At 44.4% G+C, this 144,179-nt stretch overlaps 1 protein-coding gene across 4 annotated transcripts; it reads right to left on the reverse strand.

The window, feature by feature from the left end:
* Nucleotides 1–33,823: 33,823 nt before the first annotated feature.
* Nucleotides 33,824–82,584, reverse strand: EXOC3L4 (exocyst complex component 3 like 4). 4 transcript variants are annotated; one of them, XM_081859394.1, is made up of 13 exons: nt 82,318–82,584; nt 74,795–75,687; nt 74,437–74,676; nt 68,713–69,376; nt 66,882–66,999; nt 65,483–65,602; nt 63,659–63,759; nt 62,057–62,146; nt 54,892–55,006; nt 49,521–49,655; nt 48,224–48,376; nt 46,872–46,993; nt 33,824–34,182 (listed from the first exon to the last, which is right to left on the reverse strand). In XM_081859394.1, exons 2-13 carry the CDS (start codon nt 75,648–75,650, stop codon nt 34,164–34,166), a joined length of 2,733 nt encoding a protein of 910 aa, XP_081715520.1. In that variant the 5' UTR covers nt 75,651–75,687; nt 82,318–82,584; the 3' UTR covers nt 33,824–34,163. The 4 variants fall into 4 exon arrangements, with proteins under 4 accessions (XP_081715520.1, XP_081715518.1, XP_081715517.1 ...); XM_081859392.1 differs by lacking the exon at nt 33,824–34,182 and adding an exon at nt 38,654–40,091 and having other exon boundaries at nt 65,483–65,599; XM_081859391.1 differs by lacking the exon at nt 33,824–34,182 and adding an exon at nt 38,654–40,091.
* Between the last annotated feature and the right edge of the window lie 61,595 nt (nt 82,585–144,179).

Below are 144,179 nucleotides of genomic sequence, written 5' to 3' on the forward strand. Positions count from 1 at the left end.
AGGAACTTTGTTGTTGTTGTTTAGTCGTGTCCGACTCTTCGTGACCCCATGGACCAGAGCACGCCAGGCACTCCTGTCTTCCACTGCTTCCCGCAGTTTGGTCAAACTCATGCTGGTAGCTTCGAGAACATTGTCCAACCATCTCGTCCTCTGTCGTCTCCTTCTCCTTGTGCCCTCCATCTTTCCCAACATCAGGGTCTTTTCCAGGGAGTCTTTTCTTCTCATGAGGTGGCCAAAGTCTTGGAGCCTCAGCTTCAGGATCTGTCCTTCCAGTGAGCACTCAGGGCTGATTTCCTTCAGAATGGATAGGTTTGATCTTCTTGCAGTCCATGGGACTCTCAAAAATCTCCTCTAGCACCATAATTGAAAAGCATCAATTTTTCGGCGATCAGCCTTCTTTATGGTCCAGCTCTCACTTCCATACATCACTACTGGGAAAACCACAGCTTTAACTATACGGGCCTTTGTTGGCAAGGTGATGTCTCTGCTTTTTAAGATGCTGTCTAGGTTTGTCGTTGCTTTTATCCCAAGAAGCAGGCGTCTTTTAATTTCGTGGCTGCTGTCACCATCTGCAGTGATCATGGAGCCCAAGACTTGGATGGCTTTAAAAGAGGACTGGACAAATTCATGGAGGATCCATGAATGGCTATGCAATGCTTCTGAATAGTGCTTGCTGGAAACCACAGGAGGGGAGAGTCGCTCTTGCGCTCAGGTCTTGCTTGAGAGTCTCAGGCAGGCATCTGGTTGGCCACTGTGAGAACAGGATGCTGGACTAGATGGGCCATGGGCCTGATATGGCAGGCTCTTCTTCTGTTCTTATGCACAGGAGCCAACTCCTAGCCACTGAGGTCTCTTCGGCCCCCTCAATAAAATATTTGAGGATGGGCACTGTCATTCAAAAGTGATGCGGTTGGTGCTGTGGGTTAAACCACAGAGCCTAGGGCTTGCCAATCAGAAGGTTGGTGGTTTGAATCCCTGCGACGGAGTGAGCTCCTGTTGCTCGGTCCCTGCTCCTCCCAACCTAGCAGTACGAAAGCACACCAGTGCAAGTAGATAAATAGGTACCACTCCGGTGGGAGGGTAAACGGTGTTTCCGTGCGCTGCTCTGGTTTGCCAGAAGCAGCTTAGTCATGCTGGCCACATGACCCAGAAGCTGTATGCCGGCTCCCTCGGCCAATAAAGCGAGATGAGCACTGCAACCCCAGAGTCGTCCACAACTGGACCTAACTCTCAGGGGTGCCTTTACCTTTAAAGGTAAAGGTACCCCTGCCCATACGGCCCAGTCGTGTCTGACTCTAGGGTTGTGTGCCCATCTCACTTAAGAGGCCGGGGGCCAGCGCTGTCCGCAGACACTTCCGGGTCACGTGGCCAGCGTGACGAAGCTGCTCTGGCGAGCCAGCACCAGTGCAGCACACAGAAACGCCGTTTACCTTCCCGCTATTCAAATGGTGTGTGGGTGCCATGTCATGTGATTGATTATACAGGGCAGGGCTCACCTGCCTCCCCCCCCCAATATTTTATTCAAGTTGGCAATCCTGTTCTTGTGATTGGTACTTCAGAGTAATGCCACAGGATGCCCAGAGTTTGATGATTAGCTGGTAGAGCCTAGGAGTTCTGGAGGACATCTTAACAACAAAAAAACCGAGATCCTTTTTCTTTTTTTGAAAATGCACAGCATGAAGGGTGGAGTTCAAACAACAGTCCTGTGTCTTCCTCCCAGCCCCGCAGGTGTAGTGGGAGCAGTGAGGCCTCACCTGCTGGTCCTGCCTTCAACCACTGCCCATATCTGGTGTCTAGGTGTTCCCAGCAAAACCTGAAAGGCGACACCTATAATTGTGCAGTTTTTTAATTGGGTGGAGAGAGCTTGCACACATGAAACTGTACCCAGGAACCATCTCCCTTGTCACGTTGTCACCTTGATGCATATAGCTGTCATTTTGGGTTGGGGGAGACATGCCTTTGTTGTGGCCTAGGGTCTGTTAGCCTGTCCTTCTCTCCATGGTCCTTCACATGGAAGAAGTTCAGCCCTGTATGGGGAAGTGCATTTTAATATTCCAGAACTTCTTTTTTTAAAGTCTAAGTGACTTCTTCTTTTTAACAAGAAGATGAAAACCACCATTGAAATAGGCACACCTTCCCTTTCTCATTTAGCATTGTCCTTTAAATAAATTCCATAGCAGGTTGGGCAAAATGAGGTTGTCTGGTAATGTATGTGCTATTGTTACAGGGTGTGCTTCCTTCCAAGTTGTCATTCATTCAAAGTGTCTGTTCATTCAACCGATTTTGTTAACTGCGTTTTCAACACTAGTTTAGCTGCTTGGACTTTCCAAAGAAGGGTTATTTTTTCCCGTCTGGGGTTTTCCACGAGTAAGTTAAAAACATCCTGGTTTTGCTAAAACTATACAGTAGATGCCTTTTTAGAACTGTTGACTCCTGTAAATATGGAGAAGTGAAGGGACAACAATGGAACACAGAAGTGGAAAATACATTCGTCCAGGGAGGTCAAAGCTCAAAACAAGCCAGAAAGGGAAAAAGGATTTGGGCTCATGCTCTGCTTGTGAGCCTCCCATAGGACTCTGGAGGACAACGGTGAGAAGAGAATGCTTTGATATGATCCACCAAGGTTCTTCTTCTTAGGACTTCTCTACAAATTCATCTAGCGTGCTTCCAGATTGGGATCCTGTATCACAAATGGGACTTTAATTCCAGTTTTTCTATGTGCACATTTGGCCTGTTAGATCCCACGCATTCCTGTTTTCCCAGACATTGCTGCTGAACACGGCAGTTAGACTGGTGACTGGGAGTGGCCGCCAAGACCATATAACACTGGTCTGCCCGGACACTGAGGTCCAGTGCCGAGGGCCTTCTGGCGGTTCCCTCACTGCGAGAAGCCAAGTTACAGGGAACCAGGCAGAGGGCCTTCTCGGTAGTGGCGCCCTCCCTGTGGAACGCCCTCCCACCAGATGTCAAAGAAAAGAACAACTATCAAACTTTTAGAAGACATCTGAAGGCAGCCCTGTTTAGGGAGGCTTTTAATGTTTGATGTATTACAGTATTTTAATATTTTTTTGGAAGCCGCCCAGAGTGGCTGGGGAAGCCCAGCCAGATGGGCAGGGTATAAATAATAAATTATTATTATTATTATGAGCCACATTGCTGTCTACAGCAACTTGATGGAATGTATCCACAGGTTGACTCACTGCAGGAACAAGGTCAATTTGTAGCTCAACAGCAGAGCAAGATTGTTTGTTTTTGCTACTTAAGTCATTATAAATACAAGAGGTACTCTGCATTGGGTTCCCAAACTGTGGTCCATGGCCTGTGGTCCCTAAGCTTCATGCAGGTGGTCCATGGCATGTGTGTGAGGAATGGGAGGAGCAGCAGCTGTGAATGGCAGGCACAAGTCATTCATTCATTCATTCATTCATTCAGTCATTCTATTTACATACCAGCCTCCCTCCCAAAGGAGCTCAAGGCATTCTGAAGCCTTGAATGCTGAATCTGACCTCAGACTCAAACTGACAAATATTACAAATATTACACTGAACATCAAAGAACTTTGTTTTAACACAATAGGGACATCCTGTGTGGTGTGAGACCTGGATTGGTGTAGTGAGAGCCAGTGTGATGCAGTTGCTGGAACATTATTACAAGAAGGCAGGAACTGAAGCTGACTTGGTGACTTTGGACCAGTCTAAGAACTCTCAGCTTAGCCTACCTCACAGGGTTGTGGTGAGGATTTATATGGAGAAAGGGAAGAAAGGCAGGATATAAATGCAAATAAATGAATAAAATATTCCTATTGGTTTTTAATTGTATTTCTATTACTTCTTTTCTCTTGTCTTGCATTTGTATTGCAGTTCTATGGAGTTCATGCCGCAATGCAATCAAATGCAACATATAATAAATCAAACCGTAGAACTGTAGAATTGGTAGGGTACCCCAAGGGTCATCTAGTCCAACCCATTGCAATGCAGGAATCTCAAGAACTTGATCGTTTAACGTGGCAGCACCTGCACTTTTGAACTCGCAGCCTATTGATATCAATCAGGCACCTTCTCCGTATTCTTTTTGGTGCCTGCTGAAAACATCCTCGTTTAGGCAAGCCTGCCCAGATGCTTGGAAATGCGGATGTGGATTTTAATCTGTTTTTAATATTTTAACTTTTTTGTGTTTTAAAGTACAGTGGTTCCTCGGGCTAAGAACTTAATTCATTCTGGAGGTCTGTTCTTAACCTGAAACTGTTCTTAACCTCAAGCACCACTTTAGCTAATGGGGCCTCCAGCTGCCGCTGCGCCGTTGCTGCACGATTTCTGTTCTCACCCTGAAGCAAAGTTCTTAACCCGAGGTACTATTTCTGGGTTAGCGGAGTCTGTAACCTGAAGCGTATGTAACCCAAGGTACCACTGTATTGTAATTTTTTTCTGTAATTTTGTTTTACCTTTTCGTAAACTGTTTTTTTCCCCCAATCAAGCCATGTATAAAGTTTATGAAATAAATTAATTAAAAATCATACAGCATTTAGCACAATGCCTTATAATTGTTACAACGAGCAGAAAAAAAGCCATGAAGTGGAATGCCAAGACCCTCAGCCATTTTCAAGCGGTCTGTAGGGACATCGCACTGTGTGCTGGTTGATTTTAAAACATTTATATCCTGCTTTTCCTAAAATGTTCAGGGCAGCTAGCAAGACAACGACAACGACAACAACAAACACTTAAAAAGAACAATTCCCAGTGATTCTCTTCTAAACAGATGTGATTTTTGTTTCTAGCACTGAAATTAGCAATCTTTTGTTTTTGAAGGTAACCACAACCTTTCTTTGCAAAGAACTTCCAGAATAACTTGACTAATCATGGCGCCTCTTGAACCTCAGTGTAAAAGTTGTTGTTCAGCTGACAGCTTCCATAAAAGGTTGTCTTATCCGTATAGCATATCTTAGTTGCGCATTGCCCGCAAATACCACATCCTTGCATTTCACAAACACTCATGGCAGAGGGGCACAAGATTAAACCACAAACATGGGCACCGCCTTCAACACAAATTTCAGGGCGAGGGTATCCAGCCAACTGCAGAAAGGGAAGGGCCATAGCTTAGTGGTAGAACACATTCTTGGCATGCAAATGGCAAAATGTCTTGACTTCAGTCCTGGGTATCTCTAGACAGGGCTGGGAAAGATTCCTCCTGAAACCATTGGGAACTGCTGCCAGCCAGTTTAAATCAAGAGTGGGGAAACTTTGGCTCCCCAGAAATTGCTGAACCACAGAGGCCAAGGATGATGGCAATGTGGTTCAGCAACATCTGTAAATAAAGTAAAAAGGTAAAGGGACCCCTGACCATTAGGTCCAGTCATGACTGACTCTGGGGTTGCGGCGCTCATCTTGCTTTATTGGCCAAGAGAGCTGGCATACAGCTTCTGGGTCGTGTGGCCAGCATGACTAAGCCACTTCTGGTGAACCAGAGCAGCGCACGGAAACGCCATTTACCTTCCCACTGGAGCAGTACCTATTTATCGACTTGCACTTTTGACGTGCTTTCGAACTGCTAGGTGGGCAGGAGCAGGGACCGAGCAACGGGAGCTCACCCCGTTGCGGGGATTTGAACCGCCGACCTTCTGATTGGCAAGTCCTAGGCTCTGTGGTTTAACCCACAGCGCCACCCACGTACACTTAGTCAATTGGGACACCTCTTAAGATGTTATAAATAAATTTTGTATCACGGTTCCTGACATCGAGCAGGTTTTTCATCTATGTTTGGATACAGTGGGACACCATTTTGAATCAAGAAGTTGGATTGAACCTTTCGAAACTGATGGTTTTAGCCGTCAGTTTCAAAACCGCATTGATTTTTTGGGCGTCTTGGAATTTCTGAGCATGTATGAGGCTGCTAGGATGCTACGGAAAACCGTCTGGCTGGTTTTACTGCTTTTGGTTTTATGGCTTGTTTGAGGTTTTTCCTGCTGTTTAAATGGTTGGTTTTACTATCATTTTATTGTTTTTATCATGCTCCATCATCTTTGATATGTTTATCTAATCTGTTTAAACGGATTCATTTTTATGAAACAATTTAAGCTGTGTTGGAAGTCTTTGTGCCTAACCCCATCTGACAGATTAGATAGATGTTTTATTTTAAATTACAGCTTGGTGAGAAGGGCACCGTTCAGAGCTTTTCTTCAACCACAACTCAATGAAACTCAGTTCCAGCACCTCTCAGGTGGCCACTGTTGCCATTATAAGAGAGATGAGTTCCGGAACTTCTTTTTCTAGAAAAATAACACTGGAATAGGACTGATTAGACGAGGGCATAAAAGAACGAGTATCAGAGTAATAATAATAATAATAATTTATTATTTATACCCCGCCCATCTGGCTGAGTTTCCCCAGCCACTCTGGGCGGCTTCCAATCAAGTGTTAAAACAATACAGCATTAAATATTCAAAACTTCCCTAAACAAGGCTGCCTTCAGATGTCTTTTAAAGAGAAGATAGCTGTTTATTTCCCTCACATCTGGTGGGAGGGTGTTCCACAGGGCGGGCGCCACTACCAAGAAGGCCCTCTGTCTGGTTCCCTGTAACCTCACTTCTCAAAATGAGGGAACCACCAGAAGGCCCTTGGAACTGGATCTCATAGTAGCTTTCTATAGATTGGTGACATATCCAGATTTGGAATGCTGCGTGTGGTTTTGGGTTCCTGGTCACTGCCTATCACAAAAAAGGGTATTCTAAGGGCTTGTATCCAAAATGACCCCTAAAATTATCAACGGAATGAAGTAGCTTTCTTTGGAAGAAAGGCTGTAAAAACGGGGGGTTTCCATTCCCTAAACAAGTTGAGTCCCGCCCCCTCCTCCCAGCCACCCTTTTAGTTATGCAGGACAAGACAACAGACACAACAGGGGTTTATTAAATCATTAACAGTATATATAAAAAAGAGAAGCTATTCTTCAACAGAATCAGAGTCATTCAGTAAAATTTCTGGCGGGTTCAGGGCAATCAAAGGAAGCTGCTTCATATAATAACATCTTAAATTATGGAATCTATAGTCACAGAGCTTGCAGGGCAGCGGCTGAAGAAAGAGCAAAAAGGGTTTCCTCCTGTGTGTGTTTCTTTGTGGCTGATTAGCTGTTCTCCCTGTGCAAAGGTCAGAGGGGGCAGGGTTTCTGTTGAGGTAGGTGATTAGCTGTGGGAGGAGCTTATCAGAGCTTGCAGGGCAGCTTGATCCATCTTTTAGATTTAGGGGAGCTAGTCTCAAACATTTGTCGGGGGAGACCTAGGTTTTTTTTGGGGGGGAGTTATTTGTCCTGTCTGCACGCTTCTTATGATGGAGGACCGCTGTAGCCACCCCCAACAACACATTCTCAAGATGGAGAGTGAGGTAACAGCTGAAGTCGCCTGCGGTTCCTGCGCAATGCTTGCCATCTTGCCAAAGGTTGCAGGCAGCTTTACCTGCAGCAATTGCATGTTGATTGCCCTCTTAAAAGACAAAGTCCAGCAACTGGAGGAACGTGTAGCTACCCTCCAAAGAATTAGAGAGCTGGAGCTCTTCTTGGAAGCAACAGAGCACACCGTCTCCACCAAGGAGGAGACAGGGGACTCCCCTGAGAAGGAGGCTAGTTCACCAACACAGGAGCCAGATATATGGAGAAACGTGACTCAAAGAAGTAGGAAGCCCAGGGTTCGCTCTGATTGTTTAGAAATACACAATTGCTTTGAGGTCCTCTCCCCTAGCATGGAAGACAAAGAGCAGACTCCGTTTGAGGATCTCTCCCTCATTACAGTCGATCAGGTATATGAAGACGAGCAGCAAAGTCAGTCCTCAGGGAACGTGCAGGCGACCTTGGAACGGACAGCTCACGGAAGAACCCCAACCAAACCTAAGAGGAGGCGTGTAGTGGTGATAGGGGATTCCCTACTGAGGGGAACAGAAGCAGCGATCTGTGGGCCTGACAAGATGTCTCGGGAAGTGTGCTGTCTCCCCGGGGCTAAGATCCAAGATGTAACTGAACGACTGCAAGGAATCATAAAACCCACTGACAAATACCCCTTCCTCTTGGTTCATGTGGGAACCAATGACACTGCAAGCAATAGCCTCCAGAAGATCAAAAGAGACTATGAGGCTCTGGGCAGGAAATTGAAGCAATTAAATGCACAAATTGTCATCTCATCTGTCCTCCCAGTTGAACGACGTGGCCCAGGGAGAGAGAGAAAAATAGTGGAAGTGAACAGCTGGCTTCGCAAATGGTGTAAACAGGAACGGTTTGGATTCTTAGATCACGGACAGCAGTTTCTTGAAGATGGACTTCTGGCAAGCGATGGGCTGCACCCCACAACGGTTGGGTGGAATGTTTTTGCCAAAAATCTCAGAAACCTCATCAGGAGGGCTTTAAACTGACTAATGTGGGGGAGGGAGACAGTGCTCCTGAAGGCAGGAGTCCAAATGTCAGAGACCGAATGGAGCAAACAGCACGCAGACCTAGTGATGGGAGGAAAAAATCCTTAAATAAGAGACACGGGGGAATGATTAATGGACTTCAATGTCTGTACACTAATGCGCAAAGCATGGGTAATAAACAAGATGAGCTTGAGCTCTTGGTACAGCAAACTAAATATGACATAATAGGCATCACTGAAACCTGGTGGGATAAGTCCCACGACTGGAATGTAATAATGGAGGGATACAATCTATTTCAGAGAAACAGACCAGACAAGAAAGGAGGAGGAGTGGCGTTATATGTCAGGGATGTGTATACCTGTGAAGAGATCCAAGATTTAGAACCTCAAAGCCAAAGTGAGAGCATTTGGGTCAAAATTAAGGGAGAGAAGAATAACAGGGTCCTCATTGTGGGAGTTTACTATAGATCCCCAAGCCAAACGGAGGACATAGATGATGCCTTCCTGGAACAGATGGCCAAGCATGCAAAAGGAAGGGAGATAGTAGTAATGGGGGACTTCAATTACCCGGATATTTGCTGGATGTCAAACTCAGCCAAGAGCATAAGGTCAAACAGATTCCTCACTGGCCTTGCAGACAACTTCATTGTCCAGAAAGTGGGAGAAGCAACAAGAGGAACAGCCATTTTAGATCTGGTCCTAACCAATGTTGATGACCTGGTTAGTGGGGTAGAAGTGGAAGGATCATTAGGCGCAAGTGATCATGCTCTTCTGAAGTTTACTATACAGCGGAAAGGAGCAGCCAAGCATACTAGGACTCAATTTCTTGACTTTAAGAAAGCCGACTTCATAAAACTTAGGGAAGTGCTGGGTGAGATCCCATGGACAGTAATACTAAAAGGAAAGGGAGTTCATGATGGCTGGGAGTTTGTTAAGAGGGAGATAGTAAAAGCACAACTTCAGGCAATACCAATGAGACGGAAACATGGGAGGTGCCTAAAGAAGCCAGGGTGGCTATCTAAAGAACTTTTAACTGAGTTAAGATTAAAAAAGGATGTGTACGAAAAATGGAAAAGGGGGGAAACCACCAAAGAGGAATTCAAACAAATAGCCAGCACGTGTAGACACAAAGTCAGAAAAGCTAAAGCACAGAATGAACTCAGGCTTGCTAGAGAGGTTAAAAGCAACAAAAAAGGCTTTTATGGGTATGTTCGTAGCAAAAGGAAGAACAAAGAAACAGTGGGGTCACTCAGAGGAGAAGATGGTGAAATGCAAACAGGGGATACAGAAAGGGCTGAACTCCTCAATGCCTTCTTTGCCTCAGTCTTCTCCGATAAAGAAAACAATGCCCGACCTGAAGAATTTGGAGCAAATGATTCAGCAGAGGAAACACAGCCCAGAATAACTAAGGAGATAGTACAAGAATACTTGGCTAGTTTAGATGTATTCAAGTCTCCAGGGCCAGATGAACTGCATCCAAGAGTATTAAAAGAACTGGCAGATGTGATCTCAGAACCACTGGCACTCATCTTTGAGAATTCCTGGAGAACAGGCGAAGTCCCGGCAGACTGGAGGAGGGCAAATGTTGTCCCTATTTTCAAAAAGGGGAAAAGAGAGGACCCAAATAATTACCGCCCAGTCAGTCTGACATCAATACCAGGGAAGATTCTGGAGCAGATCATTAAGCAAACAGTCTGTGAGCACCTAGAAAGGAATGCTGTGATCACCAATAGTCAGCATGGATTTCTGAAAAATAAGTCATGTCAGACTAACCTGATCTCGTTTTTTGACAGAATTACAAGCCTGGTAGATGAAGGGAACGCAGTGGATGTAGTCTACCTTGATTTCAGCAAGGCATTTGACAAGGTGCCCCATGATATTCTTGTAAAGAAGCTGGTAAAATGCGGACTTGACTATGCTACCACTCAGTGGATTTGTAACTGGCTGACTGACCGAACCCAAAGGGTGCTCATCAATGGTTCCTCTTCATCCTGGAGAAGAGTGACTAGTGGGGTGCCACAGGGTTCTGTCTTGGGCCCGGTCTTATTCAACATCTTTATCAACGACTTGGATGATGGACTCAAGGGCATCCTGATCAAATTTGCAGATGACACCAAACTGGGAGGGGTGGCTAACACCCCAGAGGACAGGATCACACTTCAAAACGACCTTGACAGATTAGAGAACTGGGCCCAAACAAACAAGATGAATTTTAACAGGGAGAAATGTAAAGTATTGCACTTGGGCAAAAAAAATGAGAGGCACAAATACAAGATGGGTGACACCTGGCTTGAGAACAGTACATGTGAAAAGGACCTAGGAGTCTTGGTTGACCACAAACTTGACATGAGCCAACAGTGTGACGCGGCAGCTAAAAAAGCCAATGCAATTCTGGGCTGCATCAATAGGAGTATAGCATCTAGATCAAGGGAAGTAATAGTGCCACTGTATTCTGCTCTGGTCAGACCTCACCTGGAGTACTGTGTCCAGTTCTGGGCACCACAGTTCAAGAAGGACACTGACAAACTGGAACGTGTCCAGAGGAGGGCAACCAAAATGGTCAAAGGCCTGGAAACGATGCCTTACGAGGAACGGCTAAGGGAGCTGGGCATGTTTAGCCTGGAGAAGAGGAGGTTAAGGGGTGATATGATAGCCATGTTCAAATATATAAAAGAATGTCACATAGAGGAGGGAGAAAGGTTGTTTTCTGCTGCTCCAGAGAAGCAATGGTTCCAAACTACAAGAAAAAAGATTCCACCTAAACATTAGGAAGAACTTCCTGACAGTGAGAGCTGTTCGACAGTGGAATTTGCTGCCAAGGAGTGTGGTGGAGTCTCCTTCTTTGGAGGTCTTTAAGCAGAGGCTTGACAACCATATGTCAGGAGTGCTCTGATGGCGTTTCCTGCTTGGCAGGGGGTTGGACTCGATGGCCCTTGTGGTCTCTTCCAACTCTATGATTCTATGATTCTATGATTCTATGATTCTATGAATATTATTAATGGTTACACACACATAAATATCCTTAAAGAGAAATTCTGAGTCTGATGAGTTTAGGGGTGTCTTCTGCATGTGTGCTGCATGCCCTCCAACATTTCTCTGATGAAAATACAGTCATACCTCTTGTTATGTTAGCTTCTGGTTACGTCTTTTCAGGTTGTGTCCTGCAGCGACTCAGAAGTACCGGAAAGGGTTACTTCTGGTTTTTGCTGCTGGCACATGCTTAGACACACACAAATGCCATTGCACGCATGCGCAGAAGTGGCGAATTGCGACCCACACGTGCGCAGACATGGGGTGCGTTCCTTTCAGGTTGAGAACGGGGCTCCGGAATGGATCCCGTTCGCAACCAGAGTGTTATGTACTGAGTTGAATAGGATCCAAAATGCAGCAGTCTGATTAGTCCTAGAACAATAGGATTCAGAATGCAGCAGTCTGATTGGTCCTAGAACAATAGGATTCAGAATGCAGCAGTCTGACTGGTCCACAGGAGCCACCCAATCCAGCTCCAGGTGGAAGTGAATCCGCAACCTGATTGGCCTACAGGAGAATCCCGGAATTAGCCAATCATGTGGGGCCCATTGTGTAACTAATGTATATAAAGCAGACATTCTGGGGGAACTTCCATTCCTCCTCAGCACTATGAGCTGAATAAAGAGCATGAAATCCACTCTCGACTCCGAGTATATTTCAAGGAGGTACCACTGTAGATACAGGACATTCTGGGATCAAATCAGAAACCAGGATGGCTTTTGTAAATCCGGGACTGTCCACGGAAAATAAGGACACTTGGAGGGTCTAGTACTGCATGTGTGCATACACATGGGGGAAAATGTTGGCATGTGATCCTTTGCTGCCTGCCAAAGTAGCCCTCTTAATCTTCCCCCCTCTACTGTATACAGACAGTTACGTCACTGTGAATCAATAATCTAGAACCAAGTGCTACTGCTTAAGCATGCCCATTTTGCCTGGGGGAAAAACACAACGCCTTGGATTAATGGCGTTGGCTTTCTCAGCAGAGCCCCTGGCAAACACTTGCACAAAGAATTTCTTTCAGTGCTGGAAATGTCACCTTCCATCTGACAATAAGCTTCTTGGCTGCCGTGGAGCGGGCTGGCGCTTGAGTACCTTGGGTGTGTAGATATCTGCTAACAAAGGAAAGGATTTATGCTTTTTCTCCTCCCCCTTGGGAGGCCTGATAATGATCTGGGACGCAGATGCTGGTTTCATCCGGAAGGGAGCAAAGGCCCATCACAGGAAAATGGGTAGACATTTCTCAGCCTTCCCTTGTCCCTCAAATAAGGAAAATTCCAAAACGCGTATTACGGCAATAATGCTTTTATTAGGCCAAACAAAACGTCACCAAATAGTGTGCAAGGTTTCCAGTACAAAACAAGGAAGTTCTTACAATAGGAGGCACACGGTATTTATGGTAGTCCGCTTTGAACTTTGGGTGTATAGATATATTTTGTTTCTTGAAGATAATTTTATGGGGTTGTAGCAACTGCTTTTTAGTTTAGGAGGGAAAGGCAGGTAAAGGGTGACTGCAGGGAGGTGAATGAAATTATGAACAGGGAGAAGGACTCTTCCTTTGTTATAATCCTAGAACCTGGCATCATTCAATGAAGGTGATTATTGGAGGATACAGGACACACTAAAGAAAGTACTTCTTCATAACAGGCAACTCCCATTTTAGGTGCAACCGATAGGTGCACAATTGCGCACACAAGCAAAGTGCCAAACACTGAAGTGACTCATAAGGACATCACTGAAACATCACTAAAAGGGCAGGACAGGGTGTTTGCAGGATTTTTCAATGGGTTTCCAATTTCACATAATTTCATGCAAGTGCGCAATGACCCGGAAGGCAAGCCCTGTACAAATGGGGAGATGCCTGTATCGTCATTGCTAAATGATGCCCCTTGAGCTGGTGGGGCAGAAGGCAGGGAGCCCAACTGCAGTTGGAACCAGAGCCTATGGCAGGTAAAGGAAAAGGGACCCCTGACCATTAGGCTCAATCGTGGCCGACTCTGGGGTTGCAGTGCTCATCTCGCTTTATTGGCCGAGGGAGCCAACCAATGGTCACGTGGCCAGCATGACTAAGCCGCTTCTGGCGAACCAGAGCAGTGCACGGAAACGCCATTTACCTTTCCGCTGGAGCGGTAACTATTTATCTACTTGCACTTTGACATGTTTTCAAACTGCTACCTAGGTTGGCAGGAGCTGGGACAGAGCAACAGGAGCTCACCCCGTTGCGGGGATTCAAACCGCTGACCTTCTGATCGGCAAGTCCTAGGCTCTGTGGTTTAACCCACAGCGCCACCCGCGTCCCCTATGACAGGTAAAGGTAAAGGTACCCCTGACTATTAGGTCCAGTCGTGGACGACTCCGAGGTTGCAGCGCTCATCTCGCTCTATAGGCCGAGGGAGCCAGCAACTGTCCACAGACAGCTTCCGGGTCATGTGGCCAGCATGACTAAGCTGCTTCTGGCGAACCAGAGCAGCACACAGAAATGCCGTTTACCTTCCCGCCAGAGCGGTACCTATGTATCTACTTGTACTGGTGTGCTTTCAAACTGCTAGGTGGGCAGGAGCTGGGAGGATACAACAGGAGCTCACCCCGTTGCGGGGATTTGAACCCCTGACCTTCCGATTGGCAAGCCCTAGGCCCAGTGGCTTAGACCACAGACCAACTAAATTCAAGTTTTGTCCCCATCCTCTAATTGGTTGAGTTCTACAAGGGGAACACTGAGACGAAAGTGGATGAGTCTGGCAGCAATGCCATGCCTTTGGTGTGTGTGTGTGTGTGTGTAGAGAGAGAGAGAGAGCTGACTGTGGGCAAACTGAGGTTAGTAGAGCAGAACTCCATCTGCCCCCCTCAGGCTGGCCTCGGCTGCATAGTCAAATGATAGCACTTGCTTCCACAAAATGATCACCAACTTACACAATTTCAAGAGGTGGTGAGACAACCCCATTTGGGATAAAGCTGCCAATGGCTTGTAAACAGCCTCGGTCCTGTATACCTGAAGGAGAATCTCCACTCCCATTGTTCAGCCCGGACACTGAGATCCAGCGCTGAGGGCCTTCTGGCGGTTACCTCATTGTGAGAAGTGAGGTTACAGGGAACCAGACAGAGGGCCTTCTCGGTAGTGGTGCCCACCCTGTGGAACGCCCTCCCTTCAGATGTGAAGGAAATAAGCAGCTATCTTCTCTGTAAAATACATCTGAAGGCAGCCCTAGCCCTGTTTAGGAAAGTTTTTAATATTTAATGCTGTATTCTTTTTAAAACTTGATTGGAAGCCGCTCAGAGTGGCTGGGGAAACTCAGCCAGATGGGCGGGGTATAAATAATAAATTATTATTATTATTATTATTATTATTATTATTATTATTATTATTATTATTATTAGGGATGGCTAAATACTGCTTCCAGGACTGCAGGCAGCCTGACTCTGAGAGAATGCCAGGGGTGGAAGCGTGCCATTGCCAGCTGCAAGTTCTGCTTGAGGGCTTCCCGCAGGCATTTATTTGTTTGGTCATTGTAGAAATCTGGATGCTGTGCTAAATAAGGCCTTTAGCCTGGTCCTCTTCCCATCCTCTCACTGTTCTGTGATCTTAATCACCCTTCAGGCATTTGTACATGCCTGGAGTGTTTTGTGGAAACCTTACAAGCTGCAACCCGCCCCCCACAAATGCGGCACACAACCACTTGATTCTGCCCAACCCGATGGGGAATGTGGTGTCGAATGTATTGGCAACGGTTGGTTAGTCACTGTGACATCTTTGAGGAGAAGAGGCAATGGACTCTTGCCCCTGTGATAACACCACTGCATAAATGTCTTCCACTTGTTAAGAAGTAGGCGTCTTGGTAGGCCTTTGAGCGCTCTTTAAGCCTGGGTTTCGCACTGAAAACAAATCCAATCAAAAACTAAGTGGGCAATGAACACAAGTGGAACAAGTAACCTCTCTCCTCATTTTTAAAATTTATTTCTTTATTTAGAAATACAAGATATAGAACAAACACAGCATAAAAAGTCATCTCGTAGCAGGAAAGCCCAACATAGTGTAAGCATGAATAAATATAGACTTACAGTAAGTGTAACCATATCAGATACTGCTCTTTAGTAGTATGGTTGGACATTTTCTTGAGTCTTATTACATCACCAAGCTGCTCCACTTTTCTATAAACAAGTCATCCGGTTGTTTTCCCTGAGACATATAATGTTTGCTAGCTGTCCTAGCTAGTTAGAAAGCCAGTAATCTATGTATCTGTAGAAGCTGAACACTCCCTGGCCGTATCACTCAAGAGCATGAACGCTTATATGCATAAAATAAAAACAATGTTGTCAACACCAGTCCTGGTTGTTGTTTTTTTTTGGGGGGGGGGGTTAGTTATGTTAATTTTAATGTAGGTTTTACAGAAGGGCCATATAATACTGCACTACCTGGCAGGGCTGTTGTAATAGTCACTGAGATTATGTAGTTCGACTGTTCTAAAGCACTTTCAAAATGTTAAGTAGAATTATGCTCTCCGGCTGCCATTTAGAAAGCATTTGCCCTCCCAACTGAGGACACTATGTTACCTGAAACCCTGCTGAAAATAGTTAAGCAGCGAAGTCCATTTCACTTTCAACTTTCCCAAGTCACCTGCCCCTGTGCTGGAGACAAATTTGAATGTTAAATACTGAATGCTAATTTTAATATTGCAACATACTTCACTCTGTAACTTCCCCTGCTGCCTTTGAACATTCAAAACACATGTACGACGAAATGCTGCTGTTTATATAACTATCAAAGCCCGGCCTGCATTCTGAGGATGGTGGTGGTAAGGGAAACCTAAATTTAGAGCTGAGAAAAACCAAGTGCTGATTCAAAAAGGTCACAGAATCCTGTTTGGGCTACACAGCTTTGGCTGGGGACTCCCGCCAGATCCACGAGAAAGTATTCCTGGCAGAAAGGTGTTGGGCCTTTAGAGAATTGAGAATCACAATGGAAAAGGGAAGGAGGAGGGGGGAAAGACGGCGAGGGAGCGATGAAAGATGGTTGGCAAAGATGAGAGAGTCGCTTAGCAATGAGCAGGAGGCGGAGGGCTCCTTCATAACATACATTTGTGGAGTCCAGTGTAAATGGACTTGTTCTATACAGAGCGTTGCATTTGTGCTGTGGGAAACCACATGCCCTGCGGAAATGAAAATGAACCTGGCCGTGGTCCTGAAAAGGCAGACCATCTAAAGGAGTTGAAGCGCCAGTCATATTGGACCGGGTCTGGATCTCTATATAACACTGGAGGAAGGACTCAGTGGTCGGGTGAAGTGGCCTTTCATGAAGAAGGCCCTGTCATTAGAATTCTACTCAATATTGATTCAGAGCAGAACTCTAATGTATAGTTAGCAGAGTAACAACTTAAACACATTGCAGGATCCCCCCCCCCAAAAAATAGACCAGGGGTAATTATATTTCATCCAGCAGAGCTTTACTGCTACTGAAGGCAAACGAGCATAATGGTCACAAATCCAGTACATTCAGGATTGGCACTGCCCATAAGAAGCCCAGTTGCAGCAGACTTAACTTAAACTTACAATAACTTATAATAAGTCTAAAGCTTAACACTACATACAGTGGTACCTTGGGTTACAGATGCTTCAGGTTACGTGTTTTTGGGTTGCGTACTGTGCCAAACCCAGAAGTACCAGAATGGGTTACTTCCTGGTTTCGGCGCTCACGCATGCACAGAAGCACTAAATTGTGCTTTGCGCATGTGCAGAAACGCCAAATCGCGACCCGCACATGTGCAGACACGGTGCTGTGGGTTGTGAATGCTGCGGGTTGTGAACGTGCCTTCCACACGGATCACGTTCGCAACCTGAGGTTCCACTGTACAGAACACCACACCAGATGGAAAAGAGATAGAAACAGAAAATGTGAAACTTAGGCTCCTTCTGGCCTATTATTATAGTCAGCATGACCTTGACAGAAGAGATAACGGAACCAGTTTAAGCCAGCTGTACTCAGCTTCTCTGAAGGAATAACCCAAACATCATGAACCTTCTGCTTGTTTCTTTCACACAGAGAAGCTTCCAGAACCCTCTTAAATTAAGTAGAATAGAAAAGATCTCTACACATCAGATCAATGCTTTCTGTACTAAGAAATACAAACTGACAGGCCCTGGGTTAAATCTCCAAGTAGGGCTGGGAGTGTTCCTGCTCTGAAACCATGGAGAGCCTCTACTAGTGACTGCGGATATTAATTACTGAGCTAGATGGACCAGGATAAGGCAGCTTCCTCTCTTCCTACGTCAACAGGAAGGCCACTCTGGAGACAGAGTCCACTGCAGGGCTGGGCCTAAGACATTGACATGATGGTGGCATTGACATGATGGAGAGCAGGGTGGAGAAAGCAGAGCGACAGAGAGATAGAGGCCAGCTGGCAGAAGCCCTTGAAACAAGACCAGGGAGTCACTTGTGGAGGCCTAGAGGCCTACCTCATGGGCAGACTCAGAAAGTTGGGAGGCTTTAACAGAAGATTGGACAAATTCATAGAGGATAAGGCTCTCAATGGCTGCTAGCCTTGATGGCTGTGCCATGCTTCCATGGTCAGAGGAAGTAATGTGTCTAGAAACCAGTTGCTGGAAGCCACAAGAGGGAAGGATCCTGCTTGCCACTTTCCCAAGGGCCTCTGTTTGACCACAGGATGCTGGACAAAATGGACCATACAAATATTATATCTTTAGACAAAGCCATCACAAAAAAAATATGCAATCTCTTCTTAGGTTCTGACACTTGACGTGGAGTTTAGTACTTATCACAAATGAAGTTTATTACACAAAATGCCATTTCCCCAAGCACAGGCAATAAGGAGCGCAGCCATATTTATGCAAGGTATTGCACTGAGTTAAACTCATTCTTAAAGCTGACATTTGCAGCACTGAATATAATTGACAACCGGAGTCTAGTTGTTTTGTATGTTTGTTCCGTCACAGCCAGCCAAGGAGGAGAATTATGTTTATTCCATTCCCCTTTGTCAATGGGTTGGCTTCCCCTGTAGCTGCCAGGGCTAATCAAATTTTCCCGAGGAGTCAGTAATACCCATTTCCTGTCCTCCTGAGTTTGGGTCAGCTGCTCAGAGTGTTCAGGGAGAAGAAGGGTTATGGGTGCAAATATACTATCCTCATTCTCCCTTCCTCCAATAGCGAACTTAGCTGGTGAGGGCCGATGAGAAACAAGATGGGATCAGCACATTCCACAGTTTACAGTATTAAGACACATATTGGGAAAGAAAACCTAACAAACCAAACCAAAAGTGGATGGGAAAAGAACCTATGCAACGTTTGGCTTGCTCCAACAGCAGGTTTCCTTTTTTCGTTCCTGTTCAGAATTTTTTGAATTCCTTCCATCTTGTTAAGTCTGGCAGGAGGGAAACAATTGCTGCAGGGCTAGTGTAGTTTGTCCCCCATTTTGGAAGCATTTTGAAGGAAGAGGATGGCTTTGGATTCAGGGAGCCCACATCCTCTCTCAGTGGGTCCCCCCTCCCCCGCCAAAAACACCTTCCTTTCGCCCTCTCTGAGGGAATCTTTGAGATTGGCTCTCCCTCTCCCAAGGGCAGACCTTTCAGAGTGTGACTACAGTCAGAGTTCAACAGGAGAGGACCACCTCTCCTGGTATGCCCCACAGAGGACCTTAAGGTCCATGAATAATCATAGTTTAGAGGTCCCGGGCCCTAAGGAAATCAGATTATCCTCCACCAGGGCCAGGGCCTTCTCAGTGATGGCTCCGACCTGGTGGAATGCTCTGTCTCATGAGACCAGGGTCCTGCAGGATTTAATCTCCTTCTGTCAGGTCTGTAAGACTTAGCTATTCCACCTGGCTTTCAATTTGAACTTAGCCTGATCTTTTATTCCCCTTCCTTCTCTCCCTCTCCCCTTTTTATGAAGATTACCCACTCTGGGATCCCACAGCTCATTCTCCCCTGGTCTCCTCGCTGGCCCAAATAGGACTAATTTAGCCAGCTAGCCCTGGTGATCATCTAATGTTTATTGGATGGATTTCCCCCCTAAATTGATTTTTGAATTCTGAATTTATTGTTATTCACATTTTATACTGTATTTTATGCTGTTTTTTGTTGCATCAATTAAGTGTTTTAAATTTGTTGTTAGCCGCCCTGAGCCCAGTTTTCTGAACCGGGAAGGGCAGGGTATAAATAAAAAAATACCATATTTTTTGCCCTATAGGACGCACTTTCCCCCCTCCAAAAATGAAGGGGAAATCTGTGTGTGTCCAATGGGGCGAATACAGGCTTTCGCTGAAGCTTGGAGAGCGAGAGGGGTCGGTGCGCACCAACCCCTCTCGCTCTCCAGGCTTCAAGAAGCTATCAGCAAGCCTGGGGAGCCCGCGGGAGTTCCCTGAAGCAGAGCGCCCCGCGCTTCGGGCAGACATCGGCCAGCCCCACAAGCTCGGGGGACAGTGGGGAGGCGGAGCGCCGCCATACCGCTGTTCCCTGACCTGGTTTGGATTCCCCGACTTGGTTTTTGGGGGGAAATAAAGGAAAACATTTTTTCCTTTATTCCCCCCCCCCCCAAAAAAAACTAGGTGCGGCCTATGGGCCGGTGCATCCTAGTAGTATTATTATTATTATAACAAAGGAGAGGGATTTCTAAAAGCTGCTTGCTGTGTGGAGTGCAACTGCTACACAAGTTTGCACGGCAGTAACCTCCCCATTGCCTTGCTCTTCCTTCTTTTCTAGTCAGCAGCAGTGATTCATCTTCTGGGAAGGCAGTGCTGGATTATAACTGTGTTAAAAGTGGATTGTGACTCTGTTAAAGAAATAATCAAACAAAGAAGACTTGCCTGGTGCCCACTCAATGATCTTTTCGCCCTTCATTTAAAGACATACTTTATTCCCTCAAGCAGATTAATGATTTCTATGTAAAGCAGTGATGAGTGAAACCACCAATCTGGGCTTCTCTCAGTTTCTCATTCTTCCAGTCATTAATTTAGTTCTTCAATTTGCAATATTTTTAAAGGCCTCCTGAAGATTCATCAACATTCTCCTAATACACACATTCTGTATGCAGTTTTGCCTAATGTAAATATCCTTTGCAAAGCAATTTTTCCTAAAATAATGCATTGTTGGATGTTGCTTTCACTTGTATATGCATTTTTTGTAGGTTATTGTCACCAATATATGCATTTTTAAGCACACTTTACCTCAGTAATAGACATTTTTGTACCTGGCTGGAGAGCTCTTATTGCAAAATTCAGAGAAATGCAAATTTTGGAAGACATTTACGAATTGGTTCTCATTGCTTTAGAAGGTGTAAATTAGACCCACTCTATTTTTGGTGACTATTTTTTTAACTGCAAGCTTTTTAAACTGTTTTAAACTGTATTTATTGGTTTTAAATTGGCTCACAATCCAATTTCATCCACATGTACACTGAAGCATATCCCATTGTTTTCAAAGGAGCTCTTTCACAGTCAGGTCACTTTATGTTTAGGATTTATTGTATCTCTTGTTGTTTTGTTTTAATTTGCATTGCACTTTTAAATTTCCATTGTAAATTGCCCTCTGACATATACATTATGCTATGCACAGGGTGATTTTTTAAAAAAAACCCCACACACATTAAAATTAAAATGTTGGCAAGAAGATCTCCCTTGCTTGTGTAGAGTTTAGAGCCAGGTTCCTAATGATTAATCACCGGAGATATGAATTAAAGTAATCTCAAAAGCAGGAAAACACTTTCATCATGAAGGAGCCCCGCTCACGACAGGGTATGTAAACAAAAGCATTGACTTCTCAGAAGTGTCTACACATTTTTTTTTAATGGAATCTGTTTCCTTAATGAAAGTTCCAGGAATTTTACCAAAGCCAGTCAGGAAATTCTGTAAATGTACCTGACTCCTGGTCTTGCTCCCATGCTGATTATGGCTTGGATTAGCAGTGCTTTGGGATGTCAGAGAACTCTGGTTGACGCAGAAATAAGTGTGGATAATGCCTCTGTTTGCATATTCGCTCATTGTCAGCACTGGATCAGCTTTAGAAAAAGGCCAGCGGCAACTATCGCAGCTACAAATATCTATCATTAATTAACTTGCATCCACGTTAGGTTTCCCGGATGCAAGCTCCAGTGAACCCAGTGAAACTTACTTCTGGGCAAGCATGCATAGGATTACCTCTGTAATAATAACCTCTAGAAAGAAACATAGTGGGTGGGGAATCTAAAAGAGAGAGGGGGGGTTGTTTGCTTATCTGACAGCAACCAAACTTGCAGAGCAATAAACAGGGCTCATTCCAGAAACAGAACAAAAGGTCGGCCCCCCCAAACAAAGGTGCCTTATTTACTCAGTGATCAAGGGATCACTTACATCATAAGGATAAATAAAAAATTAATTGTCCAATAGCACCTTAGAGACCAACTAAGTTTGTTCTGGGTATAAGCTTTCGTGTGCACGCACACTTCTTCAGATACGAAAGCTTATACCCAGAACAAACTTAGTTGGTCTCTAAGGTGCTACTGGACAATTTTTTAATTTATTTCAACTGCATCAGACCAACACGGCTACCTACCTGAATCTAGAACCATAGGGATGTTGTGCTCTGCTTTCTAAAGGGGGAAAGTTCTCCCTAAACGCAGCAGGACATACTTTTTAATAATAGTAGAAGTAATCATCATCATCATCATCATCATCATCATCATCATCTTACATAGTCTGTTGCAAGCTTAAACCCATTTACCTGGGTGACGGCCCCATTAATTCAATAGTAGTTACTTTTGGGTAAGATTGCAGTGTTTGCTACATTGCAGGGACATTGTGCTGTCCAATAATAGTAATAATAGTAATAGTAGTAGTAGTAATAATAATAATTTTATCATTTATACCCCGCCCATCTGTCTGGGTTTCCCCAGCCACTCTGGGCGGTTCCCAACAGAATATTAATAATAATAATAATAATAATAAATAAGGGATAAAACATCAAAAATTAAAAACTTCCCTAAACAGGGCTGCCTTCAGATGTCTTCTAAAAGTCAGATAGTTGCTTATTTCCTTGACATCTGATGGGAGGGGATTCCACAGGGCGGGTGCCACTACTGAGAAGGCCCTCTGCCTGGTTCCCTGTAACTTCGCTTCTCGCAGTGAGGGAAGCACCAGGAGCTGGACCTCAGTGTCTGGGCTGAACGATGGGGTGGGATTTACTTTTGAATAAGCATACATAAACAAAGACTGCAATCCTAAACCCACTTAGGCCATATTCACAACATACATTTAAAACATTGTGATACTGCTTCACACAGCCATGGCTTCCCTCACCAAAGAATTCTGGAAGCTGTAGTTTGTTACGGATGGTGAGATTTCTTAAAAGACCTCTAGTCCCTTCCCCCGTGAGAGGTTTAACAATCAATCCCCAAGGAACTCTGGAAATTGTAGTTCTGGGACGTGACTAGGGGTCTTGTTGTAGCCTTATGAGGCTTTGCCCTCGGGTGGGAAAAATATTGCGCCTGGGAAAGGGAAGTGGGAGTCAACAGACACTCAAGGAACAGTTTCGGAGAAAAGGCTTTTATTTCTACCATCCATGAACTGGTAGAAGGAGCAAGTGTGATAAGTCACAAAAAGCATGCACGAGTTCACAATCATGTGCACAAGCATATATACCCCTTCCAGTTCCCTCCTCCTTTCTCCTCCTTCTTCCAGAGTCCTCCCCCATGTTGAGGTTCCTGAGCATGTACAGAAAGCTGTCTTGGGACTATTGTGGCCTCTTGGCACCCTTCCCAGGAAAGGGGGGGGGGGAATTTCAGAGTGTTCAGATATGTTTCAATATCTTGTTCTGGCAGGGTTCCCGGACAGAAAGCAAGTTGCAATGTGGTTCTTTAGCAAGGCCAGAAGGCCTGAGAAAGGCCTGAGAAACAATGGACTGTTCTCTACCTTTGTTACAGCAGAGCGGAATGTTTCTGATGCTTAGCTGCTGAGAAAATGATTTTGAGAAGCTTTGAGGGGGTGTGACTTCGGGCCTAGGTGAGGTCACCTGTCCTCACCTTCCTTCATTGTAACAATAATTGGACAATGACCGCACCCCCATTAAACGGGGGGCGCCCTTTGTGGGGTCGCACGCAGCCCCTGGGACCCTATGCGGCACCGTTAGCACAGGCTTAGCTTCGCCTTCCCCAGGTGGGATACCTGGAGGTCTCTGCCTACCTCAGCCAGTTGCCCAATCCCACCTGGGGAGGCGTTGCCAAGGTGATCAGGCCAGGTAGGGGGAGGGACCATCCTGACCACACAATAGGGGGAGGAACTTACCTGGGAATCGTCAGTTGGCTCCAGAGCTTCTCCCACCCTCCCCTCCCTCAGTTAAGACTTCTTTTGCAGGCTAACCCTTTCTCCACAGGTACGCGGGCGCTGCTACGTCAGGGTCGTTGTTGAAGGGCCGGAAAGGAATTCCCCTGCATTGACAGGCTTGCCTTTCCCGTAGCAAAATGTCACAACTTTGTCGGTATCAGGTCTTGGGCGGAATCCTTTAGTCTATCTTCCCTAAATGGGGGTGGGGTGCAGCGGTGACCCACACCCCCTCCTCTTTGCGGCGGTGATACCAGGGTTCCCCATTAAAGGGGTTGTTTGAGGGGATGCATTGGCCGTACGCCTAGAGGTTGTCATTGCTCTCCTCTGCGATGGCGGCGTAACAGGGGCGGACTCTCTCTGCTTGAACATATGTTCTCCAGAGCCAGCCCCCCCCACACTGGATAACCCTGATGTTCCCCAGATCCCTGGCGGGGGACTGGGAAGGATAAACGCCCAGTGCCCGAGCCAAGGTCTACCCACATCTGAAACATAATAAAGTTGTGGCCAATTTTAATCCCATAGCACGTTGTCTTGAGTCATTATTCCACACGGGGCTGCCCAGGGTTTGGGGGACTCCGCCTGTCCACACAATAGCTATTCACTGTGTTGAACAGTGGGACTGTATCTGCAAAGGCTTACCTAGGAGTAATCCCCACTGAATTCAGTGAGACACCTTTGAGTAGACACGGTTAGGATTCAGGCAGATGGTGGCTTTGCCTCACCTCTATGGAGGGAAAGAGATGCAATTGCCTCTACAAACAATACAAAAGGAAAACACGATGGGGTTATTTATGTAAAAACCCACCGTTGGGGCAAAAAAAGAAAGAAAAAAGGATAAAATTGTGTGTTGCCAATGCAAGAACAGCAAAATGGGAGGCTGGCAATATTTCCCCTCATTTCCAGGACTTCTCTAGTTGTGTGGGTCTGGTGGAGAGATGAACATTCCCACGCACAAGGTGAAGATAACCGACTTAGCTGAGGGCCAGACACATCTGCAGCCCTTTCTAAATGCGTGTGAGTAATTCTGGAGAATGGCAACATGTTGCATAGTTTTGTGGTAAGGATGGAATGGATTTTTTGAAATAGCTAACCGAACTAGAATACAAAAAAGGGTGCGAGGAGGTCAAGGAAACAAGCAAATGAAAGATAAGCTATGGGAAGGTTTGTTGTTTTTTCTTTTTCTTTTTCTTTTTGGTTTAATTGTGTCTATTTTTCTGTTTGTTACAAGTCTGTGTTTAATTTGATGTGTTCTCTTTTTCTTTTTGTAACCTTTAAAACCTTAATAAATATTATTTAAAAAACAACAACATGTTGCATAGTTTTGGCTCTGAATCATCAGGCAGCTGCTCTGCTAGTTTACAGATTAGTGTGAAAGCAGGTGCCTAATTGAGCGAAACGCATTGTGGTTTGGATTAAGCGTAAGGGCAAGCAATGCAGCTCAGTGTTTATTGTTCGCTTGCAAAGTTCCTGTATTTGTGACTGGGTGGGGTGGATCCAGGGGGTTTCCATGTGGCTGGGACAGTGGCCCCGTCTGTGTTATAAACCTAAAGCAGTGTGATGCCTTCCTGCAAAGAATCCTGGGAACTGTAGTTTGTTAAGGGTGTAGAGTCATAAAATGAAATTACCTTGGGAAAAGTTGGTGGGACTTACTACTGATGGCGCTCCAGCAATGTGTGGAGAGAGAAATGGCTTGGTTGGACTGTTAAAAGAGAAAATGAAAAAAAGTAATTGCCACACGCCGCTGATAACTTATCACTGCATTATCCACCAAGAAGCTCTGTGTGGCAAAAGATTCTGCAACTGGATAACATAATGTCCACAGTCACGAAAACAGTGGATTTTCTGCGTGCACGGGGTCCAAATCATCGTCAGTTCCAACAATTTTTGAAGGAGGTGGGCATGGAACATACAGATGTGCCATACCATACAGAAGTAAGGTGGCTGAGTAGGAGCACCGTTCTCAAGAGATTTTTTGAGCTTTTGGAAGAAATTACTCTTTTTATGCAAAGTAAAGGGAAGCCCTTGTCAGAACTGTCAGATCCAAACTGGCTGTGCGATTTTGCCATGTTGTGTGACATAACAGAGCATCTCACCCAACTGAATCTGAGGCTGCAGGGCCGCAGACAAGTCATAACCTCAATGTATGAGGCAATAACAGCTTTCCAGGAGAAACTGCGCCTATGGAAGTCACAGCTTGAAAAAGACAAGTCTTGCCCACTTTCCTATCTGCCAGAGCATCTCAACCTCATTCCCAGGTACTTTTTCATGTGCTCGATTGGGTACCAAAGTGAATCGGCTGATTGATGAATTCAATCGACGCTTTTCTGACTTTAAAGAACAAAACTTAACCTTTACCAGCTTTGCCAATCCCTTCAACATCGATGTTGACAGCGCACCACATCACCTTCAAATGGAATTAATAGAACTTCAGTGCAACAGCAGCCTAAAAGCGAAGTTCCAGGATGTGACAGTCGATGACTTTTACCGTCTCCTCCCCCCTGCTTTGATGCCACAGCTCCGACTTCAAGCTGCACGTGTTCTGTCCATGTTTGGACAGAACCTATCTATGTGAACAGATGTTTTCAGTCATGAATCTGAACAAGACCAAGCTCAGATTACGCATCACTGATGATAACCTCCATGCTGTTTTGCGGATTGCTACAGCACAAGACCTAATGCCAGACATCGATGGACTGACCTCAGGAAAACGATGTCAGCCATCTAGTCAGAAAAAGTTTTTAAAAAGTTAATGCCTTGTGTTTGCCATATGTGTAATAAACAGTGTTTGTATGTATGTTTTTTTTAAAAAAATTACTGTCTGTTACCAAAAATCATTTTTCAATAAATTGTACAATAATTGTACATTTGAATATCTACTTGCCATTATTCTGACTATGTTTCTGCTTTCAGAGCTAGTTATTACTTACATTATTACAAAAAACAGTAATAATTGAATGCAGTGACAATAATTTATGATAATAAAGAGTGGACACATAGTCCTACAGATACAACCGGCCCTTTGAGGGTGACCAAACTGCTGATGCAGCCCCCGATGAATTTGAGTTTGACACCCCTGGTGTAGACAGTTGTAAGGAGACTCCTATTCTCCTCAGAGCTACGGTTGCCAGAGTGGTTTAACGGTTGATCATTTTACTGACACCTGACCTCCCCATAGGGCCTTTGTGGGCCACAGAATTGCTTTAGCAATTACTGCTTTCTGCTTAACGATCAAGAGCACGCACTGAGGTTGGGCTGAGCTATAGAGAGAAAGAAAAGCATGTTGTAACACTGTACCAGGTTTTCTGTAGGTGATAAATTTTCCTAAAGTCAAATGGTGAGGCTTGTTAGTAGTTTCTTGCATAATAATAAGCAGAAAGACTTAGCTGCTAGTTCACCGATCTGGAAAACTTCTGTGGTCTTTATGATGTAAACCATTTCTCATAAACCCTGCTAGTTTTTGTATGCATTACTAAGCAGCAATGTGTTGAATGAAGTATGAGGGAACATGGACACTCAACCAGTGATCTGAGTCTCATTAGTTTTCAGTGGGAGAAATGGACAGTGAGCACCATTTTATACACGTCTGTTCAGGGAAAAGCTTCTTTGAGTTCAATTTCGACTCCCTTTCCCCTCTTTCCGAGGTTCCTAACATTTATTTCCATCCTTTCCTGCATACTCCAAATTGTCTTAACTTAATTCTTTTATCCATCTGTTCTCATATACAGTGGTACCTTGGGCTAAGTACTTAATTTGTTCCGGAGGTCCTTTCTTAACCTGAAACTGTTCTTAACCTGAAGCACCACTTTAGCTAATGGGGCCTCCTGCTGCTGCCACGCCACCGGAGCACGATTTCTGTTCTCATCCTGAAGCAAAGTTCTTAACCTGAGGTAGTATTTCTGGGTTAGCAGAGTCTGTAACCTGAAGCGTATGTAACCTGAAGCGTATGTAACCCGATGTACCACTGTAAAGGAATAATTGGACAGTCCTCTGGATGTAGAGATGTATCAAGTGGCGTCCCCTAAGGATCAGTATTGGGGCACGTGCTTTTAAACTTAGAGTTGGGAGTGAGAAAATTGTCATCTACTTCAACCCCCTGCAATTCAAGACTCTTCTGCTCAATTCAGGATTCGAACGCATGACTCTGAGATTAAGAGTCTTATGCTCCACCGACTGAGCTACCAAGGAGTATGAATACATGCATGTAAGCTACGGTCAGGCAAAGAATCATAGACACCGAGAGACAACAGGACTGCTCAAGGTGCCCCGACTATAAAATTGGAGAAATTGAGAGAGATATAGCCGCACCGGCAGCATATCTCTTCTTTCTCATATCCAAAAAATGCTAGAAAGGCCTTTACACTCGCCAGAAGCTCGGCCCTGCCCTCACCGGTCCTGGAAGGAGCTTTCAAAAAAGGCCCATACGCTCAGAGACTTTGCGCCTGTTCACTGGGGGAGATAGGAAGCCCAGAGCACTTGTTCTTTAGATGTCCCTTTTATGAAGAGGCATGAAGTAAGACCATTGATTCCCTACTGGTGAGGCTCGCTGACCTCCCGGAAAAGCAAAAATTCAACCTTTTCCTGTTAGACAAAGATTATAAGACGACCCAGGTGGTTGCCAGATTCTGTGTACAGATCTGTAGGTGCAGATCACCCCCCAACTCAGACTAGTTCGTGAAGAAAATCCCCAAACTCGGTTCCATGGGTGACTCTGGGTCATATCTATGCGGTAGCTTATCTCAAAGTTTTAAGTGTCTATATGCTTATCACATTTATAAATTTTAAATTTATTGTTGTACATTATTTTAACTGTTTTCTTTCTGGTATTGTACCCCCAAGTGTGTTTTATAAGCTGGTCTCTGACCATAATAAATTATCTATCTATATCTATCGATCATCTATCTATCTATCTATCTATCTATCTATCTATCTATCTATCTATCATCTATCTATCTATCTATCTATCTATCTATCTATCATCTATCTATCTTGTATTTCTTCTTATTCCATGAAAGCCAGCCAGCCAAGATATGTAGTCTCTTAATTTCTTGACTAGCCTGACTTTTAATGAAATGGCTGTGTTAGATACATCACTGCTGTCCAGTGAAATTTATTGCATGATTAAAGCAACAGAAAAGGACATATCAGTGGCTATGGAGCCATAGGTATGTGGCTGACCTCTGTGAAAACAGGATGCTGGGCTAAGGTGAGCCATGGGCCTGATCCAGTAGTCACATCTTGTGTTTTTATTATCTTATATTTCTGCAGAATTTGCAGTCTTTTTAATAATAATAAAAAAATCCACATGAAATTTCACCAGCATTTTATTGCAGTTTTCACATTTGTGCATGCATATGTCCACTTTTGTAAGCAATTTCCTCTAATGCATTTTTGTATGTATGTTTACCCCCAATATGTGTTTTTCTGTGCACTGGTTGAAGAACTGCATTTTAAAATTCAGAGAAGAGTGGATTTTGGAGGGCAGCTGGGCAGCTGTGTTTACATATTGGTTTGAGAAGTGAGAATGCAAATAAAATTGGATCAAAATGCAAATAAAATGGAATTTTCTCCTCCCTCCTTATCCTGAATACACATTGTATAATATCCAGTCATCCCAGTTTGTGGATTGTGGTTTATTTAACTCCAAACAAACCATGGTGTCAAACCAATAGTCATTCTTGGCTTACCAAATATAGCAAAGATTGGTTTACCATTCTAGTAGGGCTGCTGTTCTGTTATTTAATTATTGTTTATTGGTTTTATTTTTTAAAAAATTGAGCCTCAGAGGAGACTACAAATTTGAGTGACAGAGTATGTGGTGATGAGAGGGACTGCTTCATCCCCCCCCCCAGTTCATTTTTTGTATGATAATAACTTTCCATTTTTCATTTGCAAGACAGGAAACAGGTGCTCATGTGACTTCTGCAATATGCTTGCGAGTTAAAGCAGAAGTGAGTATTTCCTACTGATGGGAAACAAGGCATGCCCTAAGAACACAGTTTGGCCCAGGTCGAGATCCTGACATTATGAGAATTAATTGTGAGGCACCTCTGAGCCTCATAGGTAACTAAAATATTGACAGTTTCAGAGCGAGGAAATGGAGAATTTCAGAATTCTTGACTTTTCAGAGCAAGCAACTCACTCTCCCTTCCCAGCTCTGCTCCCTTCTCTAGGAACAAAGCATCTTTAGATATCCATTGATTCCCATTCTTTGCAGGTTAGCTCATGCTTGTGCCAAAGTGGAAATTGCAACACAGTGGGGGATTTTTGTCGGTTGCTTCACAGAGCAACACAGCAATGCAGAGTGGTCAGTTTAGCAGAGGCCTAGAAATGATTGCATCATTTGCAGTTGCTCACTTAAGGACTCTCTGGAATACCCCTTGTGTAATATTCAGTCCTGAACCCAGATTCTGCTGAGCAACGTAGGCCATTCATCACTTGTTAAGGACAGCTATTAAAAGCCCTGGCGGTTATTGTTTATAAAGCTTGTTGCTGCAAAGGATAATGATTGTTTAACAATACAGTGGTACCTCGGGTTACAGACGCTTCAGGTTACAGATGCTTCAGGTTACAGACTCCGCTAACCCAGAAATAGTACCTCGGGTTAAGAACTTTGCTTCAGGATGAGGACAGAAATCGGGTGGCGGTGGCGGCACAGCGGCAGCAGGAGGCCCCATTAGCTAAAGTGGTGCTTCTGGTTAAGAACAGTTTCAGGTTAAGTACGGACCTCCAGAACGAATTAAGTACTTAACCCGAGGTACCACTGTATATAAAAGCTGGAATGCCTGTGTAAATGAATTTGGAGAAGAGTAGTCATGTTAGTTTCCTGCTGCAAATACAATGAAGTGTCTTGTGGCACCTAACACATTTATCATAGTGTAAGCTTTTGTGGACTGCAGTTAGGGATAGTTCTGTTTTTTGGCATATCAGTTTGTGATATTTTTATTATTTTACAGATTTGACTAATATTTTTACAGATTTGACTAATATACACCTCTTTGCAATGCCATTTTCCCCAACACATTTATTTTCTCTAATGTATGCATATTAACATACATTTCACATTGCATTTTGCATTTTTTTTGTACACATTACTTGGCTGGAGAACTGCTTTGCAAAATTCAGAGAAGTGCAAATTTTCGAAGCTGGTCCATTAGAAATGTCTTCTATATGCTTGGTTAACAATACTTTCCTTAACAATACTTTCCACCTGTTTTCCTGGAGCAGATGTTAACCTAACTGGCCTGTAATTTTCAGTATCTCCCCTGGATCCCCCCCCCCTTTTAAAAAATGGTATTATATTAGCTATATCATGTCCTCAGGTGTGGAGGCTGATCTGAGGGACAAAATACATATTTTTATTAGAGAATCAGCAATTTCACATTTGAGTTATTTGATAACTCTTGGGTGGCTGCCATCAGAACTGGGGATTGGCCGGTTTCTATTTTGTCGATTAGAAATGAGAGTGCCTGATCACCTCATCTGTCTCCTGAGAAATCTCTATGTGGGACAAGAAGCTACAGTTAGAACTGGATATGGAACAATTGGATATGGACCATAAAGAAGGCTGATCGCCGAAGAATTGATGCTTTTGAATTATGGTGCTGGAGGAGACTCTTGAGAGTCCCATGGACTGCAAGAAGATCAAACATATCCATTCTGAAGTGCTCACTGGAAGGACAGATCCTGAAGCTGAGGCTCCAATACTTTGGCCACCTCATGAGAAGAGAAGACTCCCTGGAAAAGACCCTGATGTTGGGAAAGATGGAGGGCACAAGGAGAAGGGGACGACAGAAGACGAGCTGGTTGGATGGTGTTCTCGAAGCTACCAGCATGAGTTTGACCAAACTGCGGGAGGCAGTGGAGGACAGAAGTGCCTGGCGTGCTCTGGTCCATGTGGTCACGAAGAGTCAGACACGACTAAACAACTAAACAACTACTACAACAACAACAACATTTTGTCGATTAGGCCTTAGAACTTCATTTCTTTTCACCACTATCTGCCTTGGTTCCTCAGACTCAATTCCCCTTGCAAAAATTAATTCAGGCACTGGGATCTGCCCCATATCTTCCAAAGTGAAGACACATGCAAAGCATTCATTCAGCTTCTCTGCAATCTCATTATCCTCCTTTAGCACACCTTTGACTCCCTCGTCATCCAAGAGTCCAACTGCCTAGATGGTCTCCTGCTACGAAGGTATTTAATTCGTTTCTTGTTATTGGTCTTAAGGTGTCAGCAATGTGCTCCTCAAATTCTTTTTAGCAACCCTTGCTGCCTTCACTTTTTGTAGTTGCCAAAGTTGGTTTGCCTTTTTGTTCTCTTCATTTGGCAGGAAGCCTTCTTGCCTCCAATAGCTTCTTTGCTTGTTAATCTCATTGGCATCGTCTTGGCTCTCATGGTACCTTTTCTTCTTTCCAGTTATTGTGTTTTTGACCTTGCCTTTCAACTTCCTTTTTTACCAATTCCCTCATTTGGGGGAAGTTCCCTTTTTTGAAATCAAATGTGATCACACGGGATTTTCTTAGCACTTGGCCATTTAGTCTGGTTTAGTTCAATATCACTCCGGTCACCAGGAAGCCCCACAAACAAGATCTGAGTTCAATGGTGATCTCACATGAACAACCATGTGCCTATGAAATGCTGGAGAGCCACTTCCACTCAATGTAGACAATGCTGAACTAGATGGACAAATGGTCTAACGCAGCATAAGGCAACTTCCTACATTCCTAAGCCAAAAGGAGGAAAAATCCTGCCTGACAAACTGGAACGTGTCCAGAGGAGGGCAACCAAAAGGGTCAAAGGCCTGGAAACGATGCCTTATGAGGAACGGCTAAGGGAGCTGGGCATGTTTAGCCTGGAGAAGAGGAGGTTAAAGGGTGATATGATAGCCATGTTCAAATATATAAAAGGATGTCACATAGAGGAGGGAGAAAGGTTGTTTTCTGCTGCTCCAGAGAAGCGGGCACGGAGCAATGGTTCCAAACTACAAGAAAAAAGATTCCACCTAAACATTAGGAAGAACTTCCTGACAGTAAGAGCTGTTCGACTGGAATTTGCTGCCAAGGAGTGTGGTGGAGTCTCCTTCTTTGGAGGTCTTTAAGCAGAGGCTTGGCAACCATATGTCAGGAGTGCTCTGATGGTGTTTCCTGCTTGGCAGGGGGTTGGACTCGATGGCCCTTGTGGTCTCTTCCAACTCTATGATTCTATGATTCTATGATTCTATGATTCTCTAGCAACTGGCTTGAATGCAAAAAATACCATACAAGTGCTGTTGTTTTGCAATGGTTAGTTTACAACATTAGCGGTGGTTGGGGGGGGGGAAAGGGCATATCCTCCCCCATTTTGGAGATTTAGTTATTAAATGAAAAGTACTTTAGCTCTCTTTTCCACCCCAATTCCTCCTTACGAAATAACACTTGAAATATTGGAGAGGATGACATTCTTTAATCAGATTGTGACCAAAACCGCCAAAACAAACATTAACAACAATGGAGGGGAAATTGGACTTACTCAAGAGTATGAGCAAGGATGGGGGTCTATTCTCCTTGCTCTAGCAGTCTAATGTACATTTATCACTGTGCTAACTTTATTACGTCCATCGGAAGGACAAGGCCACTTGCCTCTGAGAACACACTGTCCGTTAGTAACCATTTGCATGTATGTTCTTAGTGCACTCAATCAAGCTCCAAAAGAATTATTCCCCAAGTGCAAATTAGAGGGCCTTTAAAGGAGATCGTTCAAAAAATCTGAACATGTTCTTGCACAGATCCAGAAAACTAAAAGACAATTGCTTGTTTGTTGTTTGCCTTGCGATGAATTTAATTAAGTCATACTCAGAGTTAATCAATGGCCCTTACTAACTTAAGTCCATTGTTACAGGTAGGTAGCCGTGTTGGTCTGCCGTAGTCGAAACAAAATAAAAAACTTCCTTCCAGTAGCACCTTCGAGACCAACTAAGTTTGTTATTGGTATGAGTTTTCGTGTGGTATCTGAAGAAGTGTGCATGCACACAAAAGCTCATACCAATAACAAACTTAGCTGGTCTCTAAGGTGCTACTGGAAGGAATTTTTTTATTTTGTTAAGTCCATTGGTTTCAGTAGGTCTACTCTTGTGCATGGCTTTGTCGGATAGCTACAATCCATTACAGTTTGCTGGTCTAAGAATATGGGATTACTGAAAAAGCTCAGTGGTGTGGTGGGAAATTATGAAACGCAGGTGCTTTTCATGGCAACCCTTCTAAAACTGTAAAACACAAATAAAATGTTGACCAGTGCAGACATCAATAACAAGCAAACTTTTCTCTCTCTCACCACCAGCCCTTTTATTTAACATCCAGTCTGCAAACGAATCTCCTTGCTCACTTGTTTTGTCACATTTTGGTTGGCAATATTTCCAAAATGAAATCCTTAGCCATTCATGCTCAGGTCACCTACTTCATCCTCTCATTTGTTTATTTGACGGGTTTCTCTCTCAGGAAAAAAAGAAAGCTTATTTATTCAGCACCCAGAAGATTGGCACATAGCTTCCCTGGAGATGACATCATTGTCTCTGCTGTGAAATAAGTGGCAGTGCTTAATCCTGGCCTGTCCCTGCTTCACATCACCACGGGGGAAAACCCATGAATTTAGCTTTCCCAGGGATTAGTCCGGGCATGGCCAAACTTGGCCCTTCAGCTGTTTTGGGACTACAACTCCCATCATCCCTAGCTAACAGGATCAGTGGTCAGAGATGATGGGAACTGTAGTCCCAAAACAGCTGGAGGGCCAAGTTTGGCCATGCCTGGATTAGTCAAACTGGAAGCTCTTCAAACCAAATGGGTTATTTCATTGAGCAGCCTTTCTCAACCTGGTTCCTGCCAAACATTGTTGAACTCCTATCAGCCCCAGCCAGCATGACCAGGGATGATGGGAATTGAATTCCAGCAACTATCAGAGCATCACAGCCCACCCCGAATTGCTTGTGTGGCTTGATTCACTCTTCATAGGTTAATCAGTTATAACAGATGACAGGGCTCCTGTTATCTTGAATAACTGTGCTGGGGAATAATTTGGCTAGTTTCGCTTTCCCATGTGAGGGGTGAGGAAAGCCTTGCTACTTCCCTATAAATATATATTTCCAGCATTGCATGAATTTTCTGTATTTATTATGAAAGACCAAAGGAACTCCCTTAACTTGTTTTTCTCACTCTGCTGAGATGTGTTATTCTGGTTGGTTTTTTTTATGTCTGTGGTCCCGTGGCTTGAAAATTAGAATTCGTATTGGACTGGTTTCAATATTATCAAATTAATGAGTATTTTTTTAAAAGGATCTATTAAAAGGTTTTATAGATTGAAGTTCTGACTTTGAAAAGATTCTGCTCTAAGGTTTCAGAAATGTATAAATTGTTATTAGAATGGGAGATGAAAGATGAAATGCAGCAGCTAGACTGGTGACTGGGAGCGGCCGCCGAGACCATATAACACCGGTCTTGAAAGACCTACATTGGCTCCCAGTACGTTTCCGAGCACAATTCAAAGTGTTGGTGCTATTAAGAGCATTTGCAGACGACCTAGTTTTGACTTTGCAACAGCCAGACACTAGTACTAAAAGAGTGTTAGAACTAATTGAAATATTTGGTCAAGTAGCAGGATTTAAATTGAATAAACAGAAAACAAAGGTTTTAGAGAAAAATTTAACAATGGAAGAAAGAGAGAGGTTTCAGAGTGAAACAGGTTTGGAAATAACGAAAAAAGTGAAATACCTGGGGGTAAACTTAACATCTAAGAATGTGAATTTATTTAAAGACAATTATGAAAAATGTTGGTCAGAAGTAAAGAAAGATTTAGAAACATGGTCAAGGTTGAAACTGTCCTTGTTAGGTCGAATTGCTACTATTAAGATGAATGTATTGCCTAGAATGCTATTTTTGTTTCAGACCTTACAAATTCTGGACAAGATGGATTGTTTCAAGAGGTGGCAGAAAGATATATCAAAATTTGTCTGGCAGGGCAAAAAGCCCAGAATTAAGTTTAAGATTTTAACTGATGCAAAAGATAGAGGGGGTTTTGCCCTGCCGGACTTAAGATTATATTACGAAGCAGCAGCTTTCTGCTGGCTGAAAGACTGGCTACTTCTTGAGAACACAGACATCTTAGATTTGGAAGGATATGATAATTGTTTTGGTTGGCATGCATACTTATGGTATAACAAGGCAATGGTGTACAAAGGTTTTAAAAACCATATTGTTAGAAAAGCATTATATAATGTTTGGAGCAGATACAAAGATCTATTGGAAACTAAAACTCCCAGGTGGTTGTCACCAATGGAAGCCAAGGGGGTGAAAAAACTTAATATGGATTCTAAATGGCCAAAATATTGTGAAATCTTAGAATATGAAGGTGAAAGGGTTAAGCTTCAGAGTTATGAAAAACTAAAGTCCAAAGTTCGAGATTGGCTGCATTACCACCAGATAAATGAGACATTTAAAGAGGACAGGAAAATAGGATTTCAGAAGGAGAGGTCAAAGTTAGAAACGGAACTGTTAGAACCCAATACTAAGAACTTGTCAAGAATGTATAATTTGCTGCTTAAATGGAATACACAGGAGGAAACGGTGAAATCAGCTATGATTAAATGGGCACAGGATATCGGTCATGACATTATGTTTGCTGACTGGGAACAGTTATGGACCACTGGTGTTAAGTTCACGGCATGTAACGCCTTAAAAGAAAATATAATGAAAATGATCTACAGGTGGTACATGACCCCAGTCAAGCTTGCAAAAATTTATCATTTGCCCAGTAATAAATGTTGGAAATGTAATGAGAATGAAGGTACCTTTTATCACCTATGGTGGACCTGCCCGAGGGTGAAAGCATTCTGGGAAATGATCTATAATGAAATTAAGAAAGTCCTTAAATGGACATTTACTAAGAAACCAGAGGCTTTTCTCCTGGGCATGGTTGGCCAATTGGTGCCAAAGAAGGATAGGATTTTCTTTATGTATGCTACTACTGCAGCAAGAATTCTTCTGGCAAAGTATTGGAAGATGCAAGAACTACCTACTCTGGAAGAATGGCAGACAAAGGTGATTGACTTCATGGGATTGGCAGAGATGACCGGCAGAATTCGTGACCAGGGGAAAGAGGCAGTGGAAGAAGACTGGAAGAAATTTAAAATATATCTTAAAAACTGTTGTAAAATTGATGAGTCTTAAGATGTCAAGGGGTAAGAAGCAGAGAATTACAGCTGTAACCAACAAATTTATGGGAATTTAATGAAGGGAACTAAATGGATAAATTGACTAAAGGGTTGCTAAAAAAAATTCTTTCTAAAATAAGGATGCAGCAAAAGGGAGGTATGGGGAAGTCGATTGAAAGAAGTTACAAGAAAATAAGATTATGAACTTATTTATGTTTGATTTGTTTATGTTTGTTTGTGTTTTGTGATGTGTTTGTCTTTTAATTATGTGTTTTAAAAAGTGAATAAAAATTATTTTTAAAAAAACACAAAGTGTTGGTGCTGACCTTTAAAGCCCTAAACGGCCTCGGTCCAATATATCTGAAGGAGCGTCTCCACCCCCATCATTCTGCCCGGACACTGAGATCCAGCTCCAAGGGCCTAATGGTGGTTCCCTCGCTGTGAGAAGCCAAGTTACAGGGAACCAGGCAGAGGGCCTTCTCGGTTGTGGCGCCCGCCCTGTGGAACGCCCTCCCATCAGATGTCAAAGCGATAAACATCTACCTGACAGAAGACATCTGAAGGCAGCCCTGTTCAGGGAAGTTTTTAATATGTGACATTTTAGTGTATCTTTCATCTTTGTTGGAAGCCGCCCAGAGTGGCTGGGGAAACCCAGCCAGATGGGCGGGGTAAAATTAATAAATTTATTATTATTATTATTATTATTATTATTATTATTATTATTATTATTATTATTATGAAATGGTTAAATCAGTGATGATACAATGGGCTAAAAGTTCTTGGATATAATATAGAAATGAACTCTTGGGAAAAGCTGTGGAAAGCTGATCTGAAATCTACTGGAGAACTGCATTGCACAATTTGTAGAAGTGCGAATTTTGAAGCATGGCTGTGTTTCGTTTTTTGTATTGTTTCAGAAAGCACAAACGAGGTATTTAAATAGGGACTGGCTCACCAAACCAATGATGTTTGGTGATTCCCCTCTGCCCTTTCTGACTTACTTACTGGCAGCCCTAGCACTTTCCATTTTAAACAGAAACCACCCTCCAAGGCATTGTGAGATATTAAAATGGCAGCTCCTTGTGGCAGACATGTTTTCTAAGGTGAAGGCTCAGCAGTGGGGCTGCGCTACGGCAAAAGATGTGAATGCTGATATTATTATTATTATTATTATTATTACTGAAGAATAATACTTTATTTAGAATTCAACAATAACAAAGGAAAAAAACCACAGTAATTGTTACATCAATTCATTACAATTCACCAATTTTAACAATATATAAATAGTAATAGAAAAATTACACAACATCACTTTTGACTTACTGAAGTTTTCATGTTACACTTTTATCTCTTTATCTCCTTCTTAACACATCAAAAAGAGAAAGACCAAGAAAGGAGGCACAAAAAAAGAAAAGAGAAAAGGAAGAAGAAAAAGGGGAGGGAAGGTGGGGGGAGGAAAAAAGAAAGAAGGGAAAAAAACACACATTTGAATGCTGATGTTATTAGGCCTGCTTTACATTCGCTCTGAGGTGAGAGGTAAGATTCGTATCACTTGACTGAACTATTCAGAAAAACTGGCTGAACTTCCTCTTCTGAAAAGTATGGTATCAGGAGGAAAATCAAGTGATGAGAAGGTCTGTTGTGGTGTTTGACATGTGACAGCTGGTCGCCAACAGATCTTCTTTGTTTTATTTTGGGGAATGTCAGTGTCATATTAATTCTATTCACATGTCGGGTGCGGCCGTGGTTTCTTGGGAGCGGGGCTATGTTTTTAGTCGAGTTCCCCATATCGTGTCTCCTCCTTTAATTAATTAATTAAATTTGTACTTCCTTCATCCATATATCTCAGGGCTGTTCACAGTATAAAAAAAAATACAAGATAAAAGCACAAACTACAGAATAAAAACAAGAACAAGACCAAAACAAACCAATAACCCCCCCGCCACCCCTCAAACACATTTAAATAGATATAGGAAGTTTGTTTTCACCCGACTCCAAAAGGTGTGTAATGAAGGTGCCAGGTGAACTTCCCTAGGGAAGAGTATTCCAGGGACCAAATCTGAGAGATGGGTGAGGTCACCCATCTTTCAGTCACCTGACATGATTGATGGGCATATTTGAAGGCACTCCCGCTTTTCTAAAAACCCTTCTAAAATTAAGAATTATCGGTTGGGCGCTGGGAATGTACTTTTCTCTAGCAAAGGAGTAATAGGAAGCTCAGTTTAACCTCCCAGTTGTGCCTTTGAAACCACACCCACCTGCCCCACAAAGGGCATCAGTTGTAGGGTAGGCAGCTGTGGTTTGCAGGGAATGATCTGGTGTGCTAAACTGGGACCCCTGCGGGGAAGAAGTTGACTTGTGGGCTGGAGGTTTCCAGGCAAACACATCTATAAATACAGCAAGGAGAGAAGACCTTCTCATTATTAAATTGGAGAGAGACTATAGCTCAGAAGTAGTTTTTTTCTTCTTCTTCTTCTTATTTGGAGATCACTCGTAGCTGAGTAAGATTGTCTTCCACGAACACAGTCTTAACAGTGAGTCTGTGACAGTGGAGGCCAATTCTGGATCCACATGTCCTTCCATAGTGGGGACATAGGTTTCCGGGCAGGAATTTATCACGGTGAGGGTTTGCCAAATGTGCTTTCCGCTTAGCACGTTTGTCCCTTTCATCTTGAGTTTGAGCATCTTCAAAGTCCATGACACCTTTGGAAAAGGCTGTTCTCCAATTGGAGCGCTCACAGGCCAGTGTTTTCTAGTTCTCAGTGTTTCTACTGCATTTTTTTTAGATTGGCCTTGAGAGATTCTTTAGACCTCTTTTGCTGACCACCAGCATTAAGCTTTCCATTTTTAAGTAGTGTCCATTTTTAGCAAGTATCTAACCTTCTGAGACTCATCCCAGGCATCTCCCGCTAAAAGGATCATTAAGGAGCAAGGTGTGGAGATCCACAGAGAGAGTGACAAATGGCCTGACTCTGTTCAAGTGCTTGTATGTTCATAAATACATGGAAACAAGCATAGCTTGACATTTCATTTTTGCAGATTTTAAAAAAAGCACTGGGTGGTTCTTGGGACTTCCATTTCAGCAAAGAGCGTCCTGTGTCCTGACTCTTCTGACGGCTGCTTCATGTGGTCAGCTATCGCTTGCCTCTTATTTCGACTCAATCCTCGAAGAGCAAGAATAGCAACAATGTGCTCCTTTCTGCAAAATGCAATGAAGGTGAATTCTCCAAGAAACAAATGGGGGAAATATACATGTAAAACAAAAGCAAAACGAGGCAGTAAAAAGATCAGCTCTCATCATTCATTGGCAAACATTGACACCCAAATGATCATAGAGGCCTGGAGTTTGTAAAATGCTGTTGTCATCCAATAAACTGTAATCCAGTCAATTGTAGGTAAAAGACCATAGGGCTTCAACTACAAAGTCATTTCCCCATGTCTAGGGTGGTGGGGTGTGAGGGGAGGGAATTCTGCAAAGCCCTTTCTTGTAGAAAGTGGCTAAGCTGGGGAGTTTCCACTTTAGCACCCCCACAATGCACCTGGAGAAACGTTACATGGAGGGAGGCATTGTGGGAAATTAAAATGGCAGCTTCTAGCTGCCCAGTGCTAATTCAGAGTGCTATAGCCTGTTTTTGCCACCTGGCCCACTGACATAGGAGGGTCTTGGGGGGGGCATTTAGCCAAGGTGGAGAGTGACTTTGAATGTCCTAACCTACCTAGGATTGCCATACCTTAGAAAGCACCTATATCTGTGTGATGTTATATTATCAGTTAGTGGTTGTGCTGCCTGTTCTAGGAATTCAGTTGCTTCCATTATGTTCGGCTTGTATATTTGCAAAGAAACAGATATTATAAAGACACCATATGCCAGTCTTCACCAACCAGGTGCTCTCCAAATGTTTTGGATAGCAACTCGCACCACTCCCAGCCAACATGGCCATTTTGGATTACAAGAACCACCAACTGTGCTGACTGGGGCTGAAGTTAGTTTTAGCTCCCGGCATTAGGAGGGTGGCAGGTTGGCGGAGACGGCACTAAATCTACAGTAGGGATGGGCCACTTTGTTCCTTTCAGTTCTTGAAGTTTCTCATTTTTCCAGTCTTAAATTTACCTTTCCACAACAACTAGTGATCGTTTTGTGTGTCATTTTAAAAAGAACCTTGTGAAAATTCACCAGCATTTTCGTGCGAATTTCCCACCAATATTACCAAATTTTTCCGTCTACAAGACGCCCTCTGTAGGAATGAAAATCACGACAGACGAGTAGTGGGTGTCATGAGAGGCGTCTGCCGGGAAAAGTCCCGGGAACTCTCTTTTATTGAATATTACAAACATTGCCACAGGTGTGCTTGTGGCTGATTGGTTGATACAAACACAAAGAAACTTAATGCTGATTGGTTAACATACATACAAGGCGGGAATTACATGTGAGGGGTGGGAATTACATGTGAACATTACTGTGTGAAAATGGGCAAGGATAATTTTAATTGCTCTGATTATGCAAATATTTCCTATGTATATAAATACACAGAGCTGCCTGAAGGCTGGTTTTGGTCGTGTCCAGGCTTTACATTTAATTACATTCTTGCAAATATTAGCCATGGCACACCTTGCTGCTTAAGCGGTATGTCTATTATTTTACCAAAAAAGCATCATTTGTCCCGCTCTTGATATTGACGCACTGTGCAATTGACTAATGATTATAACGATTTTGTTTTTCTCCCTAGCAGATCTGAATATTTCTCCCTAGCTGTCTCTCTTTTAGGAGTTCCTGGATTTGCTGTATGAAATAGCAGGAATATTAACTCTTTAGCTTGCTCCGCAGCAAAAGCCTTGAATTCTACTTCACAAGCTCTTCACCTTTTGAATAAAGAACAGAGTGAATTGCGTCATGGACTCTTATAGACCGCTGCTATCGATTATCTATTGATGCTCCATCATTACGGATGCGAACAAGTGGAAAACATGTGCTGCTTTAATATCACTGACAATTCTAAGGCTATCCAAAAACAAATCTCACATTTGCAAAATCTTACACACCACATTAAACAAGATGTTGAATTCTCCGGCCTCTGGGATTCTTTCACCCAGTGGCTTACCGCTTGGTTACCAAATTTTACTTGGCTTCGTAGTCTTTTTCAATATGCCATTGTTATTATATGTATATTAATTTTGTTTTGCTGCTTCCTCCAATGCATTCCTGGCCTCATAAGTCTTTTCTCTCGGCTTCTCTCTCCCCCTCAGCCACCCAATAAAATCCTTGCTGCTTATCTTGCGAAATGGCAACACCAACAGTAAACCAAAGGGGAGAAATGGGCAGAGTTATCTCGAGCATGCGCTGGCAAACCACGTATCTCGTGGTATCTTCTGTCCCATCCTCCCTGGCGAACTTATTTCGGGCATTTGCTGGCACACCACTAATCCCGAAACATTTTTGCCTTACCCAGTATGCCTCGCAAATAAGAAAAGAAAGGGGGAGATAAAGGGAAGTTTTCCTTCTGCACATATGTTTTCCCTCTGCACATAACTGTGGCCTTATGGGAAGCATTGCTTCTTTTCTCTTGCATTCTGGGAAGTCTTGCTTATAATCTTTTCTCTGTTTCTGCACACACTGTACGAACCTGTTCCAAACACCAAGACATTCTCTCATCGTTCAGTTCACCTTAAGTTCATGGTGACTTGTACTCCATGCATAGCTGACCACATCTATAGCTATGTTAATCTTTAGTTATTATTAATGAGGAGGTTTCATGCTTGTCTAGTCCCAACCTCGTTTCCCAGCCTTTAATCTACCAGTGATTAATGTTCACATGTAATTCCCACCCCTCACATGTAATTCCCGCCTTGTATGTATGTTAACCAATCAGCATTAAGTTTCTTTGTGTTTGTATCAACCAATCAGCCACAAGCACACCTGTGGCAATGTTTGTAATATTCAATAAAAGAGAGTTCCCGGGACTTTTCCCGGCAGACGCCTCTCGTGACACCCACTGCTCGTCTCCCGTGATTTTCATTCCTACAGCCCTCATGTATAAGACACCCTCCTGTTTTGGGGGACTCCGATTTAAGAAAATGGGAGGAGATGGCCCCGTGTATAAGACACCTCCTAATTTTTGACTTTCCAGTGGTGCCCCGCAAGACGAACGCCTTGCAAGACGGAAAACCCGCTAGACGAAAGGGTTTTCCGTTTTGGAGGCGCTTCGCTAAACGAATTTCTCTATGGGGTTGCTTCGCAAGACGAAAAAATCTTGCGAGTTCCCGCGGGTTTTTTCCCACTTTTTCCCCCCTTTCCTAAGCCGCTAAGCCGCTTATCAGCTGTTCCGCTGATAAGCCGCCTCTCAGCTGATCACTAAAAGCCGCTAGACCGCTAATAGCGCTAATCCGCTAAGCCGTCAATGGGCTTGCTTCGCAAGAGGAAAAAAACGCTAGACGAAGAGAATCACGGAACAGATTAATTTCGTCTTGCGAGGCACCACTGTATTTTCTTAGGGAGAAAAACTAGTCTTATACATGGAAAAATACGGTAACTGATTTTTGCATATTATGCATTTTTATGCATACTTTACACTCGTTTACATATTATTGTAATGTGTTACTTGGCTGGAGAACAGCACTGCATATTTAAGAGAAATGCCAATTTTTGAAGGAAGGCAGGCTGTGCTTTGGTTCGCATATCGTATTTGGTTCTCATATGTGTTCTGCTTCAAACTTAACTGAGTTTTCCCCCTACCCCATCATCTGCAGAATTCTTTCTTATCATGAGGAAGCAGACCCTGTAAAGAGGAACAGCCCTGGAACTTCCCAGTGCATACAGAAAGGAGGCCCGTCTTCTCTGGCAAATAGTTGTTTGCGCTTTTTTATGGCAATGGTTATTTCATTGTTGTTGCAATAATAGCCAGTGTGTCAAGAATTATGAGAGTTAGGGTTGGCAGCTGTGCTAAGTTTCTGTTAAAAAAAAGCTGGTTAGGAATGTTTATTTAAACACCTTTTTGTAAAAAAAAGAGAGTAAAATTAGTGTCTCCTTCTGCTGTAGATTGAGGAAAGAGGAACATGGAATAAGAGAAAATGGGAAGAATTCAATGTCACACACTTCTGATTGTTTGTTTTGTGGGGAGGAGATGCAGGCAACCTTCTTGCACAAGCAGAAGTCCTTACACAGTTATTCCAGTGATGGGATTCATTAGTTGAATCCTAGCCAATCCCCTTTATCCCCTCCTTGTAAACAAGCAAAGCTGGCTGGCAATGACTTGGTGCAGCCTCTTCTCCGCTCTTCCATCTTTTCCGGGGCCGGCCCTATCATTAGGCAAAGTGGGGTGGCTGCCTAGGGGAAGATGATGACAGCTGTCATGAAAGGGTAGCAAATGGTTAGTAATTTTAATTTCTTATTGTTTTGCTGCCAGAGAGGTGGAGAGGTAGTTGGTGGAGTTTTTGCCTTAAGCGCAAACACAACTTGACCAGTTGTGGGTACAATATGACTTTAAGTGTGGGTTTTTTTGGGGGGTGGGGCCAGCCATTTAATTGTCTCAGGCACCAAGATATTTGGCCAACTCTGATCATCTTACTTGCCTCTTCTCCCCCAAAATGCCCACATGGTGTTATAGAAGGGATAAGATGGGCTCGCCCTGTACAGAATGCACTGAAGGGGCCTCCAACCGCACCTGATAAATTCAAAGCAAAATTCAGGGGGAAATGAAAGAAAGCAACAGAATAGAATGGGTTACTGGTTTTGACCTTTATAGCCCTATGCGGCCTAGGACCCTCGTACCTACGGGGCCACCTCTCCTGGTATGCCCCACAGAGGACCTTAAGTTCCATAAATAACAACACTTTGGACGTCCCAAGCCTCAAGGAGGTTAGATTGGTTTCAACTAGGGCCAGGGCCTGTGGGAATATGGTCATTTGTCCATAAGAGCATGGGGAAAAGTTTATTATTGCAAAATGATTTCATAGCAGAAAGCATTGCTTGGAGCATGATCAACGCGTGGAGAGCTCATGCTGCCCGATGATTGGCCCACGTAAGCATAGCCTGATCAAATACGTGGTCTGGTGTGAGAACATGAGACTAATGTATTGTATTGTCTTTTATCTGCTGACTGAGGCAAAGCTCTCTCCTTGAATTTGTATCTTTTCGTGGACACACAATAAAGGTTGGGGCAGCAGCAGCTTCTAGAGAGAGCTGCGGCCAGATTTCTGCAACCCATCTTGGTGTGAGACTGATTATTTACGGATGGCGAGCAGGTTCTCGTCAAGGGCCTTTTCAGCACTGGCCCCAACATGGTGGAAAGCTCTGTCACAAGAGACTAGGGCCCTGCGGGATTTGACATCTTTCTGCAGGGCCTGCAAGACGGAGCTGTTCCTTCTGGCCTTCGGCTTAGACTCACTCTGACCTCTTAAATGGGATTTAGTATATAAATTTTCCCTTGGCTTTTTTGCTGGCCCATGTAGGACCAGCATGGATAGCTGGCTTGGGTGAATATCTGGTGTTTCCTCCCTTTATGGTCTTGATTTATGGGCTACTATAATGAGGCTGCATTTTAAGCTGTATTTTAATTAACTGTTTGTTTGTTGTTGTTGTTTTTCTCTATTACGTTTCACTGTAATTCATATTTGGTGTTAGCCGCCCTGAGCCCGGCCCTGGCTGGGGAGGGCAGGGTATAAACAAAAATCTATTTATTTATTTATTTATTTATTTATTTATTTATTTATTTATTTATTTATTTATTTGCACACACTCAGCATAAACCTGCTGAAATTGATGGACCTAAGTTGGCGATGGTCCTTAATTTCAGAGGGTCTACTCTGAGTAAAGGAAGGGATGCAGGTGGTGCTGTGGGTTAAATCACAGAACCTAGGACTTGCCGATCAGAAGGTCGGCAGTTCGAATCCCCGCGACGGGGTGAGCTCCCGTTGCCCTGTCCCTGCTCCTGCCAACCTAGCAGTTCGAAAGCATGTCGAAGTGCAAGTAGATAAATAGGTACCACTCCGGCAGGAAAGTAAACGGTGTTTCCATGTGCTGCTCTGGTTCGCCAGAAGCGGCTTAGTCATGCTGGCCGCATGACCCGGAATCTGTATGCCGGCTCCGTCAGCCAATAAAGCGAGATGAGCACCGCAACCCCAGAGTCGTCCGCGACTGGACCTAATGGTCAGGGGTCCCTTTACTTTTACTCTGAGTAAAATATATCTGAAAACAAACCGATGAATCAAAGCAGCAATGTGTTGTGTATTGAGTCAAAGGATTTTATATCTGTATTATTATTGTCTGTATTTGCATTAGGGTAAAGTAACTGCCTTTTGGTTCCAGAGGGTACAGCTACTATTGGTTCATTTAAGCTGCTGTATTTGGATCCTCTGTCTTATTGGTTTCCTCCAAAAGGCAGGACTGTGATTGCCTGATATTGTTCCCTCCAAAATGTATCCTTTCTAGCTAGTTCCCTGTCCCTATAAATGTAGCTCTCCCCTCCTCAGGTCTCAGTCTTGTTGCTTTAATAAAGAAGTGTTACTAGAGAACTGTCTCCAGCATATTATGTCAAGAGAGCTGAAATCACAAAACCCACGTCACAACACCTTTACTTTTACTCTGAGTAAAATATATCTGAAAACAAACCGATGAATCAAAGCAGCAATGTGCCCCCACAAAGAAGGAAATGGGGGAGCATCTATAAGGCCCAAGGATGGGCGAGTCTGCCAGTTTAGGTCTCTCTCCGTTTCTCATTGTCCCAATTTGAGAGAACCCAAAACTGGCAGGTTCGCCCATCCCTAATAAATAAAACTGAAAAAGCGGGAGTGCCCCCCCCCCCGATTCAGCTACTAATACGGCAGTGGGGTGGGGGGATGTAACATACATATGATCGCTCCCTAGGAGTCACTTTGCACTCTACTTTGCACCCACAAGCAGCACAGAAAACCTCCACCTAGAGAACGAGAGAGATCGAAATAATCAAACCTGCGAGTTACAGCTATTTGGAATGGGTTGGCATACCTGATGTCTGGATAATCCTGGTATAAACAGTTAATGTGGTCCTTGATTCTGGGTTTTTCTTCCTCGCCAATTATTCTAGCAATGTATTCTATGGCAGGAGCGAGCCAGTCAGAAGTTGAACCCTGGAAATATGTTAAAATAGCTGGTTATTCTCCCCCCCACCAAATGACCTGCAGTTAAGATGGAAGCATTCAGGTTTCGAAAAAGCAATGTATCTCTGATAAGATTTTGTCACCCAAAGGTTCGATCACATTCCTAGCTGGTCTCCAACTACTCATGTATTTAAATACTTTTTGTTGTTGTTGGTCTTTATCTTTTTAGCAGTATACTCCTCAAGTTGGTTTTTTTCAGCATCTTTCATAGTCTGCTTGCATTTATTTTGCCAAACTTTGTGTCCCTTTTTGTTCTCCATGTTTCAACAAGACTTACGTTTTCTAACGGAGGGTTTCCCAAACTTTGGTCTCCACCTGTTTTTGGACTACAACTCCCATCATCCCTAGCTAGCAGGACCAGTGGTCAGGGGTGTTGGGAACTGATACCCTGTTCTAAAGGAAGATGTCTTGCCTCTAATAACCATTTTTTGACTCTTACCACACGGACTTCCTCTTAATCAGGCATAGGCAAACTCCAGGCCTACAGATGTTTGGGACTACAATTCCCATCACCCCTGACCACTGGTCCTGTCAGCTAGGGATGATGGGAATTGTAGTCCCAAACATCTGGAGGGCCAGAGTTTGCCTATGCCTGGTCTTGATGTTACTTTTCTTGATCTGCAAGAGCTTCTAATATTGTGGTTCCAAACAATTCCAGATGTTTTGGGCTGTAAATCCCAACAGTCTTGTATTCCTAAACGCCTGGTTGGAAAAGGCTGATGTAGTCAGTGCTGATGGAACTCCACTTAAGTCAACTTCTAACGTTCTACCTTTAACCCCACTACCCTTAAAATGAATCTTGTTAACACATTTTAGGAAAGAAACAACTTTAAAGGTTACAGATCTTGAGGTTTCGTTGGCTCACTTGCATTTAAATAACCTCAGGTACTTTCACATCAATCCACTGCTACGATATACCATATTTTTTGCTCTATAAGACGCACCAGACCACAAGATGCACCTAGTTTTTGGAGGAGGAAAACAAGAAAAATAATATTCTGAATCCCAGAAGCCAGAACAGCAAGAGGGATTGCTGCGCAGCGAAAGCAGCGATCCCTCTTGCTGTTCTGGCTTCTGAGATAGCTGGGATAGCGTTTGCTCCATAAGACGCACACATATTTCCCCTTACTTTTTAGGAGGGAAAAAGTGAGTCTTATAGAGCAAAAAATACGGTAGATACAAATGGCAGAAATTCCTTACCAGTTGCTGCATCGTATTGTTAATAGCTGTGGCATCCTGAGTCATTATTTTGCTGACCTCGTCCCGTTTCGTTTTCCTCATTCTGCCTCTTGGCTTGAGAGTTTGTGTGATGTACTCTTTGACCACATCCTTGTGAACCTCATTGAGAAAATCCTGCATACAACAAGAAAACGTTAAAAATAATAACAGTGGGTTGGCCAAAGCACAAGGGCACAGCCAGGGGTTTACTGCCATGCCAATCCACAAGGACTGGGAAAGATTCAGAGAACCCAAAAGGATCGCAAGAAACCCATTGGATGTGTTTTTCAGTGCACAGATCTAGTTTTATTCGTGTCACTGTGACGTATTGCAATGGTTACCTTTAGGCTTATTAATTCTGTCCGTTGCACCCCACTAAGAATGTCACTAATCAATTTACAGCCAAAGCAAAACAAAAATAATAAACAACAATACAAAGCAAAACAACAATACTAAAATGGCAACATAATAATAAATAAAATATTATTATTAATAATAATAGTAATAATAATAATAATTTTCCTTAACATCTTTCTTGAAAGTTCAAGTTTATTGAAAGTTCAAAAAGTACATAATGAGATGTGCACTAAACATGGTGAAAGGTAAATAAAAGAGAGAAAAAGAAAAAGAGAAACATCATCATCATCATCATCATCATCATCATCATCTATTCTCTCTCCACCCTCAGGTCCTAGGTTTGCAGCGATTAAACTCAATGTTAAAAACAACTTACTATCACTAAAATAAATTGGTTCCTTATATATTTGGGTATATATGGGTATATATATTTGTTGTTGTTGCTTATTACATTTTTGAAATCTGTTGTTATGCTATGGATGTAAGAAATAGAGTTTGTCAGGCTTCAGCCCAGTAGTCCTCAGGGTCTCTATAAATGAAATCTAACTGGATGCACCTCCAGATGTTTCTGGACTACAACTCCCATCATCCCTGATCACTTTCTATGCTGAGTGGGACTGATGGGAGTTGTAGTCCAGAAACATCTGGAGGGCGCAGGATGTTCACCCTGGGACTACATCATCCACGAGGCCCAGCCAGTCTGAGGGCTGACAATAGTTCAAAAAATCTCTATATACGCTATGCCATGTGTACATTGTGTGAAAGACAGGTTAGGAATGTTTTTGTTTTAATTACTTACTTGTGTTTTTATCTTGTATTTTATTCTGTGAACTGCCCTGTGATGACTATAAATTTAATAAACAAACAAACATTTTTTTAAAAAAATCATTACTGAATTATTAATTATTACTCTTACTATTACCTCACAGACGGGTTCCTGCAGATACTTTAGATGTTCCGAAGACTCCTCAATGATGGACAATATTTTAATGATGAATGAATCGAAAGTTCTGCCACTTACGACCCATGCCTGGCTTAGAATTTTCTTGAACATTGGCTGGTGAAACACACACACACACACACACGTCAATATAATAATAATAATAATAATAATAATAATAATAATAATAATAATTTATTGTTTATACCCCAACCAACTGGCTGGGCTTCCCCAGCCACTCTGGGCGGCTTCCAACAAAATATTAAACTACAGTAATACATCAAACATTAAAAGCTTCCCTAAAGAGGGCTGCCTTCAGATGTCTTCTAAAAGTCTGGTAGTTGTTGTTTTCTTTGACATCTGGTGGGAAGGCGTTCCACAGGGCGGGTGCCACCACTGAGAAGGCCCTCTGCTTAGTTCCCTGTAACTTGGCTGCTTGCATAGGTGGGGAACATAAGGCCCTCCAGTTGTTGTTGGACATCAACTTCCATCAGCACCATTTGGTATGGCCAAATTCCTCCAGTGGCAGACACCAGGCTCTCAAATTTCAGTGGAGCCCTGCGCAATGCTAAAATCCGGCGCCCCTGCCTCTTGGGCTCTGTTCTACTTCATTGCTCTGGTGCCCCCTGCAGCATGGTGCCTAAGATGGCCACACCGATCATGCCTCCCTAAAAGCACCTCTGGTTCCTTACAGCTGGCCTTAAAGGATTGGAGCCTAAGGTTGTTCTGTGGCTCCTTGGGTTCTCATTCTTCAAAATCTTAATCATGGTCCTTTGGTCTTTTCCCATAGCTTTTAAACCAGCTTTAAGTACTTGGCACATGATTCCACGAATATTTCAGACAAGCCCTCCTGTTTCTGTGTCGATGTTTTGCTGATATGCAAGTGCATTTAAGAATAACTTGGTTAAAACACCATTGATCTATCTGCTAACACTTCTTTCATAGGTGGGCATGAAAACAAAACTACTGGAATCTACTGGGAAACCTTTTAATCTTTGCCAGGAACTATGCATGCAAAGTTTGGGAAATAAATATAGCCCCTCACAATGGACGTCTGGGCATGGAGACTTTAACATACGATACTGAGGACCATGTTCACACACTATAAAAGTTCAGGATGCCCAAGAAATGTGGGAAGATCATTTGGGGGACAGGTTCTTGCAACTGTCTATTGCAGGGGTGGGGAACCAGTGACCTTCCACAAGCTGTTCGATTCCCACCATCCCATACTCTGACCATTGGTCATGCTGGCTGGTGCTGATGGGAGCTGGAGCATAGCATCCTCTGGAGGACCACAGCTGGCCCATCCCTGGCCTACTGGAATAGAACTAAACCCGAAGATAAGGCAGTATGTATTGGCTATTAAGTTTTACGGTAGGAGGATAGTTTATTTTCTATGTCAGTGTAAAAATCTAATTATCATTCCTACTTTAAAAAGAGATTGTTGGCAGCCAAGTAAACAGTTTCCCAGGTTTTTGATATCTGGAACTTCCCCCCAACCTCGATTCACAGTGCAGGACCACGTTACTCTTAGACGCAAAACGATGCATATGTTACAATCAGCTCCCAGGAAAAAGCATGAGTCAATATTCAGGGGAAGGGCTTCAGCTCAGTGGTGAAGCTGAAGAACTAGGATTTATGAATCCCTTGAACGCTGTGCATGAACACATGTAACAGAAGCACAATTTTAAAGAAAAGCACATTTGGGGAGGAATTACAGTCATACCTCGGGTTACAGACACTTTGGGTTGCGTTTTTTCGGGTTACGGATCGCCGGAACCCAGAAGTACCGGAACGGGTTACTTCCGGGTTTTGGGAGTCTCGCATGTGCAGAAGTACTAAATCACGCTTTGCGCATGCACAGAAGCGCCGAATCACAACCTGCGAGTGCGCAGATGCGCCGCTGTGGGTTGCGAATGTGCATCCTGAACAGATCACGTTCGCAACCTGAGCGTCCACTGTATTTGGAGCCGACGGCGAGGGGTGCTTCACCCTTTCACACCTTTGCCCTCAGAATTCTCTTAGAATAGAATCATAGAATCATAGAGTTGGAAGAGACCACAAGGGCCATCGAGTCCAACCCCCTGCCAAGCAGGAAACACCATCAGAGCACTCCTGACATATGGTTGTCAAGCCTCTGCTTAAAGACCTCCAAAGAAGGAGACTCCACCACACTCCTTGGCAGCAAATTCCACTGTCAAACAGCTCTTACTGTCAGGAAGTTCTTCATAATGTTTAGGTGGAATCTTTTTTCTTGTAGTTTGGAACCATTGCTCCGTGTCCGCTTCTCTGGAGCAGCAGAAAACAACCTTTCTCCCTCCTCTATGTGACATCCTTTTATATATTTGAACATGGCTATCATATCACCCCTTAACCTCCTCTTCTCCAGGCTAAACATGCCCAGCTCCCTTAGCCGTTCCTCATAAGGCATCGTTTCCAGGCCTTTGACCATTTTGGTTGCCCTCCTCTGGACACGTTCCAGTTTGTCAGTGTCCTTCTTGAACTGTGGTGCCCAGAACTGGACACAGTTTGAAACTGTGCAGCGGGGAGGACAGTTTCAAGTGGAGATGCGGTAGGGGAAGGGTTAAGCACTTTCCTCCTCGCTCCCTTTCTCCTCTGCCTGGTTATCCCCCAAAGGTGTTTCCAATAAACCCCTGCGTGTGCCATATGTAGTTAGGGTCTGGTCCCTAACCAGCTGCGTGTCAATGCAGTGCTTCAAATCCAGGGTGTGATGCAAGATCTTAGAGACAGTTCAGGCGTGTGGGAGGAGGAGGAAGGCTCAAAACAGGAAGTGCTGCAGATCGCTTTGGTAATTGTCAAGGGTGGCCTGTGTGCATTTACCGTAGATGCTCCACCTAATTAAGGGATTATGGGCAGTTGGAATGCCTCCATGAGATCTGGGCTTCTTCAGATCCCTAAACTGTATTCCCCTAGATAAATATAAGCCTTTTCCACCAGCTGGCAACTGTATTAAAGAGGCAGGAACCAATTAAAATGTAAATCAGAGGGAAAGTAAAGTGGGATAGAGGAGCGGGTCAACGAGCTGTGCTAAATCACTTTGAGCAGCTTTTCTTGGTGCTTCGCCCAGGAGCCTCTGCTTTTTAAAAAAGTAGCACAAGTCTATTTCTGTTGCGAAGACAAGGAGGCGCTGATGCATATGAATGACCGAGCATCATCTGGTCCATGTTTTAGAAATGCTCTGGGGTAGAAAAAGCATACCTTGAATTATTGTATTTTCTTTGGATCCACATTCGCCAGGAAAGTATAGTGGTGCCTCACAAGACGAAATTAATCCATTCCGCGAGTCTCTTCGTCTTGCGGTTTTTTCGTCTTGCGAAGCACGGCTATTAGCGGCTTAGCGGCTTAGCAGCTATTAGCAGCTTAGCGGCTATTAGCGGCTTAGTGGCTTTAAGAAAAAGGAAACAAACTCACAAGAACTCGCAAGATGTTTCGTCTTGTGAAGCAAGCCCATAGGGAAATTCGTCTTGCGAAGCACCTCAAAAAACGGAAAACTCTTTCGTCTAGCAAGTTTTTCGTCTTGCGAGGCATTCGTCTTGCGGGGCACCACTGTAATCACAACATCTCAGGGCAAAATCCTCCTGCACTGTTGTCAGTCTCTGATGCTATGGTAACGTCCGCAGTATACAGTGGTACCTCAGGTTACATACGCTTCAGGTTACATACACTTCAGGTTACACACTCCACTAATGCAGAAATAGTGCTTCAGGTCAAGAACTTTGCTTCAGGATAAGAACAGAAATTGTGCTCCGGCAGCGCGGCAGCAGCAGGAAGCCCCATTAGCTAAAGTGGTGCTTCAGCTTAAGAACAGTTTCAGGTTAAATACAGACCTCTGGAACGAATTAAGTACTTAACCTGAGGTACCACTGTATGTTTAAAGCCCCTGTCCTGGAAATGTGAAAAATCACTGCAGCAGTAGGGCTCTGTTTACATCCACAAATCTCAACAGTCAGGGCTTCACCCAAAGAATCCTGGGAAATGGAGTTTCTTAAGGGTGCTGGGAGTTGTTAAGAGACCCCTCCACCCTGCCAGAGCTACATTTAGAACTCATGCACATTCCCCACCTTGCCTGAGGTGGCTGAGGGACTGGGGGAATGTCCATAGGACATAGGGAGCTGCCTTACAGCAAGCCAGACTAAATATTGTCTACACTAACTCACTCCACTGTTGCAAACAGGCAACATTCTCACCCTTGCCTGGAGATAACAGGGATTCAATTTTGGACATTTTGAATGGAAAGAGGAGACTGAGAGAAGATAGGGTGGCCATCTTCAAATATCCGAAGGGCTGTGACAAGGAAGATGGAGAGAACTTGTTTTCTCCTGTTCTGGAGGGTAGGACTTGAACCAATGGCTTCAAGTTACAAGAAAGGAGATTCCGACTAAACATCAGGAAGAACTTTCTGACAGTAAGTGATGTTCAACAGTGGAACAGTCTCCCTCGGAAGGTGCTGGATTCTCCTTCCTTGGAGGTTTTTAAGCAGAGGTTGTATGGCCACCTGTCGTGGATGCTATAGCTGAGATTCCTGCATTGCCGGGGGTTGGTCTAGATGACCCCCGGGCTCCCTTCCAACTCCACAGTTCTGTGATTCTATGAAAGCAGGTGATCGGCCACTGACCAGTGGTACTTATTGTCTGCCATTGCCACTGACTGTTAGCTATGCTGGCACACCAGCCCCTGTGCAGACGGCAAGAGCAGCTTTTAAGTGAGGATGATGTCTGCCTTTCACAATAATTCTGCCTTGCAAGGGGCTTTACAGCTGCAAAAAACATCGCTGTTGTTTGCAACCTTGGCTTTGCTCGAAAGTGAAAGCAGCGATGGTGAGAAATTAAGTTATCCGACTTCTTAGAATTGCTCCCATTCCTACCACATGAAAGAAGATGTGGTTTGGGTTGTTCCAAGGACATGTGCAAGGCTGTCAGTTAAACTGCTCGGAAGATATACTCCCCCATCCGCTTTTCGAAGAGGCCTGACCTCATTCAAAGAGGCCTGATTCATAATAAAATAAAATTTCATCAGTTCATAACGGCAATTCAATTACGCTAAGTCCCTTTTCTCATTTCAGAATCCTGGGAGCAGTGGTCTCCTCACTACAGAGCCATGATTCAAAGAACCCTTAACAAACCACAGTTTCCAGGGTTCCTCTGGGGGGAAGCCATGTGCTTTAAATGTGTGGTGGGTGTGCTTTGAATGCATGGTGTGTCAATCTGCCCATGCACACACCCTGGCTCAGTGATGGCATCTCATGGAGGAAATCAACAAGAACTGCTGCGGCTTGGAATCTCAGCAGCTGGGTTCTAGCGCAGTCTTCTTGAATTGCAAATAGTCCTCTTACCTGTGTTTCCAGCTTTAATTTATTTAAAAAGCATTTCCTGTATCTCAGCATCAGACCAGCTAGGGTCTTCTCCAGTTCTTCGCAGTTGATATGAAGAGTCGTTTGCAAGTTCATCCTGCAGTAAAAAGGCCAACAAGTCAATGTTCATTAAGGTGTAATTTACAAAGCCAATACTCCTTTATCTCTTAAAGAGCAACCCCCTTTCTCTGATTACAACAGGCATGAAGCATTAAAGGTAAAGGGTAAAGGGACCCCTGACCGTTAGGTCCAGTTGTGGCCGACTCTGGGGTTGCAGCGCTCATCTCACTTTATTGGCCGAGGGAGCCGGCGTACAGCTTCCAGGTCATGTGGCCAGCATGACTAAGCCACTTCTGGCGAACCAGAGCAGCGCACGGAAATGGCGTTTACCTTCCTGCCAGAGCAGTACCTATTTATCTACTTGCACTTTTGACGTGCTTTCGAACTGCTAGGTTGGCAGGAGCAGGGACCGAGCAACAGGAGCTCACCCCGTTGCGGGGATTCAAACCGCCGACCTCCTGATCGGCAAGCCCCAGGCTCTGTGGTTTAGACCACAGCGCCACCCGCATTACTTGCTATTTAGTGTAGAGCAAACAGTCTAGGAACCCACAGCTAAATAATTTCACTCTGATTTGTGATGAAGATCAAAGAAGGCCAAATAGAACGATGTTGAAATTTAAGGTTTTCTTTCGGCCGCTTATTTTCCCGCTGGTTATCCTGATTAAACGCCTCGCTCTTTTAACAACTTCAAAATAAATGGCATTTCCCAAAGATCCAAATTGATTTTTGCCAACCTCTGTCTTAATTAGAAGCCTTAATTTCCCATCGCTAGGAAGAGAAGCGAAGGTGAAATTAAAAGCCTGAAATTAAATTGCATGCTAGATGGCAACTTGCCAGCTTGATCGCTGCATACCAGTAAGAATGAACTCAAAGTAATGATAAAGAGAAGAATCGAAAGAGGAGTCGTGCACCAATTAAAGGTTTTGGCTTTGAACCGATTAATCAGTTAACAAATTGATTACATTTTAATACATCTGTGTATTTTTGGATCCTATATAGTAGTCTTTTCACCAAATGTGCTGGCTGGGCTTTTCAAATTTCTACCCCACCTTTCTTCCAAGATGGATTCCCCCTCCCTCCAGGTCAGGAACTGGGGTGTGCAGAGATATCCCTTGAGGAGTTCCACAAAGCCTGTGTTTCTATATTTCTTGCAAATGTGAAATATACTCGGAGTCAAGTGTGGATTTCATGCTCTTTATTCAGCTCATAGTAGTGAGGAGTGCAAGTCCTCCCAAAGTGTCTGCTTTATATACATTATTTACACAATGGGCCCCACGTGATTGGCTAATTCTGGGATTCACCTGTAGGCCAATCAGGTTGCGAATTCACTTCCACCTGGAGCTGGATTGGGTGGCTCCTGCAGACCAATCATACAGCTGCATTGTTTTAGGACCAATCAGACTGCTGCATTTTGGATCCTATTCAACTCAGTACATAACACCGACACTCTAAGTGTCCCTATTTTCCAGGGACGCCCCTGATTTAGAGAAGCCATCCTAGTTTCTGATTTGATCCTGGAATGCCCCACTTTTCCTTAGGATGTCCCTCTTTTCATTGGAGAAATGTTGGAGGGTATAGAATGAGCCGATCCCCCAGCCATCTGAAGGCAATCCTGTATAGGGAAGGTTTTGTTTTTTGTTTTGTTTTTAAAAGAAAAATGTAATGTTTTATTATGTTTTTAGATATGTTGGAAGCTGCCCAGAGTGGCTGGGGCAACCCAGTAAGATGTGTGGGGTTATAAATAGTAGAATGAGTATTATGGAATGGGACGTCCCGATTTCCATGGGAGAAATGTTGGAGGGTATGAGAAGGCCTAGCTCCGTACCCCCCTTTGCCAGTTGGCTTAGGAGCGGGTCTGTGTTTTGCTTCCTGAGTGATGGATACGCTTCTGGAATTCCCCCCAAGCCGTCAGCCACAGGGTGGGATCCGTCAGGGAATCCCAGGATGGTGACACTGTTCACCTGCTGGCTGAAAGGAGGAAAACCCGGTGCTGCATGAGATATTTGTGCTCTGGGTCCGTCAAGCAGTGGATGGATTCAAGAAAGTGACTGAGAAGGGGGCGTACTGTGCTTAAGATGTGTAACAAGCATCTCATCTGGTATCTCATCCCCAACCATTCTTAAAATAAAAGCCTCCGGCCTTTTAGGGAAGGTACAGTATCTCTAAACATTTTTTTCTAAGTTCATTGTATATACTGTCCCCAAACACCTTGTTTTTTTACACATGTGGTAAAAATCACCATCCTTATCTAAACATTTCCAGCATCTTTCACTTCTAATCCTGTATATATTTGTGCCAACTTGGTTGGGGTGAGATCCCATCGATACATTACCTTCCTGATGTTTTCCTTTAATACAGTGAATGCCATAAATTTTATGCCCTTGTTCCAGAGTTTAGACCATGCCTCAAACTGGATGTTGTGACCCACATCTATTGCCCATTTCATCATTACCACTTTGATTTCCTCACCTGTATTTAATTGGAGACCCTGGTTAATAATTTGGCCTTTCCTTCTATTAATATTAATTCTATGTTTGATTTACTCTTATTAAAGCCATGTTTTATTTTATCTTTGTTAAAAATATCATTCATCTGGTGTTATTGAAACCAGTCCGTCAATTTGTCTCTAATCTAATCAAGAAAGTGATTGAGAAGGTGGTGTACTGTGGTTAAGATGTGTAACACCGGGAGAATCCAAGACCAGAAAGAAGAGGAATACCAAGAAGACTGGAAGAAATTTAAAGACTATTTGAATAAATATTGTAATATTAAAGATATGTAACCACTTGAAAGAACTAATCAGGCCTAGGATTAAATTAGATTTAAATATATAAATAAGAAAATGTACTATAAGAAAAGTTAGGAAATTGGCATATGACTGTAATATTGTTTTATGAAATAATGATATTGGAAACTGCTACATTTAATTACGAGGAAATTCAGATGGAAGAGATTAGAGAAAGTCAAGCAATATGTTTATGAAAATGGATTTTAATTAACTAATTGAATTATTTTTCCTTTTTATGTACTTTAAGTTTTTTATTTTTTATTCCCCCCCCTTTTTGTTATGTTTATCTATGAAAATTAATAAATATTATTGTAAAAAACAAACAAACATGTGTAACACAGCACACAATCTAGGAACTGGTGAACCTGGTGCCTGGAAACAGCATGCCGGCTCTAGAGCAGGCGCTGGGCACCTGTGGCTCTTCAGAGGTTGGGATGACTTATACAGGGCTGTCTTAAGCATATCTGGTGCTGTGGTGCAAAGCTCCCTCCAGCGCCCCCCCCCCATTTCCCAGAGTTTTTAAGGGAGGACGGTGCTGCTGGCAGGGCTGGAGGAGGCGGACGGCGGCTGGAGGGTGGCTCCTCCGGTGGGGAAGAGGTGGAGGCTGGGCACAGTGCCTCCCAGCTCAGCTGGCTGCTTCGTGCCGCGGTGACCACGGCAGACGAAGGCTCCGGGCGTGGTGCTGCTTCAGTGCTGCATGGCGGAGGCGGGCGAGGGTGGTGAGCTGATGCCGGGAGGTGCTGCGTCCAGCCTCTGCCTCTTCGCTGGCGCCCTCCAGAACTTGGCGCCACTAGCCTCTATGGGGTAAGATGCTCCTGCCCTTACCCTGCCTGGATCCCTGGAGAGCCACTGCTGGCCAGTGTAGACAGTACTGAGCTACATGGACCAATGGCCCAAATGGGTGTAAAACAGCTTTCTATGTTTTGAATCGCAGCTTAATGCAAACATGGGGTGGAGTGGATTTGTGGCTGCCAAGACCATATAACACTGGTCTTGAAAGACCTACATTGGCTCCCAGTACGTTCCAAGCACAATTCAAAGTGTTGGTGCTGACCTTTAAAGCCCTAAACGGCCACGGCCCAGTATACCTGAAGGAGTGTCTCCACCCCCATTGTTCAGCCACTGAGGTCCAGTGGCGAGGGCCTTCTGGCAGTTCCCTCACTGCAAGAAGTGAAGTCACAGGGAACCAGGCAGAGGGCCTTCTTGGTAGTGGCACCTGCCCTGTGGAATGCCCTTCCACCAGATGTCAAGGAAATGAACAACTACCTAGCTTTTAGAAGACATCTGAAGGCAACCCTGTATCAGAAATTTTCTTAATGTCTAATGCTTTTATGTGCTGTAAGCCACCAGATTATGAGTCTACCACTCTTAACCGCTACACCACACTGGCTCTATGAGGAAGGATTAAAATTCCTGGTAAGGTGATAGCCTAGGTTTGTGCGCCATTAATGCAACAAAGGAAATGGATCTGTGCCAGATGACGAAGGGGTGGGGCTCCTCCCTCGACCGGCTGGTTATTAGAAAGAGAAAAGGCCAGAATGGGGAGTTGAGTGACGTGAGCTAGAAGGGGGAAAACAACAGGCTGGGAAGGCAGAGAGTGAGAGCGACGCTTGATTTCAGTTTGAATCCAAGGCTGCAGCTATGGGGGAAGCAAAGTTGTCTTGGGGTGTTAATGCTGTCAGCATCTTTATCGTAGGCTCAGGTCGCATATACGTGTAAATAAACTGTATATCATAAAGACACCAAAGTCTCTGCTGTAGCTCATTCCAAAGGAAACCCAAACTAGGGATGAAGGAGTGAAATTCATTCGCTTCACATTTTAACGCAAACCTACCTAATTCATACTTTCCAACGCAATACACAAATAGGAACACAGTTATCCTATAAATCTGCACTTCTCTGAATTTTGCAATGCCATACAGCAGCAGCAACAACAAAAAGTATGCACAAACATGTCTACATATTGGAGGAAATTGTTTGCAGTAATGTGTATACTAGTTGATAATGTGTGATCATGGCCACTGGTCCCATCACCTCCTGGCAAACAGAAGGGGAAGAAATGGACGCAGTGAGAGATTTTACTTTCTTGGGCTCCATGATCACTGCAGATGGTAACAGCAGCCACGAAATTAAAAGACGCCTGCTTCTTGGGAGAAAAGCAATGACAAACCTAGACAGCATCTTAAAAAGCAGAGATGTCACCTTGCCAACAAAGGTCTGTATAGTTAAAGCTATGGTTTTCCCAGTAGTGATGTATGGAAGTGAAAGCTGGACCATAAAGCTGGATCACCAAAGAATTGATGCTTTTGAATTATGGTGCTGGAGGAGACTCTTGAGAGTCCCATGGACTGCAAGAAGATCAAACCTCTCCGTTCTGAAGGAAATCAGCCCTGAGTGTCACTGGAAAGACAGATCCTGAAGCTGAGGCTCCAATACTTTGGCCACCTCATGAGAAGAGAAGACTCCCTGGAAAAGACCCTGATGTTGGGAAAGATTGAGGGCACAAGGAGAAGGGGACGACAGAGGACGAGATGGTTGGACAGTGTTCTCAAAGCTACCAGCATGAGTTTGACCAAACTGTGAGAGGCAGTGGAAGATAGGAGTGCCTGGCGTGCTCTGGTCCATGGGGTCACGAAGAGTCGGACGCGACTAAACGACTAAACAACAACAACAACAATACTAGGAGAAATGTACACTAAAATGAAGATGAATTTTCACGAGCAGCTTCTTTTTAAAATTGCCAACTGGTGCAGAAATGTGGTGAATTGAAGGTGGGAAAAACAAGAAACTACGTACAATCAACACTGACAGATTTGCTCATCCCTAGTCATTGCAATTGTTTTTGTTTGTTTTTTAACCATGTTTGGAGAAAAAAATGCATCCCACACATTGCTGGGTGTACTAATCCTTCAAAACAAAAAAATGTATATTTACATTTACACAATAATTTCTTGTTTTTCTTTGAATTGCCTGCTTGGGTTTCTTCTGTGGATAAAAAAAAAAATGACAGTAACAAGCTGAATTTATTTCCAGCCCCTTCTACTGTCTTGCTAATTACTGGAGGTGCCCTGCCACCTAGAGGCAGAATAATGGTAGTGCATAAAATAAAATCTAAAAACATACTATATATGTGAAATGGGCTACTGATAAATATTTTTTAATGCTTTTAGTTATATTTTGTGTTTAAATAGATTTTGAATGGCTGTAAGATGATAATGCGTTTTTGTCTCTATTGTCTTTCCGATTGCATGTTAATTTTTATTCCATTGATTTCCATGGTGACTATGGGCGAATGCACCTCCAAGTGTCCCCATTTTTAAGGGACAGTCCTGGATTTACAGAAGCCGTCCCAGTTTCTGATTTGATCCGGGAATGTCCCACTTTTCCTTAGGACATCCCTATTTTCACTGGAGAGATGTTGGAGGCTATGGAGTTATACGACCCCTGAGCCAAGAAGATACGGTAACTAACTACAGTGGAACCTTGGGTTACATACGCTTCAGGTTACAGACTCCACTAACCCAGAAATATTACCTTGGGTTAAGAACTTTGCTTCAGGATGAGAACAGAAATCGTGCTCCAGCAGTGCAGCGGCAGCGGAAGGCCCCATTAGCTAAAGTGGTACCTCAGGTTAAGAACAGTTTCAGGTTAAGAACAGACCTCTAGAACGAATTAAGTTCTTAACCTGAGGTACCACTGTATTCAACCTTTAGAAGACACCTGAAGGCATGCCTGTATTGGGAAGTTTTTTTAATGTTTAGTGTTTTATTATGTTTTTATATACTGTATGTTGGTGGCTGGGGCAACCCAGTCAGATGGGTGGTGTAATAATAATAATAATAATAATAATAATAATAATAATAAAATGCCCCTATTTTCATTGGATAAATGTTGGAGGGTATGAAAGCGGTGTGTGTGTGTCTAATTTCCTATCTCCATAACCAGAATGGAAAAGGGGGTTACTGGCCTCTTAGTGGGCAGGTTCATCTTTTTTGGGGGTGCACTAGTAATTTTTGTGCAGGGCTGCTTTCTAAAAAGAAATTGTAAGGCAGTAAAATGGGCACAGGGAACTTGTGTCACACCTTAATTTACCTTTGTTGGATAAGTTCCCCTGATACTGGTACTTCCACCCAGCACAATGTGCGGAGACTGAGGAATTGTATTTTCCCTGCAAAACGATCCCTGGACGTTCTGTTGTCCAAAAGGACACATCCAATTTGCCTTCTGTGCTAAATCCTAAGATCTGGTCCAACATCTCCTCTTCAAACACAGGGTGAGGGGGGGGGGAATCAGGTTTACCTCAAGTCCTGGAAGCTGTTAAGGTAGGCCATCATGAACATCAGAAACTGGGGGTGATCTTTCGCTTGGTCCAAAAATGCTTTCCCAAAGCTGTAATAAAATTGTGGCTAATTAAAAATGGCCACTAACCAGTGATAAACACAGAACAAGCATAAACACCACAGACTTCAGCATCCTTTCCTGTTAGAGGAATCCTGCATTTGAGGATTAGCAGAAATCCTGTCTGTCTAGTTCAGTGTTTCCCAAACTTTGGGTCTCCAGCTGTTTTTGGACTACAATTCCCATCATCCCTGACCACTGGTCTTGCTGGCTAGGGATGGTGGGAGTTGTAGTCCCAAAACAGCTGGAGACCCAAGTTTGGGAAACACTGGTCTAGTCAAAGAGCCATGGGGTTAAGGAATAACCTACTGGCTGTGGGATTCACAGCATGGCTTCCTATACAACAAACTCCACTGTCTAATGTGGGTTTTTTAAAAGTCAGAGGAGCTGGGAAAAACTTTGGGAGAGCGATTTGAAGTTCACAGCATGTGAACAGCAACTTTGAAAATGATTTACAGATGGTATTTAATGTCAAGTAGATTTGCTAAAATGTATAAGTCCGAATCACATAAGTGCTGGAGATGTAATGATGTTTAAGGTACATTTTATCATATGTGGTGGACTGGTAAAAGAGGATTGGGAAATGATATATAATTATTTGGAAGAAAAAAACCGTTTAAAAGTACCTTTCAAAAAACAAACAAACACCAGAGTCCTTTTCATTGGGGATAATTCCCAACTGTTAAAAAAGCCTATTTATGTATGCCGCTACTGCGGCCCGTGTTTTGTTAGCCCCAAAATGAAAAACAAGTGAGGTCCCAACCAAAGAAGAATGGCAACTTAAACTGATGGAATATGTGCAGCTTGCAGATTTAACATATAGAATAAGAGAACAAGAAGAACACACGTATAAAGAAGACTGGAAAATGTTTACTGAATATATGGGTGAAAATTGGGTTCATTTAAAAACGCTGGTAGCATTAAGATAAATCCAACAGCGTAAATAAGTTTTGATGGGCTACTGAATGGTTTAGTGTATGCAAAATATGCAGGGGTGTATGTTATGCAAAATGAACCACAGAACGAGAAGAAGGGAAGTCATTGGTTTACGGTTGTTTAAATGAATATTTTGAAATGTATTTTAGAAAATTTAATCAAAAATAAATGCAAAAATAAAATAAAATAAAAGTCAGGGGAGTTATTGCATGATAGTTTTATCAATCATGTTTAGCCAGGTCAGCTAAAATGGGTCCTTCATGCTTAGAGAAGCAATATGAATTTGACTACTAGTTGGTGATGAGGACATTGTGATTTGCAGAGATGGCCAAACAGGCCCCAGATTTCTTTTCCAGCTCTTCCGCCTGAAGTTCTTTTTGCTGGCGATGTCAGAGTCAGAATTTGGATTCATTTGAAGAGGAAGCATTTGCCTCTGCACTTGAGCTAAAGCCTCAGCTACGTCCTCAGAACAGCTGATGCTTTTCCATCATGCCTATATGCTAGAACCATTAAGCATAAAACGTGATCCAGTTTAGACACTGGTACTTTGAAACAAGCAGACATTACCGTGGTAGGAATTCTGTCACTTCTTTCACGATACCTTTGAGAACGGCGTCTTCCACTTTTTCGCAAATGCAGCCGGCTACCTTTCTGTGTTGTTTGGCGAGCTGGACCAAAGGGGACAAGGGATGTAACAAAAAGCAGAGAGGCAATGGCTTTGTTTGATGAGTACAATGGGCACCTCAATGATTTTTTTCAGGTGTGGCAGACACAGAACATGCCAGAGCTTGCATTTTGCAAAGAGGAAACAAGAAGGACCTGGCTGAAGCTAGGGAAATCTATTTGCCAGAATTTTAACCAACTGGGGTAGTAAAACACCTCATCATTTTTTCAAAGGTCAGGGAAAGGTTTAAAAAAGTGTGTGGGGTGTAGCTTTTGAGAAGTGCAATTTCTGAAGGATCTCATTTTATTTCAGAAAGTGTGAATTAAGCAGGGCTGCCTTTACAGTGGTGCCTCGCAAGACAAAATTAATCCGCTCTGTGAGGCTCTTCGTATAGCAGTTTTTTCGTCTTGCAAAGCAAGCCCATTGACAGCTTAGCGGATTAGCGCTATTAGCGGTTTAGCGGCTTATCAGCGGATCAGCTAATAAGCAGCTTAGCGGCTTAGGAAAAGGGGGAAAAAAGGGGGAGGAACTCGCAAGACATTTTGTCTTGCAAAGCAAGCCCATAGGGAAATTCGTTTTGCGAAGCGCCTCCAAAACGGAAAACCCTTTCGTCTAGCGGGTTTTCCGTCTTGCGAGGCGTTCGTCTTGCGGGGCACCACTGTAAATGCAAACGGAATCACATTTCTGCTCCATCCCTACCAGCAGGCCTGTGTTATTCTGATTTCTGAGGGATGGCCGTGCTTTAACTAACATCAGGCTTCCTCATCCTCGGCCCTCCAGATATTTTTGGCCTACAACTCTCATGATCCCTAGCTAGCAGGACCAGTGGTCAGGGATGATGGGAATTATAGTCTCAAAACATCTGGAGGGCTGAGGTTGAGGAAGCCTGTTAGACTTAACATCATAAGACGTGCCTTGCTGCTGAATCAGGTCCGCTGCATCCAACTTCCTATTTCTGTAAGGTGGTCAAAGCCGATCCTCAGGGAAGCCAGCAAACAGGACACAAAGGCAATTGCTGCACCCCCTTACAAAATTCCCAACACTTCTGCTAATCCATATACTTTTTGAGTATTGAAAACATATAATGATCCCATGAAACGTTAGTAATGACAGCAGAACAAAAAGCCCTGCCTCCAAAACACCTCACCTTAAATTTTATTTTCTCCCAATATGGGTTTATTATTTCTTTTGCATTTTATTTAACTGAAATGACTCAGCCCATTGCGAATTGCAAAAATATGAGTTCCTCCTGGCTTCATTGATCTCCCAATCCCTAAATCGAGCAGGGGGTTTTATTTCTCTCTCTCTCTTTAAATGTGGGAGGTTGTCATTCTGCTGTGGTCACACACCTCACCCCCAATTTCTCCCTCCTCCTTTCTCTTTTTTCGAGGCTGCCGCAGGCCTAGTAGCAAGTGGCTTCTCCCCACCAAATATTTTTTTTGTAACAACCCTGTTCTCTGCACTCCCCCCTTCCTTCTAAAAAGGCTCTAAAAATCAGTTGCCTATTATGTCTGTGACACAATTGACAGCAGGTTTAATTTGTAGCTAGGAAGCGAGGGGTGGCAGTGTTAAAAATTGTAATAAAACTACATTTTACTAATACATTCTCCGAGGATGTGACTAACATAAATTAGCACAGTAGGTGACACCTACATACCAGAAGGTAATATTTCAATTTCCCTGGAATCAAAGAACATGCATGTGCTATGAACAATCTCAGCAAATACCGTTTGAATATCGTAGGACAGCGACGAATCGTATGGGTTTTTCCGTTCATCTGGCTGTCCTTTCCACTTTTCCTTGGTCTCCAGCATCAAAATATTCTCCAAGCAGTTCTTGGTTTCCTGCTAAATATTTAGATAAAGGGGAACAACACAGATCAACATAATCATATATGCAGACACTTATCCTATGCACACGCATCCCAGTTCCTTGTAGCTCTCCAGTAAAATAGGTTTCAAAATGGATCCAAAAGATGCTTTGGAAGCTAGTCAAGTTCTGCTGCTTGAGAAAAATCAGCAAGGGCAGACAAACTGCCTTGTAAAACAGTGTGGGCCACTGCTAAGTGTGGGTGGGTGAGAATTCAATTCAGTCCGCATTTAAAGACAAACCATTCAAATCTTCCCTTTTGCAAACGATATGTTGAACTGCAAAACACAGCCATCCTTGAGAATTTGCCGAATTTAGCAATGCAGTTCTCCAGGCAAGTAATGTGTATAAAATACATATTATTGGGGTAAAGTAAAAATAACGTAAAAAAGTTTCATTATATTAGGAGAAATTGCTTCCAAGAATGTGTACATTAGTCAAACCTGCACACTAAATGAACCCGTCACGGGGCTTTGATGAAAAGAGCTCACACTCACTTCTCAATGCTCCTTGCATCCCTATTTTCATCGGAGAAATGTTGGAGATTATGCCCTACTGCATGCCTTTGTTGTGGCCTAGGGTCTGTTAAAGGTAAAGGTAAAGGGACCCCTGACCATTAGGTCCAGTCGTGACCGACTCTGGGGTTGCGGTGCTCATCTCGCTTTATTGGCCGAGGGAGCCAGCGTACAGCTTCCGGGTCATGTGGCCAGCATGACTAAGCCGCTTCTGGCAAATCAGAGCAGCGCATGGAAATGCCGTTTACCTTCCCACCGGAGTGGTACCTATTTATCTACTTGCACTTTGACGTGCTTTCGAACAGCTAGGTTGGCAGGAGCTGGGACCGAACAATGGGAGCTCACCCCGTTGCGGCGATTCAAACTGCTGACCTTCTGATCGGCAAGCCCTAGGCTCTGTGGTTGAACCCACAGCGCCACCTGCATACCTGAGCACTGGATGGGTTTGCCTTTAAATGATAATTGAATCGAATTTCCCCCCACCCCCATCCCCATATGTAAACCAGGAAGTAGACAAGGAATCTCCATTCAACAAATAATGCATTGCTCCTGTGGAAGTTTAAGGGGCCTTTGGAGCCCATTCATAAATGCATTTTCTAATGCTTCATTCGAAAGGAAGTTGGGGCACTGAACGCTACAGTCTGGAATAAAAGCAGCATGTGTTCGGTTTCAAAGGATTCAGTCAGCGATGCAAACTTCCCCACCCTCTCCTTTGATTTATACAAGGAAATTGAGATGTTACCTGGACAGAGTTAACGTAGTTGCTCTTCAGTTTGTCTAAATCTTCTGAAGTTAACAAATCCGGCAGAGCTTCAGTTTTTATTTCTGGTTTAAGATCTGGGCATCCTAAGAGATTTTCACTACAAAAACAAAAACAGCATTCCATGATGTTTCTACATCTGGGACCTTCTTCCAGAAGCCTGTGGACAGAATCTGGCTTATAGAAAATACCTAACTGAAGCCTTGAAGGCTTCTGGGAAATGATATATAATGAGTTGAAAAAGATGTTTAAATATACGTTTGTGAAGAAACCAGAAGCCTTTTTGTTAGGAATTACAGGAAGCGAGATCAATAGAAGTGATTATAAACTTTTTCAATATGCAGTGACTGCGGCAAGAATTTTAATGGCTCAAAAATGGAAACAAGAAGATTTACCAACATTGGAAGAATGGAGACGGAAATTGATGGACTTTGCTGAATTAGACAAACTGACAGGAAAAATCAGATACCAAAAAACTGACAGGAAAAATCAGATACCAAAAGGATCACAAGTTCATACAGGACTGGAGAAAGTTTACGATTTATCTGGAAAATATATGTGATGAACAGACAACGCTAGTCGGTTTTAAAGAGGCTTTGTGAGGAGAAAGGGTGTTGTAAGAGGGGAAAGAGCTGTAAAGATTTACTAACTAGCAATACAATTATAAAGGAAATGTGAATTAAATTTTAAAATCATGAGGATTGTGGAGGGAGCTGGGGGAAGTCTAAAAGAATTTATGTATTATATTGGAAAGTATGTGTTATTTAAATTTGTAAAAGAAAAACTTTTCTAAAAAATTAATTAAAAAAAAAAAAAATACCTAACTGGTCTTGGCAAAGTCTTTCCCTCCCATCACTTTAAAGGAGAGGAGGGCAGCAGCTGGGGTGGTCCCTAATCTAATTCATTTTGGTGTGTTATTTTTACTAACATACACGTTTTAAAAATCTATGGCTTTTAAAATGTTTTTGTCGGAGAAGGGTTATTGGTTTGTTTTTGTTTTATTATGCATTCTGTATTCTCATTTTGTATTTTTCTCTTGTGAACTATCCTGGGATCTTTGGAAGGGCAGAATACAACAACAACAACAACAACAACAACAATTGTTATTATTATTTTGCATGCTTTTCATGTGCACTTTTTGTAGCATACAGTGTTTTTTTTTTTTTTTATTTTAAACTTTACAAAATGTAGAGATGCACAAAGCAGATTACCAGCATCAGACCTAGAGCCAGGAACCAGGTTCATTTCATTATCCAGTGACTCTGTAGCCTCCAATGGTGTCCTAGTAATTACTGGATTCCAGGGTAACAAAAATATGAAGGGGAGGCTGAGGAATCCACACAAGCATGTGGGAGGGGTCAGCGGTACAATCCTGCTGCATCTTGATCACATGGAAATCACATGGACATGGGTGGCGCTGTGGTCTAAACCACTGAGCCTCTTGGGCTTGCTGATCGGAAGCTCAGCGGTTCGAATCCCCGCGATAGGGTGAGCTCCCATTGCTCTGTCCCACCTCCTGCCAACCTAGCAGTTCAAAAGCACGCCAGTGCAAGTAGATAAATAGGTACCGCTGTGGCAGGAAGGTAAACAGCATTTCCGTGCACTCTGGTTTCTGTCACAGTGTCTCGTAGTGCCAGAAGTTGTATAGACATGGTGGCCACATGACTCAGAAAGCTGTCTGTGGACAAACATCGGCTCCCTCTGTCTGAAAGCGAGATGAGCTCCACAACCCCATTGCTGCCTTTGACTGGACTTAACTATCCAGGGGTCCTTTACCTTTTCCTAATCATCATGTGATTAATGGGAAACCTACCTGCGATATACATTAGTGACCCAGTTGAGTACTGCATAGAATTGATTGCATCCCAGGCTCTCATCTTCTTCCAGGATGCTTTGTAAATGCAGAGAGAGGGCTTTGTGGAAAGCCTTCAGGTATGCATCGCCCACACTGTAGTCTGGTGGATAGCATTTGTGTACCCAGTGTTTGATTGTCAACAAATCTGTTCTTACGACTTCTTTGAGATATCCTAAGTGTATCGACAGCCAAGAGGTGTTGTCCTCCTTCAGTGGCACAGGCACTTTTGAGACCCTGATTTCCACACTTCGCTTGACAGTGTCTTCCCAAAGCTGCCTCCAGTTCCTGGCTAACCCAAGGTTGGACACAGCCTCGGATGGGGCAGCGATGCTTGTAGCCCCAGCATGGGCTTTTTCTTCCTCTGCGATCAGAGTCACAAGAGTGTTTAAAGCCTTTGCATCCACCCTGGGAAGCTTCAGGGTTTCCTCCACGATGCGCTGGATGGCCTTAGAAACCAATTCGTAGAGCAAGTCAATGTCCTTGGCCTTCACAATGCATTCCTTGGGGTTGTCTTCATATTTCTTGGCATCTATTTCAGCCAGAAGCTCCCTTTCTAAACCCTTGATGTTTCTGAAGGCTTCTAGAAGTTGCCCGTTTTTAATAAGTTCATTTATCTGCATAACTAAAGAGAGAAATGGAGCGTGAGAGCAAGCCACATCTACTGCATGTTTTCCTCTTCAGAAATAATTTAGAATAGTTCCTCTGGGACAGTAGTAGTGGGGAACCTGTGACCTCTTACTTGTTGCTGGACTCCAGCCCCCCAAATCCCTGACCATTAGCCAAGCTGGCTTGCGCTGGTGGGAGCTGGAGTCAATAAACATCTGGAGGGCCAGAGGTGTCCCACCCATGCTCTGTTGAATAAAACGAAACCTAAACAAGATGCTTTGTCTATTGTCTCACAGCAGGACGAGGCTCTTTCATGCAGAACAAGAATAAAAGGAGTTACAGAACTTCTGTGTTCTCAAGAGAAGAGGAAGAAGAAGAAGAAGAAGAAGAAGAAGAAGAAGAAGAAGAAGAAGAAGAAGAAGGAGGAGGAGGAGGAGGGGAGGAGGAGTTTGGACTTGATATCCCGCCTTTCACTCCCCTTGAGGAGTCTCAAAGCAGCTAACAATCTCCTTTTCCCTTCCTCCCCCACAACAAACACTCTGTGAAGTGAGTGGGGCTGAAAGACTTCAGAGAAGTGTGACTGGCCCAAGGTCACCCAGCAGCTGCATGTGGAGGAGCGGAGACGCGAACCCGGTTCACCAGATTACGAGTCCACCGCTCTTAACCACTACACCAGGCTGGCTCCTTGTACTTTAATCCAGAGGTTTTCAACCTTTTCGACTTCACAGGTCCTTTGACCAACTACATTCTTTCTGCGGCACCCTTGTGGGGCTCAGGAGTCATGTTATGTCACCCCTTGCCTGCAGAGCTGGCAGCCTCTTGCCCTTTTTCAGGCACCCTCCCTTCTAGAATCTTCCCTCAGCCTCCTCTCCTCTCCTTGGGAGTCTTCTGGGCAGCCGCTGCCACCAACCCTGGTCTCTGAGCTGCCCCCTCATCTCGAAGAGAGGTGCCTCCTCACACTGCCCCACAGGGGCCTGGGTCTGTTCATTCCCAGCAGGAAGAGCTAGTGGAGTGGCTGGCTGGGCTCCCTTGCCCACTTGCTTGCTTACTTCAAGGCTGCCTCAGCTCCTGGCAACCAGCACCCCCTGAGGCACCATTCGCGTGTGGAGCTTGTAGCCAGGGCTGCTGCAATAAGCAGCTGTGTAAGCCTTTGGGAGGCAGAGACGTGAGAGGGCATCAGAGGAGGGAGGGAAGGAAAGAGGGACAGAGGCCAGGGTTGCCTGCGACATCGCTGACTACCATTCCAGGCATCCCAGGGTGCCATGGCACACTGGTTGAAAACTACTGCTTTAATCATTTACAACAGCTGTGGGGAACTTGTGGACTTTCAGGGATTCCAGGACTACAGCTCCAATCTTCCCTGGCCATTGACCATGTCCAAGAACTTCTGAAAGGCTTGCCAGTTCTCCTTCCCCAAATACAGGTGGCAAATGTTCTACTGGAATGAAAAGTTTGCATTTCCTTACTTCTATTCTGACATTGTTTTTACCACCAAAACATTTCTGCTATGAATAAAAAGTTCTATTGGTTTTATCCTAACCAGTTCATAAGTGCAAGTGAAAAGACTTGCTGGATCACACTGAAGGTCCATCTATTCCAGACATGAGGAAACCTGTGGACCTCCAGGTGTTGTTTTTCAGGATACAATTGTTGATGGCATCAGAAGCAGCTGAGAGGTTGAGGAGAACCAAAAGCAGCTTCTGTGGCAAAACTGAGCCTAAACCCCGATTGAAATGGATCTAGAAAATCAGTTTCCCCCAACAGTGCCTGGATCTGATTCAGGACCACCCGCTCAAGAAACCTTCCTCCATAGGTGAGATATTATTATTATTATTATTATTACAACAACAACAACAACAACAACAACAACTTATTTATACCCCACCCATCTGGCTGAGTTTCTCCAGCCACTCTGGGCGGCTTCCAATCGAGTGTTAAAAACAATACAGCATTAAATATTTAAAACTTCCCTAAACAGGGCTGCCTTTAGATGTCTTTTAAAAAGAAGATAGCTGCTTAATTCCTTCACATCTTCCACAGGGCAAGCGCCACTACCGAGAAGGCCCTCTGCCTGGTTCCCTGTAACTTAGCTTCTCACAGTTAGGGAACCACCCAAAGGCCCTCGGTGCTGGATCTCAGTGTCCGGGCTGAACGATGGGGGTCGAGACGTTCCTTCAGGTATACAGGATCGAGGCTGTTTAGGGCTTTAAAGGTCAGCACCAACACTTTCAATTATGCTCGGAAATGTACTGGGAGCCAATGCAGATCTCTCAGGACCGGTGTTATGATACTGGCAACAAGCTGGTAATTACTAAGATTTTCCAAATCCAGAGAGGTTTCATGAGGAGTGGTCTTACCACTGCCTCTTTCAGGTAGGCAGGGACCAACCCACCTGCAAGGAATCCTTAATCACCTCCCTGGCCCAGCCAGCTGTCCCCTCCTTGCTAGTTTTTATCAGCTAAGAGTGCCAGTGGTTGCCCTAACCAGTCCAAGCACCTTCTCCACATCGCTGAGCCTTGCTAACTGAAACTCATCCAACACAACAAGACTAGGGCAGATCTACACTCATGGTTTATAACATTAAGGGAGCTTTAAGAATGGTTTTCATACTGTATAAGGGCAAATTATGTTTTCCCTATAACATTAAGAATGCATTAAACAGCCGCTGGCAATTGGGAAACCATGTATTAAAGGTAAGGGAATGCCTGTGACATTTTAAAATGATAATGTTTAAAAGATCAGTGCAGATCCAGCCTTAGACAGTGCTCTGCATACCTCGTGATATTTATCTGCTGTAAAAGTGGAGTCAAGATCACAGTGGATGCAAGTGGTTTTGTCCTCAAAATGCTTTGCGAGGAAGTCAGTGTCATGGAATTCTACTCAATACTGATCCAGAGCAGAACTCTAATGCATAGTTAGCAGAGTAAAAACTTAAACACATTGCAGGATTCCCCCAAAACAGACCAGAGGCAATTAATATTTGATCCAGGAGAGCTTTACTGCTATTGAAGGCAAATGAACATAATGGTCACAAATCCAGTACATTCAGGATTGGCACTGCCCATAAGAAGCCCAGTTGCAGCAGACTTAACTTAAACTTACAATAACTTATAATAAGTCTAAACCTTAACACTACATACGGAACACCAGAAGGAAAAGAAATTGAAAGAGAAAGTGAAACCCAGGTTCCTTCTGGCCTTGACTGCAGAGATAACAGTTTAAACCAGCTGTACTCAGCTTCTCTGGAGGAATAACCCTGTGCTGGTCCCGGGGGTTAATCAAGAGGCAAGGTCCAAGTCCAGTCCATGGTCGATGAAGCAAGATGAAGGCAGTCCGTAAAAGTCAAATCTGGATGCAGGGCAGGGTTCAGGCAGGGACTGACAACCACCAACATTGCTCCCGCAACTTGGGACTGGGGCTGGCTGGTTTTTATCTGCCCTGAGGCATAGGGCGGCCCCGATGCTCCTGGCCTGGAGGCGAGCACTCCTCCTGTGTGAACTTAGTTCCCTCTGTCTCTCTGCCCTGAGCCTCTGTAGCTCAGGAGAGGCTGGAGGGTTACCGGACCCAGAGGCAACCTCAGCTTCCTCTCACGGGGCTGTGAGTGGAGCACCTGCAGGCAATGGGTCCTCCAACACCTCAGGAGTCAGAGCAGACTCAGCTGGTGCCTGCACCTGAGGATCCGGCACAGGTGAGGACCCTTCAGGTTCAGGCCCCAACCCCAGCTCAGCTGGTTCTGAAGGTGGGGGATCCTGTGCAGGCTGGGATTCTTCAGGTTCAGCATCTGAATCCGAATCTGAATCCCAGGCCATTACAAACCCAAACATCATGAACCTTCTGCTTGTTTCTTTCACACAGAGAAGCTTCCAGAACCCTCTTGAATTAAGAAGAATAGAAAAGATCTCTACACATCAGATCAATACTTTCTGCACTAAGAAATGCAAACTGACAGTCACAGCACGATGGAAAAGCTCACAATGAGGATGCAAGGGAGGCAACTGTACTATTTAGTTCCCTGCTAGAGTCATTATCAGAGTTCAAGAGCACATTCCAGAGAGACAGAAACTCTTAAGGGGAGTGTGAAGGAGGGCTGGAGTGGGTATGTGGCCTGAGGAGAGTCTCATGGACAGATGGAGCAGGCTGGAGGGCTGGATTTGTCCCCCAGGCCTGGGGTTGTTCACCCCTGTACTGAAAGCTTTTGTGTTCAGAAAAAGATGACTAAGAAAGGACATGATGGAGATAGATAAAACTGTGCAGTGTAATGAGAGACTGCTCCCATCATGGCCCAGTTAAATACCTGCTCTGCACTTTGCGGTTGTGTAGTTCACATGCACAGAAATTATTTGCTTAGTGCCTCTGTGTGTGATGTGAGTGAAGGCAGCTGGCTAGTAACAACTTGTACCAAAATACCGCTGACAGACAGAGAGTTTGGGCTCTGGCAGGCGCTGAAGATTAGATTTCGAAAAAGTGGCTGACCCCAATTAATTTACCAATTTTCCTTTCAAGGCAAAGTTGAAACAAGCACTGAGCACATTCCGGCAGATAAAAAGAGACTCACGCAAAACTGAAAGCAAGCAAAAGCAGCGTCCAAGAGGCACTTATAAGCAAGAAAGCAAATCTCCTAATTGTCGTTCCCACAAATTATAATAGCTGGGGGACACCTGGGTTCAGTTCCCTGCTCATCCAGAAAGCTGACTCTGAGCTCTCAGAGCAGTATCTTTCAGATCTAACCATCCTCCCTAGGTTGATATGTGAACAAAAAGTAAAGGGGGCCGAACGGTACAGGGCCCCGAGATCCGTGAAACAACACAGCCAGTGGTCAGGATGGCACCACCACCCAAAAGTCCCTGCTTCTGATGGACACCCATTGAGTCTCGTTCAGTAGGGGTACCTGATAAATGTCATTGCCCGAATTTACAAGGAAGGCACCAGCACTCAACAGTTTCAATATTTGATTTGGTATAGTAAATATGCCCTGTATTGTGATAGGCTGAAAGAACTATACACCTGTTTTCAAGCCTTGCCATCCAGAACAACCCAGAAAAACAACATCAAGCAACAGTATCTTCAGTTTCTTACCAGACAGTGGTTCGTTCTGAACATGGTCGTCTTCTTCTTCTTCAGGCTCCTTACTCTCCTTCGGAAGGGTGGTCTTTTTTTTCTTTAAGAATGAAAAACGCTTGCTGGACCTGGAGGGGTCTGCTTCTTCAGCCGATTGCTCTGTGACACATTTTGATGCATTTCCCATCAGGCTCAAGCTCCGAACTGGTTTGAATTCCTTTGCCTCGTCTTCTCCTTCATGATTCAGGTGCGGATAACCTTTGGGAAGACAATGATTGATTGATTGATTGATTTCCCACCCTTCACCCTAAGGTCCCAAGGCAGGTTACAGCATTAAAAACAACATTCAAAACAATTGACAACAACAAATTGTCACCTTCTCCTTCTGTGTAGTTCACTGAAGGTTCCATTTTCTCCTCCTTTTCCTTCTCCCTTATTTCTGTTTTAGTTTCATCCAGTTTAGGTTCAACCGATTTCTCTTTGAGAGATTTTGATCTACCTTTCCTCAAGCTCATTCTTATTATCTTATTGATGTTTTGGGGCTCCTTTTCTTTGGGAAGGCGCTTGCCATCTTCACTCCCCTCCGTATGTTTTGCCAGAGATCTTGGCTCTGATGGCAGCTCCATTTCCCCGTCCGCCTCCCTTATTTCTACCTTATCTTCACCCACATTGACTTCAGTAGATTTCTCTTTGGCAGATTTCGATGCCTCTTCACCGTCCGTGTGTTTTGCTGGAGACTTTGGTTCTGCCGCCGGCTTCATTTCCCCATCAGCCTCTCTTGTTTTTGTTCTCTGCCCATCCGTGTTAGTGTCACTTAATTTCTCTTTGAGACTTTGCGACTTTCTTTTCCTGGTGCTCAGTGTTTCTCTGATACCCCTGATGAAGCTTTTTGACTCGTTTTCTCCTTTTTTATGCAAGGGTGGACAGTCTTCGGTAGGACAGTGTACACCTTCACTCTCTGCACTTTTCGCTGGAGTCTCCGGCTGTGATGGCACCTCCAATCTCCCATTCCTCCCGCTTATTTCTGTTTTATCTCCATCCATTTCAGCTTCAGCCAGTTTCTCTTTGGCCAATTTTGATGCGTTTCCCCTGAAGCTCAGCACATCTCTGATACCCCTGATGAAGTTTTTGGGCTCGTTTTCTCCTTGCTGACTCAAGGGCAGAGAATCTGTGGGAAGACAACTGCTGATTTCACTCTCTGTGCATTTTTCTGGAGACGCTGGCAACTCCATTTCCCCACTCGTCTCCCTTGCTTCTCTCCTTTTTTTACTGTGGGAGGCGGGGGGGGGGAGGGCAGGGCAGGGAAAGAAAGCAGGAAAGTTAATCAGTATGTTACAGAAGTGGAAGGCAGGAAACAACTATTGCTGACATGTGCAGCAGATATCCACTATCAGTAAGGCCAGCTTTAAATATGGGTGTGATGGCCTGGGACTCGGGCTTGGACTCGGAACCAGAGGAGACTCAGTCTGCACCAGATCCTTTGCCTCAGGCATCATCTGAACCAAGTATGCGGTCTGATCCTGAAGAGTCCCAGTCTGCACAGGTTCCCCTGCAACAATAAGCACCAGCTGGGCTGAGTCAGGGGCCTGAGCCTGCCCTGGCTCCAGATGCAGGGATTACCTTGTTGCCTCCAGCTGGGCCATCACTTACAGCTGCTCCACTACCGGTTTGGTCAGGGGAGGCTGAGGGGGCTCCTGGGTTTACTCACCCACCGACGCCTCCCGAGCTTCAGAGACTCAGGTCTGAGAGAAGGAGAGACCTGAGTACTCGCAGGAGGAGTGCTCGCCTTTGGGCGAGACAGGGAGGTGAGTCGCCAGGGGATCAAGACCAGCCACTACCCCAACAAAGATAAAAGGCTGTCGGACCCTGCCCTAGGTTGTGGGACCAACATCGCTGTATGCTAGATCCTGCCTGAGATCCTGTATCTGTCCTTGCCTGGTTTCCTGCCTTGTGTCCTGCCTTGGCCCTGTCGGACTGACTCCCAGTGAAACCTTCGGATTCTGGACCGGTTCTTGACCGTGTTCCACGGGTTACCCCCGGGCCCAGCACAATGTAATACAGTGGTACCTCGGGATGCAAACAGAATCTGTTCCAGAGCCCCGTTCGCATTCTGAATGGAACCTAAGATGCAATGGTGCATCTGCTGGGGTTGTGTTTTGCCGCTTCTGTGCATGCGCGTGATGTCATTTTGAGCATCTGTGCATGCGTGAGCAGTGAAACCCGGAAGTAACGTGCTCCGTTACCTCCAGGTTGCCGCGGAGCACAACCCGAAAGCGGTCAACCTGTAGCACACTCAACCCGAGGTCTGACTGTAGTATCATTGCCTGACCATAAAAATTGTAAAAACCAGTTTGGAGGGTGGTGTCTAGCTGACTGCTAGAGTGAAAAACAGCTCCAGATTAGATGCAAAGAGACCTCTGCAAGCACAGAGAAAAAGTTTGGGTTGGGTGATTGTTTCCAAGGACTGAGGCTGGATGAGAGACGGTGGGGCAATGAGGGGCAGAAGATGGCTGGGGAGAAGCTGAAACATCTCACATCCCCCCCCCCCATAAAGCATATACAGTGGTACCTCAGGTTACATACGCTTCAGGTTACACACGCTACAGGTTACATACGCTTCAGGTTACCCAGAAATAGTGCTTCAGGTTAAGAACTTTGCTTCAGGATGAGAACAGAAATCGTGCTATGGTGGTGCGGCGGCAGCAGGAGGCCCCATTAGCTAAAGTGATGCTTCAGGTTAAGAACAGTTTCAGGTTAAGTACGGACCTCCGGAAAGAATTAAGTACTTAATCCGAGGTACCACTGTACAGTCATACTGCCAGCCAATTGCAGAGGCCGCTGTTGCACATCCACCTTGCCCCTTTCATTCCAGAAGCTATTTAAGCACCCATACGCAGGATTGAATTAACCATTAAGTGAAATAAACACATGCATCAAGAAAAAAGGGGGGGGGCACCACAGAAACATTCCATTGCCGGATTTTTAACACTAATGGTCACAAATTGCTCAGCCGAGCGTTCATTTTCTCCGCTGAAGTACATTAAAAATCCCAACAGAACAGCTATGCAACAAGGCATGCCTTATCTCTGCTAACTCTAGAAGCAGATGTGTTATGTAATATTAGTTTTGAGGACCTGATCAAAGGCTTTGCAATTAGAAAAAGTAGGGGAATTTCCACCCTAAAATATAAATACAAAAATAAGCATTATTTCCCATCTTACTGTAGGTTTCGTTTCGTTTCGGGGTGTGTGTGTGTATGATTTTACAGTTTATATATTGAATTAGATAAATATGGGGACTAGGGTTGCCATATTTCAAAAAGTGAAAATCCGGACACAAGCTTTTTTTTGGCAAAGTTGTTGAGCTTCTCTTTTCTTTTTAGGAAAATCACCAAAAAACCTGTACTTCCAGTATGGGCTGCCATGCAGCTGGGTTTTTGATGGACGAATCCAGGCTATGTCTGGGAAACTCTGAATATATAGCAGCCCTAATGGGGGCACCCAAATCTTTTAAGTGCTTAGGGACCCTAAAGGTCTTATTCTGGCCCTGCCAACACACCACCCATAAGCCACATTGTCTGGTCCCAGGCTAAGACCATGACTTTCTCAAAGCCCTGGACAAAGTCTGCATGCATAAATCCCAGCCTGTCTGTCTGAGATCATTCATAAAACACATTGACAGTTTCCTCCCGTTGCTGTTGGACATTTTGCAGCAACTAGGGATGGTCAGATCTGTCACTTTGGGCTTTCTCAAGTTCTCATCTTTCTAATCTTAAATTATGGCTCTCCACATTTCTTTGGCAATTTGCACTTTTTTGAAATATTGCTGTGAAAATTCAGCAGCATTTTTTGTGTGAACTTATCCTAAGAAACCTAATTTTTGTATGTGATTTTGCCCAATGCACACATTTTTGCAAACCAGTTTCCCCCTAATATAGTGCAGTTTTCTATGATTTTCACAAATACTTGCATATCTCTGCATGTTTTACCCTAATACATGCATTTTTTTTTTTGACACATTACTTGGCTGGAGAACTGCATTTCCAGATTTGGAGAAGTGCAAATTTTGAAGCCTGGCTGCTGGCACATCATTTTGAAAAATGCAAATTGGGCAGGTTTGCATTTAAAGAGCCAACTTAATTGAATTTCCAACCCCCATCCCTAACAACAATGAATCAACCCAACTGTCTCCTTGCAGGTCTGGTTAGAAGGGCTATAATGATGAGCTCCCACACTTCGAATTTTGCTACTCCGCCACTGGCCAGATGTGTTCAATGCTACATCCAGGCATGTCCCTGACCTACTAAAAAGATGGCATTCAATCTCCACACTATAATAGGGCCCCCTTCCTCTCTGTCAATCCGTTGAGTGAAGCTGAAGATGGAAAACCTCCAAGGATCTCAAGCAGGTCAAGGCAAGTCCGGGGATTGATTTTTCACTGCGCCGCTTATTGGCCTGATCTCTGGAGTCGATTCAGCACTTGTTTCTGACCTGTAAGGCGAACCCTCATTTGCACACTCTGCCTCGGTTAAAAGGGGCCCTCGATAGCTTAAGTTTTCTGAAATCAGAAATACGTCAATTGCCATGGTTACTGCTCTGTGGTTTTGAAACGTGCAATCCGTTTTTGTAACGCCGTGTTTGGTAGGCTGGCCAAGTGTAAAGGGGCAAATGAGGCTCCTGTGCTTTTAATAATGCGTTGCGGAAGGAATTTCAGGAGGTGGAGCGGGGAAGAAAAAGTACAGCTAATGATTTATTTATTTTTAACGAAAGGACAGCATCTAGCTGTCCTACTGACACCCCACTTTTCCTACTTCTATGGCACTGTAGGATGGCAGCTCCCCGGCCCCCTCCCACACTAGACCCGTCCTTTCAGTGAGTGGTGTGACAGGCAGAAATACCACAGGGTGAGCTTTCCACCCATCGCTGCCACTTCATAGAATCATAGAATCATAGAGTTGGAAGAGACCACAAGGGCCATCGAGTCCAACCCCCTGCCAAGCAGGAAACAACATCAGAGCACTCCTGACATCTGGTTGTCAAGCCTCTGCTTAAAGACCTCCAAAGAAGGAGACTCCACCACACTCCTTGGCAGCAAATTCCACTGTCAAACAGCTCTTACTGTCAGGAAGTTCTTCCTAATGTTTAGGTGGAATCTTCTTTCTTGTAGTTTGGAACCATTGCTCCGTGTCTGCTTCTCTGGAGCAGCAGAAAACAACCTTTCTCCCTCCTCTATGTGACATCCTTTTATATATTTGAACATGGCTATCATATCACCCCTTAACCTCCTCTTCTCCAGGCTAAACATGCCCAGCTCCCTTAGCCGTTCCTCATAAGGCATTGTTTCTAGGCCTTTGACCATTTTGGTTGCCCTCCTCTGGACACGTTCCAGTTTGTCAGCTGTGGCTGCCTGGGAGGGCTTTTTCACCAAATTTTGCTGGTCAAATAGCTGCTAAAGCCCAGGAACCACAGCAGGGGAAGGAAACAGCAATCCAAGTTACAAAATAGAGAGAAAGACACTAGGAGAAAATTACAGCTCTTTCTTTCAATTGAAAGAAAGGGATTTGAGTAACTATGGGGGTGGAAGAAACATCAGAGCAGACCAAGATGGTTTCTGTTATGCATTCAGTGCTCTGTGTTTGTCTTAAGACTGGACTAAGGATTCTGAGCCCCTGTGTTCTGATTAGATACATGATAGCCAATCACAGAACATTTCAGGATTTGGGCCTCTACCATTGTCCCTTAAACTCTTGAGTCGCGATTCGCAGCTTGGAAGTTTAGACAGCCAATCACGTTGGGAGTGGGTGTGGCCCACGCCTTCAGAAATGCATAGAAGCAGTTGCTTTGCCCCTGTTGTCCAGTTAGTTCAATAAAGGTTCTTGATGTTAACACTGTGTCTTGCCTTGTGGGAACCCACCTACACTTCAGTTTCTATTCCCAATTTAATAGGAGTGGTGTTTGGGGAAGGTAGGAGAGCCCATCACACACAGAAAAAGACACACACACACCCTAGCTGTCAAGCATTATATGCTTTGTGTTATATGCTTGCAGTTTTGGAATTTCCAGGTAAGGCCTGGAAGCCTGGAGAGCTGCTGCCAGTCAGTGTCCACAGTCTTGAGCTAGATGGACCAATGCTCTGGCTCAGTATGAGCAGTTTCCTATGTTGCTATCCCTTCTCCCCATGTTCTAATCTAGACCACCTGTGATTATCCATCAGGTGCTTTTATTCTCTCCAGGCAGAATGAGGACCATTGTGCACCAAGTGAGCCCATGTTCAAAATATGTACGGCATAAACACAAATCCCTGTGCTTTTATTTTATTTTACCTTCCATTTAAAGCTCTGGCTAGCATGAACTCTGGTTTTCCACGCCCATGGGATACACAACCATAGCAAAGCCCAGCATGGAGAGTTTGTGTGCGGAAGTGAGAGGCTGGAAGGATTAGAGGACGCCATAATCCAACAGCTGACCTTTAATCAGTGTAAAGGCAGGGCATTTTTCCAGCTGGAACTCAGCGGAACTCAGTTCCGGTACCTTTCAGGTGGGTGCCATTGTTGCCATTCTAATAGAACAAAGGAGGTGTTCATGGTGAGTTCTGGCACCTCTTTTTCTATAAAAATAGCACTGTGTAAAGGGATAGAGAGCATTGCATTTGCGCTAACTCCATGTGGCTATTATAAACCATAAAAATGGGATCTATATAGTAGGTTTGCATACAAACCCCTTTGGTTGCAGTCACAGACTTCTGCTGCAGTACTTTTAAACCTCCCCCCTCCCCCAAAGAATCCCGGGAACTGTGGTTTATCCCACAAAGAACTACAATTCCCAGCATACTTAACAAACCACACTTCCCACAAATGCACTCGGGTTCAAAGTGGTACAGAGAATATAAACAGTCCCAAAACAACAGCCATATCAAAAATGACAACATTGCTGAAACGGCCCAAGAAATCTTGCTGTCTGAAGAGAGGCTGGAAGAGCTCAAGAGGAACAGATCAGGTGTAGCTGTTGCTGCCCACCACCATCTGCCACCTGAGGCAGTTGTATCACGGTGCCTAACAGCAGGGCTGGCACAGATTACTACATAACACTTACTACATAGCACTATTAACAGTTCGTTTAAAACAGACCAAATCTTTACCATAGATTCCGGTGTATTAGGTGACTGGGCGTATTAGTAAAGGTAAAGGGACCCCTGACCATTAGGTCCAGTCGTGGCCGACTCTGGGGTTGCGGCGCTCATCTCGCTTTATTGGCCGAGGGAGCCGGCGTACAGCTTCCGGGTCATGTGGCCAGCATGACTAAGCCACTTCTGGCGAACCAGAGCAGCGCACGGAAACAGCGTGTACCTTCCCACCAGAGCAGTACCTATTTATCTACTTGCACTTTGACGTGCTTTCAAACTGCTAGGTGGGCAGGAGCAGGGACCGAGCAATGGGAGCTCACCCTGTTGCGGGGATTCGAACCGCCGACCTTCTGATTGGCAAGTCCTAGGCTCTGTGGTTTAACCCACAGCACCACCCACATCCCTTTAATGGGTGTATTAGATGACCCCCCCCCAAATGGCAGCTGCAATTTGGGGGTTCGTCTTATAAGCCCAGTCGCCTAAAACTCTGGGCAGCTCCGCCGCCCATACCCGGCGTATAAGACGACCCCCGACTTTTTAACCTCTGTTCCAGGGTTAAAAAGTCATCTTATACGTCGGAATCTACGTTAAGTGTCTTTTGTGTGGATGGTTGCTTGTCCTCTACTGATAAAATGTAAATTATGCGTTCTCCCCCATTTAATCTTGTAAATATCTAGGAGGAGGAGGGAGGTGGTTCATATCCACCTAGAACACACAGACTATGACGGGGAACCCAAAAGGGACCGCCAGTCCTCCAGATGCAGTTCTCTTCATGACTCACCTGGTTTTCTTAAATCTGCAATTTCTCGCACTCCCCTCAGACAAACGGTTGTCAAGACACCTTCTCCGCAGAGGCAGGTCGTGATCTCATCTTCTTTTGGCTTTGCAAAACTTGACTGAACCCTGTACGGAGAGCATAACAGAGATGGAAGAGGGGGTATTTTAGGCTAAAACCAAAATCCGTTCGCTACCAAAGCTGGGTTTTGTGTTTGTGTGTGTGTGTGCTGCAAAAGGAAGTAAAAAAAGAAAAATCCTCCGGTTACCCTTTATTTTACTTTCTGTTTGCAAGATGGAATAGGCAAGCTGAGAACAGTTCCAAAGGTCAGTTTGGGGAAATTCCACCTCTGCTTGATTAATGATTTACACAGCAGAGTTCGCAGAAAGGCTTGGCACCCAGACAGCAAATATGTATATTTAAGATCTACACTGAAATGTTAACCAAACATGGCAGATTATGCTCGCTTGGCTTATTTCCTTCTGGGTTCCCCCTCCTTTTTCTATCCTCACAACAGCCCTGTGAGGTAGCTTAGGCTGAGAGGCAGCACCCAGGGAGCTTCCTGGGCCAGTGGGGATCTAGGACCTAGTCTGACACTCTAACCGCTAGGCCACACTGCCTCTCACACAGAACTTCATGACTTGGCTTTCAATAATAATAATAATAATAATAATAATAATAATAATAATAATAAAATTTATACCCTGCCCATCTGGCTGGGTTTCCCCAGCCACTCTAGGCGGCTTCCAACAAAGTACAGTGGTACCTCAGGTTAAGTACTTAATTCATTCCGGAGGTCCGTTCTTAACCTGAAACTGTTCTTAACCTGAAGCACCACTTTAGCTAATGGTGCCTCCTGCTGCCACCGTGCGATTTCTGTTCTCATCCTGAAGCAAAGTTCTTAACCTGAGGTACTATTTCTGGGTCAGCGAAGTCTATAACCTGAAGCGTATGTAACCTGAGGTACCACTGTATTAAAATACAGTAGTCTGTTAAACATTAAAAGCTTCTCTAAAGAGAGCTGCCTTCAGATGTCTTCTAAAAGTCTGGTAGTTGTTTTTCTCTTTGACATCTGATGGGAGGATGTTCCACAGGGCGGGCGCCACTACCGAGAAGGCCCTCTGCCTGGTTCACTGTAACTTGGCTTCTCACAGTGAGGGCCCTCGGTGCTGGACCTCAGTGTCCGGGCAGAACGATGGGGGTGGAGACGCTCCTTCAGGTATACTGGACTGAGGCCGTTTAGGGCTTTATTCTTCAGCCTCAAAGGAAGGAAAATAAAAATAAGATCAGTAGAAGACAAAGCAAAGTTCTTGTATAAGTATGAAGATTCGCAGAAGGGACTTGGAAAAGAGTTAAGAGCATCGGACAGAAGATCACCAGGTTGATGGACTATATGGAATTGGCGGAAAGGACTGGCAGAATCCAAGACCAGGGAGAAGAGATGGTGGAAGAAGATTGGAAAAAGTTTAAAGACTATTTATAGAAATAATGTAAAATTAATGAGTGTTAGAAAAATGTTGGAATGAAGTTATACGGCTTTAGTAGCAATGTTATAAGGAATTAAGTATAAATAGATTACTAGAGTATTAAAGGGAAAATAAGGTTAAAATATGTTAAGACAATTATATGACAGAAATAGAGGAAGATGGAAAGGATTTGCTGAAACAATTAATAGAAGTGGAATATAAAAAGGGAGGTGTGAGGAGGTCGTTGAAACAAGGGAATGAAAGTTAAGATATTGGTATGGTAAGATGTGTGTTTTAATTTGTTTTTGTTTTGTTTTTTTTTGTTTATTGTGTTAGTGTTGTGTTGTGTATTGCTTATATGTTGTATTGTATTGTTTTCTTTTTTTTCTTCTCTTCTCTTTCTTTTTCTTTGTAGTGTTTAAAAGCAATAAATATTATTTTTTTAAAAAATAAACTTGGTGGTAAATATACGTTATTATATTAGTTTCATTATGCTTTAGCTGGTTTACAGCCATTCCGAAGACACCTGGGAACTCTAGACCCCACCGTTCATATATTGTTTGAGAGATTCAGGGTGCAGAATCTGGCACAATCGAACTGCCTCACCCCTTCAAACTTTTGCATCTCAGTGGGTCAGTCTTAAGAACAACTTGTAGCTAAGAACTTGATCCCACGCTTGCTTATTTCCTTCTCCCTCCCAGTTCATTTTCCTTTTGTGTCGTGTCTCTTTAGATGGTGGGCGGTTTGGAAGGTGGTCTAGGAGCAATTTTTTTTGGACTGTAGTACAGGGTCGTAAAATTCTCACAGATAAATATAATACAGTTGGGCCAGCGGATGCTATAGGAGATGAGAGACATCCAATTCCATGTGCTGCAATCCGCTTTTAACTGCCCTTAGGAAGGTGAATATATCTGTGCCTTTCACATTTCTTTGTTACTGCAGCAGGTTAACTTACAGTTTGACCACATATCTTTTTCCTCCTCTGTGTCATCTTCTACTCTTTCTTCCCTCTTTCAGCTGGTGCTACTAAGTTCATCTCTCTCATCCAGAAATGTTGTTATTCAGAAATGGCCTTGCAGGGTTTCCATAGAGACTGTGCCTGAATCCAGATCAAATAGTTCATTTTTGAAGAGGGTGTGTGTGTGTGTGTGTGTGTGTGTGTGTGTGTGTATCCTAGATGCAGATTCACTCTCAGCAGTAAGATGGCTTCTTTTTCCATCTCACATTTTCACTACAAGTTTAGCAAGCCAAGCATTGCCTTTCATTATTCCTCCACAAACACCACTGGCTCACCATTATCCTTCTGTGCCACTAGCAGGACTTCCACAGGTAGGCACTTTATTCAAATATTAAAAACAAGTGTTTTTTAATAACCTGTCACGCAGTTAAATGCCATTTCTAAAAAGCAGAAACAACAACAAAAAACCCTTCTTCTTTCACAACCATTCATAAACAAGTAAGATTGTGTTCCATGAATGTGGTCTTAACCGTGAGTCCCTAAGTGACACTGGAGGCCAATTCTGGATCCGCACAGCCTTCCATAGTGGGGACGTAGTTTCTGGGCAGGAGTTGATCACGGAGAGGGTTTGCCAAACTTGCCTTCCTCTTATCTCATTTCTCCTTTTGTCTTGAGTTCGTGCTTCTTCAGAGCCCATGACACCTTTGGTAAAGGCTGTTCTCCAATTGCAGGCCAGTGTTTCCCAGTTGCCAGTGTTTATACTTCCTTTTTTCAGATTTGCCTTGATTCTTTAAAGCTCTTTTGTTGACCACCAGCATTACACTTTCCATTTTTTGAGTTGAGTTGCTTTGGAAGACGATAATCAGGCATCTGAACCACATGACCAGTCCATTGAAGTTGATGTTGAAGAATCCTTGCTTCGACACTCATGATCTTTGCTCCAGTACACTGACATTAGTTTGTGTGTCTTCCCTAGTGATGCATATAAATTTTTCGGAGACAGCGTTGATGGAATTTTTCAAGGAGTGGGAGATGGCGTTTAAAACCCTATCACTGCCATTCCATGATGCTGCATGGGGGGGGGGGGGAATCCACAATTTGTGTTTGAGATGCTCACTGCATGCAATTATGTTAAGCACAATTGGCACTTGGCCATGGTTTACAGTTTAATGGGGGTTTTTATTTGCATTTTGCATCTTCTAACAGTGGCAGTACAGTGGTACCTTGGTTCCCAAACGGCTTGGTTCCTGAACACCGCAAAGCCAGAAGTTAGTGTTCCGGTTTGCGAACATTTTTTGGAAGCTGAACGTCTGTTTTGACTGTCGCCATTGTTTCTGGGGCCAATCAGCCAATCAGAAGCCGTGCCTTGGCTTGTGAATGTTTTGGAAGTCTAAACAGACTTCCAGAACGGATTAAGTTCAAGAACCAAGGTACCACTGTACTTTGCTGTTGTTGTTTAGTCGTTTAGTCGTTGTTGTTGTTATTTAGTCGTTTAGTCGTGTCCAACTCTTCATGACCCCATGGACCAGAGCAGTGGCGTAGCGTGGGTTGTCAGCACCCGGGGCAAGGCAAGTAATTTGCACCCCCTAACCCGTGGATTTGCGCCCCCTAACCCTAACCCCCAGATGTTGTGCCCGGTGCGGCCGGCCCCCCCTGCACCCCCCACGCTACGCCACTGGACCAGAGCATGCCAGGCACTCCTGTCTTCCACTGCCTCCCGCAGTTTAGTCAAACTCATGCTGGTAGCTTTGAGAACACTGTCCAACCATTGTAAAGAAGCTGGTAAAATGCAGTCTTGACTATGCTACCACTCAGTGGATTTGTAACTGGCTGACTGACCGAACTCAAAGGGTGCTCATCAATGGTTCCTCTTCATCCTGGAGAAGAGTGACTAGTGGGGTGCCACAGGGTTCTGTCTTGGGCCCGGTCTTATTCAACATCTTTATCAATGACTTGGATGATGGACTCAAGGGCATCCTGATCAAATTTGCAGATGACACCAAACTGAGAGGGGTGGCTAACACCCCAGAGGACAGGTTCACACTTCAAAATGACCTTGACAGATGAGAGAACTGGGCCAAAACAAACAAGATGAATTTTAACAGGGAGAAATGTAAAGTATTGAACTTGGGCAAAAAAAAATGAGAGGCACAAATACAAGATGGGTGACACCTGGCTTGAGAGCAGTACATGTGAAAAGGATCTAGGAGTCTTGGTTGACCACAAACTTGACATGAGCCAACAGTGTGACGCGGCAGCTAAAAAAGCCAATGCAATTCTGGGCTGCATCAATAGGAGTATAGCATCTAGATCAAGGGAAGTAATAGTGCCACTGTATTCTGCTCTGGTCAGACCTCACTTGGAGTACTGTGTCCAGTTCTGGGCACCACAGTTCAAGAAGGACACGGACAAACTTGAACGTGTCCAGAGGAGGGCAACCAAAATGGTCAAAGGCCTGGAAACAATGCCTTATGAGGAACGGCTAAGGGAGCTGGGCATGTTTAGCCTGGAGAAGAGGAGGTTAAGGGGTGATATGATAGCCATGTTCAAATATATAAAAGGATGTCACATAGAGGAGAGAGAAAGGTTGTTTTCTGCTGCTCCAGAGAAGCGGACACGGAGCAATGGTTCCAAACTACAAGAAAGAAGATTCCACCTAAACATTAGGAAGAACTTCCTGACAGTAAGAGCTGTTCGACAGTGGAATTTGCTGCCAAGGAGTGTGGTGGAGTCTCCTTCTTTGGAGGTCTTTAAGCAGAGGCTTGACAACCATATGTCAGGAGTGCTCTGATGGTGTTTCCTGCTTGGCAGGGGGTTGGACTCGATGGCCCTTGTGGTCTCTTCCAACTCTATGATTCTATGATTCTATGATCTTGTCCTCTGTCGTTCCCTTCTCCTTGTGCCCTCAATCTTTCCCAACATCAGGGTCTTTTCCAGGGAGTCTTCTCTTCTCATGAGGTGGCCAAACTCTTGGAGCCTCAGCTTCAGGATCTGTCCTTCCAGTGAGCACTCAGGGCTGATTTCCTTAAGAATGGATCGGTTTGATCTTCTTGCAGTCCATGGGACTCTCAAGAGTCTCCTCCAGCACCATAATTCAAAAGCATCAATTCTTCGGCGATCAGCCTTCTTTATGGTCCAGCTCTCACTTCCATACATCACTACTGGGAAAACCACAGCTTTAACTATACGGAGCTTTGTTGGCAAGGTGATGTCTCTGCTTTTTAAGATGCTGTCTAGGTTTGTCATTGCTACCACCGTACTAGAAACAAACAAATTTGAGACAAAAATAAGCAATGCTAGGTCACTTGTTTACTGTGGATGAGAGGAGGAATTGGCAGCTTGTAAATATTGTTGCATGCCACCCCAATCTTCAAGCAGTGCAGGATTCCAGGGCTTCCGGGTGATTACCCAGGGTTCCATTTCTATGAAATAAGGAAGGGGAGATAAGGATCTGGTCTGCCTGCTGGATTCAGTTCCCTGTTCCTGTTGAGGCAGAATCTAAAACTACCTAAATGTACTGCTGATGCTGATAGCATAAGGCTTGCGCCACAGAGATGCAATGATAAAGGGGCACTCCTGTTTGGCTGCAGAAAGACCCATAGCCTACCATCGTCAACAGTAGCTTTCAGTGCCAGATTCTAGCTTTCTCTTCTCAGAGGCAAACCTGGGGTCCAATCCACCCTTGGCTAGGAACTGTATTGACACTCCCCCCACCCTCACCAGAAAAAAACACACTTTGTGCCGCAGTGTGAGAAAGGCAGGAAGCTTCTCCCGTGTTTGATCTCGCTACGACAGCAGTGGCACGACACACAAACATATATGCCACGCACTCTATAGTCTCCCCCTTCATGCTGCCTTGCCATTTCTCCTACAGCTCAGATCCGAGCTCTTGTCTGAATTCAAGACCTTACACAGATAACTAGAGACGGATTTATGGGGTGATTTTTCCGCCCCTCTGGAGACCAGTTTCACCATCCGCTAGGTATGCTTCTGTCTCCTCTTTGCACTCTGGTTTTGGATACCCTGTCCGTCACAATGGGCACTGCAATATGAGATTGCTATTTGTGTTCACGGCAAATTAGGCACATCATTCCCTTTTTGCCACAAGCAAAGTTTTTTCCAGGCTCTGATCCACCTAGCAAATTCATTTCTAACCCATCTTTTCTCGCTCCCTGCCTTTGTTGTGCCATATTGACCCCAGACCAAGGCAAACCAGTAGCTATCAAGCACCAGTTATCATCACATGCAGTCCTCCATGTGACTTTCACCCAAAGGCCCTCGTTTTCTTTTTTTCTTTAAGGAGGCCAATATCTCACACCTTTTCTTTTGTGTGTTAGGGTCTTCTCTTTCAATGTCCAAAGGTGTTGACAGGCAATTAACAGGCAACCAACTGGACTGTATCACACCCGTTTCTAGGAGTCAACATGCTGACTGGTCCCAATAAATCAACCTTGCTAAGTTGCCATCATCCGCTTGGTGAAACCTGCTAGCGTGATCTGCGATTTCCCTGGGCTTTTTGAACACGTAGCCACAGTGACAGAGGAAAATATTGATATTTTTGTTTTGCTTTGTAGCCTGACAAGATATATCCTCCCATCTGCCAAGAAATCCCACCCTCAACAAGTCTTGAAAAAAGAATTCTACCTTTTGTGTATGGTTTGATCCTCAGAGTTAGCTTATGGACACATTCAGAAAAGTTCTATGTTTTCATTATTGCTCGGCATTTCTGTTATGCGGCCCGGACACAATCAGAGGCTTCTTGTTCTCTCAGGTTTGTGTTTCAAAGTCACTGGCTGCTGTGGCGTGAATACGACAAGCAGAAGAGGCAGGTGGTAATGACCAGAAAGCTCTCCAAAACTTGTTAGAGCGGAGAGCCTGCAACTTCACACCTATCCACCCTCCCTGCTACAATTTCATACCACAGCTCGATGGCTACCCAAATGGGCTTTTACAAATTGGCCAGAAGGAGCTGTCAGAATGGGGACGTGCAGCTGTCTGACATGGTCTAAGTGAGTGTGCTCATTGGTGGTTTCTCATCTGGAATTTGAAAGCTCAGCTGAGATATGGCACGTTTCAAACCCCCTTTTAAAACAATCCCCTGCAAGATGTTAGAGGGCGCTGGTGTGCTTCTTACAATGGTCTTTCGCGACTTTTAAAAACACTCTTTGGCAAAGGTAAAGGGAATGAGCAGTGTTGTTGCTGTTGTGTTTGTGTGTGTGTTACAGTTCTGCGATTCTATGGAAATACTTCAATTTGAGTCCTATAGAAATATTGCAATTTGATTTCTATGGGAATTATGAAATTGCTTTGGCATAAATGTGCCCAGGAGTTAAATCTCTGTGCAAAAAATGTGCTTGTTAGGAGAAATTCACACCAAAAAAATTCTTCTTTTGTGGGGATTTTGTTACATTGACAAATATGCTGCAGAAATATGGAGAACTGAATTTAAGAAGGGAGGAGAGAGAAACTGAAAGAAGCGAAATGGACAGGTCCTCTCATCCCTAACCCTGACCTTCTCTATTTCTTATGAAGGAACTCCATTCATTCATAAACACCTCTTGTTTACATTGCTATTATTCAGGGGCCAACCCTTAATTCACTTTGTGAGGCTGGGATCCCACCTCACAGAGCGGCTCAGGAAGGGCAATGTGAGGATAAGTTTGATACTGTTACACTGACTGCAGCAAAATTCCTCTCAGAGGCAGTAAAAATCAGAAATCAGTATGTACAGGCTAAAGCTCCTCTGTTGGCTAGCAAGGCTGATCTTACACCTCAATAACTGTTGATATATATTATTGTTGTACTGTGTATTTTGGGTCTACGGACCGCAATAAAGCTGTGTGTGTGTGTATAGATGAAACCATTTATTTAATAAATGTGTTTCATTTTTAAAACACACATTTATTCGGTCAATTCGTATTTCATAAAACGTGTTTAAGATCGTAAGCCTGCCACTCTTACGAAGGAAGCAGCCCCATTGGACATAACAGAACTTTACTTCAAAGCAAAGGTGCACAGGATTGTGTACAGTGGTACCTCTGGATGCGAACAGGATCCATTCCGCAGCCCTGTTTGCATCCTGAGCAGAACACAACCCACATCTGCGCGTGCGCGGGTCGCGATTCGCCGCTTCCGTGCATGCGCGTGACATCATTCTGAACATCTGTGCATGCACGAGCGTTGTAACCCGAAGTAACACGCTCCGTTACTTCCGGGTTGCCGCGGAGCGCAACCCGAAAATACTCATCCCGAAGCTACTTCAACCCGAGGTATGACTGTACTTAACAAATAGAAAAACACCATTTCTGCCCACCCAGGGCTCTACCCTGCAATCCAGTGTGCACTTGGCTCATTTTCTTAGCAAATTTCTAGGTGCAGACCTGCCTTCCACCCAGTCAAAATATGGGCTGTGTTTCTTGCCTTTCTTTGAATGGATCCTTGAGGCCTGTGCGTGAAAAGTGAGTGCGTTTGTAGCATCCCACCTGGGCCATCAGCACCCCCATCCATGAAGTAAGAAAGAAGACGACAAAGCTGTATATTTTTACTGGACCAACATTGCTTGATAGAGTTGAGCATGAGCTTTCAGACCCTTGTCTTTATGCGGAAAGGCATTCTGGGAGGCACACAGAATTAAAGCAGTTTGAGCCTGAGCACCAACCAATTAAAATCATGGAAGGCTCTAACAATGGAATGAATTCCCTCACTTTGGCTGTAGCAACCTGGCTTCAGCACATCAAAGCAGACTTAACAGTGATTTGAGCAGCAGGAAGTCTCACAAGCCCTGATCACGACTCAACAGGACATCCCCACATCCTTCTTTGCATTGGGTTTGCCAGGCTGGTTAGCAGATCCCCTCCTATGGTCCATTGTCCCTCAACAAGACCCCTGGCATTCTTTTTGAAAAAAGAATATTTATTCGGAATTCCCTCCCACTCTTATTTTTCAATTTCCTTTCTTTAATTTTCAGGGAACTTTATCTGCTATATCTCAGGCATCCTTTACCACAGCCCTGTTCTTTTTTACAAGGGGAGGTCAGTATGTTCCCTCAACCATAAGGGTCTTTAATGCAAAATCGGTTTCCCAACTTCTCTACACTTCAAACGTCTGGTACAACGGTTCATTTCCTAAATTAGATGGGTTCTAGGGAAAGTTTTTTCGGTCCCTATTAGAGGTCCCAAACTGTGTCACAAATTCAATTCTATTTTTGGAATTAGGTGAATGCCCACTCTCCACCAAACATGGTGGGCTGCCCTGAGATAATGGCTCAATATTTCAGTATTTGGCCTGGGGAAGGGATTATTCCTACATTTAACCAACAAGGAGTTTATCAGCCTATGGCTGAAAACTATGGCCAGAAAAGCCACCTCGACTGGACTGCCACAATTCCTCTTGTATCATCTGGGCTATGATACAGCCCTTGAATCCCTGAGGCAAAGGCTTTGGGACATCTCACATAGTGACCTGCGATCTCGATCCCATGTAATCTGTGGCCCAGTAGCAGCAGGAATCCAATATGGGTACGACTTTCAGATATCCTCATATCATATAACCTGTCTGTACCAACCTATTGGTGTTTATTTACCAAAGCCAGACTAAATGTATTTCCTTCGGAAGTGCTAAATGGTAGACTGAGAGGCATCCCTTATCAGAATAGGCTTTGTTTATGTTCTTAGGGACGTGGGTGGCACTGTGGTCTAAACCACAGAGCCTAGGACTTGCCGATCAGAAGGTCGGCGGTTCGAATCCCCGTGACGGGGTGAGCTCCCACTGCTCGGTCCCTGCTCCTGCCAACCTAGCAGTTTGAAAGCACGTCAAAGTGCAAGTAGATAAATAGGTACCGCTCCGGTGGGAAGGTAAACGGCGTTTCCGTGCACTGTTCTGGTTCGCCAGAAGCAGCTTAGTTATGGTGGCCACATGACCCAGAAGCTGTACGCCGGCTCCCTCGGCCAATAAAGCGAGATGAGCGCCGCAACCCCAGAGTCATCCTCGACTGGGCCTAAAGGTCAGGGGTCCCTTTACATTTATGTTCTTAGGACGTCAATTATATGAAGCATATCTTACTGCATTGTGGGCAGTATGAGCAAGCAAGGGACCAAGTGATCAAACCCCTACTGGGAAATCTGCCAGAAAAGTCTGAAGCCTCCCATATTAAATATCTTTTGGATGACAAGTCTAGTGATATTACACTGGCCGTGGCAAAGTTTCTTTCGGAAGTCAAAAGAAACAAGAACATCAAGCGTGAGACAAAGCAAAAGGACCGCCTCAGTTACTCTCTCTTTCATGGTTGGCTGTCTTAACTGTATTTTGTTCTGAAATTGTTCTATGGGTCTTTTTTTTAAAAAAATTATCGATCAATTTCTACGTAACAAATTATCAAACCATATAACCACATACATTATTTCCCCCCTTTTCCCGCCACCCCCCCACCAAGGACCTCCCTCAGCTCCTCTCCCTGATTTCTCTTCACACATTTCCTCTGCATATTATAAAATTGTACATATCCTTACATATCTATCCGCCATGTTGTCAACCAATAAATTTGTGCATGTTTATTCAAAACCTGCCAGGGAGTCCAATTCATTTTGTTGTCTTTTTAGATAATTTGTAAAAGTAAATTGTTCTATGGGTCTTTGGACCTCAAGAGAGAGAGAGAGAGAGAGAGAGAGAGAGAGAGAGAGAGACCATAGCAAGACCGAGGAAAACGGGCTGAGAGTGCAGGCAAGGAAAATTAAGGAAATTACCATGGACAGATCCAAGTGGAGAAAGGAAAAGAGTGGCTAGATGGAGGCACCCAAGAGAAGCAGGCTAGGATGTTGCTCCAGCAGAGATGCGGACTGATAAAGGACCTACACTGGCTCCCAGTAGGTTTCCAAGCACAATTTGAGATCTTCGTGCTGACGTTTAAAGCCCTAAATGGCTTTTGCCCTGTACACGAAAAGGAGCGTCTCCACCCCCATCATTCAGCCTGGACACATTGACTGACAGCAGCTCTCTGCAATATAAGACAGGGGGGTCTTCTTTCCCAGGACTCCCCAGAGATGTCAGGATTAGGCTCTAGGATCTTCTACATGCAAGGCTGCGTGAGCTACGACCCTTCCCCAATTGGACAATCCAAGTATTCAACTGCCTTTTAAACAGCATTGAAACTATAAGTACATTTCCAAGCACAATTCAAAGTGTTGGTGCTGACCTTTAAAGCCCTAAACGGCCTCAGCTCTGAAGGAGCATCTCCACCCCCATCGTTCGGTGTGGACACTGAGGTCCAGCTCCAAGGGTCTTCTGGTGGTTCCCTTACCACGAGAAGTGAGATTACAGGGAACCAGGCAGAGGGCCTTCTCAGTAGTGGCTCCCACCCTGTGGAATGCCCTCCCATCAGATGTAAAAGGAATAAACAACTATCTGACATTGAGAGCCAATGTGGTGTAGTGGTTAAGAGCGGTAGTCTCGTAATCTGGGGAACCGGGTTTGCATCTCTGCTCTTCCACATGCGGCTGCTGGGTGACCTTGGGCTAGTCACACTTCTTTGAAGTCTCTCAGCCTCACTCACCTCACAGAGTGTTTGTTGTGAGGGATGAAGGGAAAGGAGATTGTTAGCCACTTTGAGACTGCTTAGGGTAGTGATAAAGCGGGATATCAAATCCAAACTCTTCTTCTAGAAGACATCTGAAGGCAGCCCTGTTTAGGGAAGGTTTTTTTTAATGACTGATATTTTAATGTATTTTTACTCTCCTGTTGGAAGCCACCCAGATGGGCAAAGTATAAGTAATATATTATTACAGTGGTAACTCGGGTTACATACGCTTCAGGTTACAGACTCCGTTAACCCAGAAATAGTACCTCAGGTTAAGAACTTTGCTTCAGGATGAGAACAGAAATCGTGCTCCGGCGGCGTGGCAGCAGTGGGAGGCCCCATTAGCTAAAGTGGTAAAGTAAAGGACCAGTGGCGTAGCGTGGGTTGTCAGCACCCGGGGCAAGGCAAATAATTTGCGCCCCCTAACACGTGGATTTGCGCCCCCTAACCCTAACCCTCAGATGTTGCGCCCAGTGCGGCCGGCCCCCCCTGCACCCCCCACGCTATGCCACTGTAAAGGACCCCTGACCATTAGGTCCAGTCGTGACCGATTCTGGGGTTGCGGCACTCATCTCGCTTTATTGGCCAAGGGAGCCGGCGTATAGCTTCCAGGTCATGTGGCCAGCATGACTAAGCCGCTTCTGGCGAACCAGAGCAGCGCACGGAAATGCCGTTTACCTTCCCGCCGGAGCGGTACCTATTTATCTACTTGCACTTTGACATCCTTTCGAACTGCTAGGTTGGCAGGAGCAGGGACCGAGCAACGGGAGCTCACCCCGTCGCGGGGATTCGAACCACCGATCTTCTGATTGGCAAGTCCTAGGCTTTGTGGTTTAACCCACATCGCCACCTGCGTCCCGCTTCAGGTTAAAAACAGTTTCAGGTTAATAACGGACCTCAGGAATGAATTAAGTACTTAACCCGAGGTACCACTGTATTATTATTATTAGTAGCAGCAGTAGTAGTAGTAGCAGCAGTAGTAGTAGTATTCCCAGCACTTTAACTGGGTTAATTTGTCCAGTGTGGGAAAAGTCCAAGATTTATAGTTTATATTTTCCTTTAGAAGTCCTGTAAGTTCCAACTAAAGATACCATAGATCTATTGGTATCGCGTCTGGCAAGAAGGTGGGACAAGACTTATTGTAGCAGCAACACGCTCCTTGTATCTTTCAGCCTTTTCGAAATTGGGCAGGCCACATGTCAAATTCCTTGTCAAAAATAATACGGTACATATTTCTGTTTCAAAACTCTGGCTGTGTAGGGGCTATGAGAGAACCTTGAATTACAGTAGCAATAACAGGAGCTATTATCGTGATACAAGTTTTTGCGTTCCTGGAGCTTGGTTTGATTGTAAGGAGTGACAGGGACACAATGAATCACCCACACAGGGGTGGGTGTTGCCCATCCCTCTGGCATCTTCGGGAAAACTACCTGTGACAGCTGATTGACAAGAGTCCTATCCATCACAAGTTTTCAGCAGCAGACAATATCCCCCTCCCATCCGCTGACATCCCATACATGCAATGGCTGCAGTCAGTAAAATTTATAGCACAGCATTCCTATAATGAAGGGGTCGGGAGCCGAGAGGGCGGGGCTGAATGTGGCCCTCCAGAATTCTCTATTCGGCCCTTGGGACCCTCCCCAGGTCATGCCTTTTATCCATTAGCCACATCCCTCCCTAGCACTGCACCACACGCTTATCAAATGTTTCTGCTTGTTTGGAATACGCCCTTGAACTCAGCTCACATCCCAAAGAATCTTAGGAAACGTACTGCGGAGCTTCCATTCCCAGAACCCTTAACAAACTACAGTTCCCAGGATTCCTTGGGGGAAAGGCAAACGGCGCCTCACTAACCAAGCCCGAGAAATGTGTGCTTAAAAGAAACTAGCAGGAAACAGAAAACCGAAGTGTGAACAAAAGTCACATTCAATTCTTTTAATAATAATTTTTATTCATTTTAGTATATTAATTGTCGCACATACCACAAAACTTCACATCTCATACAATCTTTTTGGACTTCCATCAGCACCTCTGACAATCCACCATTCTTATTATTTCTTCTGCATTTCTTAAATTCATATTGCCTTTAATTGTCTTAACTAACAATCCTCCTCTTTATCCATTTTTGCAAGAATTCAAATAATTCACCCCACAAAACTTCTTGCAAACCTACAAACATAATCTGATCATCACAATTACTTTTCAAATATTCTGTAAATTTACACCAGTCTTCTGTGAATCTCCGGTCCCGCCGGTTTCGGATTCTTCCTGTCAGTTTGTCTAATTCTGCGTAGAATTAGAATTAGAATCAGAACAAAAGTCACATTTGAAAAGGGGTAATTAATGGATTGAAGAAACTGTGTTGGAAATAAACACTCAGCAGCTTCCCCACAAGGATCTGGTATTGTTCAACATCTTTCTTAATGACTCTAGCAATGCACAGGGCTTGTGAAATGACTTATCTGGCATTGTCTATGCATGACAGCTGTTCTAAGCAGGCTCTTCTAACTTGCTGCTGTGTTCAGTCCACACGATGGCAGCATATTCTTCAAGGGCCTCCGATGAACGAAATAATACGTTGTTAAAAATGGTCACTTCTCTCTCTCTCTCTTTATATATATTCAGGCTGCTTACTCTTTAGACAGGATTGCAGCTAAACTCTTTTTTTTCATAAGACCACTGTAAGATGAGGTGAGAGGGTTTTTCCTCCTCATTTTTCTTTCATAAAAGCAATGGTTTGCATTCAAGTGATGGGCAAGCTACAATCAACAGACTGGAAGCATTCATAATTAGCCAATGGCAACAGAGATTTGGTCAAATTCATGGAAGATAACACAGTCTCCAACTGGCCCCTAAATGCTGGGACTGTCACGAAAACCCTCAGGCCATTACGGCTTCTCACTTCGTCATGCAGAGTCCCGGATTTCCAAATGCAAATCTTTCCTCCCAGCTCAAAAAACTTCAAATCTTTCTTCACCTTTTCATTCATTGCTCCTTCCATCTTCTGGCCAGGGAAAGAGAGAAGCCATAATCTACTTCAGGTTCTCATTTGCATGCTCTTAAAAGATACTCAGCAACACCTCACACAACAGGGAGGGTCTGCTCTGCGTCCAAACCTCTTAGGTCCTTGCCCAGTTTCTTTGCAACACTGCAATGGCCTTTCATTGCCATTTTCGTTTGGGAATCTGAAGCGTCACTGAGCCGCCACCACCTGTATGTGTAGCGGGAGTTTCCTCTTTGGCGCCTGCTTTGAGAGAGATGCAGAGAGATCTGATCCTGCAACTTGGCACTATCTGTGGTTTAAAATGAACAGGACTAGATTCTTAGAGAGGAAGGGGATTTGGGGAGATGGGGAGGAGTCCTCTGGAGCAAAAACACCTCCTTCCAAAGACGCTTCCTGCCTGGCTTCTAATGTGGATGGGAAAAAGGCATTGATCTGAATTGCTAGAACCTTCTGAAATCTGACGAGTCTCCCCATTTTGTGCATTTGGGTGAAGGGGCGTCCTGGGGCAGTTGGCAAAGGGGATACCTGTGGGGTGGGGGTGGGGGGTCTGTGCAGCTGCACATTCCTAATTTGCTCAGAAATTTGAAACACTAAAAAAGGGGGCAGTTTATGTAGCCCCGAACTCAAAAGTTTGTGTGTTCCCGGACCCTAAAATACACATCGGGATACCCCATTTCACACACCTGCACAATCACAACAGTAATGATGATTCCAAAATACTCACAAATGCATGATAGCATTGTGCAGTCTACACACACTCACACACAGTCAGCTGTATTTATTGATTTGAGGTTTTCTTTCCCCCTCAGATTTCCCTAAATGCAATGCATAAATTCAAAGATTTCTGTGTATAAAATACTGTAGCTTTGTGCGTTTCCCCTAATAACATTTTGTACGTGACCAGGAGGAAATGCTCAGGAAGTGATACTGATGTAGAACAGAATGTCCCTGTTTCGGGGGCGCCAACTCCTGGGGGCCAAGCCCTTTTGCCCCCCCCCCCACAATGTCTGAAAAAATCAGGGGGTAGAGGAGGCCGAGCGCAGAGCCAAGCATGTGTGACTTCAGTGGCTGACTTCTCCTCCTGCTGCTGCTGCCAGTCAGTGTAAACAGTATTGATCTAGATGGAATGAAACTCTAACTTGGTGTACAATAGCTCCTTATGTTCCCAGGAGTCTTGTGGCAGTTTCAAGACTACCAGTTTTCATTGTGGTGTGAGCTGCAGTGGACCAGCACCCACTCCATCAGATGCATGAAGTGTACTCCTCAACTGCAGGTATATTTCCTTACGACCGCAATTTGAGGGATTGTAATTTGAGTTGTCTGCATTGGGGTCAGGAGGAAATAAAATGGCAGAAGTACAGGGAGGGACGAGGCAATTAGAGGTAGGCTGCGTTCAAAATCGGCTCAGTGACTCGGTAAAACAGCAGTGGCAGGTGATAAAACAATCATCTTGGCAGCGCTGAGGTAATTAATCGCTGTACTGGTCATGTTGTATGGATGCCAGATGATCGTCTTCCAAAGCAACTACTCTATTCCGAACTTAAAAATGGAAAGCGTAATGCTGGTGGTCAACAAAAGAGGTTTAAAGACTGTCTCAAGGCAAATCTAAAAAAATGGAAGTACAGTGGTACCTCAGATTAAGAATTTAATTCGTTCTGGAGGTCCATTCTTAACCTGAAACTGTTCTTAATCTGAGGTACCACTTTAGCTAATGGGGACTCCTGCTGCCGCCGTGCCACCGCCGCCACATGATTTCTGTTCTCATCTTGAGGCAAAGTTCTTAACCCGAGGTACTATTTCTGGGTTAGTGGAGTCTGTAAACTGAAGTGTCTGTAACCTGAAGTGTCTGTAACCCGAGGTACCACTGTATAAACACCGACAATTGGGAAACACTTTTCTGTGAGTGCTCCAATTGGAGAACAGCCTTTACCAAAGGTGTTGTGGGCTTTGAAGACACTCGAACTCAGGATGCAAGGGAGAAACATGCTAAGAGGAAGGCACGCTTGGCAAATCCACACCGTGTTCAACTCCTGCCTGGAAACCAACGTCCCCACTGTGGAAGGACATGTGGATCCAGAATTGGCCCCCACAGTCATTTACCTACTCATTGTTAAGACTGCGTTTATGGAAGACAATCTTACTCAGCTACAAGTGATTGCCAAAGAAGAAGAAGAATCTGTAACGGGAAAGGAAGCCATTGGCTCTATTCAGACCCAAATGAAGGGAGCTGAAGTTCTTGATGAACTCTGTAATTCCACCATATTTCTTCACCATGACACCTCTGCTGGTTGCGGCGCTGTGCTTCACAATCCTTCATAATAATGTTTCTGGGGATGCTGTGGAATTAGACACATTCTCATTAGGCGAAAGCTGGTCCAAATATGTGATTCCATTTGCACACAACAATGCTTTCTTTACTTTTTTATTTTTTTGGGGGTGTTCTGCCAGTGCATAATAATTAGGGCTGTCAACTGTAATCCATTTAAATGGTGGATTAATCACACGTAGTTTCAATCAGCCTGCCAGTCAATTAGTGGGACCGATACTGAAGGCCAAATTTGAAGAAGAAGAAGACAACAACAACAACAGCCTTGCCAGGTTGTGTCAAATCTAGGGGATATTTTGCCTTTCAGGATGAACCTGCTGTGGATTTCTTCCTAGCAACAAGAACAATTCCAGTCCCAGAAATACTGGACAGGGGTGCCATCTAGGGGAGAATGAGAGGCTGAGGGCCCCCAATTTTTCAGGGAGGGGGCCATGCCCCCTCAATATTCTGTGGCCTGCAGTGGGCCCCATCAGGCCTGTCTGCAGCTGTGGCAGACCTCACTGTCTCCTCATGCTGCATGATGTCACACACCTGTGTGATATCACACATGATGTCATACACGTGTGTGACATCACTCATGATGTCACACATGTGTGTGACATCACACATCCACTCCGGGCACCCCGAAAGTTGGGCACAGGTTGGGCACCTGTGATACTGGATTTCAACACCAGGGATGTGTATTTAATTTTTGTTTAATCATTTTGGCTGTGTTTGTAAGAGGAGGTGTCTTATATTCCTATTTCCTGTTTGGATGGGGGGGAAAGTATTAGTCGAAATCTGGAAATAAGAACTTATTGATGATATACCACACATGCTGTTATAGAACATATACACTAAGGTTTATTTGATGAATTTGCTGATGGTAGGGTTGTAAAGAGGCAGCTGATGGAAAATATTATTGGCAATTACAGAGTAATATCAGCTAGAGATCAGTTGAGAACTAACGCAACAACGGGGGTCTATCTTGGACATATCTTGTAAGGAGAGTGGGAAAGCGGTTTGGGAAATTGTATTGAATTGAATCAATTTGGTAACGATTTGTAATATTTTGGAAAATCAGTAAAATAATTGGCCAAAAAGAAAAAGAAACTATTAAACCTGCCCACTTCCGTTTAGTAATAAGCGGCATTTGTTGCATATTGTAAGTTTCTTCACCATCCGTATCTGCTACCTATGTTGAGGATTGTTAATATTAACATGATGGCTTTTTAAAGTGCTTTCTGTTTGTTTGTGCCTTTTGTTTGATACTTCACACTTAAGAGAAACTATGCCTTTCATCAGAATATAAGTCTGAAACCTTATACTTTAGCCTTTCTGAATTAAAGAAACAGTAACCAAGTTAAGTTCAACATATAGCAATCATTTACAGATAGGTAGCCGTGTTGGTCTGCCATAGTCAAAACAAAATAAAAAAATTCCTTCCAGTAGCACCTTAAAGACCAACTAAGTTAGTTCTTGGTATGAGCTTTCGTGTGCATGCACACGAAAGCTCATACCAAGAACTAACTTAGTTGGTCTTTAAGGTGCTACTGGAAGGAATTTTTTTATTTTGTTTTGAATATAGCAACCATGCAAGCTAGCATCACTATTGAGTGCCCTTTAAAACAAAATATAATTAGATTCCCCCTCCCTCCCCCTGCTTTTATAAAGCCAGCCAGCCAAGATAATATGCAGTCTCCAAATTTTCTGACTAGCCCAGCTTTTGATGAAATGGCTGTGTTGTGTACATCAGTACACTTTGGTGCTATTCAGTGAACTTCAGTGAACTTCTATTAAACCAACAGAGAAGGGCATGTTGGTGGCTCTGGAGAATATGGGGAAAGTCCATAACTCATTGGTAGAGCATCTGCTTTCTATGTAGAAGGCCAGAGGCTCAATCCTTGGTATCTCCAGGTAAGGCTGGGAACATCCCCGGTCTTCACCCCTGGAGAGCTGCTGGCAGTCAGTGTAGACAATACTAAGCTAGATGGACACCTTGCTTCCCCCCAACCCCTGTTTTCAGTTTAAATGAAAGTTTTAATGACTGTGTCCCTTGGAATATGGGAGAAGCTCTCTCATGCTAAAGCTGTTTGCACACTGCTTAGCACACACATGAAGTTGGGGGCATTGTTGTTGTTGTTTAGTTATTTAGTCGTGTCCGACTCTTCGTGACCCCATGGACCAGAGCACCCCAGGCACTCCTGTCTTCCACTGCCTCCTGCAGTTTGGTCAAACTCATGTTCGTAGCTTCGAGAACACTATCCAACCATCTCATCCTCTGTCGTCCCTTTCTCCTTGTGCCCTCCATCTTTCCCAACATCAGGGTCTTTTCCAGGAAGTCTTCTCTTCTCGTGAGGTGGCCAAAGTATTGGAGCCTCAGCTTCAGGATCTGTCCTTCCAGTGAGCACTCAGGGCTGATTTCCTTCAGAATGGATAGGTTTGATATTCTTGCAGTCCATGGGACTCTCAAGAGTTTCCTCCAGCACCATAATTCAAAAGCATCAGTTCTTCGTTGATCAGCCTTCTTTCTGGTCCAGCTCTCACTTTCATACATAATTACTGGGAAAACCATGGCTTTAACTGTATGGACCTTTGTTGGCAAGGTGATGTCTCTGCTTTTTAAGACACTGTCTAGGTTTGTCATTGCTAGTTGGGGGCATGCTAGCAGATAAATAGAAATTTGCCCTTAAAGTATTATTTACAATCCGTGCATTGTTCATCAGACACATTTTATTTCTGTGGGGGTTTTCTCCAGTCTTCTCTCTCTCTTTTTAAAATGTTTATTGGATATTTTATTTACAAAGTAACATAACCCCCCCCACTCCCCCAATACAGAAATCCACCCTCATTAAACGTGAGCATAACATACAATAAGCAAAACATACAACAATACAAAGAACCAAATAAAAGACTTCCTGTATCCTGTATCTGGCCTCCTTATTTACTTCTTATAAGCAGTTTCCTTTATGAATAATTATTAAGATTTTTCTAATTGTAACTTAAATATCCACAAAGTCTCCTGCAGACATTAATCGAAACAAGTCCAGGTATGTATTTTAGGGCACTGTTTTGTGACGTATTCTCTGCATTTTCCCCAAGCTTTCTGAAACTCTTGTCTAGTGTGATCTCTAATTGCCTCTGTTAATCTAGCCAGTTCAATTGTGCTGATCCTGGGGGCTAACCAAGAGGTGAGGTCCGAGTCCAGTCCGAGGTCGATGGTGTGGTATGGAGGCTGTCCATTAAAGCTGTAGCTGGGTCCAAGGCAGGGAGTCGGATGGGTTCAGGAACTCTGGCAGAAGAGCAGGACAGGGTGCAGGCAGGAACAGGCCAGCAACAAGGTTGCTCCCGCAACTTGGGACTGGGACTGACTGGCTTTTAGCTGCCCTGAGGCATAGGGCGGCCCCGGTCCACAGGTGACTCACCTCTCCTGGCCCGGAGGCGAGCACTCCTCCTGCGGGAACTTAGTTCCCTCTGCCTCTCTGCCCTGAGCCTCTGCAGCTCAGGAGAGGCTGGAGGATTACTGGACCCAGAGGCAACCTCACCTTCCCCTGACGGGGCTGAGAGTGGAGCACCCGCAGGCAATGGGTCCTCCATCACCTCAGGAGCCAGAGCAGACTCAGCTGGTGCCTGCACCTGAGGATCCAGCACAGGTGAGGACCCTTCAGGCTCAGGCTCCAGCCCTGGCTCAGCTGGTTCTGGAGGCAGGGACTCCTGTGGAGGCTGGGATTCCTCAGGTTCAACCTCTGAGTCTGAATCCCAAGCCATCACACCAATATACTCTAACAGTATACTCTAACTGTTTCTCCAGTCTTCTCATGGCCCTCCCTGCCATAATACACCTGACATAAACTAGTCATTGTTGTAACTTTTGGCCAGCCTGACATTATTGATTTCTATTTTAAAAGGACAAAGCTCACTTCTGCAGCCAGTGAAGAAATCACCCATGAGGGTTACCTGTATTGCCTTGTGTGTCATCCAGACAATAAAAACTAGCTATTTCTCTTCCTCTCCAAGCTAATCAATTATTGTCTAATCACCTTTAATTTAAGAACCCATCAGTACTCTGGAGGAAGCTGGTCAGGCTAACCTGGCGAGCTGGACTGACTAATAGCCCAGCGCAGAGAGTGCTTCATTTGACTCAGCCTACTTTAATAAGGAGAAGGAAAAGAGTAAGCTTCCTTGATTAGCTCATCAAGAGCCTACTTCTTGCAGTACTTGGGGCAATTTAAGATATTGGAGGGGTTTCTATGACTATCACTGCCATGCATTGTAAGAATGCACAAAGAAGTTTCCTGGCTGCCCCCCAGGAATGCTTGAGAAGGGGTACCACAGATGAGCAGAAAGCTCCTTTGAGGGAGAGGAACATGGGCCAATCAGGTTCTGCCCTTACATCAACAAACTCTGTGGGTGTTTCTCAGTATGCATGCATAGCTCTTTTCAGGTGTGGGGGGCGTCCATTGGGACTGGCAGGGTGTAAGGCTGGAGGCCAACAGTAGGTGGAGCCAGAGGCAATGAACAGGCAGGCCCAGAGAATTCCAGTTTTGTCCCCTCCTCCCCCTCCCTGCTGAGTCCTACATGGTCAACACAGAGTCCGAGGAGGTGCCAGGGGTGGGTGCCAAGAGCAGATCAGTAATAACTCACATGACATCAGTGACGTTGACTATTTATTCAAAGAAACAAACAGCCCGGGAGGCCAGGCCTAGTGAGCACAGCAACACTCCCTGGTAGACCTTGCCCCAATGAGGAAGCTGTGAGGACTGAAGGTCCCTGCCTTCCCACAATTGCCTAAGCTTCCTCCTCCCCTGGGTCCTTCCCAAGGAACCTGAGACTCCATGAACGTGTTTGTCTCTGCTCCACCCTCTTCACCCCTCTTCTGGACTTGGGAGGGGGGGGAGCTGGTCACCGCAGGCGGGGAAGACACCCTGGCTTCTTCAGCAGCCTGTCTCAGCTCAACCTCTTGGTCCTACACCTCTCCAGCCTCTGCTTCAGCCTCTGGACTGCCCTCTGCCTCAGCCTCTTCCTGCCCACTAAACCCTGTTTCCTCTTCAGCTTCCGACACATCCTCCTCCTCTCAGTCTTCTCTCTCTTTTCCCCCTGACCACCAATCCCCTGGATCTAAGCCTTCTTTCTTTGGGGGTTCCCATGAGGGTTTGCCAGCTGGTGCCTCCCACCACTCCTCTCCATCCAGCCAGTCTGTGACAGGAAGAGCAAGTGGGTGGTCAAGAACAACCCCCTGGACTAGATGTAAATAAGAAGGCAGGTCAGTGGTGGGTAGTTGAATGTAGACTGAGATTCATAAGGCAGTACCCCATTTTCTTGAAGGACCTGCCTCCGGTGGCTTCTTCTCGTGCATGCCAAATGTGTTGGGGAATGGATGCTGGGTGCATGAGCAATGGAGAGTTCTCTGCTACCTCCTCGCGTGTCCTTTTAATGCTTGGGCAGGGTCATAGGGGGGCACCAATTCTTAGATATTGCTTGGTCCATGTCACAAGCTATAGGTGCTGCAGTGTTCAGTTAAAAAGGTAAAGGACCCCTGGACAGTTAAGCCCAATCAAAGGTGACTATGGGGTTGTGGTGCTCATCTCGCTTTCAGACTGAGGGAGCCAATGTTTATCCACATACAGGTTTCCAGGTCATGTGGCCAGCATGACTAAACCACTTCTGGTGCAATGGGACATCGTGATGGAAACCAGAGTGCGTGGAAACGCCGTTTACCTTCCCTCCACAGCAGTACCTATTTATCTACTTTCACTGGCGTGCTTTTGAACTGCTAGGTTGGCAGGAGCTGGGACAGAGCAACAGGAGCTCACCCTGTTGCGGGGATTCAAACCACTGACCTTCCAATTGGCAAGCCCAAGAGGCTCAGTGGTTTAGACCACAGTGTCACCCGCGTGTAGGGATAATGAAACTATGTGAGTGCGACCAGTGAGCTGAGGTAGTGGTAGGAATCCTCCCCACCAGATTGTTACCCTTTATCCCAGTGTGTGCCACTCACATGGGAAAGACCAAAGTGATGGACTGCAACCCACATCATGGCCACAGTGTTGCCACAGGAGCTCTGTAACATGAGATTCCACCACACAGAAGTGGCAGCGATGCCTTGAGGGTCATCAGCATCTTAGCATAGAAAAGGACTTTTGCTTGCACACAGAAACAGTGGACTTAAAAAAACCCAACCACCTGCATTTCTGCTTCCCTTTGAATTTGATTTGTTGCACTGGCACTGAAAGAAATGATTGACAAGTGGGAGATTACCTTTCCACCACAGCGCACAGAAGTGTCAATCTTGTTCGTTTTCTCAGACCCATTTAACCTGCCATCAAATGGTTGAACTTGCTTCACTCTGCATCAACGGCTAAGGAGAACAGGCCATTTTCATGCAAAGAAACATTCTTGGGGGTGGGGGGGATATTATTTTTGGTTAAACAAACACATACCAGCTCTCACTTGCCATCAACTGCTAACAATCTGTTCGCATTTTTCTAAAGCTGTGATTCCAGGCTTTTGGTTGTTGGGTACATAGTCCCAGAATTATTGCAAAGTACTTATCGTATGGTAGATCACAACATGACCAGGAACCTTGTCGGGATGGGAACAAAGCTTCTGCATCACTGCACACAATTAATATAATTGTTTTGGCATAGGTGCAGAACCTGGCGGACTAAGCAGGGATTTGTAGAGCAACGCTGAATTTTCATATTTCAGGAGGGTAGGATGATGCACCCACTAAAGTAACCCTCATGAAAAATCAAATCCCCTCCAAGCAACACACAGTGTCATCTTTCCCATTTCCTTGGCAATTTGACCAAGCGAGAGGAAAGGATTTAGCTATGTTTCATACTGGAGATTGCCTCTTTTGAAATTGCAGCTACCGTTTGAAGAAGGCAATCAGGAACAGGATCTTCCTAGTCTCTTGGTAAGATCTTGCCAACAGAGGTGGAGAGCTACAGATGCTCCTGTGGTATGAAGCAGCTCACCAGCTGGGGTGGAGTGGCTGTGCTGGCTTCCCAGCAGGTGGGTCTTGGTTGCCTGCTGGGAGGTGGGAAGGCAGTGGCAGGGGCTGGGAGGTCAGCATGGTGCAAATGCACCAGCAGGAGTGTTGGACTGACTCTGCTGATGTGTCCGCACCGCAGCAACCTTCCTTCCAACTGCCTTGCACCTCTCCTATGTAGTAAGGTTACTTTATATTGGGGGGTCTACTCTGAGTCAAACCTAGTTGAAAACTGCCCCATGAGTCTGCTCTGAGGAGGACTAGTGTTGGATACAACCCTATATACTTATAAAAGAAAAACAATCCTGAGATCCTTAGATCACCAAATTACTCCAATACCTCATGGGCAGCTTTTGCAGCACCTGAGGCCTTTCTCTGTGTGCCCCTCTGAGAGAGGTTCAGAGGGTGGCAATGAGAAAACAGGCCTTTTCTGTGGCACAGAAGTCCACAAGGAAGTTTGCTTGGTGCTGACCTCACCAGCCAAATTTTTTTCTATTGAATGGGCAGCACTGATGGTCTCTACTGGTATCCTTCCTATGTGGCAACTTTTTACTTTTAGAGGTTTCATATTTGTATTTTTGTTGATTTTAAAAAATGTATTTCATACTCTATTACTGTAATTCACTTTGGCATACCCTCATGGGCATAGCTGGGGATGGGAGGCAGCTGCCCCCCCCCCAATGCAGTAAATAAATAAAAATACTTAACTAAAAGCAGAAATTGTAGAAATATTTTCTGAGCTCTTGGGGTCAAAAGGAAGTAATTTAAAACAACAGTTGTTGAGACATTTCATCCTGAATATGCTAGACCAGTGTTTCTCAAACTTGGGTATCTAGGTGTTGTTGGACAACAACTCCCATCATCCATAGCTAGCGGGACTAGTCGTCAGGGATGATGGGAGTTGTAGTCCAACAACACCAGCATTTGAGAAACACTGTGCTAGACAGAGCCAGACAGAGGATGATGACAGGTGGGGGTCCTGCCCCGCTAACCTCCCTAGCTGCTCAGCCAGATGGGTGGGGTATACAACAACAACAACAACAATAACAACAACAACATAAATCCTGGCAAAAACGGGTCACCGACTAACCAGCTAAATTCTGTGCTCTAATAGTAAAGGTAAAGGTACCCCTGCCCGTACGGGCCAGTCTTGACAGACTCTGGGGTTGGTGCGCCCATCTCACTCAAGAGGCCGGGGGCCAGCGCTGTCCGGAGACACTTCCGGGTCACGTGGCTAGCGTGACAAAGCTGCATCTGGCGAGCCAGCGCAGCACACGGAAACGTCGTTTACCTTCCCGCCAGTAAGCGGTCCCTATTTATCTACTTGCACCCGGGGGTGCTTTCGAACTGCTAGGTTGGCAAGCGCTGGGACCGAGCAGCGGGAGCGCACCCCACCGCGGGGATTCGAACCACCGACCTTTCGATCGGCAAGCCCTAGGTGCTGAGGCTTTTACCCACAGCGCCACCCGCGTCCCCTGTGCTCTAATACCAAGTGCCAATAATAATAACAATAATAATAATTTATTATTTATACCCCGCCCATCTGGCTGGGTTTCCCCAGCTACTCTGGATGGCTTCCAACAAAATATTAAAATACAATGGTCTGTTAAACATTAAAAGCGTCCTTAAACAGGGCTGCCTTCAGATGCCTTCCAAAAGTCTGGTAGTTGTTTTGCTCTTTGACATCTGGTGGGAGGGCGTTCCACAGGGCGGGCGCCACTACCTAGAAGGCTCTCTGCCTGGTTCCCTGTAACTTGGCTTCTCACAGCGAGGGAACCGCCAGAAGGCTATTGGTGCTGGACCTCAGCGTCCGGGCAGAACGATGGGGGTGGAGACGCTCCTTCAGGTATACAGGACCGAGGCAGTTTAGGGCTTTAAAGGTCAGCACCAACTCCTTGAATTGTGCTTGGAAACGTACTGGGATGCAATGTAAATCTTTCAAGACCGGTGTTATGTGGTCTCGGCGGCCGCTCCCAGTCACCAGTCTAGCTGCCGCATTCTGGATTAGTTGTAGTTTCCGGGTCACCTTCAAAGGTAGCCAAGGCGTTGTCTCTTTCCGTTTCACAAAACCACGCCAATTAATAAAGATAACCAAGACCCAACAATCACCCCAAGGCAAAGCCAGCAAACCTGTTCCAATCCCACCTTGCATCGTAACCAAAACCTCTCTTGCCCTTGGGAACCGCAGAACAGAACATGCTGTTCCATTTACATGCAGCTGCTAGAGACACCTTATAAATAAACAGCAATGTTGACACCATCTACTGTCCAGCATGGAGGCACAAGCCACTTTGGCGGTATTCGGGCTTCACCGAGTGCCAAGAACTTCAGGATTGCTGCCAGAAAAGGGGCCATGCCAGCAGTTAATTGAATAGGCCTTCTATTTTGCAGTCTGCTAACAGCTACCCGTGCACACATAGGCAGGATTCAGGTTTTAAGCAGCAGGAAGCGTTATAGTGATTTGCCAAAATTCCCCAGGGACAAAACTCCACCACCTTATAGGTTATTTATAAGGAGTGAACAGTCCCTAGCTTCATCATGGAATAAAAATTTTTGCTCTGCTGTGGTGGGATGTGGTAAGAGGTTGGAGCTCATCGTTCTGGGATGAAGGAGCTAAACAGAGAGCCGTTACCATGTAGAGCAGGGTCGTGAATGGGGCACCTGCAGAGGCCCTCTCTGACACCTACATGGCCCCCTTCTCCTGCTGAAATTAAATTGTGCCAATAGGATAGGTTATGTGCTTCATTTCTCTCTCTGTCTCTCTCTCTCTCTCGTGTGTGTGTGTGTGTGTGACAGAGAGCGAGAGAGCTTCTCTCATTTGCAAATCATAGATTATATTTATCTCTACTCTTCATCCTTGCCAAACTCTCAGAACTCTTGAATTAAGGAACTATGTGTCTGCATGTTGGGCGCTGAATAAAGGCAATGCTTGGAACTCCTTCGCTGTTTTTGCTTAATGAATACATGACAAAGGAATATTGCTTCCATTTCAGGTTTGTCTCGGTATGTGTTGCCCAGGTTTGCAGAGATGAAGGCAATCAGTAGTGATTTGCCCATGCTAGAATATTAGCATTGGTCACAGAAGATCATTAAGTTGGAAGGGACCCTGAGGGTCTTCTCATCCAACCCCCTGCAATGCAGGAATATACAGCTGTCCTGTACGGGGATTGAACCTGCAACCTTGATGTTATCGACACCACACTCTAACCGATGGAGCTATCCACAGGAGCCCATAGGACCAAGTAAAGGTTGGCAGTCCCTGGTGTAGTGGATAGTATGCTGGTCTTCAGGGTAAGGTTTAAAATGACTGTTTCAAAGCTCCAAACTTCCTCTCGTCCTGCTGCTTTCTGCCAGGGGAAACCAGCAAAAAATGTCTTGGACACCCAACTTGCCCCAGCCAGTGTGGCCAATGGTCAGGAATGATGGGAGCTGCAGCTCAGCAACATTTGGAGGGCTCCTGGTTTGAGGAAGGGCTACTGAACGCTGTAGTAAAGGTGAAATGCCGGTACCTGCTTAGCTTGATAAAAGGGAGCAGATGGCACTGTGGACTAAACCACTGAGCCTCTTGGGCTTGCCGATCGGAAGGTCGGTGGTTCAAATCCGCATGATGGGCTGAGCTCTCTGTTGCTCTGTCACAGCTTCTGCCAACCTTGCAGTTTGAAAGCACACCAATGCAAGTAGATAAATAAGTACTGCTCTGGCAGGAAGGTTAACGGTATTTCCCTTTTTTAAAAAAAGGTAAAGGGACCCCTGACCATTAGGTCCAGTCGCGGATGACTCTGGGGTTGCAGCTTTATTGGCCAAGGGAGCCGGCGTACAGCTTCCGGGTCATGTGGCCAGCATGACTAAGCCACTTCTGGTGAACCAGAGCAGCGCATGAAAATGCCGTTTACCTTCCCGCCAGAGTGATACCTATTTATCTACTTGCACTTTGACGTGCTTTTGAACTGCTAGGTTGGCAGGAGCAGGGACCAAGCAACAGGAGCTCACCCCATTGCGGGGATTCAAACCACTGACCTTCTGATCGGCAAGCCCTAGGCTCTGTGGTTTAACCCCAAGCGCCACCCGCATCCCGTAAATGGCATTTCCATGCACTCTGGCTTCTGTCACAGTGTTCCGCTGTGCCAGAAGCGGTTTAGTCATGCTGGCCGCATGACCTGGAAAGCTGTCTGTGGACAAACACCGACTCCCTTGGCCTGAAAACGAGATGAGCTCCGCAACCACAGTCAAATTCGGCTGGACCTAACCATCCAGGGGTCCTTTACCTTTTACCTTGGCTTCCTAAAAATGGAGCTTTTTGTCCCGTGTAGCTAATGAATAAAGAGGGAGGCGCATTTCAGGTGGTGCTGCTTTTTCCTATCGCCTTTCATCAGATCTTGAGGGAACGTTGCCTACTCTTGTGTGTGTTCTTGCACACACACACACACACACACACACACACGGTAGCCTGTGTGAGTTGGCATGGTAACTCCCTCTTGCTAAGTTACTAGCATGTACAGTTCAGGTCCTGATCAGCAATTACAATGTCAAAAGCCTCCAGGAATGTGTGTGTAAAGTGCTGCTCGTTAAGTTGCTTAATCTCTTTAGAGGAGGGGGTAGGGATGGGTCTCATATTCCAGGAGCACCAAACAGTCCTCCATTGAAAGGAATCGCCTTTGTGAAGGACTCAGCAGGTGTGTGTGTGTGTTTGTGTGTGAAGTTATTAAGCCCCCATCGGGCCGCGCATTCATCGCTGAGAGGCGCAGGGAAAATATATCGTGAACTGCATGGCTGCGTGGGTTGCGGAGAGGCGCGCATTGCAGGCGTTTTCTGTGAACGTTCACCACTGGATTCAGGCTCCTTGGGGCTTAGCCACTCTTCCTATTGCCCAGAAGAATCACAGGAGTCAGTGGTCCTCAACTGTGGGTCAGCAGCCTGATTCTGCATGCAAACCAATGGATGGAAGAGTTTGACCTAACCATCTTACTAGGCTGTTCCTCCAATTTATACATAAGTATGGGAAAGGGTGATGGGTGCTACAGAGCTGTACACAATTGAGTTTGTGTAGGCTTTGTCTCCTTGGAGAAAATGCTATAGATTTTTTTTTTTTTTTGTAAAAATAAAAAAGCCCCGTTTATTTCCTTTCTCTCCCCCACTCTTTTTTTTCTTTTTTTTTTTTGCACGAACCCCGTCTCGTAATGCAAGGAGCAAGCTTAATTTCCCCCCCGTGATTCATCTGATTAATGGTGCCTCCTCCTGCCAATTCTGAATGGTGAGTATTTAATCCTATTTAACTCCCGGGACTTGGTGTGTCATTAGAAGACTAAAAGGCATGATGCGCCAACCAGATGGTGATTCAAAGCGATCATGTGGGAGGCAAACAAAGGCACGCTTGCCTTTCTCTCTGCTTAATGATTATTCCATTTCAAAGCGCCAGGGCCTCGTCCGCGCAAAGAACACGGGGCAAGGCCATCCTCCCACTGCACCGCTGTGCAGAAGCGGCGCTGGATCAAGGACGGCATGGCATGACTTAGGTGTGGCAAATGCAATTATCTGCTTTGCTGGCAAAGATGATGGCCGCGTCGCCAAAGGACGGAACAGCACAGAGGAGGAAATGAGGCGACAAAGGCATCCCTGTTACAATGTCCATCCGAGCACGGAAGTGGAGGCGGAAATCAAAAGATGAAACTCTTGCTTCTGGGCCTTTTGAATAAGAGTGTCCCAGAGCAGAAGGCTTCTGGGTTAAGAGCACAATGGTGTGGGGCAGGCGCCCCCAAACTCGGCCCCCCAGCTGTTTTGGGACTACAATTCCCATCATGCCTGACCACTGGTCCTATTAGCTAGGGATGATGGGAGTTGTAGTCCCAAAACAGCTGGAGGGCTGAGTTTGGGGGCACCTGGTGTGGGGATTCTCAGTGGCGTAGCAGCTCCTGCCAGAGCCCAGGGCAGACCAAATTTGTTCAGCTCTTTGTAGGAAATAGAAGTTGTTCAGCTTTTTTTAGGGGAGCAACAAAAGTTATTGAGCTTTTCTGGGATAAATCACCAAAACTTCAGTAGCGGGCAGTGGCTCCACCCCTCTGCAACCTGGCCAAGCTAAGGCCATTAAAGAACAATACAGGGCTGATGAGGGCTATTGGCAATGCAAGAGAACAGCTCCCCCCCCCCGCTTGCCCTGAGGTGTGAATAGAGAGGGGAGTGGTCTGGAAGGTTGCCAGCTAACTGGGTGTGAGGTGACACAAAAAGAGAGTCTTGAGCAAGGGTGACCGGGAAGAGGAAGGAAAGAAGACCGGAATCCATCTTGGGGAGGTTGGCTGAAGGCTAACTGCACTGCTGTAGGGGACAAGCTCCTCTTGAAATGACCATGCTGAAAGATCTGGACTCCCTCCATGCAGACTGAAGGCGTAAAAAGGTGAAGGAACCGTATTCCTTAAAGCTACGACAGTCTCGAAGCTCCGCAGCAGCACGCACAAGTGACCTGCATGAAGGTGGCTGCTGGACTCTGGAACAGACCCTGAGACCTAAGCACCTTATTAAAACCAATACCCTTTAACAGAAGAGCCATTTCTTTCCCCTCTTTGTTGACCTCCCGCCTGCCTGCCGCAGCGGCGCCAGTCCTCCTGCCTCCCCGGAGAGAGAGAGAGAGAGAGAGAGAGAGAGAGAGGAAGACCCCCGCCTCTCCACCCTCACCGCCTCGGGTCGTGGCTTCACGGAACACCCGCCCCCCCTCTGCACTGAAATAATTAAAGAAAAGAAGAAGAAGAAGAAGAAGAAACCCAGCGAGGAAGAAGAGCCTTGACGCCGGAGCTGTGCGATCTTTGCGGGAGCGGACACCATCTTGTGGCTAGCGGCTGCCTGACTTGCTGCATGCGGAGGAGAGGTGGGCAGCCAAAAGGGGAACCTGTTGGGCGCCGCGATCGGGAAGTCGCCCAGCTGTGGCACTTCTTCGCCCTGGAATTGGGGGTTGCAGCAGCGTCCCTGGGAATCGGATCGTGCGCGGCAGCAGCAGCCTTGGGAAGAGGAGGAGGAGGAGGGAATTCGGAGGTTTTGCAGCAGCAGCAGCAACCGCAGCGTCGGCAACAGCAGCAGGTGGTGAAGAGAAATTGGTAAAGACTAAGCTAGGGCCCGAAATACAAGGTTATCATAGCTGCGCACGCGCTATAGCCAAACTCCACTATTATCCTTTTCCAACGGCACATAAATTGCCTAAAAAAGGCAATTTTAATTTTAATGTACTTTTTAGCCATTTTATTACTGCTGTCCCTTTGGCAGCATTGTTTTATTATTATATTCTGACTAGGTTGCAGCATTTGTGAAACAGCGCTGGTCGCATGATTGAGGTGAAAACTACAGGCTTAGGACAATCGCCAAGACCTAAAAGTAGAGAACTCAAATTAGAGAAATATACTGAGGCTGTTGATGAGCACATCAGGAAGCTGCTGTAGAGAGCAGGTGGGAATATAGATTGATACCCCCACTTGCCCCCCAATTTAAGGCAGTTTCACCTGGGGCAAACTGCCCTCTCTCTATATCAAGACAACTTTTACCATGGTTTTTACTAGAAGAACATATAAGGAGTTGGGTATACTGCCTGACCCGGCAATCAGCCCCCCGGGCCCTGGTAAAAGACAAAGCAAAATCACAAATTACTTCCCTAAGATGGAGGAGGGTAAGAGTCCACAAAAAGAGTTAATTCTTGATGAAGTAATACCCCCCTCTCTAACTGTTCTTGATTGGACGTCTTACTTTAAAGAGACATATCAAGATACTGGAAATATTAACTCTCCATGCAGCCTAGCGCAAGAACTAGCTTTAGCCGAGGAACTTCAGGAGGGAAATACCTCTATTACTAAGGAACAGCGGCCCACGGAAGAAATTACATCTACCCATCAAAAAATACTTATTCCAAAATACTCTCAAACAGAACTGAGTGACGGCTGCCCTTTGGATTATTCCCTAGCAATAAGTACTGATCTAGCTAACATAAAAAATTATCTAATAATAACAAATGGGCTATTGCTGACGTTAGTAGAAAACTTCACACCTCAATTAAAAGAGATAAAACTAAATGATATGCCCCAAGAGCATAAAACAGTTGAGCTAGTGGGGACGAACAAACCAGTAATAAATAAGAGTCTGCAAAGACATAACTCAAGGGTAAAAGTGAAGAAAAGTAAAAATATCAAAGCAACAAGGAAAGCCAAGTATACCTGCAGTAATCGAAATATACACTGGCAGAAATTGTTTAAACTTCTTCCCTCGGCTCCAAATAAATCGACCACACGGGGCAGTAAAAAGAAGGGTAAAAAGAGAGAAACAAAGATAGTTACACAGCAACTGGCTAAGGAGGACTCGCCAAGGCTGACTCCAGTAGCAAGTGAGAAGGCAGAAGTAACAATTCAGTCCCTGGATAACCAACTCTTTAACAAACCTGATGCTGCGGAAGTAGAGACCTCTACCTATGAAGGCAATAAAACACTTAGCAAATTGAACAGCGGGGAAGAGGAAGCGTTTAGTAGAGATGATACCCTCCTTCAGACCTGGCAAGCCTCTAGTCAGGAAAGAGATTGGAATTTGATTCTAAATCCCCAAAAATTGGTATTCACGAACTTCCCGAAGCCTAAGGGCTTCCTTACAGGGAAACAGCGAATAACGAACTTTGTATCTAGTCTAAATGATATACTACCAGGAATGGTTAATTCTAATGATATCACCTCGGTGGATTATCTACATTATGATGGTCACTCAGTGAGAGCACTGACCACTTTTGGGGATCAGAACCTGGCCAAGTTTATTTTTAGGTCAAGACCTGCCTTTTTAAAAGCACGGATGACAATACTTAGGCTCTTTGAAAACAAGGCTCCTTTGAGCCCCCTTTTGAAAACTAAGCAGGCAAACCTTAGAAAGGGGAAACAACTCCCAAAATCCTGGCCTGACAAACAGAACCCGCAATGCCTTGTGAGCAGAGGTGAGGATTTCTTTACTATGGAAGAAAATATCCTAATTGACCAGTTCTGGACGTTCCCACCATTAATACAAACTGACATCTTGGGAAGACTAGACAAGCTAAGAGATAAGCTGGCCGAGAGAGCCTCAGGCAATGAGGTTATTAAGGGGGACCAAAAAAAGACCACAGCACGTAACCTTCAGATTAAAGCGGAGATTAACTTTCCACCAAGAGAGAATGTGCCACCCTCCAAAGAGAGCACTCCATCACCCCCCCGGAGGAGAAATAACCCTAAGGTGACCCCACCAGACGTATGGGACAAAATGAGATACCTTGATGAAACAGAATTGGGCCAAAATCAGGCCGCAACAGAATATCCACAGAAGGAATATATGCATAATAAAGATCTGGTGATCACAAACGTGAGCACTTTGCATCCACCTATTGAAATCATGGAGCGGCTGGATAGCCCGCCATACAAAGACGATAGGCGACCGATACATAAAGAGACAAACCCTAAAAGTACGTTAGCTAATAATTGACAAAGACTCGACTGCGATAAAGCCAATCTTAAATTCTTATCATGGAACATTGCTGGTTGGCTCAACAAGGCGACTGACCAATCATTTGTCAATTTCATTCAAGATCATGATATAGTCTTCCTGCAAGAGACATGGCTAACAGGGGATTTAGATGTAAATGGTTTTGCTTCCTTCTCGCTCGCAGGTTCACCAAGCAACAAAGGGGGACGAGTTAAGGGTGGGCTAGGCATTCTAATATCCACAAGGCTGAGAGCATCTTTCGTCGAGATGGAGCCTTTGAGCAGTGTGGCCATGGCATTATTAATGAAATGCAGATATTGCACACTTCTATTGATTAATATATACGCCCCTCCCCAAAGAGGCAAGCAGCTTATCAAAAATATCTGGCATAGGCTAGAATCATATGTCGATGAGCTAATGAATCAAACTCCTGCAGCGGCAGTGCTGCTGGCTGGGGATTTAAATGCCAGAATTGGCCAATCTGACGAAGTGTTATATGCTCATTTCCATGACGTACCTCCCATTTCTGAAGAAGCCCATTTTATTCCCCCAAGGCTCTCAAAAGACAAGGGCTGCAACTACGCAGGCCTATGCCTTCTACGTTTTTCCAACAATTTGGATCTGACCGTATTAAATGGTCGTGTCGACAGAGAACCCAGTGGGGAATTCACATTTATATCCAACATGGGAGCCTCCACTATCGATTACGTCCTAGTGTCATCTAACCTTTTGAGCAGAGCACGGGAATACAAAGTGGTGGAGAGGGTTGACAGCGACCATCTACCGCTCTGTTTAATACTGGACGTAAGAAAAGATTTATTTTGCTCTGATAAACTTGAAGCCCCATGTTACGAAAACATGGAGCTAAGATACTCGCGTATTAAATGGTCCAGCAAATTGAGTGATGAAATATCGGAAAGACTTCACTCAGATACTTTTCTTGCTAGAAAGGAGAACCTCGTTAATTCCCCAACTCCTGAGGCTAGATTAGACATGTTCCGGGAACTGATTTCGTCCCTACAACCTTATCTGACTAACAAAAAAATGCCACGGCAATCTCTACACTCTAATAAATCCAAACCCTGGTTTGACCAAGAATGCATGGCCATGAAACGCCTCCTGCTGGATAAGTACAGGAACTATAGAGCAGCAAACTTACCTTCGCTTCCATTAGACTGGTTTGAGTTAAAACGCAGTTATAAAGCTTTGATTAACAAGAAAAAGCTCCAGGCACAAAGGGAGGAATGGCAGTGCCTAGTGGAGGCCTCCCGAAGGAAAGATTCTGCCACGTTTTGGAAAACAATTGCAAAAAGCTGGAGAGCCTCCCCGATCGAAATCGAATACTCTATACCTGCTGGAGCATGGGAGGCCTTTTTCCTCTCATTATATTCATCAAATCAACTGGTCCCAGCTCTGCTTCCCGCTTCAAGTGAATTTGGCAAGGAATGGCCCCCTGTAACCACAGAAGAAATTACTGGCCTCATTCAATCTCTTAAATCAGGGAAAGCCCCGGGTGCTGACAATATCCCACCAGAAATTCTTAAGGCAAATGTTGAATGGTGGGCCCCTGTGCTAGCCGCCTTATTCACTAGTATAAATCAAACAGCTATTATCCCTGAGGACTGGGGTTTAGCCATCATCATTCCAATATTCAAGAAAGGAAACAGATCTGAGCCAGCTAACTATAGACCAATCAGTCTATTAAGTATTATCAGCAAACTATACGCTGCTCATTTATGCGACAAATTAGTGGAGTGGATGGAAAGAGAGCATATTCTATCAGAAGCTCAAGCTGGTTTTAGAGCAAAGCGTTCAACTATAGACCAGGCCCTTATCCTTCAACACCTGGCAGACAAATACTCTAGAAAAGGGGGGTCTTTATATGCAGCTTTTGTGGATTTCAAATCGGCCTTTGATCTAATACCAAGGGATAGACTCTGGGAAAAGCTTGGCGCTACAAACATAGATAAACGCTTATTACGCCTTATCCGTGGTCTATACGAAAACACCAGGGTGAGGGTAAGATGCGATCGGTCAGGCCATCTAACTAAAGAAATTAAAACACACTATGGGGTTAAACAAGGATGTGTCCTCGCGCCAATGCTATTTAATTTTTATATTAACTCTCTAGCAGTAAATATGGCGAAAGAAAATGCCCACCCTCCCAAACTGGCAGGTATGCCCCTCCCGGTGCTTCTGTATGCGGACGACGCAGTCCTACTCTCCTTTTCCTGCGTTGGCTTGAGGAAGCTTTTGAGATCCCTTGCTGATTATTGTCAAGCAGAACAACTATTAATAAATTACAGCAAATCTAAAATTATGGTGTTTTCAAAAAAAAGAAGGAAACACAAATGGAGAATTAATGGTCAACCTATTGACCAGGTAGCAACTTTCAAATACCTGGGAATAACTTTTCAGGAAAGGGTCTCGTGGCACCAACAGATGATAAACGCCATTGCCAACGCAGGAAGGGCCAACAAAGCCCTTACAAGATTCTTTCATGGGAAAGGGGGAAAATACGTTCCAGCGGCCTCCCAGGTTTTTGCTGCAAAAATACTCCCACAACTCACCTATGGATCCCAGGTTTGCAGTTTTAAAAATTTTGCGCCTATGGAGGCATTTCAAGCAAAATTCTATCGGTGTTTATTGGGGATCCCTCCCTGTGTATCTAATATAGCTGTCCGCTTAGAAGTTGGACAACTACCCGTTAACGTGCGTTTGTGGATTCTAAAGATACACTACTGGTTAAAACTTATTTTTTTCCCGGCCGGTTTGGCGCCCTTAACACTCTTAGACACCTTTCATTCTACCTGGAAAGCTTCCCTGTTTGAAAAGATAAGAAGCTTGGGATTCTCCCCGCAGATCTTGATAGCGGCAGGATATGAGAGAGCCAGAAGTCAAGTGCTCCAGCGCATTAGGGACATAGAGCTGCAATGTCATATGGGCAAAATGGATAAACACGCCACAATTAGAGACTTTGGGAGAGGGTTCTCACCCGCAAACTATCTGGCTGATTTACAAATACCTAAGTACAGACATTCCTTTACCCTGGCCAGATTAAACGTTCTGCCCTCTGCCCTGCTGTTAGGCAGATATGAGGGCAAACCATATGAGTCACGTGTTTGCCCATGTGGCTCATCGGAAGTGGAAACAAGTTTGCATGTATTGCTGCACTGTAGCTATTACGAGGATCTACGCCTGACCTTTATTGCCCCAGTTCTACAAAAGCTTAAAAATGAATCAGAACTTCAATGTATGAGAGCCTTGGTAGAAGATAAGGTTCCTGTAATTACGATCAATGTTGCTAAATTCTGTGCAGCCGCTATCAGGCGCAGAAAACAAGAGCTTTCCAATGTCAACATGCCGGCGAAGGCAAATACTTAATCTTATTCATGCTGCCCAATCTTAAATTGTTGTTATGGCCTAATCTGTATTGAAATTGTCCTTTGTTTTTTCTGGTGTTATGTTTCGCTGACTAGCTGTACGAACCAATCTGGTCTGTGACCGTTTAATAAAATTTGATTTGATTTGATGTTCAGCTCTTTGTAGGAAATAGAAGTTGTTCAGCTTTTTTTAGGGGAGCAACAAAAGTTATTGAGCTTTTCTGGGATAAATCACCAAAACTTCAGTAGCGGGCAGTGGCTCCACCCCTCTGCAACCTGGCCAAGCTAAGGCCATTAAAGAACAATACAGGGCTGATGAGGGCTATTGGCAATGCAAGAGAACAGCTCCCCCCCCCCCGCTTGCCCTGAGGTGTGAATAGAGAGGGGAGTGGTCTGGAAGGTTGCCAGCTAACTGGGTGTGAGGTGACACAAAAAGAGAGTCTTGAGCAAGGGTGACCGGGAAGAGGAAGGAAAGAAGACCGGAATCCATCTTGGGGAGGTTGGCTGAAGGCTAACTGCACTGCTGTAGGGGACAAGCTCCTCTTGAAATGACCATGCTGAAAGATCTGGACTCCCTCCATGCAGACTGAAGGCGTAAAAAGGTGAAGGAACCGTATTCCTTAAAGCTACGACAGTCTCTGCCGTGTCTCCATTCTCCAAAGGACCACAGACCCTGAGTGAGTGCCTGCGATCCCATGGGCTTTTGCCACTGCTCAGCTGAGAGAGGGGAAGGCACCCAACTTTTATAACAAGACATAGGGTCATGTGGCCATGACTTCTCCCATCTCATTTTCCCATGGCATGTTTGCCTGCCCTGAAGCATCGCACCTGTGGGAGCTATTCTTTTGCCCCCACAACGCGTGAGAATAGTAAGTGGAGGTAGGCTAAGGCTACACACATCCAGTGTGCTCCCGCTGCTGGTTTTTGAAGTGGCACGCGCATGACTTCTGGCACAACCCATGTGGATCCTGTCATTTCTTGAGAAATGCTGCTTGATGTGTTTTTCCTCAAACCGGCTTCAACCTGACGAGAGAACGGAAGCCACACACTCATTCTGAAGTTAAGCCAGGTGTGCACATTTGAGACAGCCGCTGCGCATGCACAGAAGACCGCTTCGCTTCTGGGGTGCATGTCAGGGAATTGGAGGCAGAGAAGGGGGAGAGAATGGGGACTTACAGAGATCAGGCTCCTTTAATTAGCAGCTGTTCTTCCTCAGACGAGGAAGGTGACGAAGGGCTGTCAGGAGGCAATGAATCTGAGAGGGGGGAGCCACTTCCGGGGCCCAGCTACTCTCGTCACAGAGGAAGGAAGGGGGTTGGGCTCAGGAAATGGATATGCTGGGGGAAACGGAAAGCCTCTTCAGTCGAGGCAACTGACTCATCATGATGGAAACAGACTTTTGAGCTCTTGTAAATAGCTTGAAGAAACCAATAAATCTTTGTAAATATGGCTGGATTCCCGGACTCTTATCTCTACTAGCACCCACCAATAATTGGGGCAGAGCAATCAAGCAGGCAATGTGAGCTGGGGGGAGACACCCCCGCCTCCTCTCTGCAGTGTACATCAAGGCGGAAATATGACTTGAAACGCAGTGGAAGAAACCAAACAACCTTGCTGCATCTTAAGCCACTAATGTGTACATAGTCTGATGTGTACATCCATTGTAACTCTAGACCAGGCATCAGCAAACTCGGCCCTCCATCTGTTTTGGGACTACAATTCCCATCATCCCTGACCACTGGCCCTGCTAGCTAGGGATGATGGGAATTGTAGTTCCAAAACATCCAGAGGGCCGAGTTTGCCTATGCCTGCTCTAGACAGTTGCAACTGGTGCCCGTTGGGCCTTGAGGGGCAGAACGCAGGCGCCCAAGCCAACACACCGGTTCCCACTGCACTTTCAACAGGATAATTTGGTGGTGAAATTCCACAGCCAGTTTTGCTCTGTGACTGTTGTGATAGTAGGACCTTCTGTGAAGGTTTTCTTGCCTCTTATGTGCAGCAGAGGGGTTCCTTCCCCATCTGTGATATTGAGGGAGATGGAGAAATCACCACACAGTTAGCATTCGTTAAACCAAACCGTCCACATGGTCCACCTCTCCACCAACCATCCTCTTCGGGCACAATCATCATGTCCTGCCTTCTCTTTTCGTGATCTCTGGTTGCCAAGGGAATATTGTGTTTCTGAGTCGAAATCTGAAGTTGTCTAGCGGCTTCAGAAATTCTCTGCTTGGAGCGATATCGCAATTTTTCAAATGAACGCCCTGCCGGCGATCTTTCCAGTGCCACATGGCTCGGATGGCATTAATTTGGCCAAAGGACAGAAAAATGAAAGCGCTGCTATTTGCACTCTGGGCGCCCGATACTTATCTATCACAATTTGACAGCCAGGCTTCTATTTAAGGATCAGTGCTGAAGAGAACAGCATCTCTGGGGAGACTTTCTAAATGGGTCATGCTTGATCAAATATATATATATATATATGAGTTGTCACTGCAGTTTGACAAAACCTGGAGCTCGAGCAAGATTTTAGGTGTCCAGCCAGGTGGAATTTTAGGTGTCCAGCCAGGGGTCAATCCATGCCTCTTTCTTATTCTGGGAGGGTTCCTGCTACATGGATGTCTCACGAGGGGCTTCACAGAGGCCTGTGAACATTCATCACCAGCATGTCCATGGCAGGATTTATCAATATGGCACCCTTCAGGTCTTCTGCTGGCACCTACAAAGCCTCTGAACACCCTCCACACTGCTCCCTTGGCAGGGGCGCCATCTTGCCCTCAGGATTGTGGGTGCCAGATTAATTCAGAAGGAGGAAGCTCCACAGAGGTCCATGGATTGCATCCTGACTATATCTCACGTCGGGTGGATCTTGTCCATGTTAGAATATGATTTGATCATTAGTAACAAAAGATTGGCAGTGGAAAAGAACTGAGTCAGCTGGTTTGACCATGAATCCAATAATAATAATAATAATAATAATAATAATAATAATAATAATAATATCATTTATACCCTGCCCATCTGGCTGGGTTTCCCCAGCCACTCTGGGTGGCTTACAATATATCTAAAAACATAATAAAACATCAAACATTAAAAACTTCCCAATACAAGGCCGCCTTCAGATATCTTCTAGAAGTCAGAAAGTTGTTTATTTCCTTGACATCTAATGGGAGGGCATTCCACAGGGCGGGCGCCACTACTGAGAAGGCCCTTTGCCTGGTTCCCTGTAACTTCAGTTCTCACAGTGAGGGAACCAGCAGAAGACCGTCGGAGGAGGACCTCAGTGTCCGGGCTGAAAGATGGGGGTGGAGACGCTCCTTCAGGTATACTGAGCTGTGGCTACTATGAAGAATCTAGCTACTATGAAGAAACTGCTCAATTTCTCTCTTCACTCTTGTCTCTCTTACAATAACCTTTATTTGGTGTTTCTTTCCCCCCAACAGATGGCTGTTAATAGATTTATATACTATCCATCCCACCGGGTTGCATCAGCCACTCAGGGAGGCTTCGAACAAATCATAAAGCCACAGTAAAACACCAAACATTTCCCTATACAGGACTGCCTTCAGGAATGTCACCAATGTTCAGGTATGATGGGAGTTATAGTATAGCCCCATATGGAGGGCTACTGGCTCCCCATTCCGCTTCATCCAAGAGTGTGCCAAGCTCTCTCACCACCCCCTCATAACTCTCCCACAGAAAACCTAGCACCTGAAAGTGAATGGTACCCTTTATATTTTCTTATGGCACAATTCCAGTTACCTTCCAGGAGAATTCAGTTCTTTTGAAGCTCACACAATATGTACCGCTCTGCCATTAGTGTTTCAGGAACATCTATCCGAGGTCAAGCACAGGGTGCAACATGAAGTCCTCCCCAAGGGGTATGTGTAGGATCAAACTGAAAAATCCCACTTTAGAAAACAAAACAGAAAGAGAATACAACGAAACTTGGTTCTTTTGAAATTGACATTTTAGTCATAAAGCCTGGGCAAGCACTCAGGGTTTTAGAATGGGGGCGAGAGGGAGCAGGGGAGACTTACGCATCAGCTCTGATGTGGTTCGAGAAGAAATGAAAAGGCATAAAAAGAGTTTTCACACACACACACACACACACACATCTAAAGCTTTTGTGCTGCTAGTGAGATGTTTCGAGAAGGAACTTGTGAATGGAGGGCATGCAAGCTGCATTCTTCAGCACATTATGTCTTTGTAGCTTTATTGGTATAATTTATTGTTAATTATGAGGAGGTGGTTTAATGTTATTGTATACTGAGAAGAGAAGACTCCCTGGAAAAGACCCTGATGTTGGGAAAGATGGAGGGCACAAGGAGAAGAGGACAACGGAGGACAAGGTGGTTGGACAGTGTTCTCAAAGCTACCAGCATGAGTTTGACCAAACTGCGGGAGGCAGTAGAAGACAGGAGTGCCTGGCGTGCTCTGGTCCATGGGGTCACGAAGAGTCGGCCACGACTAAACGACTAAACAACAACAACATGCTGATTAAGATGCTTTCAGTTATTTTTTGTGACTATTCAAATGTTGCCATTTTTTCATAATTAAATCACTCTTGATGTTGTAAGACACCTTGAGTAGGGTTTAATTGTGAGAAGGAAAACATACAAAGAAATTCTGATCACTGTTGGTGGAAGCGACACATCTTCCACCACCCTCCACACCCGAGTGTAGGAGTGGATTCTGACACTAGGAGAGGATATATTGTTTAGCTATTATCTTTCCTTGCTCACTTTAGTGAGATCAGCAGAGGACCATCCTTTGTAGCTCAAACTTTGAAGCTAAGTCGAGGTTGATTTAACCTTCTAGAAATAATAATCCAGGATGCTTTAAGGCAGACTGGATTTTCCTTGTATTAGCCCTTTCCTTCCCCCTCAAAAACAATTGCACACACATGGTTTTGTGAAAAAATAAAAGTAGCATTTACTTACATAAACTAGGTCTTGAAGAAGCAATCACAGTAGCAAAATGAAGGCAGGTTTAAAACTATTATCTAAGTTACAAAAGTACAAAATGTAAATTCAAAAATGGTGTCTGAGCTACAGAGCTCAGACATGCACGTGTGGTCAGCCTGGAAGCACAACAAAGAAAAAGAAAGATGTCCAGGCAGGAAGGAAGTATGTAGTGCAGGCATAGGCAAACTCAGCCCTCCAGATGTTTTGGGACTACAACTCTCATGATCCCTAGCTAACAGGACCAGTGGTCAGGAATGATGGGGCTTGTAGTCCCAAAACATCTGGAGGGCCAAGTTTGCCTAAGCCTGATGTGGTGTTACAGCCTCCTGCCAAGGCAGACAAGGGAAGTGATCTTACAGAGTTCTCTCTAGCAAATTTTGCAGGAAAGCTCTGTGAGCCTCAGCACCCTCAACAAACTACAGCTCCCAGAATTCTTTGGGGGAAGCTATGACTGTTTAAAGTGGTATCATATTACTTTCAAAGTGTTGGTGCTGACCTTTAAAGCCCTAAACAGCCTCGGTCCTGTATACCTGAAGGAGTGTCTCCACCCCTATCGTTCAGCCCGGACACTGAGATCCAGCTCTGAGGGCCTTCTGGCGGTTCCCTCACTGCGAGAAGTGAGGTTACAGGGAACCAGGCAGAGGGCCTTCTCGGTAGTGGCGCCTGTCTGTGGAATGCCCTCCCAGCAGATGTTAAGGCAATAAACAACTATTTTACTTTTAAAAGACAACTGAAGGCAGCCCTGTTTAGGGAAGTTTTTAATGTCTGACACTGTGTTGTTTTTAATATTTGGTTGGAAGCCGCCCAGAATGCCTGGGGAAACCCAGCCAGATGGGCCGATTATAAATAAATTATTATTATTATTATTATTATTATTATTATTATTATTATTACTACTACTACTACTACTACTATTATTATTATTATTATATAAATGCAAGGTGTGGATGTGACCAAAGACAGGATGAAAGAAATCTGCTTTAAACGTCTCTCCTTGTCAAGCAGATAGAAATGTATTTTCTGGTGAACTTCTGAATTATGAGCAAGAATCTCCTCTACAGTAAAAGTAGTTCTTATTTTCTGGGGCCGTGCTGCCTACCTACCACAGAGCAACTGCTTGGTGTTTGCTGAGTGGCAGCCAGGAAAAGGTCTGTCCTTTTTCTGAGCATGCAGAATGTAAATGTAAATAATGTCCTTTGGCAAGGAATATCTATGCAGTTTCCATTCAACGTCTGTGGAGGACAGTGGTGGCGACTACTGGAAAGCACGACTGAGTGAAACGAAAGGCCACAGGCACGGACAAAGGCTTACAAGGATCAGGCCCCGAGTAATTGGATGCATTAAAAAATAATGGTGTGCTCTGCTGAGCTGGCTTAATAGGGAACTGATGAGGGTGACATTTAGCAAAGAGACAAAAATTGATATATATAGCCTTGGATCACACAGAATATTTCTCTGTTGGAGTCCTCACCTGCTCGCCGTTATGCATGTGGCTTCTGTGGCTTCTATACTGACAGGTTCATTTTAAGAATCATAGAGTTGGAAGGGACTTTTGAGGGTCATTTTTTATTTATTTATTTATAAATATTTATTAAGGTTTTTTTTATAAAAGAAATGCACAGATAATAGACAACATTAGTTATGTCATAACAAAATCTCATAACTTCTTTGGACTTCCTCACGTCTCCTGCTCCCACTTACTTCGTTGAATGAATTTTTCAAGCACATTATCATCTTATTTACCATCTTATTTCCACTCATTTAAAAATAGTCTAACAATTCTCCAGAGGGTTTATATTTTCCTTAATCTCAATTATCGTCAAATTCCGGTCTAATTTAGTGGTGGCCAATTATTTTATGATCAAGCATCCTTCTTAACATTCAACCAAATTACAATATTTTTGTAGATAAGTCTTAAATTTCTTCCAATCCTCTTCAATCCTTTCTTCTCCCAGGTCTCGGATTCTGCCAGTCATCTCCGCCAGTTGCATATAGTCCATCAGCTGCATCTGCCACTCTTCCAGTGTGGGTAGATCTTGAGTTTTCCAGTTCTTAGCGATGAGTATCCTTGCTGCCGTTGTTGCATACATAAAAAATGTTCGGTCCTTCTTTAACACCTTCTGGTCGACAATACCCAGGAGGAAGGCTTCTGGTTTCTTAGTGGAGGTATACTTAAATACCTTTTTCAGCTCATTATATATCATTTCCCAGAAGGCCTTCACTTTAGGGCAGGTCCACCAGAGGTGAAAGAATGTTCCTTCATTTTCTTTACATTTCCAACATTTATTATCAGGTAAATGGTATATTTTGGCAAGTTTAACTGGGGTCATGTACCATCTGTATATCATTTTCATTACATTTTCCTTCAAAGCATTACATGCAGTGAAGTTCAGCCCATTGGTCCACAACCTTTCCCAGTCCTCAAACATAATGTTATGCCCAATGTCCTGTGCCCACTTTATCATAGCCGATTTAACCATTTCGTCTTGTGTGTTCCATTTTAACAGCAAGTTATTCCATTTTAACAGCAAGTTATACATTCTAGATAATACCTTGGTCTTTGGTTCTAACAATTCTGTTTCCAACTTCGATTTCTCCACCTGGAACCCTAACTTTTTATCATTTTTAAAAACTCGAAGACACTGATGTATTGGATCTGGAAGGTTTTAACAATGCTTTCGGTTGGCACGCATACCTATGGTATGACAAAGTCAAGATCAACAAGGCCTTTAAAAACCATATTGTCAGGAAAGCAGTATTTAATGTCTGGACAAAATACAAAGACTTATTGGAAAACAAAACTCCGAGGTGGCTTTCCCCTCTGGAAGCTAAGGCCCGAAAAAGACCCAATATGGAGGCCAAATGGCCAAAATATTGGGAAATATTAGATAAAGATGGAGACAATTGGAAATTGCAGAGTGTGGAGAAAATGAAGGATAAAGTGCGAGACTGGTTACATTACGCTTAGATTAAAGAAGTTTTTAAAAATGATAAAAAGGGACTTTTGAGGGTCATTTAGTCCAACGAGGGATGGCCCAAGATATGGCACCTGAGGCAGACCCCAAAATGGCGACAAGGAAGAAGGGTGAGGAAAAATCTACCTCAGGAAAAAAGCGAGAAGAACAGTTTGACATCAGGATCTGCTGCCCTGGTGGATCCTGCCACCTGAGGCAGTCTCCTCACCTTGCCTCGTGGTTGGGCGGGCCCTGAGTCCAACCCCCAGCAATACAGGCAAGATGCAGTGTTGAATTCGTGGAAGATGCAGCACCATAGCCTGCCAACCAGGTACTGGCCAGATATTTTGGCCTGCAGTTTCTATCTGAGCCAGCCAACCATGCCCTTTCCCAAGTGAAATATACTCGGAGTCGAGAGTGGATTTCATGCTCTTTATTCAGCTCATAGTGGTGAGGAGGAATGGAAGTTCCCCCACAATATCTGCTTTATATACATTGTTTACACAGTGGGCTGCATGTGATTGGCTAATTCTGGGATTCCCCAGTAAGCCAATCAGGTTGTGAATTCACTTCCACCTGGAGCTGGATTGGGTGGTTCCCACGGACCAATCATACTGCTGCATTGTTCTAGGACCAATCATACTGCTGCCTTTCGGATCCTATTCAACTCAGTACATAACACCAAGCTACACCATTCCGTTCCCTCCCCCCCATTAATAGCCAGGCATTGTTCTCTGTCCACTGAGCATGCACAGTCTTCATTGGTCGGTCTTTGGCAGCGTCCGATTTAGGGTGGTGTGAGCAGTTCCCCACACAGGTATCGAGCCGAGGGGCATGAAACTGAGAAGATCCATGATTGAGAAGATCCATTTTGGGGCACCAAACTTTGGCCTCGCCCAGGGCGCAATATTATGAAAGATTACCAAACTCTGTCCCTGTTATTTGGTCCCGTCCTAGGTTTTCTTCTGCAATCCTTGCTTCTCCCTCAGATGTGGCGATGCCTTTCTTTCTGGTTCATGGATGGTGCTAATTTGATGAATACAGGATCTTGCTATTCCTATACAGCAGAGAAAGGGAGCCTGGTCAAGTTGACGTGACTGAAGCAAAGATTTTGTTTTGAATCTGTGTATAGCTGTGCACACAACTAGATCTTTATAACACATTCCTTCCCTCAAAGAATTCTGGGTACTGTAGTTTACCCTTCAGAGAGCTGCTGTTCCCAGAAAGGCTTAAAAAACTACGGTGCCAAGAATTCTTTGAGGGGCGGGAATATGCTTTCAAAGCTTATTGAAATTTGCTTGGAGTTGCTGCATGGCAAAAAAGGCGACCAATAAATTTAAATAATATCCCCTATTGCGACTGAAGCCATGGCGGCGGCTTCTTCTTCTTCTTCTTCTTCTTCTTCTTCTTCTTCTTCTTCTTCTTCTTCTTCTTCTTCCACGGTAGCCTTGAGGGCATTCACAGTGCGTGTACATTTGCAATTGAAATTACTGAACTGTACTTTTGCCCTTTTTGTGCTGCAGGGTTACGTTCCTGATTACATAATCCATACAAGTCAGTTTATGGATTTCCCTGTTATCCGTGCGTCCATGTAGCCCTCCAGATGTCGTTCAGCTACAACTTCCCTGACCGCTGGGCCATACCGGTTGGAGCTGATCCTTAGTACAGTGGTACCTCGGGTTACATATGCTTCAGGTTACATACGCTTCAGGTTACAGACTCCGCAAACCCAGAAATAGTGCTTCAGGTTAAGAACTTTGCTTCAGGATGAGAACAGAAATCGTGCTCTGGTGGCAGAGCGACAGCAGGAGGCCCCATTAGCTAAAGTGGTGCTTCAGGTTAAGAACAGTTTCAGGTTAAGAACAGACCTCCGGAACAAATTAAGTAATTAACCTGAGGTACCACTGTATATAGGATAGCCAAATAGAACCTTCATGTTCAGATGCAGTATACCTTTATTTATACTTGGTTTATCACAAGAATAAAACAGTAAAAATGACAGCTACCGAAAACATTCAAATTATAATTAAAATCGGCAATAAGCTAAAAAACAAACAAACAGATGCACATGTAAAAATTATACATAGCTGAAAAGCAGACACTATAAGCAAGGAGCAGAGAAAGTCACTAGCTTCACTTGTGAACACCCAGAAACTTCTGAGTTTTGATTTAGGAATTGGAAAAGAATAGATAAGGCCTTGGACTTCTCCTGCGAGGCTGTTCTAACGTTCTTGACATTTCTACATTGAAATTGCTCTGTCCCAGACTCTCCCCAGTCACCTTTCAGCAAGGCTTCGGCAACTTCTGTTTCTCCTCCAGACATTTCCAGCACTGTAATATCCTGTTGTCACGTAGCATCGGGTAGGTGTTCAAGCCCTTTAAGTGTGGGTTTCACTGACAATTTCCCAGGGTTAACAGCAGACAGTGTGTTGATTTGAGGGAAAACGAAAACAAATTCACTGTAAACCGGAGCAGTGCGTGCAACTCACAACCTCCAGATTCATCTCTCCCCAAGTAATCCCCTCTACTTGCATGCCTCTCTCACTCCCAATTATCGGGAGGCAAAATCCCAGCAGAATTTCAAGGCTGCCTTCAGCTTCAACTCCCACGTTCATTTACTAAAACACACACACAGAGACCTCTGCTGCCTTGCGATATATCTTCAAGGGTGGAAAAGGCCCTAGTCTCTTGTGACAGAGTGTTCCACCGGATTGGGGCTTTCTTTTGGACCACATCAGCCAGGCCAAGAGGTCTTGTCATCTGGGCAGCCCAGGACCTCCGCTTGCAGTCCAGGGAGGTCACTTTGGTGCTGCAAATGCAGCAAAAACAAGGGTGGGAAAGGGAAACGTTCAATATCCCATCCTGCATGCAGTTGTACTGATGGAAACCAGGCCCTGTCCATTCTGCTAACCAAGGGGTGGGACGCTGCTGTAGTTTGGGGAAGAACTCTAGCTCATAGAGGCTTGGCCATTTGCTTAGCCTTCGGAAGGTTCAACCCCGTCCTGTTGAGAATTCCGTTCCACCTTAAAGAACAGACGTGTGCAGTTGTTGTATGTCACATGTCTGTTTACATTCCAGCACAGCTTGCTGGGAACTTCCGTTTGTGTATAGCTTTTGCTTTTGCTGTTCTCTCCAAGACGACATGAGAGAGAGAGAGACACCATGTTTCTTTGTTCTGATTTATGTGTATTAAATCTGTAGCTGTAGCATGATTTATGCCTCATGCCTATTTCTGTGTGCGAACCACATTCTGCTAATTGCGTGCCCTGGCTTTTGAAGTTTGGGTCGCTGATTTACGTTGGAGCACGGGCCGATGGAAGGAGACGTCCGAGCTGGGCTTGCCAGCTGGTCTCCTGGCCCTTCTGCATGTTGACACTTCCTGCCTCCAGGTAGGGATGGGAACATTCCTAACCTGGAAATTCTGTTTTTATTATTTATTTATTTATTAAATTTTGACATAAATATATTTCACAAACGTACAAAAGACAAAATGAAAAAGAAAAAACAGAAAAAGAGAAGAAAAGAAAAGAAAAGAAAAGAAAAAGAGAAAAAAAGAGAAAAACACAAAATACATACAACTTTAAATAACATTGATCGACTTCCCTTTATCTCGATTTCGGAAAATATTGCCTTGTTTATCTATCTGCTGTGTCTATTCCTTAATAAAACTTTTTACGTAGTAAGCGTTATCTCATGCCTACTGTGATTTCTGTAAGTACATATGTGTTTCTGATCAACATTTTGATTTTCCCCTTGTCTCTATTTCCATATATATCCTAAATTTATTCCATTCATTGTTAAATTTTGCACTTCTTTGATTTCTTATTTTCTGTGTCAATTTAGCCAACTCCAAATAATCGGATAGTTTAAGTTGCCACTCCTTTAGTGTTGGGATTTTTGGTGTTTTCCAGTACTGTGCTATGAGGGTTCTGGCGGCCACCGTTGCATATTGAAAAAAGGTTCTATCTTCTTCTTTGATATCCTTACCAATTATCCCCATCAAGAAGGCTTCGGGTTTTTTAACAAACATATATTTAAGAATTTTTTTTAATTCATTATAGATGGATTCCCAAAATTTTTTGAGAATCTCGCACGTCCACCACGTATGGATGAAATCGCCCTCCTTGCTCTTACATTTCCAACACAGTTTATCGCCCGTTCTATACATTTTATGTAGTTTTACTGGCGTTATGTACCACCTGTACATCATCTTATGCATGTTTTCCTTTAGTGTCGTGCATGCTGAGAAATTCATATCTTTACACCACAATGCCTTCCATTTGTCAAACTCTATGTTGTACCCTAGGTCTACCACCCACTTCACCATCACTTCCTTTACTTCCTTGTCCTTGGTGTCCCACTCAAGCAACTGGTTGTACATTTTTGATAATAATTTTGTTTTACTTTCTATTATTTCAATCTGAAATCTAGATTTCTTGTCATTTATTCCGATCTTATTATCTTCCCTCCACATTGAATTAATTTGATGGTATTGAATCCAGCCAGTCAGCTTGCTTTTTATTTCTTCATAAGGTCTAATCCTCCACCCGGATTCTGTTTTGGTTAGTAAATCTTCATATGTCCATCTTTCCCCCTCGATGTTTAATTTTTTAATTGTTAAAATGTCTATTGGTGATAACCACCAGGGCGTTTTCTGCTCCAACAATTTTTTATTCCTTTCCCACACTTCCAGCAGTGACCCTCTGAGAATGTGATTAGAAAAACCTTTATGAACCCTTCCTTTATCTCGCCATAAATAGGCATGCCAACCGAATCTTAGATTAAACCCCTCTAGATCTAACTAATTTTTGTTTTTGATGACAATCCAGTCTTTTACCCAACAAAGACATGCTGCTTCGTAATATAACCTCAAATTTGGAACCGCAAGACCACCCCTATCTCTTTGGTCTGTCAGCAATTTAAATCTAATTCTTGGTCTCTTTCCCTGCCAAATGAATTTAGAAAGTAATCTCTGCCATTCTTTGAATATTGAGGTTCCTCTAATTATCGGTATATTCTGGAATAGGAAGAGTAATTTAGGTAGTAAGCTCATTTTAATCGCCGCCATTCTCCCCAACCATGAGAGATTTATTCTATTCCATGTATCCAAGTCCTTCATTATTTCTTTCCATGTTTTCTTGTAGTTATTTTCAATCAGATTTATATTTTTCATAGTTAACCAGATTCCAAGGTATTTAACTTTTTTAGTTATTTTAATTCCAGTTTGACTTTCAAGATCGTTTTTGGTTTCTTCTTCCATATTTTTGGTCATTATTTTGGTTTTTGCTCTGTTTAATTTAAATCCGGATAATTTTCCAAATTCCTCTAATAGCTTTAACACTTTGCCGACGCTCTCTTTTGGTTCTTCCAATGACAGCATAAGATCGTCTGCATATGTTTTCAGTTTATATTCTTTCGCTCCTATTTTTATGCCACGGATCTCTGGGGTTTTTCTTATCTTGTTTGTGATTATCTCTAAAACTGTGATAAACAACAGCGGTGACAAAGGGCACCCCTGTCGAGTGCCTTTTGCTATTTCAAACTGTTCTGTCAGGGTATTGTTAATAATTAATCTAGCTCTTTGTTGTGTGTAGATTGCTCTAACTCCTTCCAGGAATGTGCCATCTATCCCTGATCTTTCCAGGCACTTTATCAGAAAACCCCAAGAGACATTGTCGAAAGCCTTCTTGGCATCGACGAACATTAAAGCAGCGGGAATTTCATTATGACATTCTAAATATTCAATAATGTCTATTGTATGTCTAATGTTATCTTTTATTTGTCTGTTGGGAAGGAAACCGGCCTGGTCAATATGAATGAGATTAGTTAAACACTTTTTAAGTCTGTGTGCCATTATATCTGCGAAGATGTTGTAGTCGTTATTCAATAATGAAATCGGTCTGTAATTCTTGATGTTAAGTTTGTCTGAATCTGGTTTCGGAATCAACGTGATATAGGCTTCTTTCCAGGATGCTGGCATTTTTCCTCCTCTTAGTATCTCGTTGATTACATCACATAGTACTGGTGTTATGTATTCCTCTAGGACCTTGTAATACTTGGCAGATAACCCATCTTGGCCTGGGGCTTTCCCCAGTTTCATCCTTTTGATTGCCTCTCGGATCTCCTCTATTTTTATGGGTTTATTTAAGGCGGTTCTTTCCTAACCTGGAAATTCTGGACAGCTGTTCCTAGTCTGTGTGGACAGTACTGAGCTAGATGGAGCAAGGGTCGGACTCAGCGGAAGGTCACTTCCTGTGCTCCTAATGACATTCTTAGCATCCCACGCAGTTGGGCCATTTGTTGCAGCAGGGCGTGAGGACAGCATCGTGAGGTCGCTGAGTCCCCCTGAAAACCCTCGCCTGTCTCCAGAATCTTACACATCCTTAGCACCCATCATGACTTATGAAAATGTTTACCATGGTGTTTTTATCTTCACATTTGCCCTTTACAAATAATTGATATTAATCCAGTACGAGCCTTTGCTGCTAGACTGCTGGCTCTGCCCAGGGATTTCTTTTCAAATTTAGCACCTGAGAGCGCCTCTGCAAGATGGGAAGAAAGTGGTGCTTGGGGCGACGTGCCATCACCGCACCACGGAGGCGGGAGATGTTTCTGTTCCTTTGATGGGACCAGAACTTCCTGCACTAATTGCTCGGCGTTTATTTCAGATGCTTTGCTCTATTGTGCCCGTCTCCTATTTATACCCACCCTCTTCAATCCCTTCGTGAAGCACAATGAAAGGAGAGGTCGAGAGGGCGCATTACATGAAAAGCCGTTTTCAATTGGCTTCCGCATCTCAGATGGATGAGGATAAAGGACTGCGTTAACCGAGTGGGATAAATTCTGCTACAGTTATGGTGTAAGAGCATAAGAAGAAACACAGCTGGATCAAGTCAAGGCCCATCTGGTCCAGCATTCTGTTCTCACAGTGGTCAACTCCATCCATCCATCCATCCATCCTTTTGTTGGTATGCTGCTTTTCCATAGTTCAAACCATGCTCAAATTTTGAACCATGCTCATAGTTCAAACCATGCTCAAGGTGGCTTGTTGTTGTTTAGTCATTTAGTCGTGTCCGACTCTTTGTGACCCCATGGACCAGAGCACGCCAGGCACTCCTGTCTTCCACTGCCTCCCGCAGTTTGGTCAAACTCATGCTGGTAGCTTCGAGAACACTGTCCAACCATCTCGCCCTCTGTCGTCCCCTTCTCCTTGTGCCCTCCATCTTTCCCAACATCAGGGTCTTTTCCAGGGAGTCTTCTCTTCTCATGAGGTGGCCAGAGTATTGGAGCCTCAGCTTCAGGATCTGTTCTTCCAGTGAGCACTCAGGGCTGATTTCCTTAAGAATGGATAGGTTTGATCTTCTTGCAGTCCATGGGACTCTCAAGAGTCTCCTCCAGCACCATAATTCAAAAGCATCAATTCTTCAGCGATCAGCTACTGGAAAAAACATAGCTTTAACTATCACATCCTGTGCTCAATAAGGAGAATGGACTGCCCCTTTGTTTCCATGGCAACAGTCACAAACATCCTGTTTGGCTTTGCAGCCACAAGCAGCTGTCTGAGCTGCTAGAGCCTTTGCTTGCTGCAGCATTGCTGCTTTAGAATAACAATGGGATCAGTAGCCATGATCTTTGTTTTTTTGATGTTGAGCTTCAAACCATATTTTGCGCTCTCCTCTTTCACCCTCATTAAAAGGTTTTTTAATTCCTCCTCACTTTCTGCCATCAATGTTGTGTCATCTGCATATCTGAGGCGGCTTACAACATAGAAAAAACAACAACATAATTACAAATGAAAAATGAGTGAGGTCCCAACTAAAGAAGAATGGCAACGTAAGCTGATGGAATATGCGCAGCTTGCGGAGTTTTGTTGTTTTTTCTTTTTATATATATAGAAATATATAGAATATATAGAAATATATAGAAATCTTTTCTATATATAATTTATTAAAATAATTCAACATTAATACATACATATTACAAATATACAGACAGACAAACATACATTTCATACAATCCTTAAAAATATTCATGCATACCCACACTCAATCCCACAGATACTTTCTTTTCCCACCACCATCCCTTGTGGAGTTAACATATAGAATAGGAGAACAAGAAGAACGTAAGTTTAAAGAAAATTGGAAAATGTTTATTGAATATATGGGGGGGGGGATTGCGTACGTTTGCAAGCATGGCCAGCATTAAGATAAATTCAACAGTGTAAATAAGTTTTGATGGATGTAATAATGGAATAGAGAATGGTTTAGTTTATGTAAAATATGCAGGGGTTTATGTTATGTAAAATGAACCATGGAAAGAGAAGAAGGGAAGTCGTTGATATTTTAAGGTGGTTTAAATGAATATTCCAAAATGTAAAACAGAATATATATATATATATATATATATATATATATATATATACACACACACACACACACACACACACACACACACACACATGCATATATACATATAGATAAAAATACATAATTACAAACATAAAAGCAGTCATAAACAATAAATATAACATTAAAAACACAACAAAATTGAACAGTTTTCATATAAATCACAAGAAGATCTAAAACAAAGATACAAAAAGTTAATATAAATAACAGCAACAACCTCCCGCTAAACAATACCCCAGTCCAAGAGTCTGTCCAGCAGCCTCAGCTTTTGTAGCTGGAGTCAGTCAAGCCCCTGCTCTCCCAGGGCAGGTGGAAAAAGGCCTGCAATGTTCTAATGCTGCTTTGTTTTGTTATGTCCCTAGGTATAAAAGTTGGAGAAACAACACTTGAGAAACTCTTCACTCTGATTGAAGTGGGATGTTTGGGGGGCTTGCGTAAATGCACCAATCGTACAAAAATTATAACTATTATGTAAGTACAAGTGGGTCCCTCCAACAAAATGTTGCAGTGCATCCGTGTTCTCGAAGCTACCAGCATGAGTTTGACCAAACTGCGGGAGGCAGTGGAAGACAGGAGTGCCTGGCGTGCTCTGGTCCATGGGATCATGAAGAGTCGGACACGACTAAACGACTAAACAACAACAGTGCCCTGAACCCCACGTTTTGAGCCACCCCACAAACTGAGTAACTGACACAGCAAACCGGGGTCACAAGGTAATGCCCCCCACCCAACTTCGTACATTAATTATGGTGCTGAAGTGTGAAGAGACGCATGATGAAGAGAAAACGTGAATCACTGATATCTCCTGTTGCATCACCGCCATGGTTTGTAACAGCTGGAGCTGTAACGGAAGAGGCAGGAAACCAGTGGCCATCCAGATGTTGGCGAACTCAACTCTCCCCAACCTCAGCCAGCATAGCCAGTGATTCTGGAATGATGTGAGTTGGAATCCAATAACACCCAGAGGGTCAAAGACTCTCTGCCCCTGAGCTACAGCTACTTGCAGGTAGCTGCTGTGTCACTTGAAATAATCTTGCTAGCCTGCTTGGAAATGATACACCATATATGAGATATGGAATCCTTTTGACTTACTGAATGCGCTTGCTGTGTGTTTTTCTTAGAAATCTCTGAGGGTTCGTATAAACCCAAGCCCCTTCTCAGAACTGTGAGGCAGAGATAAAATTGAAGGAAGTAGGATGGAAATGATATCTCTTGATTAAATGCTTGTTTGCACGATGCACCCTCAGCATTTGATCCTGGTATTCATGAGAGGTTGTTGCCATGGTGACACAAACCTGTCAATCTTGATTCATCTCCTTAACATCTTCTGTTTAAATATCACCTGTTTCAACTGCAGTTTGCACAAGTGTCCCCCAAAGGCTCCGCTCATCAGCTTCCACAATCTCTATCTGAAATTATCTTGCTACTCAGAAAAGATTTGTAATAAAAAAAGAGAGCTTAGATAGAAATATGTAACGGAGAGGCTGGCTGGATTCTAACTTGAAAAGGCTTTTACATATCTTTCAACAGTCATTTTAATCCTGCATTATCCTTTACAGTAATTTCAGTTTGCAGTGAATATATGACAACAACATAACAATAAAATTATCACTAAAAAAATATTTACAGTTAAAACCACAGCAGAGCACATGTTTGTAGCTATTCTCACAAATATATGTATTTTTTGTGCACACTTTGTCCGAGCAGAAACTGCATCACAACATTTGGAGAAGTGTGAATTTCAAAGGATGGCTGTGTTCCAATTCTTGTATTGTTTGAAAACCATGGATTAGGTAGATTCACCTTCAAATGTTAACTGAATCAATTTCTATCCCATTCCTAACTGGAGGGCCTTATGATGCCCACCAGAGCATTAGAACAAACAACCAAGAACATTAATTGAAGAAAGTGGAAAGCTGGTATTTTCTCATTTCAGTGAGCTAAACTACCTTTTGATACATCGCAGGACACCTGAACTTCAGATCTCACAGCAGGAGAGGAAACTTGAGAGGTCAGAGATGGCTCATAGAATGGTAAAGGTAAAGGGACCCCTGACCATTAGGTCCAGTCGTGACCGACTCTGGGGTTGCAGCACTCATCTCGCTTTATTGGCCGAGAGAGGCGGAGTACAGCTTCCGAGTCATGTGGCCAGCATGACTAAGCTGCCTCTGGTGAACTAGAGCAGCACGAAAATACTGTTTACCTTCCCGCCGGAGCGGTACCTATTTATCTACTTGCACCTTGATGTGCTTTTGAACTGCTAGGTTGGCAGGAGCAGGGACTGAACAATGGGAGCTCACCCCATCGCAGGGATTCGAACCGCCAACCTTCTGATTGGCAAGTCCTAGGCTCTGTGGTTTAACCCACAGCACAATGATGAAAAAGCTTAGGATCTCTCTCTGGGAGCAGAGAGAGGAAAGTTTACTGAACTGCATAAATGAAAAAGCTGGGTATGTTTAGCCTGGGAAAGAGGAGACTGAGAGAGAGGAGATGTGATAGCTACCTTCAAATATCTTAAGGGCTGTCACATGGAAGATGGAGAAAGCTTGTTTTCTCCTGCTCTGGAGGGTTGGACCTGAACCAATGGTTTCAAGTTACGAGAAAGGAGAGTCCAACTAAACAAACAGAAAAACTTTCTGACAGTAAGAGCTGTTCAGCAGTGGAACAGACTCCCACGAGAGGTGGTGAACTCTCCTTCCTTGGAGGTTTCTAAGCAGAGGTTGGATGGCCATCTGTCATGGATGCTTTAGCTGAGATTCCTGCATCACAGTCCCAGGGGGTTGGACTAGATGACCCTCAGGTCCCTTCCAACTCTTCAGTTCTATGATTCTGTGACATAGGACTGAACTGCATTGCTTGTTTGCAGTGTGTTACTTTGTTGTTTTGTTCATATACAGTGGTACCTCAAGTTAAGTACTTAATTCGTTCCGGAGGTCCGTACTTATCCTGAAACTGTTCTTAACCTGAAGCACCACTTTAGCTAATGGGGCCTCCTGCTGCTGCTGCGCTGCCAGAGCCCGATTTCTGTTCTCATCCTGAAGCAAAGTTCTTAACCTGAAGCACTATTTCTGAGTTAGCGGAGTCTGTAAGCTGAAGCGCATGTAACCTGAAGTACCACTGTAATGCTTATATGTGTGTGTTTTAAGATTATTCTGCACTAAAGCTTTGAAACTCATTATTGGGGTGGAAAGCTCATTTATTCCTACACAAGATCAGGTTCAGGGATTCTGCTGAACAAGTCTAGCAATGTTAACGACTCCTAGGCCACCAGAAGGCACTGCTGCGGCTGCTGCGTCCCTGCATAGCAGGGTCTCTCTGCTAATGATTTCCACTTGGCCTGATTGAAAGGTCAGTGGCACCTCAGGCCACCTATCCTATAAGCTATCAATGGCTTCCCCCTTTTCTCTTCCGCTTATGTTTCACTCTCCTTTTCTGCAAACACCCCATTAGACACAAACAGCTATTTCTGTGCCATCAACACATCTCAGATGACTTTGCTCAGTGCAGTGTATAATTATCCAAACTGTGAAAAAGTAGGAAAAACTGATAACGGAACTCCTATGAATATGGCCGTGACAAAATGTGAGAAGGTATTTATAAACGTCGCTTGAAAAAGCAGATTTTTTTTTTTTTAAGGTTTTGGCTGGTGAGGTGAGGGAAGAAAACAGGTTCACAAGAGAGCTACTTCTCACCTGAGCACTGGCTGACTTCAAAGAGCAGCTTTTATTGATTTGTTCACCCTTCTGGACACAAACTGATGGTGCGTTTCATGAAATACATTTGGAAAGTGAACATTCTGTGCTGGTTTCACCATGCTAGAACTGTCCTTATTTACCTGGGTTGCTCCAGATTGCCAGGATACAAACCTGCTTTTGCTGGTCTGAGGTTGTCTTGTGAACATTCTTAGCATGAGTTGCGAGAATGATCATCCTTCAGGGTTTACCTCCCTTCCCACGATCTCTAGAGTGCATATATCAAAGGGGGATGTGGGTGCCTCTTGTGGGCAAACACAACATCTTGCTGCTGCACCTGTTGAAGTCACTTGCAAGGGCTGTGTTGTGTGTCAGGCTGTTAGGCAAGGCTTACCTTTCCCCCTTCTCTGTAGATTCCAGCACAGAGTGAAAGTAGTCTTTTTCCAGCATCAGAAAGGTTTATTAAACACAGCACAAAATCCAGCATCCGTTCTTACTGTGCAGGTGCTCCCAATTGAGTTCCTCCCACTTCCCTCTAGCTACTTCCATCTTCCTGTCTCCTAGCCACGTGATCTCTCCACCAATAAGCCTTCTGAGAGGCCACTTAATCCAATCGTCTAGCTCTAGGACTGATAGGCTGCGCACTTTCTAGTGAGGGAGAGTTAACCAGCTCTCTCCCCTCCCGTTCTTCTTCCCCTTGTTGTTCTCCTTCCAGTTCGGCCCAACTATCAGTCTCCGAACTGTGTCCTTCCACAAACCACTGCTCTAGGTCAATACTATCCTCCTGCTCGTGTGGAGCTTCAGGATCCCAGCCTTGCTCCCACCATTCCTCCTCAGAGCCAGTGTGGTGTAGTGGTTAAGAGCAGTAGTCTCATAATCTGGGGAACCGGGTTCGCGTCTCCGCTCCTCCACATTCAGCTGCTGGGTGACCTTGGGCTAATCACACTTCTCTAAAGTCTCTCAGCCCCACTCACCTCACAGAGTGTTTGTTGTGGGGGAGGAAGGGAAAGGAGAATGTTAGCTGCTTTAGTGATAAAGTAGGATATCAAATCCAAACTCTTCTCTTCTTCTACCCCTCAGCCTGACCCCTGACAGCATGTGTGTGTGTGTGCTTCATGTCTTGCAAAAGCATAGAGAGTGCTCAACAGCCCCGAAACTCACCTGGTGCAGAGCTAGGAAAGATCGCAGAGGCAGCCAGCACTCCCTGACCCCCAGCAGAGAAAATTCCCCCCAGGGATGGATTGCAGAATCACTTCTACGAAGCTGCTCCTCTTTGCTTCATTTTCACCAGGAAGAAGGCCCAAGGCCTCCCAAGCACTTTTTAGGTCAAATATTTAAAAATCTGTGGAAGGTCCGCTATGTTGGCTATTTGCAGTATGGTAGCGCTGCAGAGAGCTTGCTGGGGAGACCATGCATTAAAAAGAAAGGGACTCAAAAATAACTTAAACAAGGTTTTAATTACAAAAACAAAAACTCCTTATACACTAAATACATTAACAACAAACCAGATCCAACCCCCAACCCAACCCCCAGGGTAATGGGAGAGCTAGGTGCTGCTCCTTATATACTACATGCAAATGCTGACACACCTTAATCAATGCAACTCAGCAGCACCTGCTATGTTTCACAGCTGTAAAGCTGGGTCTCGTTATCTTGCTCTGGCCCTTGCTCTGGCCCCTTAAAGACATACACATTAGGTGGAACAATGATGAACCTTTACATTTAAAGAAACCATTCAACATTTCCCCTGCGGTTCATCATTGTGGAACAAAAACATAAAGCATACTTTGTACATGTTTTTCATGTGTAACCTTTGGAAGTGCTTTTGTAAAAATGTCCACAATTTGATTATCACCTGGGACATATTCATTTTTAGTTTTTGTAGAAATTAACACGTCATCTACATACACACATATCTTTGTTACAGAGTTTGCCCTTTCCTTTATAAACAAACAATTGTCTGCCTTTCCTTGTGAAAAACCAATATTCAGCAATTCTTTTGCTAAAGTTTGGTGCCAATTCCTTCCACTTTGGTGCAGACCATAAAGGGATTTATTTAATTTGCATACCAAACCTTCAGCAGCGTCTATGCCTTCAGGAACACGCATAAAAATTTGTTCTTTTAAATCTGCAAACAAATATGCAGTTTTTATATCTAGGTGATAAACAGAATGTCCACGTTGTGATGCATCTTTTAACAAAAGCTTAACTGTTTCATATTTTACACTTGGCGAATAACACAAATCATAATCTTCGCCTGGGATTTGTTGAAAACCCTTAGCAACTAATCTTGCTTTGTACCTTACAACTTCATTTTTGTCATTCATTTTAACTCTATAAACCCATTTTGAATCAATAAGTCTCATATCTGGGGTTTGTGGTACAAGAGACCAAGTGTTATGCTCTTTTAAAGAAGCTATCTCAGAGTTCATAGCTTTATACCAATTTGCAGCTTGGTGCTTAGGTACATTCTGAATGTCACTGTAGCTTTTTGGCTCAAAAACCACCTTATTGGCATACACAGTATTAAAATGTTCATCTGCAAATCATTGTGGCTTCTGCCTCTTTCTATCTGAACGTCTTAGTTTTTTAATTACAAAAACAAAAACTCCTTATATACTAAATACATTAACAACAAACCAGATCCAACCACCAACCCATCCCCCAGGGTAATGGGAGAGCTAGGTGCTGCTCCTTATATACTACATGCAAATGCTGACACACCTTAATCAATGCAACTCAGCAGCACCTGCTATGTTTCACAGCTGTAAAGCTGGGTCTCGTTATCTTGCTCTGGCCCTTGCTCTGGCCCCTTAAAGACATACACATTAGGTGGAACAATGATGAACCTTTACATTTAAAGAAACCATTCAACACACTATTGCAGAGCAAAATTACAATATACCGTAGAGATGCCAGCATTGTATAGTTGTGTGTACAGTGCTGGATTAAACCCAGTGGAGGTTCCCAGGAAGTCAAAATCTCGGGGCTACTCTTGTGCAAGAGCTCTAGTGCAGGGCCTGTTCACTCCATTGGAGATTCCTCCATGAACTGGATTGCACATGCGCAGATGTGATTTCTGGCACCATGGAAGCAAGTCCCCACACCACGCTGTGCCAGTTTAGTGCAGCATGCGGGGACTCGCTGAACGGGCAGCTCAGCTCAGGGGCAGCTCATGGGCCGGTTAAACAACCCCTGTGGGCCACTTGTGGCCCATAGGCCCTAGGTTGCCGACCCCTGCTCTAGTGGGATAACATTGAACTAAGAAAGCTTAATTGCAATTTTCTTTCCAGATCAAATCAATATTATTTTGATCCGTTGTCACAGGGCCCCTAAAAGGTGTAGGGCACATAGGCCAGTGCCTACTCTGCCTTTTTGGTAATTTGGCACTATGTGTTTATGTGGAGGGTGGGAGAAATGTTCAGGACAGTGATCTTTACTATGACAGTTGGGATATTGTGAAGTCTGTCCTTATTTTTATCTGTGAAATGTTGGAGAGTGAGTTTTAAGCTCTACCCAGGCACAACTGCATGGAAGGACATGCTGGCTGGCCTACAGGACCGGCCCTACCATTTGGCAAAGTGAATCAGGTGTTTCAGGCAGCGTGGGGAACGTAGCACAAGAACAAGATGGCGGGAGGACAGAGTTGTGTGTGCCACTGACGATGTGACCTCCATCCCATAAGCTAGGCAGCTGGCCTCAGCAGTGGTGGAGGACTGTGTCCTGTTGCCTACATAGCCATGTGGAAGGAAGTATGTGGAATGGCTGGCAGGATGCCATCTTGTCCATCGCTTCAGGCAGCAAAATGTATTGGGCTGGCTCATGCAGAATACATGCTTTGCCACTGAGTTAAGGGCTGCCCCTGCTCTTTAGGGGCAAGTTAAGCAATGAGGTTATGTGGCAAGCAATGGATGCCTTCTAGTAAACCTTAAAATGCTTCTCTGCCTATGACGGCAGCTTAGCTGGCAGAAAAAACAACAATAAGTGATGCTGTGTTTTTTGTTTCTTTGTTTTTAAATCAATATATGGGCTGCCTTTCAAGGTAATTGTTGTTTCTGTAAGTGTGGCTTAAAATCTAAAACCACAATGGACAACAAAAGAAACGCATAGCCATTATTGATCTTTCTGCTGCATTCAACTCTGTTAATCGAAATAGACGGCGGGAGAAATTTCAAATCACCAATACCAACTTCAGACATTTATTATTGATCTGAGAAAAGAGATCTTGGTGGGATGACTGGTGCTTTTAAAACGTTGCAAGGAGTGAAGCAAAGTTACATTCTGGTTCCCACTTTTAAAAAACTTTTATATTAATGTTTTGGTGCCATATTTAGCCAACAAAAACTCCCCACCCCTCCAAGAATTAGGAACAGAAATATATGCAGATGATTTAGTGCCCTTCTCTCTTTCCCAATCGGGACTTCAAAATCTCTTGGAGGTGTATCAGCACATGTTGTAAACATGGAAGCCTATCTATAAATTACTCTTAAGACCAAGATTATGATTTCTGGCAAACACAGTCCTAGGTATAAACCATGTTTAGATCAGCAAGCATGCTCAGTGGGCATAGAATGCTGGCTGACTGTTGGGGGAGAGTAGGAATGGGAAATGGCAGGACGGAATGGAGTTTCATATCGAAGGGCATGGCTGGCTGAAACCCTGAACAGAAGCATTGCACACTACAGCAGCTAAGTGTAACAGAT

Source organism: Podarcis erhardii (genome assembly GCF_964252035.2).
Source record: "Podarcis erhardii genome assembly, chromosome: 1".
NCBI classification, from domain to species: domain Eukaryota; kingdom Metazoa; phylum Chordata; class Lepidosauria; order Squamata; family Lacertidae; genus Podarcis; species Podarcis erhardii.

Bases quoted from the DNA above. Each gene is read 5' to 3' on its own strand.
- EXOC3L4 (XM_081859391.1), bottom strand. From the start codon at position 75,650: ATGGAGTTGCCAGCGTCTCCAGAAAAATGCACAGAGAGTGAAATCAGC. The intron at 74,677-74,794 runs GTGACAATTTGT...GTCTTCCCAAAG, and splicing joins GAACTACACAGAAGGAGAAG to GTTATCCGCACCTGAATCAT. The intron at 46,994-48,223 runs GTAAGGAATTTC...ACATATTTCCAG, and splicing joins ACAATACGATGCAGCAACTG to GGTTCAACTTCTGACTGGCT.